Consider the following 144179-nt stretch of genomic DNA (forward strand, 5'->3'; position numbering starts at 1 on the left):
TCTACGTAAATGTTTAGACTTGTGGATCAGTAAATTACTTGGTGCAGTACTGATTCATATTTACTGTGTTCCTCCCCCTACACCTTAATTGCCTTTGCAGTATATGAGAAAAGCAAAATAAAGTACGACAGAGATGCGGTACCGTTCAGAAGCAGCCCCATGATCTGTCTCCTGAAAAAGATACCTAAACTGGATAAACAGAGAGAAAGAAAATAGTATATGGGGAACGTAGTAGGAGTGCTGCTTCTCTAATTAGTTTGGTGGGTATCAGGCTTTAGAAATTCGTCTGTTCCTTCTACAAAATCAAATATGCTTCTCACCACCCCTGCAAGTAGCTGATACCTGTCTATTGGATCATCCTCCCACACACCTAATCCTGTAGGTGGTAAGAGAATATTCAAATTGCTGTTGAGAATTTAGAACATTTGGTAAGTCAGGCCTGTTAGCAGCGCTGACTTCATGACTATAACTTTAAAATCGCTAGATAGAATTTGAGACCAGTAGCTTTTATTGGTGTCATGAATTACACTTAAGTGGAGAATAAAAAGTTTGTGATTTTTTGGGGGTTTTGGGGGTTTTTTTTGCAACTGACACTGTGACTAGGAATTTGGAAGTGGACTGGGGTGGTGGTGAAATTCAAATACGCAAGATTGGTCAGCTCAGAATGTGGGAGCAGAGTAAGTTTTTAGAAGAGTATGGGACCCAAACTTTAGTTCAAACTCAAACACAGTATGAATAGGAATTGTTGGACTTGATTTCTTTTCACAGCTCATCTCCCTCGTCATTGCTGTGTAAACACAATTTCTGTAACTTAAAGACAATGCAAGCACAGCAACAGGAAACATACACATCTGGATCACGGCAGCAATAAAGCCAAGCACAGGGTTCATTTCAGATAAGGAACCATCTGCAGGTATGAGTTCCGAGTATGCACACTCCAGCTGTGCAGGAGCCCAGACCTCCTGAGGATCTCTGTGGACATCACACATTTATTCCGGTTGCTACTGTATATTGAAACCTTTGCTCTTGCTTCAGTGCGTATTTGACCTGATTGGTAAAGAGAAGCCATCAGGGGCAGGAGTACCTTCAAACTGCTTGACAGATGTAATAAAACCTTAGGTTGAGCTGTGATTTCTATTAAGACACCAATATGCAGCAATAATCTTTTCTTGAGTTGCTGTTTCTATTGATGTTACAAGGATTATTTCCAGGAGAGTTAATTGCAATCATTTCTGAAATGCCTCTAGTGACTAACTCCATTCCTTGGTTAGACGGTCCCACTGGCGACTCTGTCCTTGCCAAACTGTACACTTTACCTGGGAATATCATGCAACATATGATCAAAGCAAAATGTATAGCTCCATCTGCTGTAAATACTTTGAATTGATTATTTTTGCATTACTTTTTTATGGACGATCTGTATCCTGGGGAACCGATTTATCACTTTGCCGATACATATTTGCTGTATGTTAGTGAGAACCAGCATAAATACAGCAGCTAAGTATGTTTATACACTATGCATGATATTTTTCAGTTCTCAGGCAAAAAGGAGCACAAAAAAGTGTATACTTCAAGGACATTAGGAAATTTTGTTAATTATTACGTGATAAATCTTTTGTACTGTGTCATTGCAGCTGCTTGTGAAACGCAGAAATTACATGACTTGCTTAAGTCAGTGACAGATGAGAAGAGATTCCCAGTTATGCTTCTGCAAAGAGATGGCTTTCCGCAATCAGGAGCAGCAACTTTTGGGGGGGGGCAGGTGTCATCAATGCTGAGTCCCTGCATAGGAAGAGTGAATGAGTTGATATTCCATTTTTTATACTCATTTGGAAAGGTAAACCAGCAGTTTAGAGAGGTCAAAAAAAAGACACTAAAAGCAGTTAAAAATATTGAAGTTTCTCTTGCACTAGGGAAGGCATCCTTGTCTAAAGTTACGAAGTCTGAGTCACTGAAATAATTTTTTTTTTAAATAGCATCTTAGGAGGGAACAAAATGATTGTGCAGCCTAACACCTTTTTAAAATCTCAGCTGCAGTTTTAGGAATAGACTACGTTCAAAATAGGTTCTTTCTTTCTTCCCTTCTTTCTTTCTTCCCTTCTTTCTTTCTTCCCTTCTTTCTTCCCTTCTTTCTTCCCTTCTTTCTTCCCTTCTTTCTTCCCTTCTTTCTTCCCTTCTTTCTTCCTTTCTTCCTTTTTCTTTCTTCCTCTCTTTCCCTCTCTCTTTCTTTCTCTCTTTCTTTCTTTCTTTCTTTCTTCCAACTTCCTTCTCTGTAATCATACCTGCAGCTTTTTCTCATAATACATTGCAGATGTTATTATTAGCACCATAGTTTAAAATATTTGCAACTGCTCTTTCTTGCAGTGATTCACAGCCATGAACTGAAAAACCTGGTAGCCAGACTAGAGGCCATTTAAGAGCAAAGTCTCAGGCTACATTTTCTCAAGTGAGGTGCAGAAAAGACACATCCTTTCTCGGTCAGAAACTTGAATGCAACACTTCAGCCCATATTTTCTCGATAACCGCCAGCTTGTTTCAAAGTGCATTATTGAAATAGTGTGTGACGCAATGACAAAATAGCATCGTGGCTGGTATCAACAGGAGGGAACAACAGAGGTCACCATTGTCTCACGGGAAGGAATCTCCTCCGAGTCCATTTTAGAACCTGATGAGACAGGCGTAGAGCCCAAAAGCACAAAGCCTGGCTTCTGCTGGGCTGATTACACAATTCTATAGCATGAACAAAGACAATTACTTGTGACACAGTGATTTGATTTTTTTTTAAAATTGCAATTTTTCACTTTTCTAACCCAAACACAATTTTTTCTTACTCTCACCCAACAGGAACAAAACAGAAACAACCCCCCCCATCCCTTACTGATACAATTTTTTAAAAAGGAGAAGGGAGATGAATGCCTCTGTTTTCTTGTTGTCTTACAACAGTTACCCCAGAGAGTAAAAGATCATTATTTCCAGTACTAAAGACATGGGGAAAGCTGTAATTTCGTACATTATTACATATTCTGTTCTGGATTTTAAGTAGTTGGGCTAGTTTGTTCTTTTCGTCCAACAGCCTGTTTGCTTTGGGTTAATGGTTGGTTGTGTGGTTTTTACCAAACATTGAATGCCAAGAAGTTTGAAATATGTGGAATTTTTGAGAGTTGTGAATCACGTTGATGACTTCATCTTACTTTTCTTTAAAAATCTTTGTAAGAAATTTGTGAAATCAACATAAAAGTCAATTTTTTATTCAGGCTTAAACTCTGAAGCTTAGCTGTCATTATACAAGCATACGACACAAAATATTAATTTCTTACAAAGAAGAGAGGACAGTGGTGATAGAATAATAAGGAATAGCACAAATTTTATCCTAACTATGCGTTTAAATCAAAAACGCCTGTCAGCAGGCAGGCTCAAGGAGGAAGTAGCTGTGAAGAAAGACACCCTTTTCTTTATATGAAAATAACTTCCAGAATTCTCCTGGCATTCGTGTGTTTTGTTTTGTGTTTTAAGTATTCTTCTTGCCTTCTCTTTGAACCTACTTGAATTGGATAAAATTCATTATTTAATCATGGCCTGCAGAGGATTAAGGAAGGTTTCTTTCTGCTCTATTTTACGTTAGAAATAATCAAGAATGCCAATTTCCTTCGGTACTTCAGCTACAATTGGAAAAATAGACCCATATGTTCTGACAGCTCCCACTGGATAAGACTGAACAGCTGCTCCTCTTCCTAAGCTTTTGTCACAGGATATAATTATTCTTCCATCCATAAAAAACAGAAGGATGCCCCTTCAATGCTATAAAAATACCTAATAATGTGATATTTAACAACATGGGCATTACGGAAGACTTTCTCTAAGCAGCAGCAGAGGTTTGAGTCAAGAAAACACTTAATTTGATAATACCCCAGGCCTCTATATCACTTCTAATCTGAAATAATTTTACTAAGGTTGGTTTAAATGAACCTTAGAGTGCTCCAGTTAGCTTTATCTTCTCATACTGATTTTGTAGGCACAGTTATATTAAGGAAGATGGTAAATCCCTGACAGAGTGCAGATGGAATGAGGGAGGCTGGACCCCCAATGACAGATCTTCCGTTGCATACACACTGCCTCCAGCACAACTTAAAAGGGCAGTCTCTGGCCAGAAGTGGCTTTGTATTGCATTTATGGTCATTGCCGCCTTCTTTATTAGGCAACAAGGACGATCTCCAGTCCTTGTGTGATCTTAGCAGATGCCTAACTCAAGTCACCTGGCCTAACACAGGAGTAACTGGTGCTGTACCTGCGCATCTGACACATCTTGCAAGGTTTTGCAACAGGGCAAACAGGATCAGCGAAACTGAGCACACAACCAGATGCATCCACTGAGGAAAGGAGGCATCAGGAGCAGGCAGAATGGGATCAGCAACGTATATTTACGTTATTTAAAGATTTTTTTCCACAGGAGTGACCACATTGCCCACATGTGGCTATATCTCTACATTTTTGGTGTGATTTGTGTGAGCAATCAATCCGTAGATCTGACCACTCATTAGCACTATAGGTAGTAGGCCTGTTCTTCTGAGCTTTAAGTGTGTGTTTCCCATCACAATGATAAATTATGGTAACGTACAGTCTTTTTCTTTTTTTCTTGCACCAAAAGTAAGAAAACTACTGAAAAGTAATAGAACTTTTGGACGTGGGTGTGAGTGAAGGACAGGGAGGAAGAGTTCAGGTTCACAACTGAATTGTGCATTTAGCAGTTAGAATGACACCAAAGCAAACTGTGGTCCTTAACAGTAAAGATCTTCACCACTTATGTCCATCTTTTGGCCCAGTTCTTTTTTCCATGCTCAGAAAAAACAAAACAAAACAAAACAAAAAACTAAAAACAAAAAACAAACCGAAACCAACAAACCAAAAAACCAAAACCAACACAGAACTAAACCCTTTCCTGTTGGTCAGAAACTTCATTTCTCCATAGTATAAATGAAACTCTGAGAAGAGCATCAAGGTAAAAAGGATGAGCTATTAACTCCATGGAGAGTAACAGGGATAATTTTAACAGCTGAACATTGACACTGACAAACATTCAATGACATTGCAAAAGACAAGCACAAGGTATTGAGGAACAGGGAGATTTGAGCCAGACACAGAGTTTTCATGGTCACTTCCAGCCACAGCTCCCCAGGCGTGAAGCAGCATTTTTGTGCTCCACCAGTTTGTAACTAATGATATTGTAACTGTATCTAGTTCAGCTAGACCTAGATACTCTGCAGGACCTTTCCTCTCTGGTTCCATAAAACTGTCATTTATTTAGGGATATGACCAGACCCCAGTGGGATGTGTTTATTGCCTTCAGCTCTCCAACGATCCATCAGGACTTACGCCAGGCCAAGAGACTTTCAAACTCCAAATTTGAATTTACAAGAGTTATCCATTTTCACCACTTGCCCTAAGAATCTAGTTGGTCCAGGCTGTGGCTATGGATCTAAGTCATGCAGTAATCAGCCTAGAGGTTTGTTTATTCGCTACATGTCTGAGGAGGGCTCAGTCTTCTCACCAGTAACAAAGAGAACGGTGTTAGCAAGCGATGACATGGGTGGTAGGAACTAGGGAATGAAAATTAACTGAGACTGGAATGAAAATAAACTTTAAGGTAGCTCCAAACATGCTATCTCATAAACTGATACACTTCACTCCCATGTCCTACCCTACTGACAAGCTCTTCACGCTTAAAACTGAACCTTCTCCTACACCAGGCATTGCATGGTGTTCTTGTTGTACTACAGCCCAGTTTAGGTAGATAAATTTGCTCAAAGCTTTTTCATTGTCTTAAAAGTTTCTCCACAGTTTTCCAGGGGCACAGCTTGTACATTTTTGTCAATTGTCATGGAAATAAAACATGGAAAATTGCAGCATGAGAAGCACAAGAGAAACAGTGTTCCTGTTTCAGCACCACCATTTCCCCTCAGTTCTTCATCTGTGGCTGAAGGGTTTTGATGGTGGAAAAGTGTTACCCTAGAAATTTCAGGACACTTAAAAAGATTTAGTAGTAGCTAGTAATGTCACTCAAGCATGTCAGTGTTGACAAGAAACTGGATTGAGACCAGTGTTAAGCAACAGCAAAAGGAGATGCTGCTTAGGGAGCACACATAAACCCAACCACCTCCAGTGGTCCTTTCTTCTTCCACCTTCTGGGCCTAGCACAGGCAAGGGCTGTGGGCGCCAGCTCCCTCGTGGAAAAGCAGCACTTTGCCTTTGGCAGGAAAGACACTCCTGATGGAAAGGACCACCTGCCTGTGTGGAAGCATGCGATTTCGCTACACAGAGATGAGAGAGCTCAGTGTCACTCTACCCAGACACTGGCCAAAGTCACCCAGCACTCCCTTCTGCTGCCAAAAGGACTGCCGTTTTCCCAGGGGCGTTTGACAGCAGAGCCCTAACCCTTCTGATCCACCCCTCGGTAATCGCTCCTGCCTCAGAGGGAAGAGCGGGGCCCCGGAGGCGGCCTGGTCAGATCCACACACACATCCCCCCAAAATGGCGGCTGCCGCCCTCGCCTCAGCGCAGCCGCCTCCCGCGCGCGCGAGGCCCGCCCAAGCGCGTGCGCGGGCTGTGAGCCTCGCAGCCCTCTGGCGGGGGGAGGGGAGCGCGCACACACACGTGAGCCCCTGGACCACCCGGCGTCTCTCCGGCGGCGGCTGTGTCCCGCTCCCGCATTGGCTGCCTGGTGAACCTTTCACCTTTTACCCGGCTCTCGCCGCCAATCGCTTGCCTCCTTTCATAGCGTGGGAACGTGGAGCCCGTGAGCTACGCAGAGTGGAATTCTCGGAGCGGGCCTGCGCTGCGGGCGTTGGGTGGCCCCCGTTGGTATGGGCGGGAGGGGTGGGGGCGGTGCTCCGTTTGCGTAGGGCCGGCAGCGCAGTGGGAAGGGAGGGGGAGGAGGAGGCTGTCCCGGGCCCAGGTGAATGGAGGAACCTGACAGTTGGGGGGAGCGAGGCGGCGGCGGCGGGGAAATGGCGGCGGCGGCACAATGAGACGCGGCCGGTAGTGGGGGGAAAGCGCCAGGCTGGGTCCCGTCCGAGCAGGTAGGAGATGGCGGCCCGGGCGCGCCTGCCCCTCGCCCCGGGAGCCTGCATGGCGGCCGAGCGCGGCTGTGGGAGCCCCGGCCTGAGCTCCGGCCCCGCCGCCGCCGAGCGGGGCGGGATGGCGGCGGTAGCTCCCTCCCGCCGATGGGGCCCGGTTAGGTCTGCCCCGCCTCCGGCCCCACGGTGGCCCCGCCGGTCCCGGGGCCGCCGGCAGGGCCCGGGCTCGGCGTGTGGGGTGGCGGCGGGGCGGGGGCCGCGCTCCGGACCCTCTCGGCTTTGTCTCTGTCCGTCTCCCCCCTCCTCCGGGCCGCCGCGCTGGAGGCCTGGCGGGGTGGGCGACCGGAGGGCCTGGCCCTGCCGCCCAGGACGAGGGGTCTCTGGAGCCCGCCTGCTGTGTCGTGAGGGGCGGTCAGAGAGTTTCCACTCCGAAGCGCTCACGTTAAAGGCGGCTTCAGAAACTCTTCGCTCTTCCTTTCCCTTCCCTGCCGTCCTCTCGGCAGTTGTTAAGTGAAGGCAAGCGCATGGAGTGAGGAGAACGTAGCGGGCAGCCTGATTGAGGCAGCCCTTGTGCCGCGTGGTCTGGAGTTAAAAAACAAAAGGTTAAAAAAGCGATTATTTTTTGCACTGGGGTTTGTTGCTGTGTTAAGTAATAAAAAAAACCACAACAAGCACCCGAATGCGTAGAAAATGGATTGTGATACTGATATCTGGGGGGGGAGGGAAGGCTATTTTTGGTCTGTTATCATTAATTAGAAGTTATGGCTTCAAAAAAAGTGAATCTCTTAGTGGTTCTGTTAACTTCAACTACTAAAAATCTGAAGGATGTTTGGCACTTAAGATGATCAGTTACAAGTATTTTTGATGTTAAGATTTTGAACTTCGAGTTATGTGGGCTCCAGTGGTTAAAGTGTGTGGGCTGGGAGGTGAATACCACTTTTAGAGAAACAAGGCAAAATGTTAAATCCGAATAGAATTAACTTTGCAGGCGTTCAGTTTACACTATGTTGTATGAAGTTTTATGCTTTTACTTTTTATAAGCTATTTTGGATGCTCTATTGAAGTGCAAACTGCAGGTGTATGTTTAGTAAGTTGTATGGTGGTGTTTGTTTTAAGTTGATACAGACACAAACTGAAATTGATTTCTATTATCCCATAACAATTCTCCTAAATCTCTCTCTTAAGAGAATATTTCCCATTGTCCGTGTCTACAAGATAAGCTGTAGTCTGTTTAAAAGCTTTGGAGATGCTACTAGAAGTTTTCAGGTGGAGGTGCTCTTACATCTGTAATCATTGGATTGTTACTTTATTATTTATTAATCCATAGGATTAAAAAATAAATATGTATTTATTCAGAAGTGCTAAACTCTGAATTAGCTATTGCTGTTCATGAAAGCATCTTGGTGATACAGTTCTGTGAAAGTGGCAGCTCAGTACTTGACAGTCAAAAGGTGAATAATGAACAATTAATTGAGAAGAAAATGGCATCAGTATGCCATGGTATAAATCCGTTCTGGGGCCATATGTTTAATACTAAATGCAGTTTGGGTATTTTCCCTTCATCTCTCTTCTACCTCAAAGAGGTTGTATTAGGCTAAGAGACAGGTAGACTGAAAATTGACTGGAGCTTTTCAGTCAGGGAAAGAGATACCAGTGGAGGGATAAGACACATTATGAAATCTAGAGCCATGAAGGAAGCAGTCAGGGAGCTCGTTTGGTTTTCTGTTTGCTTCCCCTGTCTTTGAAAGATGTCTGTGTTCTACAGATTCAAAACAAATGAGATGCTCTTTACACCATGTGTAACTAAAATACCTGGTGCAACAGCATATTGGGAATGCTAAAAGTTTACAAGGAAGTTGAAACAATTAATCTGTAGGGCAAATCATCAGAGACTATCAAACACAGGAGTATCTTTTCAGACTCGGCAAAAGTCGAGGTGACTGGTCAGTGGAAGGTATTCTTGCTTGCCCTGTTATCATACTCCTTCGTAGATGTCCCGCATTGGTTACTGGTAGAGGGAAGCCAACAATCTAGAAAACTGTTTTGTCTGACATAATATTATGCTAATGCTTTTATAGAAGTCGCACTTTTTTTTGAGAAATACCTTGGTGTTGTATTGCCTACAAGAAGAAGAAAAAGCAGAACCTGCAGTTCAAAAAAACCCTGTTGTCATGATTTTTGTGTCCTCCATAAGTGTTTCTCACTTCCCATTTCAAAAATTTGTAAAGTACTCTTCCCATTTTTCAGAAAAGTTATGGACTGCACAAAGTTGCTTTAGTACAGCTGATGAGAGTCTGAGTATCACGACTTCACCCATGTGCACTTACAGTATGAACTGACTAAATGGGCATTGATCCGTAACTGAATGCAGATTACTGGCAAAAACAAATACAAAACCTTGCGTATTCTTCTTCGAAGAGCAAGGAGCCATTTAGTAAAATGGATATGGTAAACTTGGAGTTGAAATACTCTGATTTTTCTTTGGATAAACTGTGGAATATGAGTGAGAGCAAGAGTTGAGGAAGATTTTGAAAAAGACTGTATTATTTAGGGATGATGAGTATTACAGTAAGCACTAAGCCTACAAACAGGAGTTTTATTTCAGGGCATAATCTAGTCTATCAGGCAGCAGGTAGAACATCAAAACATTCTTTGAGATGGGTTGTTCCATCATTCCGTAATTCTCTGTGAGGAAATCCAGTTGTTTCTTTCATGTAGTTGGTACAAACTAGGGAGTATACTGAGCTTGATAGATTGTTGGCAGAACAGTGAGATGGTTCCTGTGCTCCGCTTCCTTCCTGTCCTGATGCCTAGCTCTGTAACCACTGACCATCTGCATCCCATCACCTTCATATGTTCAACAGTAATTTCTTCAGACCAATAGCAGAGAAGTTTGATTTTTTTTTAATTATTTTTTTTTTCCCAGGAAGTGTCTCCCTTTTAAGAAAGTAGAATTATAGTATTGTAGAGAACAGGAACCTCTATATAATTTTGTGCAACATGCTTTTAGAACACTAGCCTGAAGGCTAAGAATGATTGGAATAGAGGAGAAAGCATGATTTTTCTTTACACCATCCAGACATCTTTCCTCATCCATCAGCCTTTCATGACTTCCATATGTATCGTGATAAAAGAGAAAAGAAGAAACATGATACATAGCGAAAACTAAAAGTTCATTTTTTTGGCTGAAGTTACTGCAGTCTTTGGTTGGGATTTGATGGTTTGGTGTTCAAACTGTGTTGATTGTTTGGGGGGAACAGACGGATGCAGGAATGTCATTAAAATAACCATTCTAAAACACGATCTACAGGACAGGGCAGTGCCTGCTTTAACATATGCCATGATATTATATTAGGTGAACTCTTGATTTTGGTAGTTCTGGCATGCCTTACCTAATAATGTCATAATTTTTCAAGTTTGAACGTTGAGCAGTGTATCTCAAATTCCCTTGTTATTCGTGCTCTGTATTGCAGACTGCATTAGTTAAGTGAATTTTCTGTGACATTTGTCACCTTCAAATTCCCGCAGCTTTTGGAGTCACAAAGCAGAGAATTTACTTGCATGTTGCGCAGCTGGAGGTGTTGAAATGTCCTTCTCTGGCAGGAAAAGAAGGAAGAGCAATATTCTCCAGCTTCTTGCATAAATACTCCTGAATCCAAGAGACTTTAGTACCTCTTGTCATGGCTTTTACTTAAGTGCGACACACTCTTGAATCTGTGCTCCTTGTTTTGGTTGACACGTGTTACTTTTGGGTCCCTTCTTCCCAAGGGAAAAGAACCCAAAGTCTTTTCTCTTAATCCTTGCTAATACATGATAGTGTTGTAGGAGAAACTTGTTTTGCTCTGCGTTTTTCCTCTTTGTGTCTGTGGCTCAGTATTTATGCTATGTAAGCTGGCATGATCAGTTTCTGCCTGTGTTTCACATCTTCTGTTACTCTTCATAAAGGATCAGTTCCTTTGGGTTCACCAAATAAGTGTGAATTTATACCTGAGATGCAGCAGAGGGACTGCTGACTTGAAGGAGTGGTTGCTGGAAACAGAGGTGGTCAGGCTGGTACTATTTTAGCTGGCACTGGGATGTTTTTTTCTTTTAAATTGCTCATCAATATCCTTGTGTTTTTTCATGTGTACACAAAAAAAATCCCACCCCAAACTCCTTAATATTAATTATTAAAACCTGGTTTCCAGTGCCTGTCTTGTCTTTTGGAATCTGATTCCTGATAAATTGTCAAGCCATGTAGCAGCCTTTTCCTCAGCAGAGATGCTAAGTAGTAGCTGGGTAGTGATAATAAATAAATAAATCAGTTGGTCTCCTTGAAAATGTAAGAATTTAGGAAATTTTTAAAACTTTTATTTCTGAAAACTGGTTTGGAGTTTTAGACCTGCCCACTTACTGATAAATTTCCTTTCCTTAGGAAGTGAGGCAAATACAGCTTGCTTTTTAAAGTTAATTTATTTGACTCCATTGAGATGGTTTGGCTACGCAAGCATGTCTGGGCTGGCTAACTTTGCAATTCACACTTCTCTTTTGTTTGCAAAGTCTGCTTTGTTTCTGATTAGATCAAGTTTCTTACAGCTTTCTTTGCAAGTCTTACTGGCTCTGTATGATGACTTTGGCTGTATATTTTCTTGTTCAGAAAGAAATGAGCAAGGCTTACCTACCTAAAAGTGAAGTTGCTTCCTAGTTGGTAGTAAAAATGTCTAGAGATGATCTAGTGGTTAAGACATTGTCTAGGATTCAGGTGACCAAACTTCTCTCACGGACTCTTTTGAGTTTTAGCAAGTTAATTCTGTATCTCTGTTTTCACCCCCTCCTTTGAGTTTAAATTTCAAGTGCTTAAATCAAAGACAGTTTTTAGATGTTTACATTCTGCCTCTATACATTAAGACAGTTAGCGTTATTTAAGCTGAATTATTAATTATAACTTCATAAAGCCACAATGTTCATTGATTATGTATTTGATCGTCTTTAATCGGGGTATTAGTGCCTGGGATCAGTCTCAAATTAAGACTTTTAGTTCGGCACTTAAGCTTTGTATTTCTGATCAGACAAACCTGTTTGCCTTGCTGTCTTCATGGTCAAAGGCTGGTAGGCTTTCCTTTTTGGAAGAGGACATAAAATGAAAGAAAGTGCTTACAATACCACAAAGAGTTTTGGCCTCTCATTTTTTCAGTGACCCACAACCTTTTGCCATCTTTTCACTAAAGGTAAATGCCTGTATTGTCAATTTACTATGTAATGTTATAAAGAAGTGATACAAGGTCTGTGAAAAAAACTTTAGGGAAAAAAAAGACATGCCCCCTCCCCCCCCCTCCAAGTTACTGAAGGTCACTTTTAGTTACTGTTGCTGTCTGACATGGTGCTGTCGCAATGATCTCCAAGACCTTAGAAACCTAATGACTATTGGAAGTGGATAATGGGCATGAAAAAGTACACTCCTTCTGCTGTATGTTCTGTGAGTAGTCCCCAGGAAGATGTGTGTGTTCTTCATTTAGTCTTCTTGCTACTTTGCTTTCCTGTTTCTGTGAGGCAAAATAAGAGGAAATTTCACCCTAGGAATTGATTAGTTTCTACCAGTGTAGTGAGTCAACATGAATGGTAGAGAGTGTAAGAGGAAAGTGACAGAAACGTGTTACTAAGAGCCCTGGGGTTATCATTCTCTCTTTCTCACTATTTCTACAGTTACTTTAAGCAAGGTCTGCATTTTCTGTTAGCTTATGCAAATTAAACAAAATCCCATGCACCACCTTATGTTTTTTTACTTTTTTAAAAAAAAAAAGAGTGGTGGTGGTGGGAAGTTTTTGCTTTTTTCATTGTTTCCAAAGAATATTAAACTCTGTCAATATCAGCCTCCTGAGTTGACTTATATTGACACTGAAGAAACATAGCAAACTGTAACTTATAGGGCATGAAAAAGCTGTTTTGTTTGTATACTTTCAAAGATTATAGATAAAAAAACTAAGAAGTGTATACCCGGCTATTCAAGGCCATAGGTTTATATGCTGAATAGATCAGTTGATTTGTTTACTGTGTAATTAGAAAAACTACGATTTAGTGAAATCTTCCTCTGAAGAAGTGTGACTATATCATGTACTAAGGAATTTGTGTCCTGGGATTTGAGAGGAAAGAGTTTGAGCTGTGACAGCTGAGAGAGCTCTGGAGGAGGAGAAGGAGGTGTAGGTTTTATGAAGGTAATGGGCAACGTAGGCCTGCATTTTTACCTTAAAGTATTTAATTGAAAAAGGACTGGGAGAATGCGAAAAACATTTATGAGCTCCCTGGGTCTTTGAAAGACACACGATCAACTTCCAGGAGATGAGTAATTTTCCCTATGGTAATCTTTGCATAGGTAATGCTCTGCTATATAGAAGTTGAGAAGTGAAACCTGCTTTGATTAATACTGAATTGTCTCGAAAATGGCCTTCTCAAGACTATGTTACCTAAACTGAATAGAAGGTGATTTTCAGTGACAAAATTAATGGTGTGTTAAAACTGTCTAGTGACCGGTTATTATCTCAGTGGATGAGGATCTACAAGGAATTACTGGATGATTTTAGGGTGTGTAGTGACTGGCATAATGATGAAGCAGGTGCTGTTTTCTGGCAAGCATTTTTAGTAGCATGCCAATAATGCTACTAATGTATACATTGACTGCCAACTATTAGCAATTGTTAAAGTCTTTTATTGGTTCATCCTATTATTGCTGCCCGCTGCCACTAGGTGTTTCCTTTTGCTGCATTCAATTAAGTTTTTGGACTAGACAGCAAGAAGTTTTGTTTCTGGAATTTTTAGGTTTATTGTCACTAGCGTAACACAGTTCATCAACAGTTGGCAGTAGAGAAGCTGGTGTCTGGTTTTGAGTGACAGTCAAAAACCTGTTGAATCCAATTTGCTTGTTTTCTGTAATGTAGACTGTCAGAGTGGATGACAACTGTCTCCTCATGCCAGCTCTAATACTCATCTGATCTCCATCAACTACTTAATTCAGCTTGCTGAACCTGCAGAAAACTTGCCTAGGTCAAGAAAAAAAAGCACTTGGTTAGTGTGCTGACCTGTTTTTCTCCAACAGTCGTGCGAGTGTCAGAAGCCGTTTGGAGAAGGGAAGGAGCAGTGACAGTGGTGTTGCTTCGTGTAGCACTAGATTGCCATGGGATTGGATCCACAGTCTCGTGAAATCTAATCCCAAAATACTGCTTTCCACCTGATTGTCTTCCTTACTCTATGAATATTGATTTCTCTTCTCACCTATCAATTAAAATAACTGTTTCATATTTTTCTCAACCGTCCACATTCTCACTTATTGTTAATAGCTGCTGTTATAAACAGGTGCATTATTACAATAATCTTGTGGTTTTATATGAAAATCATCTGTGGTGAATCCAGGATATGGACTAAAGCAGGGGAGGAAGCTCATGTTGTGTTATGAAAATGGAATAAAAATTCCATTAGATTTAACTACATTTCTTTAGTAATATTCTGAGGCTTTAACAGCTTTTTAACAACGGTAACAACAATCAGAAATTGCAGTAATCAAGATGGAACACTTAGGCTCTAGCTATTAGCTTGGGAAATTCAGATCTGAAGTTATGCCTAGTTTAAAACCTCTCATTTTTATCTTGTGGTAGTTTGTAGTCATGACTCCATAATTAGGGAGTTGTGCAAGAAACTGCTTACAATTTTAAGACATCTTTTCCAGTTTTCCTCAAATGCAGTGACTGTGTACTCCAAGATAGTAATATAATCAAATCAAAGCCCTAAAATAAAAACCTAAAAAATGAATGTCTTCTTATATCCAGTTTTCTATTCTTCTGAAAGTGATAGGGTGGGGTTTTTTTTGGTAATTGCATATTCAAGTTCTCAGGCATACTTTGATTAGGTGTAGAAGCTTTTGAAAGCAGAGTGGTTAGGCTTCAGTGAGGGAAAGGTAAATCATTATCCTGATTAAAAAAAAAAAAAAAAACAAAACAAACCCAACCCGCCACCAACAAAAACAACCCCCAGAAACCAACCCAAAAAACCCTACATACAGAAACAAAACCAACCAAACAACTCCCTAGTTTGTTTACGACCAACATGGAAGAGATCTGTAATCCTTAATTTGAAATCAGGGCTTTAGGACCACACATTATCCACAACAGAAGTCTTTTTAAATAACTGTGTGGGAAGTTCAAAAGTAACAAGTTGGACTAGTTGAGGGAGGAAAGTCACCTTTGCAAATCAGGAAAACTTTCAGATTTTTCTTTTTTCCCCAACTTGAGTAAGGTTCTGTTTCTCCCCACCCCATAAATTTGCTTTCAGAGTAGAACTCAGGGTGGGATTAGGCTATACAAATTTTCCAGACTGGGGATTGTTTTTTTTTTTTTTTCCCCAAAATGCTAAACTCAGTTTTATGGTGGAAATTGACTGTGTTTTTTGTTAAAACATGTAATTGAATGGTGATAGTACAGTTAAGATACATTATACCTTTGGGTAAGAATATCTAAAATGTAAACAATGTGCCATCCAGTGTTAGCATTTAAAATGTGGGCTATACTTCTGTATCCCTTTGGATTTATGGGATAAGCAGTATTTACAAGTTTCCATTTACAGGCATACTTATAAGAATATTAGTTCACTGTATGTATAGTTTTCATATGAAATAGTAGCCAATACTTAGTGCAGGAGTATTTGCAATTGATGTTATGACACTGTCTTAGAGCGTTAATTATTAAAAAGACAAAAGCAGTAAAGTTTTTAATATTAAATATTCATATTCTTTACAAGTTTGCATTCTAATTAGGGGATATATGATCATGGAGTTACTATTCAAAACAGTAAATCCTTTTTCCTGTTAGGCATCTGAGGTGCATAGGCTGTATCTCAGGCTGTAGTTTGACATGCATTTTAGATGGCATTTCTGCCTAGAAAGAAAATACCTATGTATCCCCTGCTAGCGGTATTTATTAAGATTTATTGGTGCAAGCATTTCTGAAGTTGTATGGTAAAGTGGATTAAGGAGACTAATTAATCTAAGAAACAGCTCTATTCTGTGTGGTTTCTTTATTCTGTTATGATCCGTCTCTAGATGTGGTCACAGATTACCTGGAAACAGTTGTGCTGGCATAAGAGAGGGTTGGAGACTGCGTGTAGGTTGAAGAGTGAAGAGTTATGCTCTTGTATGTGTAGCGGTGCCATATTAAATGCATAATAAGCTGTCATCTGGGAGCCTTTATCATACAGCATTTTGTCTCGCTGCTGTGTGAAAACAAAAGAAAAGTGGTAAAACACTAAGTGACTTTCCTGTATTTTGTCTACACCAGAGATGATGTTTTTTCTGTGATTGTTTTAGAAGAGCTTGACTGTACAACCAGACACAGTTTTTTATGAGCATATTTGAGAGAGCTAAAATGAAATACCAATCTGGTGAAATTATGCTATGCTAAACCTTCACATATGCTCTTGTTTAATCCTACTAGAAGAGGCATAGTAAGGTCACTCTTCTCAGTGACAGCTTGTCCATAAGGGCTTAATGCATTTTTACTTTTTGAATGAACTTCATTGCCTTAGTTAATTAGTCTCAGTTTCTCTAAGCTCTTGTCTGTGCAACAAAGTCAAACTTTTAAAAGCAATACACCTTTAAAATTTCATTTCAAAACTTTTTATATTGCAAGTCTTAAAGGCTTAGATTTACAGCCTGGGATTTTTTTGTTTTGTTTTGTTTTTTTCCACCAATTAGGTTTAGTATGTGTTTGAAAGATGCTGAAGTAGCTTGAATTGTAAATTATGAAAATGGCTATTTTTTAATTAATTATATGTAGTTATGGACAAAAGGAAGGTTTGTGAATGTTGGAGTTGTATCCTGCTTTCTCCTAAGTATCTGTCTATTCAGTCTTTAAAATGGTGAAAGCTAATTGCATTTTTCCACATAATACTACTTTTGATTTTTGTTGTGCAAGAAAGGTGTTGTAATTAATCTGTTAACTAAAGAGAAGTTAGAGATTTCCTCTTGTTCAGGGTTGAGAAAGCAACGCTGGGGAAGAAGTGGTAAATCTTTCAAATCTCCTTTGAAAGTTAGGCGTGTAATCTGCTTAAATCGTTCAGAAAGTCATACCAATCAATTATCTGCCTCTTTAGGCATCCTAGTGCATCTGTTTATGCCTGCTCAAATAAGTCAGCTCATTAACTATAGCTGATAAAAGCGAATGATTAGTCAATTAAATTGAAAGCCAGTTGTATTTAAATATTTATTTTGCATAAGACAAAGTTTTATTTACTATCATAACTTCAAGATACATTTGCATTGAGTTGTAAATTCTTTCCAAATACGCTGTAATATGCATAATAGGTGGAGGGGGGAAATTGTTCTACATAATGGAATATACCAATTAATAAGCTAAATGATGTAATTACTTGAGTGTTAATAATGGCTGTGACACTACCCTCCTAATTAATCAGATGCCTGTATGTGATAGTTGCAAATCAAGGTAAATAATAGAATATGGAAGCACTGTTTCTAAAGAACTACAAAAACAAAGTAAGTTTCTAACTGATAGAAAGGTTAGTTCTATAAGAAACTTTATATGTAAGGTTTCCCGATATAAATCAAGATTAAGTTAAGGGGTGTTAATGCCTTCAATTTAATCAGACTTGCTGTGTTGGGATGTTATGGTGGAGTAATTTACCTTAAAATGCTTGATTATTCCCTTGCTTTTAAAACGAATTATTTGGTACCTTAAGACTTAGTGAGGTGTGTTTTTGTTGTTTGGGTGGGGTTTTTTGGTTTTTTGTTTTGTTTTTTTTTTAAGCAGAAGTATCTCTATTTTTCCAATACTTTAATTGGGTTCATGTTTTTCTGGTTTGCTTGTAGAAACTTGCTCCTTTCCTTTTATTCCCTCATAACTAGATTGAGTTCTTTGTCATTTAAATGCTGGCAGTATTTCTTCTGATCCTATTAAAAGGTTATGGATTCATTACAGCTGCTCTGCTGTCCATGCCCCTCTGTGCTGCTCCATGGATGCCTTTGGAGAGTCTGGATTTGATTGACCTCTGGAGAACTACATAGTCAGTCAGTTTGACCTGCTGGAATTCGTCATTGCAGGGTACTGTGGGGATAAATGAGGACAAGAAAGTACTCCTAATCCAGTACTCTTTGCTAAGTGAAAGTATTGAAGTGTTTGCAGCACTGCCCAACAAAAAGGTGTCCAGGAATGTTTCCACAACGTGCCTGCCTTAGAAAGAGTCATAAAATATTGAACACTAGATTTTCTCAAGTTAACCCAGATTGGAAGAATGATATAGTGATAACTGCAAAAGATCATGTGTGAATCTGTTGGGTTTTTTTTTTTCACCCTCAAATTCAGAATGATGGAGATGTGTTGTACTGCTTATCTGATTCTCCTGTCATCTCCCAGGCTTTTCTTGTCAATCACCAGGATTTCTACAGTGAACGTACCTGCTAGGCTGTCACTTTTTTTTTTTTTTTGTAGGTCTTAATGTATCCAGAGTAGAAGCTTAGGACACCAGCAGAAGGGGGAGATAGTCCAGGCTCTGCTGACACAGCTGTCAGGTAGACCCCACGGAATTTGGCTCCATTTTTTCTGAAAACTCAGAACTAATAAAATAGTAAAACACCTCAGAGTTTTTGCTGATGGTTGCTTGATATTGGCTGCTTAATGTTGCTGCAACCAAGCAACCTGTAAAATGTCTGCTGTTATACTTCTGGTAATTAGATGATAATAGGCATAATGATAGGTGGTTTGAAAACTTACGTGCAAACTACAACTGATACAGTAAGAACAGGACAGAATTCTTTCTTTTGCTTCCTATTTTCTGTTTTTGGTGCTACTATTATTTGACAACCAGTGCTGTGGAGCTGGTAATTCAGGTAAAGCAAAAATCTACAGTGATATTTTTAGAAAAGAGACTCTACTGAAACTAGTGTGTTTGTGTTCTGTCCTGAAAATGCAGTTCATAGCTGATTGAATTATAGGACTATATTTTAGTATTAAGGAAGTAGAGGAATTCCTTTGACTGAGGGCTATGAACCGGGGTCCTGGAGGGTATGTCTGTCTTTCCAGTGCAATATTGTGCTAGTCATTCAAATACTGTCTGGAATTGAAAGAACCATAGGAATATATTAATTCTGAGTTGTGCTCAGCAGAAGAGTTAATTGGCAGGTGCAGAACTATATTAATTTATTTATATTGCTTCCAGAACCCAAACTAATGTCAGAAACCCTGAACTGCACCATTTACAGGGATTTAACTCCTTTAAAACATTGTTTCTCAGCCCTGAGTGGTTTTAGATAATAATTTCAAAGAAGTGGAATTGTTTAGCAATATTCCGTTATCTTTCCTTCTAACCTGCCTCTAATCATTGAGTGATGCAGTATTCAGTAGATCATAAGTGTTTTGATGTCTGAAACCATTCTTTCATTTGCGTAGCTGGGATTGCTTTTCCTTATATACAGAAATAGCTTTTACTCCATTATGAGAAATGAAGGGTAAAAAATTAACTTGTCTCCACCTCCCCTTCCTTTTTTTTTTTCTTAATGATGGCTGTAGCACAACAGCTTATTTCAGTTTTTCGAAGTTTTTTTTTATCATTCAACAAGGGGGAACAACTTGAACCCTTTTTTTTTTAGCCACACAGTATTAGTATCCATTACTATATATGTAATGTGCAGACTTAATGTGAAAAACTTGACTAATGCTGCACTGGGCTGAAAGGATTCTTAACTGTAATGTAGACTTGGCGTTAGGCAAAGGTACCTATTAATGTACATTCAGAGAAATCTCTCAAGGATACCTATTTTACGTCCAATTATTATTTTTCATCTTGGATTCATTCTGCCGCTCTGGACAGATGGCTGACTCAGGAATGGGTCTGTCTTCTGATTTGTGTCTGAGCATTGGAAGTGTTACTGTGCTTCGTTGCATCAGCATTGGAGATAAGGGACCCTCAGCTCCAATAACAGGTTACTTCAAAACTCTGACATGGTAGGCTGTTTATCTGTTTGACCTTGTGCTATCTTTCATAGTTGATCAGAATGTGAAAAGCTTTCAAAGGAAGAAAAAAAAACTTTAAATTTTAAAGTTTCTCAGTCAGTGTTTAGACACCTGTGATCCCACATACTGTGGAGAGAAAAGTTTTCCAGTTGTATTTTGTGGATCTTGAATATTTTTATTTTTCAGAGTCAATCATGATTCAATATTTACTCTTAAACCTAAGATTTCCATTCAAGGCATCTGTTAAAGGTTTTTTTTTTTTTTCAATGAAAACTTGGAGTTATACAGTGCAAGATGAAGTCCTCAAATCTTTGCAAACTGTCCCAGTTTTTCTTACCAATAGTTCAGGACTGAAAATACACAGAACAAGCATGTCTCGTCACACACTGTTATCTGTTATTTTTTGCCACTTTACCTCAGATAAGAACTTCAGCACTCCCATTGCTACCTTTTTGCCAAGTAAATTCTTGCACATATCTCAGTCAGTTTCAGTATCGTGTCAGTTGTTCTTGAAGGTCAACAGTGCTACAGGTAGCCTGTGATATGAAAATACTACATGAAGCTTCTAGCTTTATACTGTTAAAATAAATATTTACGGCTTCTCGCCCCTTTTAAACCCCCATGCAAATCTATGTGCTTTATTGGACAATATTGAAAAGTAAAGATTGATACATTAAAATAAATAAAAATTGTTAATTGACATGACCTGCCGAAGTCTTATATTTGTTTAACTGTAAAGAAATGATAATACTCTATTCTAAATGCATGTATTTACATGGACAGAAATAACTATAAAATGATAGAAATATCTATAAAATGCTGCAGCTTTTTAATGCGATATTCATTGTATTCAACAAGGTGTGCATTATCTAAGTACCTACTTCTATGCCGAAGCCTAACACTTCAGTAGGATATAAAAGCCTCTGTCTTAAAAGATTGCAGTTCTTGTTAGTTTGAGTCAAATAAGGAAGCATTAATTACTACTGTTAAGTTAAAGTTTATTTAAATTTTTATAAATAGAACATTCAAAATACCTGGAATCTATCTAAAGTGCTTCATGGTGCGCAAATTTTTATATTATTGGTCCAGTAATGCTGCAGAATGCAGTGCATGTGCTGATTCGAGATTATCATCACACAAATAATTGACGCTGGCCTGCTTGATTCTTATCTCTTAAAACAAGAAATAACTCAACATAAAAGCCTCTTCTGGCTGCTCTACACAGTAAGTTGGGTAGACAGATATGTAGGTTAAGATACTAAGAATTTCCTTTTCTAATGACCTTTTCCATTTTGGAATTAATTCAGATCACTTTACAGTCAGGCACGTGTATTCTTTTCTGCAGTCATAACATGGGAGATTCTGTTCTTCGCATCTTGTGTGGGGGTCCTTGTAACACTGCATTACACAGAGCATTTTCATCTACGCCTTTAGACATTCTTACATATTCTGAGAAAAAATTGATGGTGCTATGGAAATGTCTTACCAATGATTCATTTTTTTTCTTCAATAAAATCAAAGAATCAATTAATTATGTTTTGGGTTTGGTGTGGTGTGGTTTTTTTTTTTCTCTGGTGTTATTCCTCTGGAGATTGGATTCTGTGGCATCTGAGCAGCTTTGAATGTCTTCTGAGTTTGGGAGCAAAAATAGTCTGTTTATAGTATGTATTTTCATGAACGTAATATTGACTTCATCCCACTTCACATAAAAGAAAATTCTAGTAGTGTGCCTGCAAATACTCTGCAGGCAAAGAACATGTGCAGGCATGCAATGTAACTGGTGAGAAGTCTTGCTTTTTTAGGAAGACAGATTGAAAACTACAAAGCCCAAAATGTAATTGGAGGAACCAGTACCTAATACTCCTGTATTTTAAGGTCGCATTAGGATGAGTTAGTTGGATGCACTGTTAATAATAAATACATTCTTTTTTGAAAATAAGCCAATTATTTCTACGCTAATTCTTGGGTGATACATAAATTGTTATTTTGACCAACCATAGGAGATTTCAACTCTCACTTTAGACTTGGTGGAATTTCTAGAGGGTGACTTAGAACCCAAATATCTGCAGGTCTTCCATCAGACAATTAATGACTTCAGAGAAAGCCTTTTGTAATGCAGGACTCCTAGTAATTTTGGATGTTCTGGCACAGAGATAACAGAAAACTGTTGAGTGTCCACGTTTTGGGGAGCTTGACTTTCTGCCACATGAAGAGAACAAAGAGAAAGGATTTATGTTTATGCAGATAATGGGATTGAAATCCCCACATGGGGTTATATTCAGGGGGCAGCTGCTGCTTTTATTTATCATAAGCAAGAATAATTGGTGCCTTGGAACTGTAGTTGTCTCACAGCTTGCCCCCAGACTGGGGAAGAGAGAAAACCCTGCCCTAATGTCTGCTTAATTGCCTTCATGTCCAAAGACTAGGTGCCTCAATGGCTTTGAACATAACCCTTAAATAAACTAAATAATCACCAGGAAGTAAATTAGTACCCAAGTAAAGGACCAAATAGATAAATTCACAGACATGGTCAGTAATCCCTTCTTGTGATATTGATATAATAATAGTATAGTTACCTACATAAATATGGATCTATAAACTTAGCTGTGATGTGGTTTTTTTGTGGGTTAGTTTTCAAGCAGCAGCTTGAAAAAATTTGAATTAAGCATTGTGTGGAATAATTTAATTCTAATTGCTGTTAAATCTATTAAGTGTGTTTCGGAATGTTCATACAGCTCAGATTTTTTATTTGGAGAGATGTGTCCTAAGTGTAATTTTTTTTCCTGACTTCCTTGGATGTTAAGAATGTTTTGGTTTGGAGCTAATCTGAGGCAGTAGGGAGTTTGTATTGTGGTTTCTGACTAACTTTGTTGTTTGTACCATAATAAACCAAAGAAAAATATTTGAAATGTAACATTGCTGAAAAACCACATGGAAGCGAAGGATGAGTCTTGTTTTATAGTCACCCCTTCCCCTTCTCCCAGCATCTGCGACCAGCTGTAACAGCAGAGAGAAGGGTTGCCAGCCCAGACGCACTTTTTTCTCCCAGTCCTAATGGCAGTTTTTGCCTTACCCCCGCTGATGCTGCAGGACTTTGATTACCACTGGAATTCATTTGTGTTTGCGTGAAGATAATTCACTTCATTATAGTTCTGTTATGAGCTTAAGAGTCCAATTGTGTAGATCTTGCAAGATAGGAACTTCATTTTCAAGTTGTTAACAGTTTTTGAATAATGGTTTAATTAAATATTAACATCATTATTGGGATGGAGGGAATAGCTGTTTAATTTCAAACTGTAGAAGATGTTGAGCAAGAGCAGTGATAGTTTGTGTTTCAGATTCAGCATGTTGTCTGTAGTGTGTCAGTAGGTCTTTAACTTACAAAACTTCAGTCCTTTTTCTGACACATCTATCACAGTAATATGATTATTTTCAAAATACTGAATTACAAAACCAGGAAATAAAAAATAAAACCTGTTGATACATTCTTCTGTATGCTCTTTGATATATTTGGGTACTTGTTTGGTTTTTTTTTTTATTAGCAAATGTTTTAAGTAGCAAGTAGCTGAGATGCTTGAGGATCTTGGCTGAGATTTGCGGAAGTAACTAGTGGTCGCTCGCAAATTGCTGGAGCACTGGAGATTTGCAGAAGTGGCTGGTGTGTCACTGCTTGGATGCTTCTCTCGATTTCTTTATAGGAACTGATTGGTTTTGGTGTCTTTTTGTTTTCATGTTGCTTTCTTCTTCAAGTATTTGGTGCTTTTGTTGTCTGTCTAGGTAGGCCCTCCAAATGGCTAGTTATCTTGGAACTCCCACCTCCTACTTTTAGATGAAATATGTGAATATTGAGCAGTTAATTTAAAAAAAATTAAAATTGGTGATGTTACTCTTCAATAGAAGACATTCTAGAAGTCTAATTTTTTGCAAAGTCAATGTCATTAATTTTTCCTTTTTGTCTCTTTTGCGTTCTTTTAACAAGATCCCCAGTCATTGTAGAGTAAAACGAGATTTATTTATTTATTTAATGTGACTTAAAGAAAAAAAAATCTTACCAGACTGGACAAGTGTTACAGTTGTTAAATGCTGGAGGGGTTGGTTCGTTACTGGGGCTGGTAGCCCTAGCTGTGTCCCTGGTGTGGGATCACTGGCAAGCTGCAGGTGCCTTTGGCTTGCAGAGGGGAAGGACTAGCCATCTACAGCACCAGGCCTTTGTCTGCCTGGGTGCACCAGCACCATTTAGATGCTAATGTGCTATATGCTGGCTGGTTTGTACTAGAACTTGACTGCATCTCAGGAATGTGGCCTGTCTGGTTTTATGTTGGCTTCAGCATTAAAAGGGCCTACTGTAATTCATGTCTGCCAATCGATTAAAGCTGCAATTCTTCCATTTTACAGCTTTGAAGTGCCAAAGGAAATTGTTTGGGTTGTTGGAGAATTATATACTTCTTTTTGGTTCTCCCAGATCCTACCTGCTGATCGGCATGCTTTTTGTTTACCATCTATGATTAGGGAATAAAGTGAATTTGCTATGTGAAGCCATTTATGGCATTAGCTTTACTGACAGAGTTGAATCTCTCTTTCTGTTCATGTTTGTTATTTGGTGGGGTAACTAAATGCTCTCTTGTTCCTTTCTGCTTTACTTGCAAATATTAAGTGGAGTATATTTCTGTATTTTTGCCAGAGATGTGATAGTTTTTTGTTGTTAGATTACCTTCTGGTTCAATGCAACACGTATTCTGTCTCATGTTTTAGAGGCAGTGAGTAAATGAATAACCTAGGCATAACAGGGACGTGTTATGATAAATTTAAGTTCTAGTTGCTGCATCCTAGCAGGAATTTGCTGTATTTTGTGCAGGAAAAAAAAAAAGGATGTGTGTATGGTCCAAACACAAATTTAGAAAGTAGCCCTAGGAGTAAAATTCTTGTAGTCCTACTTTGTACATGAATGTAGTACTCATCAGATTTTCTGTGCTGAACTCCCTACATGCTCCTGCTGTAAAATAAAACAACTGTTTATTCTGTTTTCTCAAAACACATGCATTCTCTAAGATTTCTTTTTTTTTTAAATGTGTTGAATGATAAGTTTCTTCAAGATTTCATTACTGTATTAGGTGAAGCATGCGTGGAGGGAGCACAGGGGAGGAAAACTGTAAATCTAGTTGGACTCAGCTAGCAATTACTTTAGCAGATAAAACAAAATATGCAAATATCTCCTGAGCACTCTAAGGCTGATCTTTCAGACACTGAGTGTCTGTATCCCTAGCCAAAAAAGGACATATGATAATTAGATTTTGAAGGACCATGTGCTGTTGCTACAGAGCTAAATATTAAAATGCAAGAAAGCAGACTACCACATGGCACAATTGATTTTTATGGCAGTTCATGTTAAAATGCTCTCTTTTTATATTGCCTTTTAGGTTACCTAGGGTGAAACAAAATTACAGGCTTGGAGACTCTGGAAAAGCTCAGCATCAGCATTTGAGGTAAAAATGAACATACTGAAGTAATCTTGGAAGTGTCCTTCTTGTTAACTTTATGAAACTGATTGGAGTAGAAATTTTCATCAAGATCCATTTTGCATTTAAGTTTTCAGTATTGATTTTTAAAAAATTGACTTCAGAATCTATCTTTCTAGGTCTGGAAAGACTCATACTTTATCTGAATATATTGTGTAAATTTTTTATTTTAGAGCTTTGAAAAAGTTGTAGATCCAAACAAAAATACAGTATTTTTGTTTTGTAGTTTTATAGAATGGCTAATATATCTATGAAATTCTTTGTCATGGATTACAATCTTCTAATTTTACTTGTATAGCTAAATGTATTTTTATGCAAATCACCGTCCTAATTGCAAAATACTTTTACTTTTATAAAAACCATATATGTTAACGTACTTAAGAAGAAATGTTTGTTGCTTTTCATGAATATACTGTTATTATTTGTGGCTTCAAATTGTAATACTTTAAAGAAGTTTAAGTTTAGATTGTCTTTTTTTTAAACGTTTAACTCGGGTGAAACGAAAATACATGGGCATGGAAAAAGCAGTGCAATTATACAGATCATAGTCAAATTGTAATAGTAAAATAATACTACTGTATTTCTCTTATGAACCAGTTATTAACTTTAATCATAGTAACCTGTTAAATAGGATTAGGGAAGTACTCTTTACTTGTACATTTGAACTACCAATAATTAGCTTTTAAATCACTCTCTTAATTTTTTGTTTCTAATACTAAACTAAGATAATTCATGTTCAGCGTGGACTTAAATAGTCCATTTTCTGTCAGCAAGTTATACTGTAGGGTAGACACATTTAAATGTTCATAAGCAACTGAATTGCCACATTTAACTCTGCTATTGTAGTTCTCTTTTCAAACCATTTTTATAGTTCATAGGTGGTGGTGGTGTTGTTTTTAAGAACCGAAGCTTGCAAATTATGTGATTAATCTACAAGCTGATATCATGATGTCAAAATGCAGTTCGGGAAGCATAAACACAGAGACTGCGGAAATTAAAACGGTAAGGCCATGCTTTGTAGTATGGGAGAAGCAGGTTTTTATGTATCAGTTTACTGTATTCTCCTATTTTATATTTAAAGCATAGAGTAAAGTAAGTTCGGTGCAGGAAGTTACAGGAATTTACTGTGAATTTCTTTAAAAAGAATAATGTAGCTACTTTATCCATAGATTGTTAGATACAGCAATGGCGGAGATAAAAAAGGTCTTTGTCATGAAATGCATGCTTTGATATTTCTTATGAAGTTATTAGAAGATGATTAGAAAAGTATTCAGTTTTTCAAAAGGGTGTGTGTGTTTAAATATTTCTTGTGGGTTTTATACTCAAACGTGTTTTGTTGGTGAAATATAATCAATTTAAAAAAAAAAAAAGTGGGAAGAGGGGAGATACAAAGGGTTGGAATTAGAATTGAATTTGTGTTATTCCAGGTAAGAAATACAAAGTAAATGGTGAGGGAAGTAAATGGCAGGTAAATTGTTAAGGCCTTAATTTCAGTAATATGCTTCAGTTTGAGTTATGAGTTCAGCAAAAAACAGGAAAAGAGGCTATCCAATGAAAGCTATGTAGAAGAAAAATTGATATGTAGTTTGAACATAGTGAAGACAGAAATGTATTAAGTTTCAGTGATCTTCACTTTGCCTTGCATCTTAGGTGCTGTACACTTAAGGGTTTATCTTTTGTCCTCTGTGTTAAGGAGGTAAAAGAAGAGAAATCTGCATAGCACCAGTTCTGCGCTGCTGATTAAGCAACTGCATAGTTAGGACTATTCCACAGGACCTTATACACATAGTTTTAAAAAATGAAAGTTTGTTCCAGAATCTGGCTGCATGTCGGTATTTGTTAAAGGAGAAATGTCCCCTTTTGAAACTTTCATTCTGGATGCCTCATTTACTGGTGGCACTGTAGATACACTAGAAAACTGATTTTTGTTTTCACATTTTATTTCTGTCCTGGTAAATGTCCTACAGCCCATCAGTTTGCATGTTAAGCTGATATATAGTGGTATAATCCTTTACAACGTACAGCATTTGTTTGTGTGATCTGTGTCTTGCTGGCTCTGTTGGTAGAGCTAGAATAATTGCAACAGAAAGTGTTTATTAGGCTTTTGCCTCAAATCCAGGTTTGGTCAATCTGGTGCCTGAACACTAGGTGAGGGACTTAAGGGGTTGTGTGTTTTTCAGAGTCTGCTAAGTGTCATGTTGTACTCCATTTCTCTCCTATATACAGACGGTTGGGAGGAGTCTGCCAGGAATTCCAGCTGTTAACTATACTGTATTGCTTGTAGAAATGCTTCAGAAGCAGCTCATTCAAATGTAGAGCCTAAACGTAATCTTCATTTAATAAGCTCTTTATTGAAACTTTTCAGAACAACAGAAAGCAGCCAAAGCACACAAACCTGCTTTGATATGTCTTGGTGTGCTATTAGAGACCAGCGTTCTGCTTGTGCTGTTAAGACTGGTTCTGTATCAGAGAAAGAGAACCAAAACATCCTTCTACTTGAAGGTGTACATTCACAATAAATATTGATGATTGTGCGTGGGAAACCAGAGAAGCTGGTTCTTAAAGAAATGCTTACATTTGAACTTTGTTTACATGCTTACATTTTTGCATTCTGTTTGCCCTTCTTAAAACGCAACAGATATGAAATACGGGTTTGGAGTGGTTTTTTTTTCCCTTTAAGAATATTGTAAGACCAAATATAAAGACTTCTGTTAGGCAGTGTATGTGGTGAAGGTCTTTGAAGGATAACAGATAGGGAGTGTCTTGTGCAGCTGCGTTGTATCTTAAATATAGCATAATATGAAAGAGAGATTTCTGATTCATCTTATTGAATAGTATTGCTTGACATTATTGCCTTGCCTTAGACCTTCTGGGCTGAATGTTGTCGTTTAGAAACTTTGAATTATGAGTTTTGAGCAGAAATCTCAATGCTTAATTTTCAAAGTATCCTAGAGAGCAGTTGCTAAATGAAGGGGGGGGGCAATCTTTTCCCATGAAAATGGAACTTTTACACTTGTTTCTGAGCTGTTGAGTTCTGGGATTTATTTTTTTTTCCAAATAAAAACTAGGTGTGTTTGCTTTGGATTTTGGGTTTTTTTTAAGTTCTCTAAAAGAAATGAAGTTACAGGAGGAATATTCACAAAATATACTTTTATAATAATGCTTTTGGACTATCACAGAAAAAGTAAAATCCTTTTAAAAAGTATACTTTTAAAAGCAGGTTTAGAAGCCAGACAATGTAGTAAATTGTCTGGCAAATGTATGTTGACCTTCACTTGGACAAAAACTGTTCTTGCCACTGAATGCTTATAGTGTAAGTAGAAGTCACTTTACTGCAGACTTCGGCAGTAGTTGGTATAGAATATCCTCAGTGAATATTTTACGCTTTCTAAATTAACATTTGTATTCACTTTCTACTCTGTATTTTACATTTGTAATATTTTACAGTTTTATCTTTCCTTGTTTCTCCATTACCCAAGTAAGAATTTTCTGTGTTAGATCCTTCAGCAAATCAATGTTTCATGTAGCATTCGGACATAAAACTTACTATGAAGAATGTGATATTCAGACTCTTTAGGTGTTTGTGTAAGAGAATATTCAAGCAGCAAGATTCTATTCATATTTTTTTGCATAGATTGTGGTTTGTTTACTTTAGAATAAGTGAATCTGTTTTTTTCCACCCCTTGAGGCTAACTTTTTTTTGCTGATGCTAAGCATGTTTTTAGAGAATAAATCAGACATTTCTTGGACAAAGATGAAAACCTACAGCATTAGAAATATTTTTTTGTATTACGAGGATTATATTGGGTACAAATTTACAAATCAATGTTAGTGAAGAAAGCACACGAAATACATTGTGTATGGCAGTAATAAATTTTTGTTGTTAATAGGAGAGATTTGTAGTTTTGCATTAACTTGGTATGAATATAATACATATTATGCATGCAAATGGTGGTAAAAATTTGAAACGTGCATCCCCAGGACTCTAGTCTCTGTTTTGTTTACTTCAGAGCGTCATTCCATAAATGTTTTAAACAGTCCTTGGAGAAGGACTAGATCTGGGATGACTTATTCCAGGTGAGTGCCCTGTTTGGTTTGGCTTGTATTCCTTAGTGTTGCCTTGAAATTTTTTTGTGTACCAAGGGACTGCTTCAACTTGGATATAGTCCCATGAGTGAAAATCCTACAGCACAGCTCCCAAATTACTGTAGTCTGGAAGAAACTGCTATTAAATGTTGCTGACTGTTCATTCCCAACCTTGTGCCCTTCTGGCATAAAGTTCTTTAAATGGTAGAACAAGGGGTTAGTTTTAGCTCTGCAGTTCACTGTCTGTTCACATAAATGTGCGTTAAAGTAAGGACATCGAGTTATGGATTTTGCCCTTAAATCTATCAAGATTGATGCCCATAAAACTGGAACTTTCAGTATTATTTTAGTAGAACAGATAAGCTTGGGTACTGTGCTGCTTGTTTCCTGTGTTTCTGCCTCCAAATTCATCTTCTGCAGGTTTTTTCTTATTCTGTCAGTTTTCAAAATAACGCAGTGGATAAAGATGGAACATCTTTGTTACTCACAGTGGCTGAGCAAGACTAGTTTGGGTTTTTCTGCTTCTCTTAGCTAGGTTCAGTTAGCTAGGTTCAGTTGAATTCTGCCCACAAATTCTGAACACATGTACTTAGATCTCAAATGTTTTCAATTTAAAACCTGTTCTTCAAGTAGATGTGTTTTTTCCCTTTTTATTTCTAGATGGTCTTGTACTGCTTTTCTTTTATGGAAGAACTTGATATTTTCCCTTGGTATTGAAATAGAGACTTGGAATGATACAATTACTTCATTATTCTGGCTTACTCCCGTAATAACGTTGACATTGATCTTGTCAGATCTTATATACTTCCAATACAAATAACACAAATGAAGGCCAGGGCTAGGAAATTTTAGCACAGCAGGAAGTAGCATTGATGGTTTAGGGAGGAGAACTCTTTCTTTTTACCTGAGTTAGCATACAGTGGGAGGGAATTTAAGCTATTTCAAGTGTATTCTGCCTTGTATGAGCTTAACTCTCTTATTTCGCTAATTAATTGTGCAGTTTATCACAGGCAAATTCTTTTTTGGTCAAATTGTAAGATGATAACGGTATGGGTAACAGTGGCAGGCAATGTTTTGCTTGTGCGTTTCAAGTTAAAATTTGTGTGTGTACTTCCTTTTGCACTTCAGGGGTTTTTTTGAGAATGCTTTTTGATCTTCATGAGATGATTGTACTTGAGGGCAGGTCTTTTGTGAAGATACATGGGAAATAAAATTGTAGTTTAGAGTGTACATTGTTTCATAGTTCCTCCAGCTCAAGCTGGAACTACAGGTGAGTATAAATGCCCTTGCTTCTTGCAGTGGGGTAGGTAACGTAGTATCACTGTCACAAAATGTGTAGCAAAGGAGATATGCTTATTTGTGAATATTAGATTCTGTGTTCTTTTTTTTTTTTATTAGCAGTCTTCTCAAATGAGGCTGGTTTTCTTTCCTTAATTCCCTCCTGGTGATGTGATACAGCTATTTTTTTATTTTCCCAAAGTTGCACTTAGGATTTGGAAAAGAAACACAAAATAGGTGGAATAGCAAATGAAGAGGAAGCACTGCTGATCTAAAATGATTTATAAAATTGAAGTGGCTGGACTTAGATGCAAGAATGAATGGCTTTAGCTTTTATTATGCAAAAGGTTTGGGTTTTTTTCCTGGTCCCTTCTAGCCTTGAGCAGTTAAGGTGGCTGTGACCATGACTCATTTTAAACAAAGCAAAGACTAACTGTGCTTCCATATGAGTTGCTATGTGTAAGTAGAGAAACATACCTGAGACCATTTAAAAAAAAATAAAATATTGTAGTCATGATAGACTTGTGTTCTTCAAAGGACTTTTGTATGTGTTACCACTTAGCATGATACTCATTAGAATATAAATTCCTTCTCCCCTGCTCTTATACATGCGAGCTGTCTGTTCATACAAAAGCTTCACTAATGTTAGCAGTGCCCAGAGTTTCCAGATGCTTTCTACCAGTGGGTGGGGAAAATTGTGTATCATGCTACTGTCCTTGCCACGTGACTGATTTAATTTAATTAGTCACATACTGATTAGCGTCGGTACATTTGATGTGCAAATGCTCAGTAGATCAGAGTGTCTAGGCTGATTATCTTTGCTGTATAGCACATACACGTCTGTCCTGCTGGTTGTCTCCTGTGACCCAGAGCTGTGGAGTCCCGGTGAAGGAACAGCCATGAAGTCAGTAGTTCCAAAGAAAGATTGAACCAAAACATCTTTCAGTTGTACCAGATTTGAGCGCTCTATGAAGTTACGAGTTGAATTGTTAGAACAGAACCTGCGTGTGCTTGTATGCATTGTTTGAAACGTATAAAAACAATGTAAAAATCTACAGGAGTCTTGCTGTACTATAACTGAAATGAATAACGATGTATTACTGATTTTTATGATGTGTGTAGACTATATTGGTTTCTATTTGCAGCTAAATAAAGTGATACCACATTGATCCATTTTATCTGTTTAGATAATCTGAAAGACTCAGGCTGAAACAGTTGCTTAAGTTACAGGATTGAAAAAGTAAATGAGAAGATTTGCGTGAGTTTAAAGATACATTCAAAAGCAACTGAAGAAAATCAGCTAAAATGCCAAAAGCATTTTTAGTATGTCCTGTGATAACTTACATTCATTTCTTTTTTTTTTTTTTTTTTTTAAAAAACCCACATATTTGAATATATCTTTTCTTCTGGAGTCTTCTTCCCCGACAGTTTCTGTGAAGCTCAAATTAAAATATCAGGCAAGATTCCAGCAATACCAACACAGTTCTCTTGGTAAAGAAATAACTATTTTTAATGGAGGGGGAGGTACATTGGTTGCTGAGCTAAAGATTAGGAAGTTACGTCTACCGTTTTTCACAAAGTAGTGTTTACTACTGAATGCTTATTTTCAAAAGAGAAATAATTCTTTATAATGGAACAGAACAATGTTACTTCAACTTAACTACACTTTTCTTCGGGACTCTCTCTATCCCTTTGGAAAAAACTGAGAAAAAGCTTTATCTTTGACTGTTTTCTGTGAAGTGGCATTACTTTTGCATGAATCTGCAAGAGGAGTGGTCATGTAATTCAATGTATTCCTTTCTCTTTATAAGATATACCTGAGGTGGAAAACTAGAGTTAAGTTAGAATATAAATCAGTGTTTAGACATGCCCCAAATTATAATATTTAACTTAAAAATGTGAATATAGAACAAAGAGCTGCAATGTTTTATTAGTTGAAGACTAGGTTAAATAAAATAAAACTTTATCTTGGGTTTTTTTTGTAATTTCCTAAAGCAGTTATTTCTCTAATCATTAGTGAGTAATATTTTCTATTAGATACCATATAATACTTTTCTCAGTTTTTTCTTCCCTACTGCGTATTTGCAAACTTTAACCAACTTTCCTATTATATAGAAAAGCAAGGATATTTCTGTGCAATAGAATGATAATTATATCTAATGTATATCTAATGAATGCTTAAATTTGAAAGTGTTGTCAATTTTATGCGTTTCTCATTTTGAGACTGATGCTGAAATGAATATAGAGCATCCAGGAATTTTGAGGAAACCTAAACTTTGAAAATTCATGCCCCATTCAGAAACAGTATCTGATTTGGGGGGGGGAAGTACTCAAAATGTCTTAGATTTGATGCAATATGTTTGTATTGTACTTCAGCAATATTTTTCTGTATTGTCAGGACAGTTTCCCTGGGCAAGGTGGAATTGATTTTTTTTTTTTTTAACCTTGACCCTTGACCATTCCTAACAGATAGCAAACATTTTTAAAAGCCCCCAGTGATGAGGACTTCGTAGCCTTAGTAGGAAAGTGTTTTCCACAGCATAATTGGCATCAAGTTGTGAATGGTTTGTTTGTTTATCGATTAGAATATCTTTCTGGAAATTGGTGGTTAACCTGATGAGGGTCCCTTTCTCCATTAGTCCTTGTTAGAGTCATCAACAACTATTTATAGTACTTCTGCCAGTTCCTTGAACAGATAACCTTATCAGAATCTGTTGATTTGAAAATACTGAGGTTCTTTTGTAGTTCCTGTTCGTTTCCTGATGATTAGAATAAAGTTCCTGTTGCGTGTGTGTGTAATGTTTTAACTGGTCGCAAGGACTTTCTGGTTGTAAAGAAAAATGGGAAATATGATACTTATACCTGTGCTCTAGAAAATCAATCTTTTTCTTTCTTGAAGTAAAGCTAAACCAGCTTTTTTAAAAAAAAAAAAAAATTGTTCTTAAAGATATTTGAAATAGGATTCTGTCAGAACATAAATTGAACTTTATTCCAAAATGTATATGTATAAATCCAAATGCCTAGAATTTACTTTGCCCCATAAAGTACATCTCCTTTCAAATTTCTTTGGTACTTTAGTAAACACACATCTATAAACTTAAAATTAACATTTTCTGCTGAAAATGGTATGAGATTTAGCACTTACTGGAAGTAAAATCAAGTAATGTCCTTTTCTTAGAATAAATTTCCTTTTCTTGCTTTATGTTGTGACTGTATCTAATACTGTTTCTCTTTCTTCTCATAGTAGGCTGTGCTGGAACAAAAATGCAATGAGAGAAACACTGGATGAATGAATGAAAAGCCCTGCTTTGCAATCCCTCAGCATGGCGGGACTGCAGCTCATGACCCCTGCTTCCTCCCCAATGGGTCCATTTTTTGGACTACCATGGCAACAAGAAGCAATTCATGATAACATTTACACGCCAAGAAAATATCAGGTACTAGTGACAATACTAATAGAGTAATGTCAGAAAAAACTACAATTAAATCCATTAACTTAGCAGAAAAAGAACCAGAGCAGCTGGAGAATGTGCAATGTTGTTGCACACAGTCTGGGCATGTCTCTCTCTCAGCTCCACCTGTTAATTGTGTTTCTTTTTTCTTTAGCTTGACTGTGTTCTCCATTGGTAATATTCCCCATGCCTCCTTCTCAGTTTGCTCTAATGAGCCAAACAACCTTTAAGCTGAGTATTCTCTTGCTGCTCTCTGCAAAAATGCTGTTAATACAAAATACAGTAAACAGGATACTGTGCATCTCTCTTGTATGCATACAATCATGTCTCCATCCCCCTCTGACCTTCTGTCTTCTACATGGTAAATCTTGATATTTTGTTCACATATTTAGTTCACATACTGGTCAAAGCAGCTCAGTATTTCAGAAACCCCATCAGGGCACTCTGATTTTCATTTTGTTACAGAAAGCTGTTTCTGTGTTATAGAATTTCAGGTGGTTTTGCACTGCAGAGGTGCCTGAAAGCTGTCATTTTGGTTAATATTGCTGAAAATCTCAGACTGCCTTGAGCTAATATATTATTATATTTGGCTGAAGTGATGTATAGGGTTAAATTTAAAACTTTAACTTCTTTCTTCACATAAGGTATCTAGCAACAGAATCATCTATTAAAAAGATATTGTTAGAAAGCAACTTAAAGTAGCAGCAAATTGTGATACTAAAAGATTTTAGATTTAGAAGCGAGAATAAATATAGTGTGTGTTAATACTTTTTTGAAAGACTGTGACAATACATTGTTATGAAAGAGACGTGTTAGTTCTATGGCACTGTAAAGATCTTAAGAGATACTACTGACTTCTCTGTAGTTCATTTCCTGGTTGTGTTATTTTTTTTATCAGCTTTCTCACTGCATTGTTGCAAGTAAGGACGTTATTATTTTTTTAAACCTAGGTTGAACTGCTTGAAGCAGCTTTGGATCATAATACAATAGTCTGCTTAAACACTGGCTCAGGGAAGACTTTTATTGCAGTACTACTCACTAAAGAGCTGTCCTATCAGATCAGGGGAGATTTCAACAAAAATGGAAAAAGAACTGTGTTCTTGGTCAACTCAGGTAAGGGGAAGAGTATGCTAAGTTCCTAAATACGCTGCTAATATTTCCATGGAATATTCCCTAATAGAGGTTGTGTGAAAGCACAGTAAGGATTCTAAATTGATTAAAGAATGTGATACCTTTCATCTTTTGCTTATAATCCTTGTAATACAACCTGTTTATCTCTATAATGTCTTCTGTTTCCTGGTTTAAAAATAAGATAATGAATCTGAAGTGCAATTTAGTTACCAATTTGTTTTCTTGCTGTGGTTTTAAATGGAGGCAGTTGCTGTGTGCACCTGGTTTAACATTAGTCTAAGCTATGTTATGAAACATGGTGCTAGGTAATATGACACACATCTCGAAACTTAATGTATGAAAAGGCCTTTATGTGATTGAGATTTTTTTTAAAATATCTTTTTCTTAAGCAAATCAAGTTGCTCAACAAGTGTCAGCTGTCAGGACACATTCAGATCTTAAAGTGGGAGAGTATTCAAGTTTAGAGACGACTGAATCATGGACAAAAGAGAAGTGGAGTCAGGAATTCTCAAAGCATCAGGTAATGTATTAAGTATAAACTATAAATATAAGCAGAGCCTACAGTAAGTTAAGCTTGATCAGAAGTTTGCACTTTTCTTATACTGATACTTTTTTCTTTCAATCTAGGTTCTGGTTATGACATGTCACGTTGCTTTGACTGTTTTAAGAAATGAGTATTTATCCCTGTCAAATATTAATCTTCTGGTGTTTGATGAGTGCCATCTTGCAATCCAGGATCACCCATACTGTGAAATTATGAAGGTGGGTTTCCATTGCATGAATGGAAATACTTGGTTGAGGAGGGGGAGTGGGGTGGGAGGGCTGGAAAAGTGGGAGCCATTTAAGGCAGCTTTTGCTACCAAGGAAAAATATCAGTGGAACCATATTGTAGAATATTCTGGGACTGTGAAATTGCTGTAATGAATTAAGACTTTGGTGATATTATGAGATAGAAAAGTATTGTATTTGCTGTATTTTACAGTGGGGATTAAAGAAAACTCTGGCATTAACAGAGAAAAGAAGCTAAACTTATGGAATTAGGTGAATTTTGTAAATTCATTGAGAAGATATTTGAGTTTGGGAATGGGATGTACTGATCAGTTTTTATTATTTTTAAAATACTGATTTCTAAAGATATTTGTAGGGCTCTTTCCGGATATTCTTGGCTCCGTGTGGTATTTGTCTTATGCAATACAAGAAACCTGTACAATAGATGTCTTTCCAAATCTTTCTTCATAATCAGAGCATGTGTCTTTAATTTTTACGTGGTGTGGAAGTGTTATGATATGTGTGTTGTAACTGTGACAAAGATATTCTGTGCATGCTAACTGTTTGTTTATTTGTATTTTCCTCACATTGTAAATATTTACTTTTAAAGATGATTACTGGTAAATGTTATTCAATTTCTAGTGTAACTTCCAGTCAATAGAATAGAAAATATTCATTCTGTGTTTGGTTCCTTTTACAACACCTGCTATTGAAACACTAGTTTCCAACTAAGCATCTAAGTTTCCAGTCTGCTAGCTCGATGGTAGATCTGCAGGATAACTGTCCTAAGGTATTTCATTCTCTTTTCACTTCACAGATCTGTGAGGATTATCCATCGTGTCCTCGAATCTTGGGATTGACAGCTTCCATTTTAAATGGGAAATGTGATCCTGCTGAGTTAGAGGAGAAGATCCAGAAACTGGAGAAAATTTTAAAGAGCAATGCTGAAACCGCAACTGATTTGGTGGTTTTAGACAGGTATGTTGTACAATTATGGTTATTAAATTGATGTCTGCGTTTTCATTTTGGGTAGAGGAATAAACCAGTAGAAATATTTCCTCTTTTAAATTTTAGAAAAGCTTGTGTGTAAGTGATGTCACTACTTCTATTTGGAGTGGGGAGGGAATGTTAAATTGTTTTTGCATAACCAGTGTTGAAATACATCTTAAAGTTAAGTACAAAGGCTGATTTGCCTTGATGTTCAAGCATTTTCTGTAGTTGTTAAAAATAAAACAAAAAACCACAAACAACAAAGCAACTAAAAAACCCCAGACAAACAAAAAAATCACGAACAAACTAACGCACCACCAATCTAGAAAATTCACATTCAGCAACACATTTCTGAAGTTGTAAAATGCACTGTCTTTATGTTTGGAGAGTAACTGGTTCATGTTCAGTGTATGCCATAATGTTGCTATTTAATTTAGAAAAATGTTGCAACATGCACAGTACAAGATGCTCTTAATGACAGAGAAGTTGCATGGTGGTTTTTGGGGTGTTTTTGCCTCAAATGAGTAGCCTGGATTTAGAGGCTTATGAAAGACAGAGGGAAATGAGAGGAAGTAGTAAAAACTATTTAAATAGCAGTGCAAGTGTGTGTGTTTCTCTCTTCTTATATAGTGTAGAATCCTGTAAATGTTGGTTAAAATAAAGGTGGTGATAATGTGGTGATTTGTTGTAGAGGAGAATTAATGTGAAATGATTCATATGTAGCATGTTTTCTTGCACCGTCTGTACTGTGTTGTATGAACTGAGTTTCAGACAAAGTCAAAGATAGTTATTTCATGTTCTAGAACAGGTGTTTTGTTGGGTATGTTTAAGTGCATTTTTCTGAATGTGTGTGAAGCATTTGCTTTTAAGAATTTTTCGCTCATAGCTCTGCCATTCAAGAACAATAGTTACTTTACTTGTGTAAGTGTATATATAGACCTAGATTTACATTGTGTGGATTGTATTTGTTTGGCCTATCAAAAGAGTACACTTTGGAAACACAAAATGAAGATGGTGGTCAAGTAAATTCAATTTGCTTTGCCTTAAATTTTCTAATATTGGAAATGAAGATAGTGATATTAACTTCCTTTTTAGGGAGTGTATTAGAAAGCAAAGTATCTTAGATTATTAATTCATGGTGTACTTGAATACACTTCATGTTGCTGCTGTTATTTGCTGTATAACCTTAACAGGCTGAAATAGCTCTGACTTTCAGAAGCTGTGTTTAACTTGATCTTTGCCCTCAATTAAGATATACTTCTCAGCCGTGTGAGATTGTTGTAGACTGTGGACCATATACTGACAAAAGTGGGTTGTATGGAAGATTATTGAAGGAATTGGATGAGGCACTTACTTTTCTAAATGACTGCAACATATCTGTACATTCAAAAGAAAGAGATTCTACGTTAATTTCTAAGCAGGTAAGGACATTAAGCTATGGGAAAAACCTGGGGAATAGAAGTCTTACTACTTTTCTTCTTTGTCATATATGTTACTTTACTGAAACTTTCTAACCCAACCAGCTTAGAGTATCTGAGCAAAAATACTTCTGATTTTTGTATTCACTAACAGTGCAAGTCTTTTCTCAAATGAGCAGGGCTCGAATGCCAACCATTGATCAGAACGTCATATGGTTGGAGAATCTTGTACTCAAATTTGCTTAAGGCAGTAAAATAATTCTGCACCCTGATGTTGTGGCTCCTTGTTTCTGAAACCAAGAATTTGACATCCTCGTGATCTCCCATGACTTTTAAATAATTCAGTACAGAAGAGGAAGTAATGCTGCGGGAATTATCTGGAAAAACTGTCCCCAGCTATATATAAAAGACGATAAAGCAAGAATTCAGGCAAAAATGCCAGCCGGAGATCTACAGTTTATCTTTGAACAATATTGGACTGGTGCCACTCACACCTTGCTGGAATGGAATTTGAGTCTCAAGCTTGCCCCTACTTTCTATGTGTTTGCCCCTATGCTGTTACGCAAGATGGCAGAGTCCAGAAGGCCTGGTGCATTGAGCAGGGACCTGTCACACGTGGGGTCTGGGGTCCAGGCAGCTTTTTTTCCCTCTTGGGCTTTGGTTTGGAATTGCCTCCTCAGGTGCAGTTGTTCAGGTGTGTAAGTCTGTTTAACAAGAAGTCAGTAATGAGTCACATCTCTCTAGAATAGTCCATGAGGAAGCTGGAGAATGTATTTCTTCAGCCCAAAGTATTCCACTTTTCTTTAACATTCTTAGAAATTCAGTACTCCGATGCTGTCTAGAAAAAGATTATTTGGGCCAAAGGGAAGGATGATACATAAGGCAGCCTATTACAGTTGCATGGGAAAAGGAAGTCCTGGTTACTTCTGTGCTAAACTTGAAATGTAATATGCTAAAATATTTAAGGAATGATGGCAGCTGGGGGCAATCCCCAGGATTTGCTTAGTCCAGAAGAGTGAATTAAGTGCTATGCTTCTAATGCACGTCACCCTCAGTGCTTTTTTTTCTGATCCAGTAGCGCTCCAAGAAGATGGAGGCACCCATATTAAGAAAAAGAAATCAGTTTTCAGCCTGAGGTGCCTTTTATCTTGGCACTGGAGAGCATCAAGGCTCAGTGTGCAGTTACAATTGGCTTAGATAAATTTTGCCCTTAATTAAGACTTACAGCTAACAAACTTCAGGGAGGATAGTGTAAAGAAGATGATAACCTCTTCTTTACTACCTCTCAGAAGGGAAGAAAGAAGAAAAATTAAAGCAGCATCTGAAACCTGTGTCATCCTCGCTGTTGTTATAGTTCTGTCGTAGTTCTTATGTTGTAATAGTACATCCAAATCATGAGCCTTTTTAATAGTATGACCAATGTACCCTATTCCTGGATTCCTACTTTATTTTTTGACCACTTGACTCTTCAGGAGGAAACAACTTGCCATCAGATAAGGTGTTGATGGTACTCAAGTGCCTGTGCTGTATGCTGAGTACGGTATAGTTCTCTCTGTTTTTCCTATTCCACCTGCACATACAAACCTCTAATTTTTTTCCTTGGAGAGACTAGACTTGCTAAGATTACCCTGAGGCCACTGTGCAACTTTCTGGTTAGATGCTTTTGAAACCCTGGCAAGTATCAGTAACAAATAAAGTAAAAATGCCTAGTAAAGCATTTATTTTTATTATATCTATGTTAAATATAAAGGGTAATAATTTCTGCTTTGTTCATCTAGCTTCCTCAAGAAATATTCTCCTTTTTAGCATAATTATCTTAAAGTAAATTTCAAATTATTCTACAAAATGGTAAAAATATTCTTTAAACTTGGGGTGTTTTTTTGAGATTCAGAAATGTACAAATTTCAAAGTTTAGTTGTAATAATTTAGGGGAGAGGGAGGAACTTGCTCCACTAGAAACACCAAAGTTCCCAAAGTCATCTAAATAACAAAAGCAGACTTCTAAATATTTTTATAATTGAACAGTTGTCATAATCCTTACAAAGATTGTGCTATATGAGAAACAAGATCCCAGTCTTAAATGAATAGTTCATGAATGTACTCTTTGAACTGATATTTGAATTCATTTGTTGTAGATATTGTCAGACTGTCGAGCTGTGTTGGTTGTTCTGGGACCCTGGTGTGCAGATAAGGTAGCTGGGATGATGGTGAGAGAGCTACAGAAGTATATCAAACACGAACAAGAGGAGCTGCACAGGAAATTTTTATTGTTTACAGACACTTTCCTAAGGAAAATACATGCACTCTGTGAAGAGCACTTCTCGCCTGCCTCACTTGACCTGAAATTTGTTACCCCAAAAGTAATAAAGCTGCTTGAAATCTTGCGCAAATATAAACCCTATGAACGGCAGCAGTTTGAAAGTGTTGAATGGTATAACAATAGGAATCAGGATAATTACGTGTCTTGGAGTGATTCTGAAGATGATGATGAGGATGAAGAAATTGAGGAGAAAGAGAAGCCAGAGACTAATTTCCCATCTCCCTTTACTAATATTTTATGTGGAATTATTTTTGTGGAAAGAAGATACACAGCAGTTGTTCTAAATAGGTAAAGCTTTTTATTTTAAAAAAAAACTTCCTTTAAAAAAAAAAAAAAGAAAAAAGGCAAACTCAGCTGCCAGCATGTGGATGTTAATATTGTGAATATATAGGGGATTGTCTTGTGTTTTCAGAATTCTATTTTAAAGTTGGAGATCATACTGGATCTGCATAAAGAGTAACAAAAAAAAATTATAATTCAGGCTGTGGGGTGGATTGGGAGAGCATGTGTCTGGGAATTATACTCAAAGGCTTGTTTTAGACCTGAGTTTGTAATTTGATTTATTGAGAAGGCAAAATGTGAAATACTGTACTTAACCTGTAAGATAGCCATATACTGATTTGTCTTAATCAGTCTTTAAATTTTTATTTGCAATGGATGCTGGAAACTTCTCTAACCTACTGAGTGCAATACTTCTGGAAATTTTACCATTACATTACTAAATCACATTATTATATGACCCAAGTCTACAGAAAATCAAATTTGCCTTTGCACAAAAATCTCTTAAGGTTTACCAGTACTACTTTAAGAGTTGGTGTTTATAAAACGCCTGTTCAGTTAAACACTAAGCACTTTCTTACAGTCTCCACCAAGAAAAATACGAGCCCTGGAATATTTGCCAAGATATACTTTGCAGTACTCTAGTTCCTTATCGGTTCTTGTTCCTGAATGTGATCCATGTTAGTTATACATAACACTTAATTGTTGGATGCTATTTGCTGCCAACTGTGAATGGCATCTGATTTATTCACTGGTAATGATTTTGGAGGTTTTTGGTAGGTTTTTTTGATAGCATGCTAAATGTCCTCTGCAATTTGTTTATTGCATTCTGGTTACCTCTGAATCTGTCCCTTCTGTTGTTACCTTTTTGCTGGAGTCAATAGTTTGAGTGCATAATATATTCTTTGATCTGCAGACTTGCCTGTGTGTTTTTTGTGAACTTCTTTTTTCTTTGCCTTTTTTGCAATTTTAAATACGTTTACATAAATACGCACTATGAGACAAACTAAGCCATTCAGTGAAATGAACATGTTCTGTTAATAACTCCTGAAGAAATAACACTAACAGATTCTGATAAATTTTTGCTGAGCTGAAATGAGTATTTCATTATCCTACAGGGAGTGAACAGAATTGTGATTTTTTTTTTTTCTTCTCTAAGTTATGAATGTGAATTATACTCTTTCCACTGTGCATTCTTGTAGGCTGATTTTATGCACTATTCTATATCCTAACTGCTGTTGAGCCTGACAGAATATGATGCCTAGATCAAATAGGTGACGAAATTCTGCCATCTTTAAGCTTTAGGCACCTTGATACAGGTTATTGGCAGCAGAAAATAAAACTATATATAACTTTTTATCTGCTTCTGAAAGCTAGCGAGCAGACTCTCAATGTGCTCCTTTACCTCATGTAACACACCTGATCTCAAAATACCTGGATGATCAGCAGACCTGGGCTCCTGAAATTAAGACTGAAAGCCTTCAGTGGAGAACCTCACTTCAACTGAGTGGACTTGGTTGAAGGGCCTCTGCTGATTAGACCTACATTTATGCTGTATATACAGGTGGAAAAAATGTCTCCTGCATAAGGAATTAATGAGTGTTTGAATTACTATATCAAAACCACTTAAGCTTACAGTAATCCATTATGGATCGTTATACAGAACTAACTTTAAGCAGAAGTATAATGTTTCTTAAGATATATTTATTATGGTGGTATTTATAGACTAGAATCCCATTTTATGAAGTCCACGATGACTGGGGAAGGGCAAAATTCATGGCATGTGTTGTACTTTCTAGAAGAAATGGGAAGAAAAGGCATTTTCTCGGAGGCGGTGATTAGAGCTAATCTCTTTCTTTAGAGATCTTTAGCAGCAGCCACTGTACATACTGTAAATAGTACTAATTAGAAAAACAACAACAACAACAAAAAAAAAACAGAAAAAAAAACCAAAAAGAAAACAAACCTCAACTTATTCTTTGATTATTATTACACACAACAGATGAAGTGGCTCAGTTACTGTTTTATTTGGTGTATACAGTTGAGTTCTGGTGCTTATAAGCTACTTTGCAGAAGAGAAAATGTTTTCTAAAGCCCGGTTTCCTTCCACTTCCATTACGGTGCCTCTCAACTCCCTTAGAGAGGGGTCTGAAAGCAGAAGTGTTTGTATCTATTTGAAAAACAACACCTGTTATCTACCACTTATAATGCTTTTTAATTGCAAGGATGAAGTCTTGAGTACTTCTCAAGAACTTGTGGAAGATGTGCACAGTGAAATGTTTATTCAGATGGCTTTGATTGTCAACTTCTATAATAAATGAGATACAGTAAGAATGTTGGAGATGCGTAGTAGGTATTCAAACTGAAGCTGTATGACTTGACAGAAATGCTATGTGGAAAAAGAAATGTAAAAAAAAAATAATTTGGGAGTTTGTCCAGTTATTAACCCATGCTTTCTTAGCATGTCTGTCTAAAGAGCCTAGACTGCATCCAGAAATGTGAACCTGTTTAGCCTTGAACTAACAAATCGCATGCATTTTTAGTACGGGAGGATCTTTCTAGACTGTTTCCGTAAGGATAGCAAGCTATTTGCCACTTTTCCATTCTTTTGCCTATATTCCCTGTCCATTTCAGTTTTAACAGATTGCAAAGGAAGGATGTCTTCAAGGTGGTTTATGTTTCCATAAATCTTGTTTAAAACAGAAACCGGGTAAAGGGGAGAGACTTCAATAGTTTTCCAAGGGTAGAAAGGCCAGGGAGAGTTTTGCCATTTTCCATCTGGTTTGGCAGCAGATTGCTGGTCAGGGCGTCGGCATGTAGCTGGGGACTGGCAGAGCCCCTGTCGTCTTATATGTGAGGCAGAACTACTAGAGATGTAATTGGGAAAGGTTGGAATTACTGTTGGAGGTACACAGAGGCAGGCTATCTTTTGGATATGAGGAGCCACCTGGTAACGGCCATGATGGATGTGCTATGAGCAAAGTGGTACTGGGATGGCTGTAGTAAGACGTGCAAGGGTGTGATTTTTTTGTATATCATCCCTTGATTTTTATTGGCTTTGCTGCCCAAAAACCTGTTATAGTTGAGAAATCCCAGGTTCTGTCTGTGCTGAAAGCAGATCAACTAAGGATGCTACAGCATAATTATTTTGATTGCGCAGTGTAATTATGCTTTCAAATCCATAAACGCCTAGTTCTAGATTCAGTGCATTGTTTATACGAGCAATCTTCTACCTTGTTCGTGAAATCAAAACAGTGCAGAGACCAGCCTTTTCTGTGGACATAGGGGAATAAATTGAGAGCATGGATGATCCTCACCTCCCTGTTCAGTGTTCCTGTTCAAGAATTGGATTAAATTCTCCAATTGTAGATACACTTGGATCAATTTCAAAAGTAGTAAACATCTCACTGGGTAAGCTGAGTATCGCTCTTTAGAAAAGAAGGTCAACATTTTGTCATTAGTATACCTGAACAGAGTATGTATTTTAATATTAAGGAGAATAACAATCTATGTTTTAACCTAAAAATTAATACCTTATATTGGGGAAACATACTTTGAGGGAGCAGTTACAGGTCTTTCTGCTGAAATCAGTCATCCTTTACAGAAAATGAGATTAACTAAACCGGTTGTGAGTAGGATCTTAACAACAGGGAGCCTTAGAGTAATAGATTGGTTAAAAAATATCTGGTTTTACCGTGCTAGATCTGAAATGCATGTGATGCATGCACGCTCATGCTGTATGTATGCAGTCTTTTATTATTCTTACAGAGGTTTTCACTAGCACTCGTGTTTTTAGAGAAAACTAAGGTCAGTTTATGTGTTAGCATGGCTTACTTGTCATGCTTCCATTTCTTCTTTTAATGTAAGTCTTGCAAACAAAAGATTGTCTTCCATTTTCTGAGTCGTGTGACTGCTAAAGGCGCATGTAATATTTTTAGGTTGATAAAAGAAGCTGGCAAGCAGGATCCAGAACTCGCTTACATCAGCAGCAATTTTATAACTGGACATGGCATTGGCAAGAACCAGCCTCGTAACAAGCAGATGGAAGTAGAATTCAGAAAACAGGAAGAGGTAACTTCAAGAAAAATAACTTAAACTAGCAGTACTTTCAGAACTCTTTTGGTTTCTCTTTTGTGTATGTGTGTCTTTAAAAACAAAATGAGCCAACAGGCAGAGTCTATATACAATCAGAAGTTCAGGGAATACCTTTGGTTTAACAAATATGCATACTTATTGGAGATACAGATGTTCTTCATTAAAAAAAACAAAATCAAAACCAACACCCCCCCCGTGTTTAGAGATATTGCTATGTCATATTTTACAAACAGAAATTAAAACTTCACATAAAAATCCATGTTTGTATCTAGTCAGATCATCAACCATCTAATTTTTCTGCATTGCATTAGTAGTAGTACTGTAATACTGTAAAGAAAATCCAGGTTCCTGACACTTTAAATGGTTAAGCCTGTTTTAATATTTATCTTTGCTAGATGTGAATTTGGTAAATCATTAAATGTTATAAATATAAAACCCTGTGATTTTGACCTCACTTAAAGCATGCGAAATATCTTGAAAGCAAATGCTTTTATTCTTCCCCCTCACCTCCCAGCTGGGTTGTTCTTCTGACTGACTTCCTCCCTTGCCCCCAAACCTTCCCTTTTGAGTAAATAGTATAAATACCAAAAGTACCAGCTCTAGAACGTGCTTCCCTTCGCTTGCCCCTTGGTTGTTTCAACCTCAGAAATAGTTGGAAAAGATGCTGTCCTGAAGGCAGCGTTTTATAATACTATAGCTGAAAAATTGTAAAGAAATATGTGGGATCCTCTCCATTCCTAGTGGCTGTAGTAGCTTCTTAGACATGTGTAATTCCACAGACCACATTTGATTCCTAGAAAGCTGCCTGTTCTGATAAATAGTCTTCCTGTGTTTCTAAAAAGACTTTGTAATAACTTTATATCTGCATATTTAGGCAAGTTTTTGGAATGTCTGATCCGCTTTCCTTGTTTTTATTGGCTTTTGATGAATCTGGTGATGGAATCAGGTCTCAGACTAATCTCTCAAATTTGTCTTCATTACTTTTGCAGGTTCTTAGAAAATTTCGTGCACATGAGACCAACCTACTTATTGCTACTAGTATTGTAGAAGAGGGTGTTGACATACCAAAATGCAACTTGGTGGTGCGTTTTGATTTGCCCACAGAATACCGTTCCTACGTGCAGTCAAAAGGAAGAGCTAGAGCACCAATTTCCAATTACATCATGTTAGCAGATACAGACAAAATCAAAAGTTTTGAAGAAGATCTTAAGACGTACAAAGCAATTGAGAAGGTATGAGGAATGGAATGTGCCTGTTTTAAAATTTTATTGTAGTATTTTAAAGGAAAAATCTCTCATTGTGCTCTGTTCTTGAAATGTTAAGATCCTGAGAAACAAATGCTCAAAATCTGTCGATACCAATGATACTGAAACTGAACCTGTTGTTGATGATGATGATGTATTTCCACCCTATGTGTTGAGGCCAGATGAGAACAGTCCAAGAGTTACTATTAACACTGCTATTGGACACATAAATAGGTAAGAGGCATATTCGGTTTTTACTTCTTGTCTTTAAATAAAAAGTTTCTTAGTCTGCCTCGCAACATGGAAGCATAGGCTGGGGCATTGTATGCATTTCCTCTTAGGACTCTTGTAGGATCTTCCCCTCCTAAAGAAAGTGGTCACAGCAGCATGAAGGGGATAGTTTGGTTTTTGTCTTTTTATCCTACAGAGGTTCTAGCTCAGGTAATAAATTTAGTGATACTGATTCCTGTTTCATTATAAGCTGCCCTGAAAACAGTCCTTTTCAAAATGGATAAAAAGATTAAATTTTTCTTTTTTTTTTTGCTCTTGGCAAGCTAGCTTTAAAAAAAAAAAGTGTCTTCTGAAAACTGTAGTAAAATCTTCTAGGTCTAATATTCACATTTGTAATAGCCATTTGTTGTCATGTTTAAAGAAAAAAAACCAAAAACATAATGAGCAAGCCGAACATAATACAAGTCCACAAGGCAGGATGATACGCTTCCAAGCCAATATCATCTTTCTAAGGCCATGGCAATTAGAGGAGGTCCTCAGTGACAGGACACTTCAAAAAAGGCAAGGAAGAAGATCAAGGGAGCTACAGACTGGTCAATTTTACCTTAGTCATATGGAATACTATGTGCCAAATCCTCACGGAAGCTGTTTGCAGGCATGTAAAGGAAAAAGTGGTGGGCAGCAGTCAGCAGGAGTTATATCGAGGGCAGTTTTTTGCCTGACCAACCTTGTCTCCTGTGTGATGAAATGCTTACTTGCCTCTACGAAACAGGAGAAAAGCAGTGAATGTCATTTACTTCAGCAAAGATTTCAGTGCGATTGCCGTATTACCTTAGCGGCCAAATTCATGAGATGCAGAGCATTTCAGTAGACTGCCTGGTAAACAAAACCTGGCAAACCAGTCAGATTCAAGGGGTGTAATGGTCGATGATTCAAAGGCAGCTGCTTACACATGGCATTCCTCATGAGCCATTAAGAAGTCCAGTACCATTTAACATCAGCACGTTTGCATTTGACACCAAGGTGGGAGAGGGGGAAATGAGTGCAGTGGAGGTAAGGCGGCCCATTCAGAGGGGAACCATGACAAATAGGAGGAATAGGACAACACTGAATTTAAGAGATTAAACAAAGACAAATGCAAACTCTGGTACCTGGGGGGTTGAATAGTCCTGTGCATCATTGCAACCTTGGAACCACCTTTCTAGAGACCAGCTTTGTAGTGAAGGACTTGGAGGTCTCCTGCTCAGCAGTTAGTTGAACATCAGTTAGCAGTGTACCCTTGCAGTGCTCAGTATGGCCTGAAACCCTCTTCTGTAGCGTTTACACCAGTAAGGCAAGATTCCATTGAAATGTCTTTAGGTTTCAATTTGCAGGTTTTGATGATTTGTAAAATGTTTTGTCAACTTAGGTACTGCGCTAGATTACCAAGTGATCCATTTACACACCTAGCTCCCAAGTGTAAAACCCGAGAACTACCTGATCATACGTTTTACTCTACTCTCTACCTGCCAATCAACTCACCTCTTCGAGCTTCAATTGTTGTAGGTATTTGGGGAAGGAAAAGCATAGAAATAAGTGAACATGTTGGCATAGATGTGTGTGTGTGTGTGCCTCTTCTAGAATTAGTTTCTTTCGTTGTTGTAACGAAAATTACATGATTTTTCTTCTCCTGTATTCTGCTCTGTAACTGTATTTAGATCCCTATTTATATCTGTTCTAATCTGTTTTCCAGCAGTTACTGTTCATTCCAAAGGCAAAAATATTTAGATGTTCTTTCCAGTGCCTTGGTTTTTCACACACTTATATCAGTTGTAGGAAAAAGTCCTTTATTGGTTTTGATCAATAGTTAGTTGAGTTCAAAAACTCGTAATTTTAGCTTCTGTGGAAAAACAACATAAGTCTGAATATCTTCACAGTGTCATCAATGTAGTATTTTGCTGAGTTTTGCTTACCTACTGTTTGTGTTAAATTAAACTAACTGTTTGTAACATGTATAATAAGTAATGCGCTAATCAACTCAAGTTTTTATGAAGTATTTAAATGTTTATAGGGTCCTCCAATGAGTTGTGCAAGACTGGCTGAGAGAGTTGTAGCTCTTATTTGCTGTGAAAAACTGCACAAAATTGGTAAGAACTGGGAAAGCAACACCTCTTTGGTAAAGAATGTTTTAAAATGGACAAATTGAACGTGGTACAGATGTTATGCATACACATGCATTTCTGCTATAGCCATTACAATAACTTCCTTTCTCTTGCTTTGTTTTGTGATATGATCACAAACTTACTAACTTAGCGTACATCTTGTAAGCTAAATTTTCCAGGGGAATCTTGTTATTTAACATATTTTGTCTTAAATAGCAAATGCAATATTAATACAAGACACATGGATTCTAACATCAAATATACTTAATAAAGGGGAAAAGAGTCTTGTTCTCTACAAGGTTTTTATTATAGGTCGGGGATTACATCCTGCAGCCAAGAAATAACTTGTTTTTTGAAGTGAATTTTAACAAATTAAAATATAAAATGCACAGCCCTAAATTTATTTTATTCTCTACTGTATCATAAGTCATGTTCCAAAAATAGGACATTGCAGGATTATTTCAGCTCTGTTGTCTCTAGTAAGTAGAATGGAGCATATTCTTTATTGGGGAATGTTTTAAAACGAATTCCATGTTATGGGTGCTTTGATGAAGTACAGGAGTATTTATGTATCTTTTAAGCAAACAGATTTGTAGGTCTGGGATTTGTATTTTTTTTTTTTTTTGGTCCGAGTTAAACCTTTTGATCACTGAATTCATACCAATAAATATATCCAAGAATAACACCATGATGGCTCAACTCAGTGTTGAGGGTGCACGCTTACTGTCGAGTAGTAATTCCCTTCTTAGAAGGATACAGAAATACAACTGTTCCCTCTTTCTTGGCATAACTCCATGGGAGTGATTTTTTTAAATTAGTGTTTCAGTCACTGATTGGTATTTATGGGCAAAAAGGTTTCTTTTTCTTTGATATTTTCATTATAAATTTGATTTTTTTTAAATGAAAATTTTAGAGATGTTTACTATAAGTATTCTTGCCAGAAATTCAGATTTTATCACACTTTCCCCAAAGTTACACTTTTGGAGCTATGCAGTAGTAAGTATATTTTAAAAACTTAGGTGACGTGTTTTCATGAGCAGTCAGTCACATCTGCTGCGTAGTATGTGAAGGAACCGAGATTTGATTGTTCCTAATGCTGTTCCTTTGTACTCTTTCATAATATTCAGGTGAACTGGATGATCATTTGATGCCAGTTGGTAAAGAAACGGTTAAATATGAGGAGGAGCTTGATTTACATGATGAAGAAGAAACCAATGTTCCAGGAAGGCCGGGCTCTACAAAACGAAGACAGTGCTATCCTAAAGCTGTTAGTATTGCTGACTGCTGTACACATCTCCGGTCAAATGCTTTATGTACTGATAAAAAGACAAAACTGACAACTCTTAATCTTATCTGATAAGAATCTCTTACAACAAATCTTTCATTTATAATGGAAATATTTTGCAGTTCTAACAGTATGGAAACTTGCACTATTACCTGAATGAGCTTATGCAACCATATGCTTTGGAAGCATGCCTGTAGTTCAAAGAATGTATGCTTTCTATGAAGCTTGTTGGCTGTAGTTGCCTAGTATAGAAATAACTGGGAGGAAAAATTGTCCTGCACTGGGAATCTGTAAAAACTTTTAAGTTCTCTGGTAAATATACTAGAGCAGAGGAAGAATGACTGGCTTTCTAGACGATTCCTTGAAGACTGAAGGAGATGCCCAGGGGGTCAAAGTTACCTGTGAGGTGCTAAACACAGAATTTATTTATTTATTTGTTTTTAAAGATGCTTGCTTTAGTTTGGTGATTTTGCTGGTCGAACACAGAATTTCTTAATTTTAGATTTAAAATATCAAATAAGTATACTTTTTAATAGTTTTTACTTTTAAAATAGTTCTAAATACTGTACTTGCTAAAGGGGTCATGTAAGATACTTACCGTAGCTCTGCATGACTAAGTAACTTGTCCGTAGATCTGTTACAACAGGTTTCAGCCACATCAGTTTGTAGAATTGGACTTCTTAGATATTATTTGTTGGAGGAGTGTCTGATACTTTAAAGGAAAGAGAAAATGGGGAAAAGAAGCTTTGTCAGAGTGTTTTGCAACACCCTTCTCCAGACCCCTGCAGTTGTTTCAGGTTCTATCTAAGGTCCTTTGAATAGGACAGGTAACTCATCCAGAATAGATTGTGTAGTAGCTTCTGATAATCTTTGCGTTTCACGAAGAAACCGGTAGCCTTTGGTCTCACGTAGGAAAGTCAGCACGTACACTCACAGTAGTAGGCTACGGTGCTGTGTTGTACATTCACGTGCAGCCTCAGTTATGGTGATGGCCCTTAAGTAATTCCATTCTTGGCATCTTCCACATGCCCCAGTTTTATTAGTAGTTTAAATAATTGGTTATTAGGAAAGCTTAGGAAAGGATACTGTGGCATCACAGGGTATATTACAGAGGGAATGACAGATGAGAAAACCTTCTTGCAGTACTTCACAAACAGCTTGAATCTTTGCACAATGTTCTTGTTATAAGTGCCTTTCTCAGTTCTCTTACCTCACTAGTGATTTTTGGAATAGGAGTGACTCATAAAATGCACAATTATGATATCTCTCATTCAGAGGAGTTGATTTGTCAAGTGATGCATCATTCTTTCTTGGTTATTTTTTTTAATACAGAATCCAAGAATACTTTCCCTTGCTTTTGTCCCAACTTTTCACATCTGGAAAAGAAGCTTTGGCAAATGTTTAAGGTCTGCAAGATTCTCTTGGGCTTAATAGAGTTATTAAACTTATGAGTAATTTTCCATTAAGCCAAGGCCATAGTTTTTTTTTCTACTGTATAACTTCTAAAATCCAGGACTACATGTATTGCAGTTTAGTTTTAGATAAACAGGAGGATCATTTTTGAGACCTACAAAGTAATGAACTCCTAACAAACATAAATCATAGTTTCTTAAGGTCTATGGCAAATATGAGCAGCAGTTAAAAGTGCTTGTGGCTCTTGTGAGTATTCACATCTGCAAGATAAAATTGTTATTAGAAAACTCATATAGTGTAGTGCCTGGGTAGAGGGGCGGTGTATCAAATTTTGTTTGCGTGTTTGTCCCAAATGTATAAAAAAAAAAACCCCATTTTTGATACTTAAGCAGTTCTGCTGGGGAAAAGAATCTGTGTTAAGCCGTAAGTTTGGCCAAGCTTATATGAAAATTGAATTACTGGGATGTGGTTTTTTTTCTGTGGGTGCCCATTTATCTTTCTCTTTCCTTTTTTTTTTTTTTTTTAATCTTTCTAGTGTTAAGGTCCAAAAACCTTGGCTGTAAAGTGTGCTCCAGAGTTACTGACTAAATATGGAAATTGGCATCAAAACTGAAGTTGTATTTAGTGGTGAAGGGTTGTCTGTGTTTTACGGTTAGACTTGCATTTCTAACACAAGGTGGTTATGGAGGAAGTTTTAAGGATGTAATGGAAGTTGCCTCTTGGACAATAGGAAGATCTGGGAGTATCGTGCTCCCTTGGTGCAAGTGTTTGGACAGATCTCCCGGTGACCAGGCCAGGCTGCTGACCAAATGGTTTTGCTTAAGAAAGAAAAAATTTCTTAAGTTCAGATTATTATTTTTTTAATTCTTAATTTTTAGCGATACTTTCTAAGTAAACATGTAAAGGCTTCTTCAAAGAATAGTCTTTAGGTGAATTTTGCTGATTTTTATCATGTTCATGTTTTATATCTTTTATTTTTAGATTCCAGAGTGTTTGAGGGATAGTTATCCCAAACCTGATCAGCCCTGTTACTTGTATGTAATAGGAATGGTATTAACGACTCCTCTGCCTGATGAGCTCAACTTCAGGAGACGAAAGCTATATCCTCCCGAGGATACAACAAGATGTTTTGGCATATTGACAGCCAAACCTATACCTCAGGTAATGAATCTAGCTCCTTTCCTTATTCTACATGCCTTACAACCTGTCATTTTCCACTTATTCCCTACCCCTAGACTGAAGAGTTGGAAATGATTGTAAATGCTGCTTGTATCAGGTAACCTACAGAAAATAAGCAATAATATTCTTCCAGCCCAGCCACCACTTCATTTTCTTTCTTTAGTGGTGGAACAATCTGTTCTATTTTTGATAAACTGTATACAACTTTGCTTTTTATTGTTTTGCAGTGGCAAATTGAAAATGTTTCTCCTTTATTGTATGAGGTATGATAGGAGTGGTGTATCAGCTCCAGAGATGGCCTGCAGCACTACCTTATCTATGTGAAAGCTGTAGTGACAAGTCATCTCAGCATTCCTAGTCTGCAGCAGCAGAAAAAGTAGGCCATCTTAATTGAAATTGGTACCTCTTGCATAGGAATATTTTTAATAGAAAGACTTTTTCTGTGGATGAGACTCAGCTGAGGAAGACTTTTCATCAAATTATGTTTTCTATTGTCTGCAGAAGAAAACATTTCAGGAATATTGCTGGGTTTCACATTTCTTCCTCCATAATGGAAAAGACTTCCATTTTTACTTGATCTTATATAAAAAGAGCTGTAAAACACCAGAATAACTATTAAAAAAACAACAACCACAAACCAACATTCTTTATGCCTTCAAAATCTCACCTATAATTGAAGGTCATCAAAGGTCAAAATTCTGATCCAGTTTGCTGTGGGGTCAGGCAAGCGCTACCTCAGCATCTGAACTAAACAACCAGTACTCTGTAGAGGAATCCTAGTCTGAATTTTCTCTCTTGATTTCTTTTGTTTTTTCTTTTTTGTTATTTAGATTCCTCACTTTCCTGTGTATACTCGCTCTGGAGAAGTTACAATATCTATTGAGCTTAAGAAGTCTGGTTTTACTCTGTCTCTGCAAATGCTTGAGCTGATAACGCGACTCCACCAGTACATTTTTTCACATATTCTTCGTCTTGAGAAACCTGCACTAGAGTTCAAACCCACAGAAGCTGATTCAGCCTATTGTGTTCTACCTCTTAATGTTGGTAAGAATAGAGTTCTTGTTTTTTAAATATTCACTTTGAATTCCTTTGGCAACATGTTTGTTAATGTTTATGTTAATTTCTGGTGTTAGCTGTAGAAATAATACCATATGTGGTAGTATGAAAATTTGGCATTACATTTTTATCACTTCACAATTCCAAATTAGTTTTAACTTGGTGGTGTGAGTTGATTTGTATTAGGTTTCTAGAAGGGTCTAAAATCGTATTTATGTCTGCTTTTAAACTTTGTGGAAATAATCAAATGTGTGTATAGAATAATAAAAAAAACTTTGTAATTTACAACTTCCCAGAAAAGTTCAGCCTGGAAAACTCTCTCCTGAATAACTGAGTTATGCATTTTCCTTTTTAAGTTGATGACTCCAGCACTTTGGACATTGACTTTAAGTTTATGGAAGACATTGAGAAATCTGAGGCGCGTACAGGCATTCCCAGTACACAGTATACAAAAGAAATGCCGTTTATTTTCAAGTTAGAAGATTACCAGGATGCGGTTATCATTCCACGGTGAGTGCTATAGGCATACCTTAAGTAGGTACCTATTGTATTTATACAAATACTTCTAATGAGGGGATGTTAGTATCTGCAACAGAACTGCTTGTAGGAAATGTATGCTGTTAGTCTGAAGGTATCCAGTGGTGTCTCAAATAATTTAAAGATATTTTTTAGTCAATGGTTAATCTTATATCATAGGAGTTAAGTGCTTAGGCCTGCCAAGACTCATTACCTTTTTATTAGGAGTAGTAGAGTTCACCACAAAACTTATGTAGTATTTTGATAAAATGTTGCAACTTCATCAAGATCTGGCCTACTGAAACCAATTTTAATTTGGAACATTGAGTGGGTGTCTTGTTCCCTAATTACTGCTTATTCACATCAAAGGAATTATTCCTGCTAAAGGAAGGTACGCTAATGGTAGATGGAAAAGATTAACAAGTTAAAAAAAAAAAACAAACCAACAACAAAAAAACCCCAACAAAAAACAGTTAAAAGAATCTTTCTATTTAGTGATATTTAGAGGAGAAATTTACATCATTGTATGTACTGGATATTCAAAGGTTTTCCAGAATTGGTAGGTTTTGTGGAGACTTAATTTTTCCCCTGTATCATATTTGGGATGATGTGAATAAAGCAAATTGACTGGCTTGTGCTTGTACCTGCTATACAGTAAACAATGATAATTGCAGAATATATATGTAAGATAAACCTCATCTATGCTAGGCTTTTTTTTTTTTCTTTAAATGTCTTCCTGCCTGTGCTGATAACTACTGTGGTAAAAATGCTAGTGTGTAAAAAAAAAAAAAAAAAAAAAAAAAAAAAAAAAAAAAAAAAAAAAAAAGTGGTGGTGGACCATCACTGTGTATGAACATTACTACATGAGATCGGAGTTAACGCCATAGAAGTAGCTCATAGGTGGTGTGAATTAGCACAGCTCCTGGACTTCAATGACTAAACCAGTATTATTCTCCCCCCTTCCCTCTCATTTTTTTTATTTATTTGAGGGTGGGGCTGGATTAGGTGGCTGAGTATCTCTCTTTTATGAGAATTATTACTTACCATCTGATAATGTTCAGGCTTGGGAGAAGCCAAAAATTTTTTGACCTTGTTTCATACATTAAGAAATCTCAGAATTTGAAGTACTTCTGGTTTTCAGTCAACATAAAAATGGTGGAAATATGTGCTTGTTCTTCTTTATCCTGCTTGGCTGTAAGCTCCTCAGGGGAAGCATAATACAGTGACTGTGTGTTGGTACAGTTCTGATTGAATTCTTCAGAATAGGCATGATTGTGAATAAGAAAAGAAAAAAGGATTTATTGAAAGCTCCTTTAACCAACATGTTCTTCAATGAAGAAGTTCACAGAGCCTGGGAGTATGGTTTTCTTCATTATTTTTTTTTCGCTTTGGAAGAAAGCTAAAAAGACTCATTAATAGTGTGTTAATTTTATTTAGAGATGTCTATTTAGATATTTGACTAGGAGCTTAAAATGAGATATGCAGATCAAAGTACAAAATAAGCTAATATGCAAATCTAAATATTGAATGTTGATTTCATTATTTTTGTATTATCATTATTTTCCTGTGCATGTTTATCACCATAGCACCTAATGAGCATCACTAGCCACAATAAAGGTGTTGCAGCATTCTGGCTTCATTTTTCTGGCATTCTGCCTGTATTACAAGAACTGCATTGTCCTTGGAAGGCTTGTGAATTTACCGTACTAGGTATTTGGGGTTTTGTATTTTAATTCTGGAGGATGACTTGATTAAATGCCTGTTTAGATGTGAAGTAGTACAATCTTTGTATGCAGGAGAACTCCATTTGTACTGATCATTGCACGTAGGAGACAAGGCGTTAAAAAGCCAAATTATAAAGCTTGTTAGGTGTTTGGAATTAAGAAATTATCATTTCCAGCATTACTCTTGGAGATAGTTGTCCAGAGCTTGTTTTTGTATTAGATGTTGAAGACATAAATTCTGCATTCAATTTAAATGTTTCTGTAGATTATAGATTGACTTCATTCTTATTATCTCATAGCACACTTCTCATTTAGCATTTCAGTTAGCTAAACAAATGGTTTCTACAACAAAAAACACACCAAACAAAAACCTCAAGCGAGCTATTTGACAGTTTATCACATGACCACATTAGAACATAAAAGAACTTAGCATAAGCTTTACCTTAAGGCTATCATATATGCCAAAATACTTTTTTTTTTTTTTTTAGGTATCGAAATTTTGATCAGCCTCACCGATTCTATGTAGCTGATGTATACACTGATCTTACTCCACTCAGTAAATTCCCTTCCCCTGAATATGAAACTTTTGCTGAATATTATAAAACAAAGTATAATCTTGACCTGACCAATCTCAACCAGCCACTGCTGGATGTGGACCACACATCTTCAAGGTAACAACAGTCATATTTGTGTCTGATGTTTGTAGTTTGACAATAAAGTGCCTTTTCTTTTTTTAATGTGATAAAGATGAGGGCTGGTAGTTTTCAAAATAATTAGATTGTTTTTCTTGATTGGTACTTAACTTATGTTGCAACAACTGTAACTTGAGTCCTTTTTTTTTTTCTTTTTTTTCAGAGGTGACTGTGCTGTCACTTCACAATGCATTAAGGTTGAATACTAAGAATAAGTCATCACTTTAGGAAGTTTAGGCTAGTAAGTTCTATTCATTAATTATGTATTTACATTAAAGTATTTTCACATGGTTTTTAGACTTAATCTTTTGACTCCTCGCCATTTGAATCAGAAGGGGAAAGCACTTCCACTAAGCAGTGCTGAGAAGAGGAAAGCAAAGTGGGAAAGTTTGCAGAATAAGCAGGTAAAATAGAAGTATCTCATTCAAGTTGCCTCTCTCTTAACAGTGATCTGATGACTACCTTGACAGGTAAAATTCTTTCCTTCCCCCCTCCTCTCCCCAGATACTGGTTCCAGAGCTCTGTGCTATACATCCTATTCCAGCATCATTGTGGAGGAAAGCAGTTTGCCTGCCCAGCATACTTTATCGCCTGCACTGCCTTTTGACAGCAGAGGAACTAAGAGCTCAAACAGCCACTGATGCTGGTGTAGGGGTTAAATCACTTCCTGCAGATTTCAGGCATGTATTTTTTTTTAGTATGTATTTTTCAGTATGATGTCTAACTTCATTGGAAAACAAGGTGAAAACTTAACCATTACTGCATGAATTTAAAACTGATCCCGTTTGTTTAACTCATGTCAATTTTCAGTGAAGCACAGTTTAAAAAGACTTGATTGTGAATGGTGAAGTTAGATGCTGCGGTCACTGTTCTTTTTAGAAAAACGTAGCTTTTTTTTAAGCCTGTATGTTCATATAGTTTTCTTGTCTTATGATAATATTTTTTTGTTAACAAAATCAGCATGTATCTTTACAGATATCCTAACTTGGACTTCGGATGGAAAAAGTCTATTGACAGCAAGTCCTTCATCTCTATTCCTAACTCCTCTTTAGTAGAGAATGAAAATTACTGTAAGCACAGCACAATTGTAATCCCTGAAAATGCTGCACATCAAGGTGCTAACAGAACCTCTTCTGCAGAAAACCATGACCAAATGTCTGTGAGTTACAGAACATTGCTCAATGAGTCACCCAGTAAACTCCAAATTGATGTCTCGGCAGAACTTGCAGCAATTAATGGCGTTTCTTACAATAAAAACCTTGCCAATGGCAATTGTGATTTAGTTAACAGAGACTTTTGCCAAGGAAATCAGCTGAATTACTGCAGGCAGGAAATACCTGTACAACCAACTACCTCATATCCCATTCAGAATTTATACAGCAGTGAGAACCAGCCCAAGCCCAGCAATGAATGTACTCTACTGAGTAATAAATACCTTGATGGAAATGCTAACAGATCTACCTCAGATGGATGCCCCAAAATGGCAGTGACCACCAGTACTTCAAAAGCTATTAATCTTTCAAAAGACAGAGCAGATTCTGAAAAGAACCCTTCCAGTGGGTACTCCTCAAAAACTCTCGGTCCTAATCCTGGTCTCATTCTTCAAGCTTTGACGCTTTCAAATGCTAGTGATGGATTTAACCTGGAGCGGCTAGAAATGCTTGGTGATTCATTTTTAAAGCATGCCATCACTACATACTTGTTTTGCACTTACCCTGATGCTCATGAGGGACGGCTGTCGTATATGAGAAGCAAAAAAGTAAGTAGTAACAATCCAATGATATTATGTAAAAGCCATGCTGTAACAAGCCATATATGTAAAAATTTCACTAGAGGATTGAATGGCAACAGGTTGATTTAATTCAGCAGCTTTACTGATCATACATTGGGTAGCATGCATATTAGGAATAAAAATACAGGATTAATGCTGCCGTAACTGTGATTGATTGAAACTGTTATCTGCAGTTCATTTTGAAATCTAAACCAGCTGATTACTAGCCTACGAAAGGACAGGACTGAACAGAAATGAAAATTATTTTGAAAGTATTTTAAAGTAAACGTAAACAGTGTTGAGCAGAGTCTTCAGTTCTGCTGCTGCTGCTTTTAAATTCTGGAATAATCAATCATGTGAAAGTTTGGTTTGATTTGTTTTTTTTTTTTCCCCGCACACAATGTGGTAACTTCAATTAAACGCTAAGGATTTGATTGTCTACCTCTAATAAAATGCATCACTCTGAGAATTGATTGAGTAGTTTAGTCTTGGAATATAATGAGGGCTAAATGAATTGCACAGTTAAAATAAGGAAGTGATTGAATATTCAGGTTATATATATCAGGTTCAAATTTTAATTCTTGAAACATGGAAAGTGTATGTAAAATTAGAAATGAAAGTCAGAAGTTGATAGTTAAAAAGGAAAAGGAAGTATGTTTGTATATGTGAGAGTGCTTTTTTCCCTTCCCTTTGAAATATTTAAAAGAATTTTACAGGCTATCAAAGTAACATCTGGATTATGACTTTATAAGATTTGTTATATGGAACTGTCTTAACACATTCTACTGCCAAGCTTTAGGTCAATGTACCCATAATAGCATTTGTCATTCCAAATCTAATCTGAATGTTGATTACTAATACTGGTAATTAATGACACTTGTACAGGTTGTATTTGCTATTATTTTAAAAGTAGCAATAATTTTATTTTGCAAAGAGAATTTAGTCTATCTGATTTCTTTAACTGAAATTGTCACAATATGCTTGGCCTTAAAAAAATAAGTCTGTACCTTGCTGTGAGTTGGTTGTACTGTATTAAGAAAGCTGAACTCCCTTTTGAGAACTAGAGAGAATACATAATGGTACAAGATCTGGCTTGACATGTAAAATTGTTTTGTTCCTTTTGCATTTTAACCTATTTTTTGTGTAAATGTATGTCCAGAGGTTTATCAGAGTGTTTTTCTTGAAGGTCAGCAACTGTAACTTGTATCGCCTTGGAAAAAAGAAAGGACTGCCTAGTCGAATGGTGGTGTCGATTTTTGATCCCCCGGTCAATTGGCTTCCTCCTGGTTACGTAGTAAACCAGGACAAGAGTAGCACTGATAAGTGGGAGAAAGATGAAATGGTAAGACTTTATTTACATGTGCTGAGGAATAATTATTCATGTGTCTGTATTCTCTCACCCCTATCTCCTCCCACCTCCCAGAGTGGTATGTTTTCAGAAAAAAAAAAAGTAAATCTGTGTCTTTGTTTCCTTTCTAAAACTTCATTATAACTTATGGAAAATGAGAGGAAAACTGATCCTGAACAGAACCTGAAGTAAGGAAATTTACTGAATATCATCCAGTAATGAGCGTATACATTAATGGAAAAGCAGAGAAGAAAAGCATTTTTACTGGTAGTTAGCATGCTCTCGGGAGTTTTTTCTGAAATTTCTCTTGGAAATTTTAAATGGAATTATCATTACTGGTTTTGCTGTAATATGTATAGGCAGAAGATGGTCTGCTTTTTAATAAATAAGTCCACCTCTGTAGAATACATGAAAAGGAGTTATTGGTGTTTTTCATAGTGCTGAGGCAGAATGAAGATTAGAACTGTCTTGAGAAAATGTTCAATGTTCGCTGCTGTTAGCTACATCATGGGCATGACTGAGAGCTACTTCTCATCCAAAATAACGTGCTGGCTTAGACGCCCTCCCCGTCTATCACCAAAAGCTTCAGAATGACAAATCTTAATGAGGAATATTTCGAATTATTTTCTGACTAAACTCATTATATGTCGAGAGTAGAACCACATGTATAAGAAATATCACTGATCACAGCAGTCAGTAACGTAACCTTTAAATGTTTGAGACTTGTTTGGAGGTTGGGGGAAGAGGGTGGAAGGATTTTTTTTCTTCTTCACAATTCTGAAGGCCACACTCGGGATTATAGAACCACCAGAGGGCACATGAGAGGACTGTTAGGTAAATGTGCTGTGCAAATAAATTGTTTATTGCAGAATAAAACAACCTGATTATTGTGGTTCTGTATTGTGCCAAGACTTCATTTCAAAGACACTTACTGCTATACCTTTCTAAAAATAAAATAGCACATTTGGGACAGGAGCTAATCATTGCTTTTAAAAAGCTTTCAGTTCTCCATAACTCTTCAGTGGCCTCTTCCACTTTGTTAGTCACTGTTTATTTGTGAGTAAAACACACAATTTCAGACCAAAATGCAGGCAGTGATGCAAGAAGTGGGCTTTGTGCCAAGTGGACATTTTGCTTTCTTGTATAAATTTCATTCTCCATCCATGGGCTGATGGTCTATGACTAGGGCTAGAAATCTCATATCATTATGACAAGTTATTTCTAAAACATCCTAGTCAAATGTTGATTTGTGTGTGTGTGTTATCAAGCTTTATTAAGGGGAAAGGTGGTCTTTTGTTCATTTGATCAAATAGCTGATTTCCAAAAAGCATAAAAAAAAAAAGCACTTACATATATTTATCTTAAGCTTGTAAATGGCCATAACATTCAAAATCAATCAGTTATTCTTTAAGAAAAGGTTCTTTCTTCTGGGTTCATTGTTGATTTATTCTTGAAATGCTGTCTAACAACGAAAAAAATCAACTACCAAAATTGCTTCCTGGCTCCTTTACCTACTTTTCTTTCTCATAACTTAGAATTTTATTATTATTTTTTATACACGAAACGATGTGCAAACAATGTAAAAGTAGTTCACGTAGCTGTCCTTATTAAAATTAATTTTAAGAAACTTGTGAATGAAATTGTAGTAAAAATGAAATCTGTCATTTGTTAAATCTTTCTGAAAACAGTTTTGAAATCTGTTTTGAATCATCCATATAGACATGTCTCATTCAGAGAATGTATCTTTATTTCAGTGACAGATACCACAGGTGGTGTGTAACAAGAAAAAAATCAGTGCTAGCTCTAGTTGAGACTGGCTAAACTTGTCTTATTTTGAGCACTATATTGCTACTAGTATCCAAAAAAAAAAACCTGTTTCAACTCAAATTTTGCTCTTTCTGATCAATTAAAGATAGAGAAATCCCTGCTGTATATGTATATGTGAGATGGGTAATTACAGCAGCAGAAATTCTTTTGGCAAAATGTCTAAACTATGAATATCTGTAGCCGCTTCTTTTTTTTTTTCCTGCTCATCACTAAACCCAACTAAGCCCACTCCATCCTGATGAGGAACATAGTGATCTGTTTGATCCTTAGATGGTTTCAGGTGCTGCCAGGTGCACCTTACAGCTGTCACCCATCCGCACCCCTAGAGAGTGGTGCCTTGGGCCCAAAGGGAGAGGTCCCCAGTGGTAGCATCTGGTTCACAGATTTGCAAGATTTAAGTGACCGAGACCTACAATATGACATACATAGATTGAGGGTAGATATAGGCTGTTTCACTTGATTCAAAATGGTGTTGGCTTTCAGGACCCGATCCAGAAAAGCACTTTGAATCTGATCTTGCTCCTATCAAATTCAGTGGCAGAATTCCCACTGACATCGGTGATGCTGGGTTGAGCCTGTGAATAGTCTTTTTGATCTTAGGAAGACTACTTGTGCATTTAGCTAATATGTTTAAGTGCTTTCCTGGATTGGGGCCATGGCAAATTGTACAGCATTGTATAGTTTGGGCATATCTGTGTTCAGTTTGTAATTTACATCAGTCTGTACCAATTTGCTCAATGTGAGCAGGGAAAAGACATGAGACATCATTAGTTTTACTGTTGTGGGTATGTATGTAAGTATTAGAAAGTATGTATGTAAGTATTAGAAAATTGGTGACAACTTCAACTTCTCTTTTAATTAGTTAAAGCTATAAGTATAGCCTGAAAAACCAAAAACTTTAAACAAATATGTACTTTTTTAAAGGATAGGATTAATACTAGTTGCCTTTGCATTGAGTTGTTATCCTACTTCATGACTTAATGTATTTGTTAATATTCAGTTTAAAAACAACCAACCAACAAGAACTTATATTACAGAAGCGTGCCATTTTTTTATGCTTTTCCATTTTTAGACCCGCTGTATTGAAATCCTGGTAATACAAAATGTATGACAAATGGGAGACATTTCATATTTATTAAAAATTAAGAACCACAGCACAAATTAATTGTTACAGAAGCAAAAATTGGCCTATATCTAAGATCTAATAAGGAGCAAGATCACTTACTGAATCCCCAACACATGCAGTCAAGGCTGTCACCCACATAAGCAACTAACTGGTATTAGACTCTTGTTTTTGATCACCTACGCTGATTCGCTAAACTTATTTTCTTCTAGTTTGCCAAGTAGACTGATTTAATTTGCAGCTGTGTTTGAGAGCACAGACAAATGTATTTTGCTCCTTAAAGTGATGACTATTGAAGGACTAGGGTAAAGAAGTTCTTACAGTTGTTTCATTGAATGTATTTTCCATTTGTGTGTCCCAAAACTGAGACTATCGTGATTGTAACTAGAGTAAACCCTGCAAATGCCTTACTATTTGCCATAGAAGGGTGTAGAAAGAATCTTCAAAATTACATTGATTAAACATTTGTAATAGCCTTACTTAGCAGCTAGAGAAAAGGATACATACAAAAGTGTTTCTTGTACTTCTCTAAATTTGTTACTTTAGAATTCTTTCTTTTGTTTATTTTGGTGTGCAAGTATATAATGTTTAGTGGTTTTAAAATTAATTGTATGTGCATCACATTCAAGTATAAGCATGAGTTCCTAAGAAACATAGCATGTGTTATATGTAGAATGTATTATAGGTTAGTAATAAAGGTTTTGTATTCCAAAACAATTATTCTAGTCTTAGAATGCTAGTGTTAATTGAGGTTGTATTGTGCATCTGATCAGACAATGTAATTAGGAACATCAATTAAAAAATCAGTGTTATTACTAGCAGACACAAATTTCACTCTTCTGACAGTTCTGGAATAAAAGTTTCTCCTTTCTCTCTTCACTATCATATTGTTTGTGGTTTTTTTTATAGACAAAGGAGAACTTGTTGGCTAATGGTAAACTGGATGATTATGATGATGATGAAGAGGATGAAGACCTAATGTGGAGGTTACCCAAGGAAGAAACAGACTTTGAAGATGATTTTCTGGAGTACGATCAGGAGCATATCAAATTCATTGATAATATGTTAATGGGATCAGGGGCTTTTGTGAAGAAAATTTCTCTTTCACACTTTTCAACCACTGATTCAAACTATGAATGGAAAGCACCCAAAAAGTCATCCCTGGGTAACGTGCAGTTTTCATCGGATTTTGATGATTTTGACTATAGCTCGTGGGATGCTATGTGCTATCTGGATCCTAGCAAGGCTGTGGAAGAGGATGATTTTGTAGTGGGCTTCTGGAATCCGTCAGAAGAAAACTGTGGCGTTGATGCAGGAAAACAGTCTATCTCATATGACTTGCATACGGAGCAGTGTATTGCTGACAAAAGCATTGCAGACTGTGTGGAAGCCCTCTTGGGCTGCTATCTGACAAGCTGTGGTGAAAGAGCTGCTCAGCTTTTCCTGTGTTCATTGGGGCTGAAGGTGCTCCCTGTAATTAAAAAGACTGATTGGGAAGGCACTTTGTGTGCTACCACAGAGAATTGTAACAGTGAGCAGAAAAATCTTTCACCAAACTCTGTTTCTGCTTCTGTAGCTAATTCAGAGCCTTCTCTGTATAAAGACCTGGAGTATGGCTGTTTGAAGATTCCACCGAGGTGTATGTTTGATCACCCAGATGCTGAGAAAACCCTAAATCACCTTATTTCTGGTTTTGAAAACTTTGAGAAGAAAATAAACTACAGTTTTAAGAACAAGGCTTATCTTCTTCAGGCATTTACTCATGCCTCGTACCATTATAATACCATTACTGGTAAGTTGTCTTAAAGGTGTATTGTAAATGCCAGAGAAGCATAGTAGTCTTTTTTTTTTTAGACATCACGTTACTTTAGGAAGTCAATAGTCTCTGAATACAAAATCTTAGAACGTAATATCTTGCCCCTTATTTAGAGGGAGATACTTGTTGAAGCTGTATCTCGGTGATTTGATTATTCATATTTTGACTTGATACAGATACAAGATTTACTGAAGCCTAACCAGGTTTTGGGCAAGAGCAGCGTTTTTCATCTTGTGATGCTGTATCACTAGTTGTATATGACTGACATTAGATCCTTATTTAGCTGAAATAAGTTCTTGTAGAACTCTGGAAAATTACAGTGTAGTTTTAGAAGTAGTGATCGTGTTTTGCAACTAAATTTAGCAAATTTGTCTCAATCTCAAGAATGTTACTCTTTGACTGTACTTCTGAAGATTAGAAGTAGACTATACAACTTTTATTAGCTGAATAGTCTATAGGATAGCAAAATACAGAGACTTCCATTTGAAGTTGTGAATTGGAAGGCTTAATTTAAGTCTAGGCATTTTATTGAGTAAATATTTAAAGTCAAAGTTTGAAGCAGTTGACTAAATCAGACTAAATATTAATTTCAGGTTAACTGCTTAATGTTTCTGTTTTACATAAAGATTTTACAGCAGTACAAATTTGTATTTCTGTAATCTTCTTGAATTATTTTTGCTTATACTAATTATTTTAGTATTTGTTCATTCTAAAACTTAAATATTTTCCTATGATAATATGCGATTAGAAACAAACCATGGTAAAATTCCAACCCTATTTAAAGTGAATTGCAAGTTCCTGTGCAGTCAGCAGTCTGAATTTTTCCCCATAGTGAATTGGTTCCTTATTCCAAGGAGTAAGAAAGCTTTGCTTTAATTAAAGAAATAAGTCATTTTGAAATATTAGTACATTGAGAAACAGTTCTGACAAAATACTGAAATGCTCCTTGGTTTTTCATTCTAGGTAACACTACCCACATAGATATTTACTTTTTACAAATATTTCACAAAACATATAGAAGGTAGATGATTCATTTCTATCTCTATACTAACAAATGGAAACCTCAGGGCATAGTGTCTAGATGAAATTACGTTGTTGGTAGCAGAAACTTTTTGATTCTGTTTCTATTTGCCAAGTAAGACAACTGTGAATTGCTGTTACCTGTAACTTTTTCTCTTAAGGAGTAGCTAGCAGTTGAGATCTGGCAGCATCTGAGGTGTCGCTGCCATAAAAGCAACTTAGTTCTAGCCATTTCACTCTCTGTTACTTTTGTAGTAATTTTGTCTTCCTTCCTTCTCCACCCACCTCTCCCTAATAGCTTTCAAGAGGGTTTTTTGCTTTTGTTTATATTCTAAAAACAGACCTCCATAGTTCTCCATTCCCACATCCCCTGTCAGTTTTCCAAACAGCAAAGGCTTGGCAATTTTAGTTTCCAGTTCAGAATACCCATTCTGAATGGGAATCTTTGTTCAATGCTTTTTCAGAAATCTAAATGTGTGGCAAATGAGATTAAAAAAATCTCAGATTATATATTTGCCCTGGTTTTAATACATTGATTTCTTTATTAATTTTTTGGAGGGTTAATTTTGGAGGTTACTGTTTTCAGATCACCCTGCTCGTGGAATCTCATGATTTTACTTTTTTTGATATTTCTCAGTACAATGCGAAGATGTTGAGAAAAAGCATTAATTGACTATAAACACAGGAGTTTTGCTAGCCTGACAAATTAACATCTGGTTCAAAAGTGGCTTTATTATTAGATATAACTTCTGATTTTTCCTGATTTTTTAAAATAATTTAATAACAATCTGTTAAAATGCAAAAACACCTGTTTTTAAAAAACAGATTGTCTTCTCTGAGCATTGGTTAGTTTGTGGAATTTACATGGCAGGGTACCAAACCTCTTATCCAGAAAGGCCTGGAAAGAATGTGTGTGTTAAACTTAATTGTGGTGTTGTACGTTCTTTTATTTCCAATGCTTTAAGATTGTTACCAGCGCTTAGAATTCCTGGGAGATGCAATTTTGGACTACCTCATAACCAAGCACCTTTATGAAGACCCACGGCAACACTCTCCAGGAGTTCTTACTGACCTACGATCTGCTCTAGTCAATAATACCATTTTTGCATCATTAGCTGTAAAGTATGACTACCATAAGTACTTCAAAGCTGTCTCTCCTGAACTGTTTCATGTTATTGATGACTTTGTGCAGTTTCAAATGGAAAAGAATGAAATGCAAGGAATGGATTCTGAGGTTAGTGGAAGTAGAAGAAATGTGTTCGGTTTCTGATCTGAAGCATGTCACTGGATGTCTTAGCGTGATGCAATTCACATGACACTGATGCGGGATAGGATATCCATGCAACATCATGATCAGTACTACCTTGGCACAATGCTGGGATTATTTAATGTAGCACACTGACAGAGATTTCCACTGGTTTTCTTCTGATGTTTTCTGCTGGAGCAGGTGTCATTGCACTGTACTTGAGTGTGTTTGACATGCTCCTAAAGGCTTTATATCTGCTCGCCGGGGAAATATTATATGCATCTTTCAAATAAGCTACTTGAAAAATAGCTTAACTGAAGTCCTGCAAACACAGATCACATCTGTGCTATGTGGGAAAGCTAACAATAATGAACATCTATTGCTGGAGAACGGGCTACAACTAACTCATTTAGATAAACTGCTCAGAAAATGTACGTGAGCAAGGGCCTTGTGAGTCAAATTCTAATCAGGGTCCTGGAAGAGACAGACTTTCTCATTATCTTTCCTTTAAAAGTGCTATCCAATAGATACCCCTAATAGTTTGTCTTCTGAAAAACTGTGACCAATCTCTTAGAAAATATTCTGTCTGAGAATACTCCAGCAGTAACTGAACATGTTATTTTTGTCTTTAGCAATCTCTTTTTTTCTGATAAACAATTGAAAAGCTTGGGAATCAAAATACTTCAGTTACATATATGTGTTTACAGCCCTTGCACTCCATTGCAGAATGAAATGTGTATGGTTTAGGGGAAGGTTCAAAAAAAACATTGACTTAAGAAATTTGTCACTGAAATTTAGATAATATAAATTATTTTAGATCAGAGGATCAAACTCTGTCTTGTTTTCTTCACAATATGAGTGAAAATGTTAAAAACTTATTTTAAGAGCTCATAGTAGTGATTTTTAGCTTTGTTCAGTTTTTGCTAGTGTGCATAAAGTTTGCCTAGAAGCTTCCATAAAGTTGCAACCGAATTGTGTGATAGCTGTTTCAAATAAAATCCTTGTTTCGCTCTCCCTACGCCTGCTCCCTATCTTGGTCTGGCACTGAATTACTGAAACTCTTATTTCATCAGAGTTAATGCAAGAGTCTTTGTTTCTGCAGTTCATGCCAGCCAGACTGGTTTCCATGTGTGTGTCCACGTCATCTGCTTTTCTTTTTTTCAAATCTCACTCCTGAAACATCTGTTGTCCCTTGCCTTAGAGTTCTTGGTTTCTCTCTCCTTCTGTTATTTTAGTATAACTCAAAAGTGCTTCAGTTTGCACTTGGTGTGAAATATGCTATTCAAAACAGTCAAATTTTTTTTTTTTACATCAGAATTCCCGTTTGGAGTGTGTACACATCAGGTCTGACTTCTTGTTTGATTTATTTTAGGTAGAAATATTGGGTGGGATTAGTTCATGAAGTATTATGGTGACTTTTAAGAGGACTGATTCGGGTATAAAACCCCAAGTAAGGGCCAAACAGAATGAGAGGGAAGCTGCTGGGGGAAAAGACCGATGGAAACTTACCTCTCTTTAGGCAGGGGAGAATAATGGTCAGAAACTTTATTTTCAGGTTACTTTGTTTGGATTTAGATGAATGTATATTGTATGTATTTGAGGTGTTTTTAGTAAAGGACTAGATTAACTCAAGACCTTTGAGACATATACTGAAAGTTTAATTTTAATAATGAGAATAGACTATTGTCTTGAATTAGTAGCATAGAAGAAAACGCTGCCTGCTACATTTAAAAAATACCCAAGTGTGCCTGTTAGCTGTCTGATGTTGCTGTTTATCGGTTATTAATTAGTAAGATTTGTTCATGCTTGTCTTCTGGGGTAAATGAGGTAAGGAAAGGTACAGCCGATTTTAATCCAGAGGTTGGATTAACAGATTTTTACAGTCTCCTTCTAGATGTTTCATATATGAACTCTTCCTTTGTTACGAGTAGCTTTCTAGTATGAACTGATAGAGCCAAGTCTGTTTCTTATTGGAAAAAAACAGACCCATGGTGAAATCCTACAGAATTATTACAGGAGGAATTCACAAAGCATATAAGGTCTCTGTATGCAATGGTGTTTGGGATTTTTTTTTTTCACATTTGAAAAACGATATATCCAGCAACTTGGTTTCATTGGGGAATAAAAGAAAAAATTCACTGTGGAAAGTTGTCAATAAGATACTTTAAGGAAGCAGCTCAGGATAGGATGTAAGAGAGTTTACGTTTCAGAAGATCTTTGTTTTGTTTTAAAAGAAACAATTGTTTCTCTCTTTTCTCCTCCCCTTTTCTCTCCCTCCCCCCACCCCCCTCGGCTTTTTTTAATTGCAAACAGCTCAGAAGATCTGAAGAAGATGAAGAAAAAGAGGAAGACATTGAAGTACCAAAGGCCATGGGGGATATATTTGAGTCCCTTGCTGGTGCCATTTATATGGATAGTGGAATGTCTTTGGAAATGGTTTGGCAAGTGTACTATCCAATGATGAGGCCATTAATAGGTATTGTCAGCTTTCGGAAAAAAAATAATTAGTGCCATCATCTACGAAGAGAACAAAGCTAATTTTTTATTTTTTTATTTTTTAATAGAAAAATTTTCTGCTAATGTGCCCCGTTCCCCAGTGCGAGAGCTGCTGGAGATGGAGCCAGAGACAGCCAAATTTAGGTAAGAATACACTTCCTTTGGTACACACTGACATAAAATGGTTTTAAGCTGTGCTTCATAAACTACTGAGGATTTTTAAATGTCACAAATTATTTTTAATTTCTTTTGCACTGAGCAGCTAAGCATGATCATTGTGGTTACTGATTTACTTTTTTTTCCCTTGCATAACTTTCTGAGAAAAGTAATGATTTCTGTTTAACTGTACTGCTTGAACTTCTGTAGAAAAGAGAACGTAGGTCTCTTATTTCACATTAACTTGCCTAGGCAGTAAGTAATCGTTGTGTATATTTTTGCAGTCCTGCAGAAAGAACTTACGATGGAAAGGTCAGAGTAACAGTGGAAGTTGTAGGAAAGGGAAAGTTTAAAGGTGTTGGCAGAAGCTACAGGATTGCCAAATCTGCAGCTGCAAGAAGAGCACTACGAAGCCTCAAAGCAAATCAACCTCAGGTCCCAAACAGCTGAGACTCCTCTTAAAAATAAATAAAACGGGGGAAAATAAATGCATACAAATAAAGCAAATTTTTAAAAATGTTGATGTTGAGAGGAACAAATTGGAAGACAGAATTTAAAGTTTGTTTGATAACAGAATAGATAACAAAACATTTAACATGTATAAAATTTTGGAACTAATTGTAGTTATAGTTTTTTGCGCAAACACAATCTTGTCTTCTTTCCTCACTTCTGCTTTGTTTAATCACAAGAGTGCTTTAATGATGACATTTAGCAAGTGTTCAGAATAATTGTTGTCAGGTCTTTTTGGTTTACTTTTATTGTCAGTACAGCTTTGCTTAGTGTTAGAGGGCCAGGGAGCTTACGCCTAATGCAGTTGCTAGATTTATATATAGTAATCTTGAAATTCTTCAATCTGTGCACTAGTGCCAGTCATAAAGCAGTTGATAAACTGTACTGGATGATTGGGTATAAGAAAGAATAAGTGTGCCAGTATTCTCTTTTTTTTTTTAATTTTTCTTTTTCTTTTTTGTTTCTCTCCATGTCATCTTTTTACATTAAGATGGCATTCCCAATCATTATTGCACTTATTGTTAGGGACAGATTTTAATTGAAATGGCTGGCATACTGGTAGAATGAAACTTCAATTTCCTTATGCCACACAGTCTTGCATAAAAAAGGTTCTTGCCTTAAAAATAAATAAACCCTCATTAATAGTCTTTAATTTCTGATCTTTTTTGGAACAAACTGTTTTACATTCCCTTCATTTTGTTATGCATTTTACAATGATACAGCTCTATATTTACAGTACAACTCATTACTATAGCTGTGACTTATTACAGGATTATAATAGAAATTGTATTCATATATATGTAATTAGGTTATTTTTAACAATTCTGAGGAGGTGGTTAGTCTACAGTTTTTTTTATACCATAAACAAATTATGGTCTTTGGCTAAAATTCCAATTTTACACAAACCTGCAAGCTAGATAGTTCCAATACTGGAAACAGTAATGAATAATTGCACAGTGCGAACTGTCACTCTAACAAAATAACCTTAGACATATCACACCTAAAATATGCTGCAGATTTTATAGTCAATTGGTTACGTATTTAACAAACAGAGCACCTTTACACTTAGAGATATTTCCACGTAAATTTCTTACTGTACTTTTCAGAGTTGCATGCATATTTCACCTACCAAAGCTGTGCTGTTAAATAACATGAAAGTTGATGTTTGAGATATAACTGCCGTACTTTTGATACATCTGTGATTTAGGTCCTTAATTTAGAGAAACTAGCTCATTGGTGTTTTGGTCTACTTGGGGGTGGGGGGAAATCATACTTTTATTTTTTAGGCTTTGCCTATACTTCTTTAATTAGATTTTTGTAGGCACTCTTCACTTAAATACCTCAGTTCTTTTTTTCTTTTCTTTTCCTTCTTTTTTTTTTTGCATGCGTTGGTTTTTTTTCTGTTTTGGTGCTATGTTTATATATTATGCTTGAAATTTTAATTTTTTGCACTGTAACTATAATACCTCTTAATTTACCTTTTAAAAAAAGCTGTGGGTCTCGTATTCCCACCAATATCAGTAGAGGTTTGCTGCAATTTTGCCCTGTTAATTATGCTTGAAGTTTGAGAAAGCAGAGCAAGGTGTTTTAACGTTTTCCAGCACAATAGTTTGAACTTGATGCTGTGTCTTATGTATTAAATTACAAATAAATACTGTATTTCCTGCTTTTAAACCCTTTCCTTTCCTCACAGATGCACACTAAAACAAAACAAAAACTGTCAGCTCTTGCTTTCTTAACAAAAAAAAAAAAATAAAATGAATGCCTTAGTGACAAGAGGTAGACATTAAGCTTTTCTGAAATACAGTTTTCAAAAGTTCGTGTATTTTCTATCTCAGTCATTTTTCATTCTGCAAAACGGACCATTCTTGTATTTGAAAGCAGCATTCTTAGAGTAGTCAGACCGAGAATTAAAATACTAGCTTATAAAAAACTCTAGCATTTGCTTGGTACTTCAGTCACGAAAATATGACGGGGAAGTATAAGACCTGCAAGTCTTGATGCGTATAAAACAAATGTATATGAGATGGAACAGTAAAAACATGCTTTCTAAATTTTCAAAGGTAAATTGCTTTGAGTTAGCTGTTTAAAAAAAATAATAAAAACATCACTGATTTAAGTTATAGCTCTTTGTGGTAGGAGTGAAGTTTCTTAGTGAAAATACATGATTACTAATGTTAACAATTCTGTTTCTGGCCAGACATCAATCAGCAGATAAAATCAAACCATCTAGAAAGTCTTAAGTAGTTTTAACTGCATTACGAAAAACAAAAATTTAAGTTAGTCTTTGGACGCCTAAAACTTCTCACTGATTGTTACAAGGTTATAGATTCTCAGGGGTTTCAAGTAATTGTTAGCAGTAAAAGTGCTACAGAGTGTTTTGATGTGAAGAAAATGAACTGAACTTGCTCTGTGTTTCAGAATAGTTTAATGATCACTTTGTTACTAGATAAAGCCTATGAATTGGAAATCTGAAATGTGTAGTGGCTGACTATAAAGTAGTTTCTGCTGCTGATGCGTTTTTAAATGCGTTTTAAATGCCGTAATTTTTTTCCAGTGTGACCTCATTGAAATAGGTGTTTTTTTTTTTATCCTTTGACATAGAAAATTCATATTAGTTTCCATGTTATACATCTGTGTGTTTTACCCTGCAGTTGATATGATTTTGATATTGGACAGTGTATGCTATTAAAGACCTAAATCTGATCATTTGAAGGTTGGGATAGAAATCACTTGACATGCTATAAGCACAAGTGTAAGCGGACTGTTGCAACCCATCTTCAAAAGCAACCACACAGGCTCATCATCAATAGTGTGGGGGTTAGTTGGCATGAACCTTGTTTGTTTGTGTTTTTTTTTTATCTAAGTCCTGTTATACTGTACTTTAAACAGTCCTCCTAACTATGCTGCGTTTTTATTTTTATGGCTTTTTTTTTTGCGCTGTTCTGTTCATGTAGCACAAATAAGCATTGCACTTGGTACCATGCTTTACCTCATTTCAAGGAAAAAAAATGCTTATCAGAGAGGAAAAATGTGGTTTGGCCTTGCTGCTGTTCTGATTTACTGAATTTGAAAAAGATAATTATAATGCCTGCAATGTGTCATTTACTTGCACAACTTAAATAGGTCATTTGTAACGTCTGTGGCATTTTTACTGTATGTGGAAAAATACAACGAAGATGTGTAACAACTCTTGATTGTATTTTAAAGCTATTGTTTTTCTACTACATCATTTTACTGTTATGTGAAGTAATTAAAATTAGAATGACCTCTGACACTCCAGTAATTATCTCTGAACAAACCGACGTATTATGCCGATAATGTAGTTTTTGCAAGAAGACAGCCCATAGTAATTTGGTCAGCCTCAGCTAAATCTCTGCTCAGTCTGAATATTGAGTGCCCGGTAGCGACTTCTGAAGTGTTTGTTCAGCCTGGATGCTGCTAAAGCCCATACAGAGAGAAAAAAAAAAAAAGCCTACTATTTTTAAGTCTCATTATACAATAGTATGTTGTGACTGCAGAGAACAGAACCTGGACGAGAACCGATTTCCCTGCTGGGGAGGAATATAGTGGCGGCCCAGGGTGAGGTGCCAGATCCTCAGCCTAATGCAAATTGATGTAGGATCATTTTCATGAATGGAACTGCATTGTTTTTTACATACCTGAAGATCTTGTGCTTATATGTATGTTGAAGAGTTTGGGGTTTCCTCCTTGTAAGGAAATACAGAACCATGAACTGGAAAATGTGGGTTTTATGTTGCTGCATATGATGTAACTATGCTACATGCATTTATCTGTATAGAAAGTGAAATCTCTGTGTCCCAGTCACAGCAGCACATGGGATCCGAAAATGACAAATGGCATCGTGGTCTGCTGTGAAAACACACTTGCCTCTGCCTGACAGTATTCTGGGGTTGGGTGTTTTGGGTGGGGGTCCCTACAAAAGCATTCTCATATGGCAATCTCTGTATTTATTACATTAAAGAAGCGAGAAGGATTTTGATTTTTTTGGTACTTAATTGCTGACGTTGATCCTTTTCCACTTGCTCTGATTTTCAAGAAGTTAGTTTCTTTACTTTCATTATGAGGTTTAAAACTTAAAACACTACCGTTCATGACCATGAAATGTAATCTAAATATCAGCTGTAACTCAATCTGAATTATGTTCGCAAATATCTAGAGGTCATTGTAGTATACTCCACTAGCAGTTAAAATTAACTTCTGTCAAAGCTAACTGCATTTCTTAAAAATAAATTTTATCCAATAAAGTCCTTGGGTTTTTTCCCTCTTTTATTTGAATGGCAACCACAGACTACTTTAATCGCTTTGTAGATGCACTCAGAATTTACTGCAGCAGCAAGTTGGAGAGAAAAATGTTTGTGAACGAGAATTGGAAATTGCAGGCATTTTTATTGTAAATAGTTTGACTGAAAAGATGGTTAAAATCAAGTAGAATGAATAACAAATATAATTTGATGGACAATAAAATATTTACCATCACATGCTGCAGCTGTCTTCAAGGGACATAAAATGTAATTCATTCATACTGTAATCATGCTGCAGAAGTTTGCAATCTGCACCTTATGGATCACAATTACCTTTAATAGTTTTTTGTAATAATTGTAGCTGAGTATATCTCCAATAAAGTTATGGTCTGTTCACCTTGTATTGTCTTTTTCCTTTTGTTTTTAGTTCCTCTTAATCTTCCCGTAAATCTTCTAGAGTTTACCAAAAAAATTACTTTGCAGTCTCCATCTAAATAAAAAGAAAAAGTTGGGAAAACCTTATTTCTTGACCTCGTTTAAAGACAAGTCTGCTTGTCTCCTTCCTCTGATGAATGAACTGTCTCCATAGCTATGTGAAGACTCTTAGGGGACACTCGGGTTAAAAATGATGGTGTACGTGCTACAATTTGATCTCTGTGTTGACCATTATACCTGCAGAATTTCGCTTGGAGCTGGGAGGCCCCTGAGCTCAAGGGTTCAGTAGCACAGTTCGCACAATTCGGCACATGTTTTAAGAAGAATATGTTAATATTAATTGATAGTCTCAACATTAAAAACTAATTATTTTTTCCATTTGTTTTCTGTTGGGGTTTGACTTATCCTGAATATTGAAAGCTTTGTAGAGTGTTGTGACGGGCACACCAGTGTCATGTCTATGTTTTACAGAGACCAGACAGACCTGCCAGTCAAAGATGAGGAGCCTTCCTTTTTGAAAATTCCTTTCCCAAAGCAGCAGTGGGTTTCTTGGCATCTGCAATGGGCGATTTCTACTCCACATTTTGTCCTGGGTTATAGAGAAAAGCCCGCTGAACAGCCGATGGGCACAGTGGTGCCTTTTTCTGGGATGTGGAGGAGGAACGAATCACCCGAGTCTTTCAGCGGTGTCAGTTTATTCCTTGTCTCAGCTGTAATGAAGCCAGCAATTCTCAGCCGAGAATCCTGAAGAACCTTGTGGATCTTCTGTGGCTTTCCAGCTCTTTTCTTCCCCCCCTAGGTTCCACCCTGACGCTGATGGCACTGGTAGGTAGGTCCTTTAAACTCCGATGTACAGGCTATTAAGCTGCAGTAGGGGATGACAACGCAGCCCCCACCACCCAAGGGGATGACAACGCAGCCCCCACCACCCAAGTTCTACCATGTGGGTCAAATTGGAAAATTCCCTTCCCTCAAATTTTCAACTGGAAAATAGGCCTGAAAATAATTAAAACAAAAAAATAGTTGAAGATGCTGTCATCTTCCTGCTCATGGTGGAGAGATGAGATGAGGAGTGCTCATCCAAACTTGAGTCTCAAAGGAGGTGGTCCATCCCTTGCTGGGTAGTTGGGTAGTCAGGTGAAGTATCCGCAGTTCTCCAGAAAGTCCAAGGGTAAAATCAATAAAGGTTCTGCTTCAAAGGCGGGTGGCAGCATTTTTTTGCCAGTATGGGAGCATCACCTACTTACTGTAGATTTTAAGTACAGCTTATTAGCAGTTGTGTTGGAACTGCATAACATAAAATAAAGACCCTTTTATTTTTTGAACTTTAAGCTGCTCAGAATGCAGCAACGACTGGGTTTTTCCTGCCCCCTGAAGGAACGTCAGGTTTGACTTAAAAAGAGGAATAATTAACTTTAATGAAGCTGTGACATCAAGACGCAAGTTTTCAGGAGAGTTACCGCTTGTCCTCCTGACAAACCTTGGTGGCCGCTCTGTAGGAGCTGAAAAGAGATTGCCTCGATGCCTATCTGAAGAAGAGTTTACAGGTACTGGTTTCTCATCTCTTTATTGTAAGAATAAATGTGTTTCACAATTGTGTTAATACAGCTAAGGCGCACACTTGGTTAGATGTTACTCTTAAGTAAAACCATACAGAAAAAGGAATTTGAGTGAAAACCGAGGTGAATAAGTTTTTGAATATGCTTGCCCTGAAAAGAGGCCGTAAGAAAGCTAATCGTAACTCTACGCCCAGAAACGCAGAGGAGCAGATTTGGTGCTTGGCTGGGCTTCCCTTAGCGCTGCCGGAGTCCAGGTGCGGGGTCTGGCCCTTGGAGGAAATCTGCATGTCAGTGGACACGGGCAGCACTGACATGCAAGTGGGTTTTTATTTTCCTCATAGCTGTGATCATGTCCTTCCTTATTGTAGAGCGTGAACAGTACTTGCATTTTGGTGAGTAAAATAACCAAGGACCTTCCATATGTTATGAAAACAGTATCATTTACTCTGCAGCTTAACCACCTCCGCTTACCTGGCTTACACTCTTTTCTTTTTTTTTAACATTACTTTTTAGATATATATTTTATGGGAAGCCTCATGCTAACTCTTAAATTGAAGTAATTTTCTTCTGTTAACTTGAAAATTTCCTGTAGTTTTGGGTTCCTGCCCAGCTGCCGCTGAAGTCACTGGGAAGACATCCACTTGGGCTCTGTAATTTGTGTGCATTTGAACTTAACACAAAGGTCCTTCAGATGTAATAAGTGTAAATTCCAGACATCGAGTAAAAGTTGAGAAATTCAGCAATATGTAAAGGCAGCCTCTTCTCTCTTGCTTCTATTTTTCAGGCTTTTAAGTAAAAAGGGTGGCATGTTCGCTGGCTACCTACTTTTGAGGTGGCCCAACTATTGCGGTGAATATCCAACTGCTTTCTCCATTTTCTTGCAAGATTTAGAGGGGAGGAATGAGGGCCATCACCCTCAGAACTTTTGTTAACATCTAGGGTGCTTCGGCTGACTTCAGGCATGCGTTCTGCAGATATCTGGGCTAACTTCCACCCATTTCTTCTGCGGTCAGTGAAGCCACAGGGCACCGATCAGTTTTCCTGCCCTTGGATCACCCTTTCAACTTGAGGTAGGTTGAAGGAGAGAGAGGTAAGTCCCTTCCTCCCCAGGCAGGGCTGGTACTCAGCTGATGAGATGGATCCCACACTCTGGCTTGAAGCTGGAAATGTTCATTCTGGGACAGGGATGAGGCAAGGACAAGAGATTTCCTCCAGCTGTAGCATGGCCATGAAGTCACTGGTTACTCTGGGGTCACTCATCTCTTGCTGAGGTGAGGATGAGCCGCTTTTCTTTGCTGCCACTTGGCCTGAAGCAGGGGAGTGAGGATGAACTGTTGTGGCTGTTCCAAGTTTGCAGACTTCACTCACCTGACCCCGAAGCACTGAGCTGCGGGAGGGGACTGCGGCATCACCAGGCCAGTCCCCAGCTCTATATTTCTTTAAGACAGTGTTTTTCACAGAAGTACTTGAGTGGCACTTTGGCATCAATTTTAGGGTAAGCTTTTTGACTTTGTTTCATAAACGAGAACCCGAGTAAGGCATAGGAGCAGCGTTATGGCAGGAGCTGCCTATTTCACACCTACCAGCGTTAGCAAAAGCTTCTGAACACAGAAATCATTAAGCACAGACATCTGCGTCCATGTTCCTATACCACAGCCCTCTGTGCCAGCCATTTTTCTTTCGTGTATCCACTCTCCAGTCACCCGAATTTAGGCAAGACCCTGCTGTCAGAACAAAACCCTCCCTGCACTCAGTCATGCCCCAGTATCTTGATAGCCGAGGTCTGCCCTATGCTCACACATCCGTAGCAATTCATAGTATTTTGCAGCGCCAATTTTAAGTTCAGAAATTATTGCTTTCAGGGTGATTCAGGCTGAAATAGCGGGGCATTATGTCCCTGCCAGCAACACTCATCACCTTCCTCCCAGCTTTACATAGTGCATGTGCTCCAGGCAGCAGAGATGTCATTACACAAACAAGCATGGCACAGGCAGCCGGGCTCCCTGGCTGGCACCTGGGCTGCTGGGCCAGGCCCTGCCAGCAAAAAAAGTTGCGTAAAATAAGGGCAAAAATTCCCAGGATTCTGCCTCAACAACAGGGTTGAAGTTGCTGGTGGTGGAGATGGGAAGGGATCTGTGGAAGACATAGTAACTGTTTTTTCCTGGACCAAATGCCTTTGCTGGGCTTTAAAAAGTTGCCTTTTCTGTGGAATCCACCAGCTCGAAGGGTTCCTTCACTGAGCACCGCGTGCTGCCTGCCGTGGAGGGCTGAATGCCCAAAAAGTACCAGTGTCCCCCCCAGGTACAAGCAAGTTCAGAGCTTCCTGACCCACCTTGCAGAGCTGAATCAAGCACACATCCTTGTGCGTTTCAGGGGTGCTCCTTATTTGCCTTAATGTTTAGTTGCAAGCCACTAATTAATGTGAAATAACCGTACAGAAACCCCGGTGGAAGATTTCTTGGGAAATTATGTTGGCTTATTGGCAGCTTAGCTAAGGTGAAGGGTTACTTAATGCAGCAGCTAAATAAATCACAACAGAGCCTATGGCATATAGGCTGCAAGAACTATACTAAAATTGAGCATATAATCCATGCTAGACATATAGCAGCTGCCTTTTGTAGAGGATATGGTGTGTTGATGTGTGTCAGAAAATCCCAGAAACTGCAGTGACTGAGGCAAGGAGTGATGGGGGACCTGCAGAAACACCGGAGTGAAAGCTGTAGGCTGGAAATAATTTGAAAGAAATGCCAAGATTCAGAGACACCTCAAATATAGAGAGGAAAGGGAACAGGCCTGGGCAACTCTTCTGAGGGTAACAATTTTTCAGGGTGCCAGAGCACTGGAACAGGCTGCCCAGAGAGGGTCTGGAGTCTCCTTCTTTGGAGATATTCAAAACCCGCCTGGGTGCGTTCCTGTCCAGCCAGCTCCGAGTGACCCTGCTCTGGCAGGGGAGTTGGACTAGATGATCTCCAAAGGTCCCTTCCAACCCCAACCATTCTGTGATTCTGTCGTTCTGTGACCTCAGCTCTTAAATCAACTCCCCAGAAAGGGGTGAGCACAGCAGAGGAGGGCTGGGCAATGGTGGAAACGAGCAGAGCCAAAGCTCGCTTATTCCAGCATCAGCTTTTAAAGTGACAGTGGGACATGTGCGAGATACTGAGAAGAAGTGGCCAGCTGAAGTAGAGCTTACAAGAAGCAGAGGTTGATCTTGTCCCCCAGGTACTGCAGAAGTCACTTATCAGTTTTTGCCACTTCCAATAAACTTCAAGCCTCGAGTATCCCTGAACTTAGTCCTCTGATGTCCGAAACGAGTCCCTGTGGTCCAGGGGCCATCTTGGCTTCTCCTGCAACAGTTTAGAGCTTGTGATGCTTTGCCTGTCACCGCTGTGAGGACTCCATGTCTTAACGGAAATAGTGAAAGCTCTGCCTTGTATCCAAAGCAGGCTTGTGGTGAGAAGAGACGTGGTCCGTCCCCTGTGCCAAGACTAAAGGACAGCTTCGGTAGCAGGCACGGTAGGGTTGAGTTTGATAGGTGGGAAACTGGTTTTGCTGTTCGAGATAAGACTGTGGCTGTGGCCTTCTGGCTTCACTCGGCTTAAAATCCCCTGCTGTTTTTCACTTTGTTGTGATCGCTCTCATTTTCTCATCCCCTACATTGGCATAGTCTTCTGTCTTTTTTGAAAAGGCATCTCTGCCCTGAGCCTTCACCAAGATAACACGTCTCAAACTATAAAGAAGCAACCGTAGCTTAGGATTTCAGTTGTCTGGTTGAAGTCTGATAGGCAGGAGTAAGCCCATCGGTCGTGATTTCCAATGGACAGTTTTAAGCTTTTGACTGATATTCTTGTCAAGCTGAATCATAGAATGGTTTGGGTTGGAAGGGACCTTAAAGATCATCCAGTTCCAACCCCCCTGACATGGGCAGGGACACTTCCCACTAGACCAGGCTGCTCAAAGCCCCATCCAGTCTGGCCTTGAACACTTCCAAATCTAGCCTGATGTTCAGAAGTTGATTTCTCACTGTGATCAAAAAGGTTCTGAGAAGGTCCTGAGTGAGACCAGGCTGGAGACATTTGGGGCTGACGTGGAGCCACAGGAGACTACTTTGGCAATTATGGCAAGTATGAAGAAGTAGATGAAGCTGCAATTGCAGTCAACTGAGAAACGCAAACATTTTTCGGTGGTGTAGGTAACAGCAGTCTTTGACGGCCAAGTTCTAACTGGGTCAATGGCCTAGCCATAAATCCACGCATCTGCCTGATTTTTCTCTAATGTTGCACTGGTTTTGGACAAATTCACCCAGTTGCCCACCACAGAGGTCTCTGGTCAGTGGGCTCCCATTGTCTCATGGTTTTCTGGAGCCGCAGCTGGGGTTATCTTTGGGGAATCTGATCAATACAGCATGACGATACTGGAGATGGAGCCTCCCAGCCTTTGGCTCGATGGGCCGTGGGGTGGCTGATCCCGTGGTTGGGGCTCATCCCCTGACCTGAGGCTGGAGCCAAAGGCTGCAGCTTGGCCCTGTGGTTGGGACTGGTCACTGGTGACAGTTACCACAAGGACACCCCGAATCAGCTCACGTCAGCTCATGGCTGCCTCCACACCGCCCTCACCTCCAACTGGGGTTATGCCTTTTAGATTGTGCCCCTGGGACTTTGGTATAATTTTCTCCCCCTCCCCCGTCCCCAACCATCTCCCTCGACTGTCGGTGTTTATAACCCCAGTGCACAATTACCCCCCGTCCTCACCCCCGCTCCACCCTGGAGGCAGCTGCATTTCCACAGCGAATGAAGCAATTCCTGTATGTACGTTTTTTTAAAGTGCTTCGGGACCCTTGGGGAGGGAAGGTGCTATTGTACAAGTACAAGATATTATTAAAACAGGAATCTGTGTAATGGGTGATAAATTTCGATACTGTATGTTTAATATAATACGACGGTTGTAAATCCAGTGAATTACCATAGGTATTTGCTGTGCAGTGTGTTTATGAATTGTTTGGGCAGGTGTTTTTCAAGTCCCAATTTTTCACACGAAATGTGAATTATAGGACAGTTTAATAATATTCCTCGCTAGACTCCAGTATGCCACAATTAGCTGCAGAAACGTTATCACTTGATGGCTGAGCTTGGTTGCTGATTAAGTTCACGTATGAGAAGGTAAATGAAAAAAGCAGCACAGAGAAAAGAGTAAGTAAGAGTAAGAAAAGAGTACCGCAAAAGTAAGCTTTTAGATCTGTCTTTGATCTCTTACAAGCAAATATCTTTTAAAGCTGCAGAAATTAATAGTTTCGGTATTGTCCAACTGTATTTTACATGCGCTTCCATATCGGCTAGAAGCAGTTTATTTTGATTGCAATAATGAAATTGTTCTCTAAAAGTTTATATTCAATAGTTATGCTATTAATATTTATTGATATGAAGGGATATCTGTACTGCACATGTTATTTGAATCAAACCTTGCCAGATAGTTTTTAAATCAGATCTAAAATAATGTAATTTCAGGATTACATAGGGTCAGAATTTCTTATTTTTACTTTTTACTGACTTCCACATAAAAAAGACTTATAAGACCTTGAAAAAAATCGTTTCCTTTCTGTGAAGAAAGGAGAAGTGCTCTATTTCACTCTTCCATCTGCTTTTGTACTACGAGCTGAATCCCAGCCTGAGCTGACGTTACACCGAACAGCGCAGCAGTAAACTACCTAGAGGTAGGGCTGGGTAGAGGTTTTAAAAGTCAGCGACTGAAGAACACATCTTCTCCATCACGGTAGGATTTTGTGAATGTAAACTGGGCTGTCGTTAGTTTTATTAAAGCTTATTGCTGGTGTTCTTTGGGGTGTGGTGCCCTTTGCTCTTCACATAGGTGTTTGCAGCTCTGTGGGGTTTGCCGTGACTTAGGCACCTCCGTAGTCGTTGGTGGCACCTTCCAGAGGAGTGACGCTCAGGGCTGGGGTTCAGAGTTGCTGCGCTCCCACTGCTCCAGCTGGCGTCCAGGGTGGCCGGAGGGGCTGAGCATCACCTCCAGCCTCTCCAAGCCCCATCCCATCATGGCTCATGCCTCACTGAGTGCCCAGGAGCTCATCACCACCGGGATCAGGCCCACGGTTGAGTGTAGCTGGATCTCACAGGCGCGGCGTTACAAGCTGGTAGCTGGGATGGATTTTACTTAAAGATTTGGTTTCCACTGGAGTGGCGTAAGGGAGGCGTTGGCAGCCTGGCCCCCTCCCTGCGCCGGGCCTTGTGTATGTGTAAAAGCTGCCTTTGGCCCCAGATGATATGTTTGCATTTCATAATTAATGCCGAACTCGACTGGAGGCAGATACCGAAGGACGATTTTTTAACCAGATGTTGCAGGTCACTTGTAAGTTATTTGTCAAATAAGTTTCAGAGCGCAAGCCGCTGCTTTTGCCATTGTAACCAAAGGCGTATGCTGTTCAGCAGCAGTAATTACAAAGCCAGGGCAACGCAGGGAAAATTCATCTTATTTAAAAGTGTTTTAGTGTCACCAAGCAGCTTGCTATGCCATTAGGCAAGTTTTGCTAGACACGTTCGAGTTGAGGGTTTTAATTTGTTTGAAGTATTCTCTAAAACAGAATTATGTTGGAGTTTACATAAAATGAGAGAATGACATGAAAAGTTTTAACTTAAGCAGCAAAATATAAAGGCTAATCTTATTTAAAAGTAATATGTGTGTCTTGATTGAGTGCCCAGATACACTCAACTGGGACATTTTAGTGGAATCGGTTCTAAGCTGTTACACTGAGTTATACAGAGTAGGTTTTCCTGAGCTCACATTGCCAGACCTGAAATACTCTTGTGGCTGCATTTAATAAAGAAACGAAAGTCTTGGGTAAGGGGATATGATTTTTTATGACAGAAGGAATGCAAATAACTTTTAGTCTCATTGCCTAGACCGGGTTTGGTCTGATTTGATGGAGTTTAATAATGACTTATAACCTGTGCTGACAATGTGCAGACCCGCACAACGTCATTTAACTCATTTATTCTGCTTGCTGTAAAAACAAAGAGATGGCAAATAAATATATGGAAAGTTCATTGTTTGTCAGAGGGCCCAAGCCAAAAGTTTTCAGTGACCTTTTAAAATATGGTCCCAGGCTAGTACTAAAATGTCTGTCACTCAGCGCACACACTTGCACAATTTGGCCTTTTAACCCGTGCATCTTGTTTTTCTCTCTTTCAACTGGTTGTATGAATTTCAAATCAGCTGCAGCTATTTAAGTTTTTGCATTGGAGGATTACTGTAAATTGCAGTCTGACAATTACAATGTACAGCGCACAGGAGAGTTATTAATGGATAGGCCTACTGATGGCCTTTCAGCGCTGACGAGGGCCTGGTGTTCCTCACCCGTAATTAGATCCAGTGGTCGGGGCCTGCGCGGATGAGGCAGGGGAGGGGGTCGGCCGAGGAGCGCCGCTTTATCAGAGGAAGATATCAATTGATCAGAGATAGTTACTATCGGCGACGTCTAAATCTCTAATTCACCTTCTTCTTAATGACTTGTATTGGCTTAAGAAGCTAAGTTATTTGACAGCACGGAGCTCGGCTGACAAAGCCGTGCAGGTGGTTTTAATAGAGGATTTCTGTTGCTTGAGATTTCGCTAAAGACGGAGCAACAGTTCAACAGACACAACAGAGGCCAGTAAAAACCCCGGTCTGCTGCGCTGCTCGCCGAGGAGACCGGCGGGGCTGGGGCTGGGGCTGCAGCGAAACCACCGCTCCCCTTTACGCCGCGCTTTTTTTCTTTCCTTTGCAAACCCTGCGCAAGGGTTTTCTCCGAGGTTTCAGTATTTATTTTAAGGAATGGATCTTACGCGGGCATAAATTATTTTTGACAAATTAAAACCCTTGGGGGGTGGTGAGGGGGTTTATTTTAATTTTTTTTGCTGCCCTATGAAAAACATTTTCCAGGCGTAATGATCCTGAAAAAATTAAACCTCCTTTTCAGGATGAAGAGAGGGTGCAATGCCCAGGAAGAAACCAGTAAGCTTTGTAAAAATCAAAGGCAATGGTCATTTGCCATTGATAAACCCAGAAAATAAACTGACTGCAAGCCAAGCGCTTCGATTAGACATGGCATCGTGACCCAAAATTTCAACTTTTTAATGAAGTAACTCAAGAAGCAACGGTTCTGTGCGTGCAAATCCAATAAGAGATGGGCACCTAACTCCCTGAGGCACTGCTGATCCGGCCCTGATCCTTTCTAGCAGGATTACAACCACCTGCCGGGAGGTTTTCCATGCAGTAAAGTTTGTGGCCAATCTGACGTTCACAGTATGTCCCAGAGGTTTTTCATTATTATTATTATTGTTATTATTCAGATTATGTATACCCATGGCGAATATAGGTTTGCATCTGTTAAGGCTTTTTTTCGGGGTAAACATTTGTTTAAAATCTTGTTCCAATCTCTTAACACATATTGAAGTAAAATCTAATTGAGTAGATCACTGGCATAGGTGGAACTTTTTGTTGTTGTTCTTGAGGGAGAGCTCAACAGAAAAGCAGGTCTGTGAGACTTTGCATTTTAGCCTTGAGTAGAAACACATTTATCAGTACAAAGTGCGCTTTTTTTTAAGCCGTTCTGGAACTTGCAAAGCTGATGGATCTGTCTTCTGGTTTCACTACCAGGTTCGTGACCTCGCTCCCAATACCACTTCTGGGTTCGTGTCACGGTTTCTACTCGTGAGCACTAATTTGACATTTGTACTTCCATCAGACGTGCAACCCATCTCTGTAAGCTATGGCTTAGCAGCCCCCGGGTCAGGAACCACTGGCCTGAAGTGTTAAGAATAAATACACTGTGCACCTGTAAGTGCGCTGTTATCTCAAGATCTCAAAGTGCCTTCAAGCTTGCTAATTATGATTTATAAAGCTCCGTATGTTATCCCTGTCAGAGGGGAAAACAAACACAGAGGGAAATAAGTAACTCTCCCCAAAGCAATAAATTGTTTAATGGTTCATTAAGCGATTTGCCCAGCCAGGGACATCGACTGAGGTAGAGCATGGATTGAAATCCTGATCCCTCGATGCTGATGGTGAGAGTCCCATTGGCTTCAGTCTTCTCAGGAGCTCACCAGCACGTTTTTTGCTTTACATGAGGAGAACACCCAGGAGCCCAAGTCACGGATGAGTTACCACATAATTATAAGCTCATTAAAATGAGAGCTGTCATTTTGGAGCTGACTGAGCTAGCTAGCTGGGGAGTCAGTGTCATCCTGAATTTAACACGGATGTACCAGCAGAAAGCTAACTGGAGAATCGTGCTGAGGCCAGGGGCTGCCCGTCTGTATTACAAAGCAGAGCACAAGCACGGTGATCATCTTCAACCCAAAATGTACCTATTCTGCCATGGACAATGAGGGATGTCCAACAACTCCTTTTTGGAACAGGTGTGTAGGTCAGCTGTTTGTTATAAAACATGTTTTTATTTTATACTCGCATGTGCTTATGCCCTTAGACTTCTGCTTTTATGTGTTTAAGTTCTGTCGTGCAGGGAAGGTTTCTTCACTTGCGTTTGTAGGGTAACCTGCACAGTGAAAAGCTATTACTGACATCTTTGGATGCTGTTATTTACTCACAAATGACTAGCAATGGTGGGGGCAATAAGGAAGGTGGCTCTACAAGATCCCAGTGTACCACAGAAAGGTGTTTTCCTCCTACCCCATCGCTTGAGTGAGCTGCCAGAAATCAGTGTTGGTGCAGGCCTAAGTCTCCGCTGCGCTGTCTGCAGCTACTTGCCAAAAAGGCAGAAGTTAAACTTCTCACTGAGGAAGACTTTGGCACCAAGAATCAAGCACAATCCTTTCTCTTGCTGTTAGTCTGTCTTTTTTATTATTTAATTTTCTTTTAAGTATGGGTTGGAATGTTTCAATTACTTTATTTTACTTTACCTGTGTTCAAGGACTTGCCAAAATAATCGTTTTGGATGCAAAGAGCAAACCTTGATCACTCGGCCCTCGAAGGTGACAGTTTTGGCACGTTTGGAGGGTTCAAAGCTGGGGGGCCACATTCTTTGCTCTTGTAAAAAAGGGGAACCTCTGTTGGCTCAGTTGGGCTCTGTTCATTTACACAGAGAAGATAGGGCCCAACGGTTTGCTCCGTAATGGTTTCCATAAGAGACATCTCAGCTCAGTCCCTGTAATAGTCTGTGTGGTGTGAATAATCACCAAGCTGTTAGCAATTTGGAGCAAGCCTGTTAGCACTGTGATCCGATCAGCTGAGTTTCACCAAGAGACGTCGCTGAGCTGTCCTGTCGCTCACGGCCGCATTGCTCTTCCAGTTCAGGTCTTCCTACGGGGCAGTGTAACACGGGAGCTGCTGGTATTAGGTAACTCTTCCCCCTTTTGCTGGCCAGTGATGGCTGTGCCCCACCATGTAGTATATCAATCCAAACATGCTTATTCAGTTGCATGACTTTGAAAGCAGTTGCTTTCCTGCTCAACACTCATTAGCTAATGACTTTGGGGTGAGCTGGTCAAAAGAAGGTACCTGGTGGGTGACCTTATTCTACCAGTGTGCCCATGAACCGAGACCAAAATATGATTTTTTTTGTGCATTGGAACTTGTATCTATACCTCAGCCTTCTTCCCCAGGTAAAAAAGTTTACTAATTCAATCTTTAGTGTCTATATATCTCTCTATATATACACACGCTATATATATGTGTGTCTATGACTTGCTCATATATGACTCGCACGTCAAGCCATCTGACAACAAAGCAAAGAAAACAACCAGCTCCACAGCTTCTGACGCAGAGCACCGCTGCAAAAAGCATTATAATGAATAACTGACTTCTGTCTCAGTGGTGCCTTCATCTTTTTATTCCTTTTTAAAACAAAGTCTGTTTTGACTGCTTCGCTATACTGTTAACAGACAGATACATTCAAAATGTTGGCAGTTACATTCAAGGCTGGATTAATATAGGTTTGTTATTTTACCAGCATATCCAAAGGCAAATACTCCTACTGGACTCCACCCTTCAGCTGTGAAGCAGGTTGTAAATCAGCCCCTTTTCTGTTGTTTTTAAAGTAGTTTAGGGGCTTTAAAATGGTATTTAACATTATTACAGTCTGCTTGAATATTGTACAATTTCTGACTATTTCTTCTTTTTTATATCCACTTTTCCGCCACTCAGAAGCTTCTAAAGAAAACAATGCAGTCACTACTAATGCCAAGGTGTAGCAGAAGTGCTTATAATGTTCTTAATGACTCTTCTCCCCCAAGTATTTAGGTGCCATAATTTTTAGCTTGCTAAAAACCCCCAACATTTGCAGAGGGAAAGAATGAAGGCCAGGTTTTCACATTTGTCCCTTTGTCCTTGGGGCTGGAACGGGTAAATTTGTCCTTGCTTCTTTCCCTAGGAGAGCTCTAGTAGGTGCACAGCCAGCTGTCTTTGTCCTTGTGCTGCCCTCCTTAATCAAGCACTAAAACTATGAAAAAAAAGTTCCTGCATCTGGAAATACAGAAGGAAATGGCTACTGGGTCAGGAGCCAGAAGTTCTGATGCTAGCACATGTTCAGCCACATCCATCAAGCACTCCATGGCCTGTGAAAATTATATCCTAAAATATCCCTGTTCATTTGTTCCCATTTTGAAATCGTAATCTCTGGGTTTATTCTCTTTCCTCAGAGTCAGAGCAACATAATCTGAATGCTGGAGGAAACTGTCGTTTGAGCTGATCTTAGATTCTTGACTGATTCTAAAAATAGGACCCTCCTATCCATTAAGATAAGACTGAAACACTGGTGACATTAAGCATGGCTAATAGCTTTGGTGGTCTGGTCTGCAAAAAAATGTCCATCCTGTCTAGCAGGAACATTGCGTCTGTCTGCTCTCTCAGACCTGGGTGAGAGGCTCCAGTCTATAAACTGTCACATCCCACCATGTCCTAGCAGCTCCCGTCCCCAGGGGGAGGGACGCAGCCAACACATGACATTTCAGAGCTCTTGTGACAAAGCTTGTGTGCCCTGGAAGACCAATCTGCTTCTACATCACCTTGTCCTCTTCTGATTTCATGTCCCTGAACCCACCTGTGCTGTTTGTTTCCACCTTCTTTAAAAGGCTCCCATTACCTGGTCTCCTGCTGGATCTCACCTTCCCCTTCGCATCCTACCCCTGCTCCGGGGAGCATAGGCGGGATGAAGGCAGTGTGTGCTGGGGACCGCTCAGCCTTGCTGGCATCTGTGCGCAGCCTGCTGGGCAAACCCACGGCTGGCTGTGTTGGGAGCATGTTTAGAGTCACAAAGGTGAGGACTAAAAGGTGAAAAAAATGATGTTTTTTTAGTCCCTGTAAGTCACTGTGTAGCTTGACATCCAGCCTTCCTTCCCTCCTAGTGCTGTGCTCCTGCCTCTTCCCCAGCACCAGCAGCGGTGTTTGCAGGCTGACACTGAACTGGGCAAAGGAACTATCCCCATCGCAGCATATCTGTGCATGATTTTCTGTTTCGTGGTTAGCTTTCAGTTGGATCAGGTCCCTCCTCTGACCTACTGCATAACTTCAGGAGCATCAACACGACGGAGAAGGCAGGGCTGCTGACGGCTGGGGAAGGATGGGCTGACACCAGTCTCTGCTTCCCTTGGTTGTCAGCCGCTGGAGACCACTGCCCATGTGCTTCCAAGCGGTGTCTCCTGTCACACCAACCATGGGAACGTCACCAGGAGCAGCTCCTGAGGTGGTGCTCGGGTTACTCGATGAGCCAATGTGTCTGCGTGCGGCCACGCGGTCCCGGCACAAAGAAAGCGTTGGAAATGGATGAGGATGGGCGGGAGAGGGAGAGCCGGGCCACGGCTGCTGGGAGCAGCCTGCGGCTGGGTCAGATGAAGTGTGGTGTGAAACTGAGCCCGCGCAGAGGCATGGATCAAAGCACCATCTCAGCGTGTTCGTGTCAGAGACCGCAAGCGTTTAGCAATTCACTTCTGTGGTGAGATAGAAGAAGTTTACTTAATACTTCTGGAAGATATCAGTCTGCGTGCTGTGGCTCGCTCCCGCTCACCTCCTTCCCCATCCCCTACGCGAGCACACACACGGACACACATACGTGCACACACAATGGCTGCTTTGTTGGTGTGGAAAAACGCTCCACAGGGAGCTGCACATCCCAGAACGCAGCTCTGCTTGCGTCTCAAGTCATGATGGATCACTGCGGGGAGCCTTAAATCTCCGCAGCTCTCAGATCTCTATCAGAAATGGGGGCAGCTGGAGTATGCTCCATTTAACGCAAACTACACGCATAGCTGGATTCCTTACCACCTTGTCAATGCCACCCCCAACTGCCAAGGTCTCAGAGCCCCTGAGTCCACTGAAACCAAAGGGAGGTGAGGATTTTCTTTGACTTGGATGCAGGTTTTTTAAAGGGAACTTGGGAAATAATTAACACATAATTAACCTGTGGAACTTTCTGCCAGGAAGTATTACTGAGGCCAACCGCTCTGCAGGGTTAGGAATTTATATGCATAATAAGAGGTCCAAAGTGGAAAAGGTATCAGCCTTCAAAGGAAGGAGGACATCATTAACCAAAATGAGTTAAGGAGATGGATTTCTTATGGATAAAATATTTCCTAGTGGTCTATTATGGGATGTCTTGCGCCTTCCTGTGAAGCCTCTGGGAATAGCTACTGATGAAGACAGTAGAGCACTGGTCTGATCCGCTCTGGCAAACATGTTTCCTATTAAATATTCAGTATTGCAGATGTTGTGCTCTAGAGCTAATGGAGCTGGGCTCACCCTGGTTCCTACTGTGCTTTGGGAAATAATTGCTTGTTCAACTGATTTAAAAAATATATCTTATTTGATCCCAGATCTGTCACTCTTGTAGATTGCCATTATTTGAGTGATTCATTGTCACTTCATCTCACTGGCAAGTTGTTCTTTAGAAATGAAAAAAATACATACGGAGGAAGCCAGTCTGTTTAGGGAGTGAACTACGTAAGGGTGTGACATAAAACTGTTAGAACCAGTCAGACTGAAAGGCCACCCAGCCCAAGATATACCTTTGCAGTGGTCTATAGGTGCCTGAGGAAAGAATGTAAGCAATGGAGTAAGCGTAGAGTTATCCTTCCTGGTAGACCATCTGATTGTGGCACTTTATGGCTTGTGGACTCCTGGAGCATGAGGCTGTGTCCCCACCACAGGCCTTAATAGACACTGACATTTTTAACTCCTTCTTGAACCATCTGCGTATTTCAGCCTCCACTGCATGCTGTGGCAGTGACATCCAATATTGTAATTACACCTTGGGTGAGAAGGTGCCTCCTTTGGTTGCTCTGAGCCTGTTTGGCTCACCTCCTCAGCTCCCATGGGTTGGCCAAGAGTGAACAGTCATTCACACAAGTTGTTATGGCCCCAGGGGCATCTCTCATACCTTCTGCCTCCCAGCAGATCCTGGACATCTCAGAGCCTCTGGGTGCTCCCTTAGTCCCCTCTTCCAAAGAAGAGCTGAAGCGCCTCTTCCCAGATGGGTTCAGCAAGAGAGACTGGGGTTTGGAAATATTGATCTCTTTTTTGCACCCTGCCCCCCAAGCAATAGGTTTGACTTCTTTTTCTCTTTGTCCTTGCAACAGATCTAAGCTTTTGCTATCTATCTACTTTCTCTGTAGCATCTGTGATTTTACACACCTCTTCTGTACCTCCTTATCCTCTCCACTCCCAACGCACATAGCCATTTCTTTTCAATCAAAGTACCTTTTCCACTGACTGCTTCCATGTATGAAAGTTCAATACAGCCTTGTCTTTTACTGCTCTTGATGGACTTTTCTCCAATATGCTTGTTCCCTTTCCCTTTTGCAGTTCTGCTGCATCCTGCTAGAGACCAGGCAGCCAAAACAGCATCAGGGATTCATGATGTGGTGGCACCGTGCATTTACACAGCAGGGCAGCGAGCACTGTGGTTGTGTTCTCCTTACTCTAAGATAATATTTGCTCTTTAGACCACTGTGAATCCCAAAGCTGATACTTTCAGAGGACAAACTGCAATGAGATGCAGTTCTCTTTCCTGAATAGTTTTTGAGCCTGCTTAAGGAGCACGGCTCCAGGAACAACTCCTTGAGACAACCCCTTGTGGGTATTTTCTCTCCACTGGGGAAGTGAAAAATGGTTCTTCTAGCTTTTTCACAGGAATGAAACTATGTCCATATTGGGTCAGACCAGAAGTGTATCGTGCCTACAGCCCTGTCTCTCTGATACTGGCTTGTGGATGCTCAGGGAAAGAACCAGGTGTTATACTGTGATATTGTCTGTATATGTTTTCTGTATTATGCCAGTCTATGCCTTGGAAAATTCTTGGCCAAGAGGTTGCATCTGTTTTGGTTCTCACAGTTCTTGGGGCACATTTCTTCTGTTCGCTTTCTCATGGATTTTAAATACCTTTTATTTCAGCCATTTACTAACCTGCAAGAGAAACTTGCCCTTATCCTTGAAGACCCTGGGTCTGGGTAAAAGAGGGTAAAAGCTCTTGGTTTCTGACCTTTTCTTGAAACTCCAGACTCATTCATCTGACAGCCATAATCGCCATTAACATATTTTCTTCGAAAAGTATTCTTTCTTAATCTGGTCTCCTTGTCCATTTGTCTATCCATGTCAGAAACCCAAGGGGACTACAGCTCACGAAAGCCCTTCAGTCTAGCTTGAAACTAGCAGCCTCAGAGCGCATGGAGACCACGGCGAGGTGCACAGCTCTTGATGGGTTAGTCAGCCCTCTGCTGCCATGGCTGCACTGTTATCAGTACCCAGCAGGCCAGATGAAAGCTCTCTCTGCTGTCTGCTCCAGTTGCAGTCACACCTCCGGGTTGCAGTGTAGACGCCCCTTCTGTCTGAGAGTGTTACACTACATGAGTTCTTCCAGTTACAATAAATTTTCAGTGAAATATTAAACACTGACATATACAAATTTTTTGGCAAAAAAGAAGCGAAAGCTGGAATCTGAATTTAAAACTGTAATGCAACAAGCGAACATGCAGATTTATGGGCTTAACAAACACATGCAACTTTTGAGACATGCCTAGCAGACATCATGCTTTTAAAATGTCACAGTTCATGTAGCTGTCACTTCAAACACTAAGGAAATTGGCACTCCCAAAGTGCTAGCAAGCTCTGGCTGGACAGTAACAAGACTCAGAGGTCTAAAATTAAAAACTGTCCAAGAAAACGTATAACATCTTAAAGACCTCATTCTGACTGTTTTATACCACACTCCAGTTTGCAAAGAAATGGTTGTCTGATCAGCTAAATAGAAATGAGATGTTTCCACCGCACCTTCAGCAGAGGAAACAGAGCTGTTTGTAATGGAGCGGCTTCCACGGGGAGTGTTGTGAGCTCTGCTGATTGAAGAATGTCTTCTCCTATGAGGTTTGCTTGCCTTTCTCTGGCAGACGTCTGATCAGTGAGGCTGACATGTGTTTTACGCAGTGGCCCATCTGAATGTCACTGATGAATAGGATGTATTCTAGCTCTGCAGTTATCAAAAGCCTCGTTTCAGTTCACAAGACAGGTAATTTTTCTTTCTGCTACGGCGTTTTAGTAACGTCAGCTTGGAAATCTCATGGCAGCCTGTTTCGGCAAACGAGGTACACTGACCCAATTGAGACCTCTAGTATAAACACAAAACTCCCTGGGTTTTGAGACCTGCTGCCCTTCTCCTCCGAACAGCAGCAGACAGACACCCCTGTGGAAGCAGCTTTCTCCCGCTGAAATGCACCAAACCGTTTGATAAATGAACCTTTTTCTTCTGGTGCTCCAGAAAGTTAAAATAAATATCAGAACCCAGAATACAAGAACACGTATTATGAATTCCAAGCAGACTTCACTCTTCGAAGAAACATGTTTGTGTTTGAGTTTGGGAACTTGAAAACACAAATTTTCTAGTAAGCTGAGACAGGAGAACTCTGGAGTGAATTTATTCTCTGCTAACAGGATATTCTGCTGCTGATGCACAGTATTAAATAATCGTAGATCAGATGTTTTAAATGTTATTTTCCATATACCTGGGTGTAGTTTTACAACCAGCCTCCCCCTCCTCCTCATCCCAGAGACATACTGCTTGTATTGGATTTTCCTGCCCTTTCCCTTAGGGTTCGTTGTCAGCCAGATCAACTCCCTCATCCAGTTGACCTCACCCCCTTCCAGTCCTGCTGTGAACACAGCGAGGGACAGGTACATGTGGCTGAGCATGAAGGAAAGAACATCTCATGTCCTTTCAGCTGCAGGCTCAATATTACCGTTTTCAAACTTCTGATGCAGCTGTTGGACACTAATTAGTGCACTGACTACTGCATTCCACTGAATTCCTTGTTTCCCTTGATGGGTCTGGTCACGCTTCCAAGCCAAAGGTTTCTACTAGGTATGGTGGGACTTTGCACTTTGGCTTAATTAAGGCAAAAAACAGCTAAGTCTCATCTATAAAGGTGGAACCCTGCTCGAAGCACATTAGGACAAACAGTTTTGTTATGGTTTCCTCTTCTAAGAAGGGGTCCTTTTGTGAGGCAAATGGAAATAAAACAGAAAGGAAAGAAAAATATTATTCCCTATTGGGATGACGAAGAAAAATAGGGAAGTCCATTAAGGACTAAAAAAAAAAAAGGCAAGAAAAGAAACAATTCTTGCATTGCCATCAAGGGACACAGCAAAAATTAATGTTGTCTCTCACTGTTGGTCAAGTTCCTTTTCTTGTCTCCCCTTAAAGAATTGAAGTCAGCGGCAAGAACTGTGATGCTGTTGCAGTTGTGAGGTTTACTGATCTCCATTCTTTCCTCTACCAAACTGGCAGGCTCCTCAAAAAAAGCCGGTTAGTTCATGAGAAGTTCAAAGGTTGCTAGCTTGCACATAGAAAGACTGAAATAAGAGATTTTAATTAAATTCCAGACTCGTTATTGAGTTAGGGTATTGTCACAACAGACTATTTTGTTTTGGGGAACAGTTTTTTTTAACTTGCAGCACAAAACTAAGTAGGGCAAAAAGAAACTTCTTCAAGAAAATGAGGAAAAGAGGAATTTCCAGTCTCTTGGTTATTAGATCCTTTCTGCTCAGAGCTTGTAACAGGCATGAGGTAGGATACGATGCAGTATGGTACTTTTTGAACAGTGCTAGACAAATACTTGCAAAAAAGTAGTTCTTGCTTTCATGGATAACTTCCTTCTCTTTTGTGTGGGCAAGGCTCCTTGCTCGTGACTGCAGCTGGAGGGTTACTGCCCAAAACACGGCAGCAATTTTATCAATGGGGGGCAAAATGTACACAGTCTCAGCTGAACTCAAGGATTTGCCTTTCCTGAAGCAGTTACCAGGAGAGCCCATCACAGGCTTTTTAATGTCTTTCCAGTACTTAGGGCCACTTTTCTCAGACTGAGTCCCACGGTTGGATCCTTGGGAACACAGCTGCCAAAAACATGAATTCTCCATGTATGACCACACGTCCTGCATGTCTTTTCCCTTCCAGTGCATGTGTACCGCAAGCCTCCTGCTTCCAGCCGGGCTGATTAGGTGTGTGGCTAGAGTTGACCGGCTAGTTGGGATGATTTCTTTAATTACTCCATCGGGAAGATTAAACTATTTCCCTAGCTGTGTCCAATGAGCTGGCCATGTATTTGACACCCTCTATTTACAAGGAGATGACAAGGCAAAACATTTGGTATAGGGTGTAATGGATGGATGGATTATGCAGAAATTTGGAGGCGGAGTAAGCAACACATTTAAGAGAGGTACGCATGTGTAGATTGAAATGCTTGGATTAAAAGCCTATGAAACATTTGAGTCCTTTTATTCTTCTGCTGCCCCAGATGCCAACATGAAATGGGTGGCTCAAGGAGAGTGCTTTGGGTTCCTGGAGTATCTTCCCACAGACCAAAGGGGTTTTGAAGCTGGCCTGAGGTGAGGAGGGAGACTTGTGAGGGGCAGGAGGTCCCTCATGTGCCAGTGACCCTTGTGGTGTCACGGGCAGTTTCTGGAGGATCTGAAGTCTCTTCTGACAGCCCATGGGAACCTGTGGTGTCTTGACTGCTAGGTAGGTCAGGGTAGATGTTTGCACTGGCACCTCCCAGCAATGAGTGCTGTGCTCACATCAACACCACCAAAATTGTACAAAATAAGCTGCTTCTCACCAAAGCTTTTGTCTTTGGCTAAGGGTATTAATAAGAAAGACTCAGAGCAGGAAGGCCAAATGCCCGGTGGGGTGGCGTGGTGTGGGCAGGCTGTGTGGTGACAGCCTCTCCCCTGGGACACCACACGTGTGCCTGGGCAGATCTAGCAGGGGACATGGCCCCTGTTACCCTTCACTCGGCAATGTACATTTGTCACCACAAGGCATTACATATTTAATATCTCACAAGGCTTGTATGACTTCCAAGGCCCATATGTCATGAATGAGATGAAATATTTTTTCAAAGTGTAAAAAAAACCCTTTCATCCCAGGGACAGCAGCCCTGGACTTTTACATTGCTTCTATCGTACGTTTCTCCTGAGCCCAGAGGAAGTCTGGGTTTTTTCTGGTTTGTCCATTAAGCCCTTTTGTGACCCCTTTAGCACCCCACAGGTGGTCTAGCAGAGCTTGGTCCTGCTTCACCAGGTGGAGAGGCTGCAGGTCCTGCTGGACGTGCCTACTGAAATTAATGCAGAAAGCTGCCCACACTGTCTTGACTTGTAAAGCTCTCCCATAACAAAAAAATAGATTTATGGACAGGAGACGCTTGTGTGGTATATTGGTAATAGCTTTCTCCTTGTAGAAATATACATTCAAAAAGATACCGAAATGTTGAGCTGTCAAAAAAGTGATTGAAGCAGCTACCTATTATCTTTCAGGGAAAAAAAATGCTCATTTGTCACTGACCGTCTTCTCTTGATGTGGTTATCCCCAATTAGGCTAAAAGTGCCAGAATTACAATATAGTGTCTGCCAATTTAGCTTTACAATGGCTTGATAATTATAGAGCAGGAAAATAGTATGTCTGGAAGGGTGTTAACTGAAGAGCAAGGGGCCATGTAAATAAACTTGACAATGATATAGAAAGGCAAGAAAAAGACACTACTGGATAATAGCGTTATGATGTATAGGAGTTATTTACATGCAACCAGAGCTTGTCACAAATAATGAGAATTAGAGGAAAGCTCCTGCCCTTGCATGCTAGGCTTGCTATGGAACCTCTTTGCCTCAAAAATGCAAACATGGGAGTTTAATTTTCTTTTTTGTGATGCACAATGCAGAAAATCGAAAACTATGTCTTCTGACTGGGCCTAAAATGTGGTCATAGTGTCAGCCTCTACCTACCAGCTCTCTAGGCAAGTGCCTCTTCAGAGGTCAATCAGCTCCAGAGAAAAGTGGGAAGGGGAATATGTGACATGGAGAAGTGTTTTTTTTTTTTTTGTAAAAACCATGGGTTCTGGGTGGTGGTGGAACTTCCAAAGAGCTGTAAGGCCTCAAGGTAAAACCCACAAGAGTTAGAAACTCTAGATACTACTCTGGCCTTCCCTTCATCATCAAATAGTGCTTACAGAAAGACTAGACAAATCTATTGATTTCTATGGATTTCACCAGCGACTTTTATGGCTTCAGAAGGTCTTCAGCCTCTTTTAAGTGTAAAGAATATTAAATTGCAGCACAAAATCCTGCATTCTTTGCCTACTTAAACTAACAGCTTCTGCACGCCACTTATAGAGATTTTCTACGCGTGAGCCTGGTCTGCCCATTTTCTGAAATAATTTAACCTTGCTCTGAACAAATACAAGCTTTCTCTGCTACAGCCTGTCTTGACCAGAAGTTATGGTTAGTGCAGCTCTATTAATTATTAGAAAAGTAGATTATCATAGATACAACATTGTACTAACATGAACCCATTGCCTTCAGCCTGCTCTGTGCAGAGTGAGCTGGTGTTTGCCTGGAGAACACTGTGTAAATGTTCTTTTCCCTAAATTAAAAGGAAGGCTTGTACAGCATCCAGCAGAAGGTCCTGCTCTGTGACAAGGTCTTTTATCTGCACTGAAAAATAAACAAGGATCTCACCCGTAGCTAATAAATATCTTCAGGATTTGGCCCATAGAAATGATAAATGGGATAGGTCTGTCAGATTATGAGGTGTACATAAGATTTCTCTATTTTTTTCTAACTGTGGCTGTACATTAATGGAGACACTATGCCAAAAACTACCCAGTATCATGATATCCAGTGTATTGCATAATGCCCCACTTTGTCAGTAGGAAAAAAAAATAAAAAGCAAACCTAAACAAACAATAATCCTTCTCCTCTGAATGAAGAAATGTAAACTTTTAGATGTCATGGTGACACAGAAAGCTTAAAAAACGGAAGCAAGCTGACTATTCAGGATCGAAGAGCAGGAGAACAGGCAGCAGTTGCCCTGCGTTTTTAAGTAAATTAATCATACAGGTTGTTTTTAAATAACTGTCCTGATTTTGCAGGGCTGCACTGCTGTTCTTGCATGGGGAAGATGCAGCCCACCGCCTGTTGTCCCCTCTCTGGAATCACATTGCCTCCCTGTGGTTTTCCAGCAAATACTTTGACACGGGGAAAGTAATGTTGCACACAGTTTCACGTTTTGTTTATTTCTTTTAGTGCAAGCTAGCATCTGGGAGTAAAGCGAGAAGAGAGCCTGTGTCAGCAGACAGTGGATGCCCCCTGGGTTGCCAGTGGCCAGTGCAACGCTGGTTGGGTTCTCACCTACAGACTCTTCAGCAACATCCCATGTAGCATCCTGCGGTGTTAAACATCCTACGTGAGAAAAGCTCTACCACCCTAAGAGCCTTTTCCCTGCTGAGTATGTTTCACACTGACAGTTTTTGGGAAAATTGCAGTTATCCAATTCACCCCATTAAGAACTTTTTTCCATCAGAGTGGTCAATGCTCAACTGTAACCAAGGCTTGCGTTGGTGGTGAAGAACTGCCTGTCAGTCTATGCAGTAATGTCGCGGTAAAATGGCTGACTGTACCACTGAAGTTCAGCCTAGCAAATGCTTTCACCACCCTACCCACTCTCTTATTCATCTCCCCACTTCATACAGTTCCTGCACCCAACTACAGTGCCAAGGCTGCCCGTATGGCTGCTTTGGGCTTGAACAGAGTTAACTGATGCGGATCAGAGCAAAGTTTGAACATAAGTTTTCATCTGGGGAGCGTACAAATACAGCCTACTGCAGCTGTGCTACGTTGAATGTCCTCCAGTCTTCCCCTCTAGTCAGGTTTCATATCTCTATCTAGGGATACGTAAATATCTCGGAATCTGGCTTCAAGTGATGAAGGTGCTTCAATACCATCTCTTTTCTCTGAAATGGACCATATTCTTCCCAACTTCTTCATGCTGAGGTAATGCAGCTGAGCATCCTGGTCCCATGCCTTCCCACGAAGGTGACTCTCCTGTATTTCACAAGGTTCACGAGTTCTCCTCTGCACTCTGTCCCGTTCCCCCTCCCTTGCTCTGTGCAACAAACCCTCCAGCCCCATGCAAGGTATCTTTCTGGGTGGATGCCTAAATTTCATGTATTTTAAGTCCTCCCTGCCATGGGGGCCTTCTCCTCTCCTCCTAATTTGCTGTGGCAAAGTAGGCCAGGTCTGCAGCCGCCTGCCTGCCCCCGGGGCAGCCTTGTGTTGGTGGGGCATCTCTCACCACGTGCTTGTTCGTAGCAGACCATGAACATCGTACAGCAACGCGTGTCGTTCCTAGTGGTTTCATGCGATTGCAACCTGTGTAAGAACCGAGGTGTGTCTGGGGCTCAAAACCATCACTCCAGGTAACTGCAGGCCTGGGATGAGCCAAGGTCTCAGAGATTTCAGGGTTTCACATTAACTCCTCCTGCTGATGCACCCAGCAACTGAGAAGTCCTTTTCAGGTCCTGTGCTTCAAGAAAGACTTGCCCTGCTTTATACCCTTCAAAAGCTGGCTATATTAGGGATAAAAATGGCAAAATACTTAGCCAGATCTCAGCTGTTAAATCTTCCTGGCCTGGCACCTTACTCAGGCACTTGAGTTCTTCCCTCCTCACTCGCACTCCCATGACTGGGGGGAGTCAGGCGTATGGGCACTTTAAAAACACCCCCTTAGGAGTCTGTCTGCTTCTTCATGCATTTAAATACTTACAAAACCTTGGCCTGCTGGCACCTTAACAAGTTTTATCTCTACATATTTCCAGGAGCACCCAGAGTTTGGGAGCACAGAAGTTGTGCTCTGCAAATTCTCGAACCAAACGAGCTGGTTACCAAACGTATTGAATAACTAAGAGAAAATTAACAGCCTAATACTACGGCTATTTTATGTCCTTTTAATGGCTTCCTTTCATTTCCATTCACTTGGAAAGAACCCGTCTAAATGGCAAAAATAAATACCTGTAGAGTCACTGGGCCAAAGACATTCCTGATATAAGGCCAATGAAGCTACACTTGGGACAAATTTAGCTTGGTGGTTTTAGTTATGCCTCTGTTTTCCATGTCAAAGGACTCACAGCTGATAGAAAGCACATCTCAGTACATTCGTGCTGTCTGTGAAATGAACCTGTGTTTCACGTCGTTTAAACCTGAAGACATACTATATGTTTCTTATTTCACATCAGAGCATCGTATCAGCCCACTTCTGTCCTTCGTGATGCAATCACCCATGAAAGCTGATGTAGCTGGTCTTTGGGGGATTTCTGCCTCTTCAGATGTGCCCCAGTGAACGGAGCAGAGCCAGGACAGGGGGATAAATGCCCCAGCACAGGGAGGCATAAAGCGGAGAGTTGTCAAAAAGGATTCAAGACCAGTGCATCGGAGCCTCCGACACGTGCCTCCCTGCAGAAGGGATCATGGGGGCCACAGGGAACGGGGAAGGCACTAGAGCAGGATGGATGCAAGTTCCCTTTGGGCCAAGCACAGGACACAAAAGCTGTTTGCAGTTAACCACCTTTCTCTTCCCTCCTTATCGCACCCCCCGCCCTCCTCTGTTGTGAGCCCAGCATGTCAGATCCCAAGGATGTATCCCAAAATATTTAGCTCATTTTGTACATATTACCTTCAAGTAATCATACACCACTGAGTCATACATCATGGGATTAACAATCCTACACATGGTATAAACAGAACCTAAATAAAATCCCAGAAAAAGGATATTGCCTTTTAAATAAGTCCTGACAGCTGTGGAAAATATTATGCCCCAATACAACCCTCCCATACGACATACATTAATATGAAGAGAACCCCAAACTGTTCCTCTGGATATTTTGTAAGGTTTTATTTTATTATGGATTGGACATATTGAAGTAAGACTATAATCTTATTGTGCTCTGACCTGTGTTTTTACTGCGCTGTATAAACAGCAGTTACTATGTTAGATGGAGAAATGTTTACAGAAAGGAGAAATAAAAACAAACGGATTTATTGTGTTGCAGAAATTTGAAACAGGGCCGAAAGGCTGCCCATGTGTTTTGTGCTCGTAAGACCTTTCCCTGATGGAAACAGACAGCTTAGACATGGCAGAAGCACGGAGAGGTCCTGCGCTATCAAAAATAAAATGTAATATCCGCACAGCACCGACTCTCCGCAGCCAGCCTCGCCTACAATCAAAGCCCTTCATACGGCTCTTGCTGTTGTCTGTTCACATACAGCAGGTTTGGGATCTAATTTTTTTAATAGATTTTGAAATTGCTTTTAAGTGCTAGTGAAAAGTGCCAGATTGACAGCTCTGGAGTCTGGAGTCTCTTTTTAACCGCAGCAAGAGTACAACACGGGAAACGGCAAAACAAACTTCCTTCCCCAGCCCCATCAGCACAAGGGAGGAGGGAAGCTCCGTGGGTTACCCTTCCCAACTGGATTATCTGATGACAACATGGAGCAGAGGCACCCACCAGCTTTCATGGGCTTCAGGGTGGCACCCATAAAACTGGTCCAGGTACAGAAAGCCCTGGGGAAAGCGAGTCCCCATTTGGGGGACTCTCCTCCTTTCTCTCCTCCTCTCTTTGAAAAGTTGCCTTTTTCCTCAAGAGGTTAAGAGCTCATTAGAGAAAACTGCACTTTTTCACATGTCATGTTTTGGCTTCTTTTTTCTGTTGACATTTTTATTGACAAGCATTATCAAGATCAATGCCAGCATGATCATTTAGATTTTTCATATTTCCAAATTCTGTGTTTTTGGCAGAAAAAGAATACTAATAAACATGTCAGTGATATCCTTGATAAGAACACTGATTAAAAACATTGTATGCAAAATCTTCAGCTGTAAAACACACAAGTGAAGAACTGGCCTATTTTCAACTCTGCAAAATGGAAGCAATTTTGAAATTTTTTAGCATTTTTCTGTTTTACATTTCAACGAGCCTTGCGATCCTCCAAGTCAAATCTCCACAGGCTGGTCAAAAATGGAAAAAACCACCCTCTTAAAATGAAATCCTGGCCCCATTGAAGTCATCTGCAAAGCTCCAGTTGAATTCAGCCCAGCTTGAATTTCACCCCTTATTTGTATACTGAGCAAATCTGATCTGGAGTCGGTAACACATAATAAACATGGGACCCTAGGATGCCATTTTTAGTCACTTTTCAGGGGAGAGCTGCACTTTAATTTATTTTGTCAACTGTTTCCACTTAGGTTTTTCCTATTAATGCTTCTGTTACCCACTGCACAGTAAGGTTATACCTCATATAAGTTCTTCTTCTCCCTTAATAGTTGCGGTACTTTTGCAAATGTTACTCTCTTTAATATGTGATTTCAGCATAATGAATGCTTGTCAAGCTGATTTTTTTCTGTCTTAAAATGAGTGGATGTGTTAAGCAATTTGCGCTAAGAAACAGGCATGATATGTCTTAAAAATGACAGTGGGACCACAGAACAGGCTGAATTATCCAGAGCATCTTCCCAATAATCAGATGTCAGCTATTTGTCTGTTAAAAGGATGGCTCAGAATTCGTGATTCTCCAGATGAATTCTGTCCCTTTCAAACCTCTATTGTACATTGTCTGTGTATATAAGAAAAATGAATTTCTGAGATTAACTGTATATCAGATAAAACCCTGACAATTCTGACAGCCACCAAGTAGGATAAGGAAGGCAACACACATCCTTTCTCCTTCATAGAAGAGGAGAACCATAGTCCAGGTGCTGTTCTTAGTAACACCAAGGATAGTTCGCAACGTTAAATAGAGCAGGGATGTGAGGGGATTATCCTGAAGTAAGAATTAGTCAGAAAACGGGGAAAAAAAAGGTGATGAAGAATTTTCCTGGTATTTTTTCTCTTTTGGCATTGAATAGTACAAATCTTAGAGTTATAGAATCATAGAATAGTTTGGGTTGGAAGGGGCTTTTAAAGTCTGTCTAGTCCAAAACTCCTGCAATGAGCAGGGACATCTTCAACTAGATCAGGTTGCTCAGAGCCCCGTCCAACCTGACCTGGAATGTTTCCAGGGATGGGGCATCTCCCACCTCTCTGGGCAACCTGGGCCATCATCACCCTCAGTGTAAAAAATGTCTTCCTTCTATCTAGTCTAAATCTTCCCTCTTTTAGTTTAAAACCATGCTTCTTTTGATGCAGCCCAGGATATGGTTGGCCTTCTGATCTGTGAGCACACATTGTCAGCTCATGTCCAGCTTTTCATCCACCAATACCCCCAAGTCTTTCTCGGCAGAGCTGCTTTCCATCCCTTCATCCCCCAGCAAACTCGCTGAGGATGCATTTGATCCCACTGTCTATGTCATTGACAAAGATATTGAACAGTACTGGTCCCAGTACAGACCCCTGAGGGATACCACTTATCGCCGCAGTGATGTTTTCCTCACAAAAAGAGGAAGTACATCATGACTGCTGTAACAAATTCTCCAAGGCTGTAGTGGGTTGCCCAAACTGGAGGTCTCTGTTAATTTTCTCCAGCTCAACCAGAAGGTATGGTTTTGGTTCAAGAATTGCTTCTTGGCCTTTGTTATTTTATGGCCTTTGTTATATCAAAAGTCAGACGAGGTGATCACAACAGCCCCTTTCAGCCTTCAGATCTTTGGATCTATTATACAATTTTAGAAAAACCCTACCCTGACTCCAAAGAGTTACACGTGGTATTAGTGAAAGTCAGTAGAGAACATTGCCTTCTGAGGTATGTGTGCTCTCAATGTGTCGTTGTACAAATACATACGGTGTGCGAAGAGAGAAATAGGTGAGCGTTTGTGTGAGTGTGCGAATGAAACAAGATGATGCACTACAGAGCAAATGAGAGCTCAATAAAATGAATCTCTATGTAAAACCAGCCATCTAATGGAAAAAGAGAGAACAGATGGTGAAATAACTCTCTAAGCAAGCTGCTGCTTTAGACTCTGGCCTTCCACAAACAAGTTGCAAATATTTCTGATCCATGGTCCAGTGATTAAAGAGACGAAATTCAAAAGAAAAAGTGGGGAAATCAAAGAGGGGGGAAAAAGAATGCATAAAACCCCAACCCAGTTTAAGTTTCATAGTGGAATATCAAAGCAATATTGAAATATAGGAATATCAAATACCAATACTTTATTTTTATGTTTTGCATTTACTGAATCAGTTTCAATTGTATGAAGCCCTCTGCCCTTAAGCCCCATGATATAAATTTTATTGGATTTAAAAGAAACAGATTGGGAATCTGGGACAGAAATATATATATATTTTACCAGTACAGATTTTATGGTTTTGCCAGAGGAAGCTTCAAAACTGTTTGAAGTGCTGCTTATTTAGTACTACTAACATATTCAGGAGTTGGGGATGGGAAGAAAGAGAGATGCAAGGGAAGGCACAGAGATCTGTGCAAAGACGACGTGGCGTTCTCCCCCTGGAAGCAATAAAGCGATCAGAGGCTGCAAGTGTGCCTGGGGACGTGTGAGAGAGGGAGGGAGGGAGGTGGAGGAGAGAAGGGGCTCTAGCTGCCAGCAAGGCCAAATAATGTTTTCACCTAATTTTTTTCTTAGTCAGTCTGAGGATGAATGCTCCATCCTCATCATCAGACAGTCAGTTGAGATGGTGATGGCCGTTATCACCCTGTTGCCAAATGCTTGCTGGCAGAAGAGCAGCCAGATGCCCCTTTGCAGGTGCTGCCCAAGACGCTTCATGCCCCACATTTGGGACAGGGTGACTGTCTAGCACCTTCCCTGTTACCCAGCCTATCCCAGCACTGCCTGAACGCCTTGGGCACACAGCGGCACTTAATAGCACGTTAGCCAACATTCCAGTTGATTATTTCTGTCTCACAGTCAGTAATCAAGTGAGAGGAGAAGCAGTAAAACACTGCGTCTCTGACTGAAGCTTGGCTCTCCGCTGAGTGTTGCAGGAGATCCTTGCACTTTGCTCAGGCAGAGGTTTTACATGGGAATTTGGCCTTCAAGCCACCCTGGAGCGAGTCCAAGAGGGGTCCTGGGCACAGAAAGGGGGCTGGTCACTCTCTTTAACTCCCAAATATTTCCTGAGTCTCTGAAGAAGTGCCCATGGTTTTCAGGAAAAACGTGAGTGTTAAATTGAAATCTGCTACCATTTGTAAAACTGACAGCCAGTGATCTCGTTGTCCGTTAGCAGTCTCTGTCACTGTGGTGGTGGTGGTATGATATGTTCACATTTTCCAAAGACTGGCTGTCTGCTTGGCCACCTCCATTTCTGCCTCTTACAAATCCCTTCCAGCCAGGGATGGAGGCTGTACCACTGGAGGACTTAGGCTGCAGCTTCCTCAACTTTAAAAAAGTAAAACTCCATTCTCTATGGAAAGCTGCTTTACTGACAGGATGAGCAGCTCATTGGTCATAACTCCTCATCCTGCCTACTTCAGCTGTGTGTCTCTTGAATTGGCTGGCAGCAGAGCCAGCTGATGGTGATGACCCAGATGCCTGAGCCACTCCACAGCAGCAGTTGTCATTTAGGATGTTAACAAGGAGAGGGAATTAGTCCGCATTTTGCTCTTTCAACTCTTGCGTTTGAGAAGGTAGGGGAGAGAAAATGTGTTCCTGGAGAATATAAGGAAAGGGGGAACAATGTGCAGAAGGGAGGTGAAGCTCTAACATTTCCTAAAGGTTTGGACCACGTTGGTGCTTCCTGGTGTAGGGAAGCTGCAAGCTCCTAGACTTCCGTAGGTGAGGCAAGTATGGGAAGGAGGATGAAGTCTGTAGTCACGGTGGTGTCAGCTGTTGATCTTGGACCTGAGGAATTTATATGTCTCCATCATCACTGGTTAAGTAAGGGGTCACAAATGGACCAGCCTACCATAGAATAGGAGAAATGGAGTTGTTCCTGAGGAAGGGGAAGGTACTTGGAGGTAGCTGAAACTGAATGCAGAATGGGTGCCAAACTGCCTTTCTTGAAACACGAGTTTCTGGGTTTTTAGCTCTGGTGGTCAGTGACTGGTCTCCTTCAACCATGAGTAGCTCTGTGTTTCCTGAGTATCCCCAGAACTGCTCCGGGCACAGGAGGAAAACAGGAAGGCTGGTGGAAAATTAGGATTGTGGAGTCTTGTTTATGGCCTCCACTTCCATTACTCAAAAATATTCCAGAACCTCTGCCAAAAGAGGTAGGACTAAGCAGTTAAATCCTCTGCCGAGGATGGGAGGTCATGCAGCTCTGAAAGGTAAGGTTCACATCTGAATGCCTTAAATTCACCAAAATAGGTATTTGTATAAACAGATATACTGCAGAGTAATCTGATTTATTTGGGCATTGGTCATTGCAAGTGTTTACTAATGTCTGTTTATGTTGCCATCACTAGGTACATCATTAAGTCGCTCTGTCCTCAGAGCTTACACTCACCCTTACGCTAATGTGTCACCACTTACTTGTCACTAAATTACATTTTGTATATGTAATGCCTTTAATAAGAGATAGTCCCAGCAAATAATTTCTAGAAAAATATTTTTGTTAAGCCAAGTCCTGAGTTCACTTCAGCTGTGTTTGTCTTCTGTGAATATTGTAGAGAACAACTCTGCTAACAGTGATATTTTCAGGAAAAATGAGTGCTGAGCAGATACCAGAGAATATCAGTGGAAAGTAAACTATAACTACATAGGTGTTAACGTGCACTCTTATCTTGTGGTAACCCAGAGGCAGTAGCATGTAATGCGCTCAATAAATTTAATGTTGGATATTTCTAATTGCTCACTAGATATATCTTTTGCACTGGAAAAAAAAATATTTTCAAGAGAAAAGACATTTACATTTTTAAAAATTCTTTCTCCTTCTTCTGAAGGAGCCTTTATTAGGCAAAAAATGGTTCTCTATTCTGGCCTTTCTTTCCTAGTTGAACAATGAAACTTTCTGTATAAGGTACTTAAAAATCTGAAAGAATTCTCATGAGATTCTTTGTAGGACCTGAAAATCTAGTGATCAAGAGTTACAACAATTCATCTGAATAAATATATTAAGTAAAAAATTTTATTTTCCAATTATCTAATTTGAGAACTAAAAATAATTTGTGGAATGATCTGGAACAAAAATAAAAAGGTAACTTATACTCAGTTATTAGCGGGGTATCTCAAAACCACACTGAACATCCCCCACAGGTTTCATGATAATATGAAGCTAGAATGAAAAATTAATGTTTCCCAGTGAAAAAATACTTTTCTTCCTTTTAACCTCAAGGAAAACTTTAATTGAATTCACTGGACTATAGTGCCTAGGCTCTGAAAAGAAGGCTATTGCTACCCAATGTGGAAAAATGTCATTCTGTGGGAGAGGAGGGATAACCATAATACCAGTAATGCTGGACAAAAAATCATCCATGTGGCTGCCGAAAGAAGACAACTATAGCATTAAATTTTTTTTTTTTTACTATTAAATTACAATGTGTACTAAAACTTACACTCTGAAACAGACTTTCTTGTGCATAATCCTGGTTAATAAAATGGTTGAAGGGTTTGAATATTTTTTAGCTGATGGTTCTGACAAGTTAAGACTAAATATACATTGCAGCGACCACCGTTGTATATACGTTTCGTGCACAAATGGAGAAAATAACATGTTGACTGTAATTTCATAAGACCAGAGGGATCAGTCTCAGATTCGTATCTTAAGATAAAACGGTGCAATTACCATTGCAGTCCATCTTTCTGGAATATCTTCAATCAAAGAAAAGTCAACCATAATTGTGGATTTCAATGGAATATAGATGCAGCAAAAAAAATGTTTCAGACCACTGTGATTACATCATCTGCATCTTGAAGATCCCGTGCCGTTCACTCCCAAGCCCAGCACAGCCGCAGCTCGCTCAATGCATTGAAAAGATCAGTGATACTGTACAGATGAAGAGAAAACAAGCAAAACCCAAATCAGGGCTTATAGGGATTAGCGTGCCAACATACGCAGTTTTGTGACTGTGCCCAGGGAGTGAAGGCTGAGGCTCAGGGGTCTCGACCATGGTCCCACCTAGCAAGCTTTCTTCAAGCCTTTGGTGGGTGGTGGAGGAACCAGGGATGATGCCATTGCCCATCAGTGGGTCCCTCTAATGAGACCGTCAAGCCAGAGGACACTGACTCTTTTTATGGAGAGTGACCTCAGTTTGGAACACCTAAAAATTTGATGAGGAGCAACTTCTTATCCTTGGGGAGGGGACTAAGCGAGAAGAGACCTGATAAATGAATCCCTGTGTTGTCAGGGCAGGGTTAAGACATGTGTCCTCTTTCCTTCTCTTGCAATGTGGATGGACCTCGCTGGGATGCTCTTGTTCTGGCACCTTCTGCCAAAAACTTCTGCCTGCTCCGGGGCACAGACAGTGGATCCATCATCTGCAGGACTGTCAGGTTCGTGATGGATGGGAGGGGGACAAAAGGCAGGAAGATGGTGGGGAGCAAAGGAGAAGGCAAGAAGGATCCCCTAACACCATTACCACCCTGAGCTTTTGGTTTCTTTTCCATCCCACAAGGCACTGTGTATACATCGTGTATCCTGCTTCTCAGCCATAATAGACCAATGCGACATGCCACATATGGTGCCATGGACCCCTTTTATTTAATCCACCCTTGGGGAAAAAAAAAAAAAAGCAGTGCCACTGCCGTCTCACAGACTTATGCAAGTTATAATAATCACCATTTTAATTTTTCCCACAACTTTGAGGCTTAATAGCTTTAAAATCTTACAAGTTGTAAAAACAATTAAAGCAATAATTTTAAAAATAAGCAGAATGGGACCTTCAAAAGAATGTGAACCTTTAACACTTCACGGTTAAATAAGGGCCTTGTAATACAGTCACTTGAAGGCCAGCCCTGAGAAAACGCAGAAGCATCCTGTGAATTTGTTGATGCTAGTTCAGACAGACTGTTTATTTTCATGATTTCATGGAAGAATTTTAATTTAATGAGTGTTTTATACACTAATGTAAAGCATAGTTTCAACCCTGTAATTATAGTGTCAAAATATTTCTGCTTAAACAGCAGCAGCTGACTACAGAAATGTGATTTACATCTGAATTGTATCAGGGGGACACTGCTAAAAATAATCAGCATGTGCCTCTTAATTGAATAAAAAAATTAACAAAGAATATCAATGTGTATCTCAGCGTTAAGTCTTTCTGCCTTTCATTTAAACACTCTGCTTAGTTGCTTATTGCCTTTTTAGGGCTAAGGTTTCCAGAAAAAGTATAGGCACAGAATGGCCGTGTGTCATTTTGCCCACCCGTTTCTCTCTATTGCACATGCAGCGATGGGAAATTGCATGAGCAAATTGTCAGTTCCTGTCATTGGGAGCCTACATTTTTTGAAAATCTCACCATTAATCTTTCAGCTCAGTTTTAAAATAACCAACTGCCATCATGAAACAGGTTTCTCATGGTGCTTAAGGCTGTCAGCAGGTTTTGACCAGTTCAGGCCACATTTTGCTCTTGGAATGGGGTTAGAAATCTTGTTGTTGTTGTTGTTACTGTTGGAGAATTCATCTTTTGAGGTAATGCCTAGGGCAGGGCAGCTTCAGATGGGAGAAATGTTAGTTGTGCGCTCCCAATCTGCTCCCACAGCCACACCACTGGAGATGGGAACACAGCCCCGCTGCATCTGCCTTGGTCTTTCTCTAGCCCTTGTCCATCTGCAAGGCAGAACTATTCTCTGTTTGTCTTACAGTACCTTCTAGAGGCCCCGGAAGAAATGGCATGTCGTTGTACTGGGTGGTTTGTGCACTTCCCAGAGAGGGATAGCCTCTTTCCCAAAGAAACTACAGTCTACAAGCCAAGGCACACAGAGGAACGACTTTTATCCTTATTTTGGAAACAAAGGACTGATGTTGAGTCTACATCCACATCCACCATAGGTAGAAGGACATGGGATCCTTCTGAACACATGCCTCTGCCATGTGCTGGCTCCCTGTTGGGAATGCCAACAACCCCCCTCTAAAATCTCCTGTGCTCACAGTTCCCATTGTAAGAGAGGGAAAGGCAGTAAACGAGGGCACCAAGGTCTATGTCTCCAGTTAGTTCGGCCAGGGAACGCAAACCCGGGAGCTCAACAGAGTGTACACCTGCCCTCCAGTCTCAAAAACTTCCAGGGTGATGTTAACTTTCAAATTCAACAAGAAAATCCGTGGTGAAGCAGCTGCTCTTTGCCCAAGATGTTTTATTTCATTCAGGCAGGAGAATTTGGGAGGAAGAGAAGCCCATGATGCTATGTCACGTACACAAGTGTGCCCATGTTTGTCTGGTCCTGAACGGATGCGATAGCCTGCTCCTCCTCTTCCTTGCTGCCTGAGCTTTTGTGGGTTTAGGTTAAGCAAACCTGTCTTGCTTCTTCAAAGAGGGTTTGAGATAGCTAGCTAGTCTGCAGGACAGCCTCACTCTTTTCTCTCAGCTTTCAGCTTTGGGCCAGCTTCTTTGCACATAACAGTGCCTACCACCCTCACTTTCTTTTCCAGCCAGGGCAGCCTCAGCAGCTCACCCCAGCCACCACACAGCTGGTCTCAGCAGCCCAGGCTTTATCCAGGAGCAGCCCAGTGAGTTACTGAGGTCTCCATGGCACAGACTGAGAGTCAAATGCTGCCTAAATCTGTTTTGTGCTCTTTGGTTGCTATTTTCTAGCCTAAGACTGTATGATTATGGCCTTGTACAACCAGTACGTGATCATGAATGCATCTGCGAGTTAGAAGGAAGTTTCTATTATGTGTGGCTAAACTGTATAAACATTGCATAGATACATTATCTATTGCGTATGGGCACAGAGGTATATGCATGCGTACACACATGTATATGTATAAATATTATGCTTCCCTTATTTGATGAAGCACAAATTTGGGGTCTTCTAGAATTCGAGGCTTGATCCTGATTCTCATGTATGTATTAGCTTCAGTTCATTGTATTGCTGCAGCACTAGATGCTCGCCAATGCCAGCAATGTGATATGGAACCTTTTTCACAGGGCAAGATTCTAAAGTTTTGCTATGGCCTTTCCTGACACTAGGATCAATGTATGGATGAATCTGGTATTCGTATAGATTTCAATGTCTCTGTGGGAACTGCATATGCTCTTTTTATTTCAGACTAAGATTCCACTAAATTGTCCTTTGGATTTATTTCAAAGAAGGAAAAAGGGGGGAAAAAGGCAGTAAAGATTGCTCTTCTTATGCTTTAGTTGTTTTTTTAACTCAATTATATTTTGACAATTCTGTATGAAACTTTGGAGTATGTCTTTGTTTAAGCAGTATACCTTCCATAGGAATAGTCAGTTAAATGTATATGGCTAGTTTCAGGCATAACAAGCTTTGACAAGGGCATTTAGCGGTTGTAATTCAAATCTAATTCAGAACATCTTAGCGCTGGACCTGTCAAGCACTTGAAATGCACTGTAGCTGCAAAACCAAGGGATATGGTCCCAGTCGTGCTCTGTGTGGCATCAAGCTGATGTGTCAACAAGAGCAGTTACAATTACAGGTTCTTTCAAGCATACTAAACTAATTTACAGTACTCTGAAAATGTGGGAAAAGGCCTTGCTAGCACAAAGGTATACGGGCCTTTTAGACTGCAAAGGCAAGGCAAGTGGCATGGGCATTTCATTCAGGAATTTAAATATTACCCATTTTCAGTACCACCTTTGGGGAGTGGGGTTAGATTCGTAACTAGATATTTTGTAGATAATAATAGATTTGCCTTGCAGCCATCAAATACCCTTGTCAAATCCCATTAGAATCACATTGCACATTTATTTGAAACCTCAATCTAAAATGCATGTGTTTGCTAAGTGAGGATGGGGTCCTAATTGCACCGGCACTGACTGGTCCTTTTTGCTTGTCTCTCTTGTTTACCTGATAAATACCATTTACACTGACTGCAAAACGCTTAGGCTTCTTCTGCTTACAGGGATTAGAAAACTTAGAGCGAAGGGAGAGGTCTTTCCAGAAGCAGATCTGATCCAAGGATGTCCCACAAAAAACAAGACAGAATTACAGTAACCAACATGTAATTTTAACATCAAGATATAAAAAGACTTGATTTTAAAGTGCACCAGTGATTTAAAGCAGCTGCACACATTTAGAGGGCATTGCTTTAATGTGCACACAAAGGCTAATGGAAGTTTTTACAAAAGAAAAAAAACCCCAGGTTTTATGATTTATCTACTTTTTATGCACAACATTATAGGCCCTCCCCCAAGGGACTCATAAATGTGATTTTTACTTCCCAAATTACAAAGCTAGTCAATTATTTGGGAATGAGTCATTCATTCAAAAGTGTCTGTAACGGGATGTGTTAACCATCAGGAAATTTTACACCAATTGGAATTATAAACACCAGGGTAAAAAAAAAAATATACAAAAAACCCCAAAAAACTATTGGCCAACCAGCTATGTCTATTTGTGAAACCTTGAGTATGGAGCACGGTGTAATGCATGGCTGGAGAAGTCCTGAGAAGCTGGTTTGGAGGGGAAGAAGGGGTGGTGAATTTTATTTTTTTTTTCCTTTTGATTGTATAAAATGTGTTTATTTTATTTTGAAATAATGTAGTTACCAAGTCTGCGGCAACTTGCAGTCAAGGCTCCTAAAGCACCATATAAACCTTTGCTGATTAAGCCTTGCAGCCGCGTACAGGGTAAGGAACTATTAGCCCCATTTTATGGAATGAGAAGCTGAGGGCCAGAGGTGGCTGGGGGTGGAAAGATGCTCAGATGTTTCCTACGGTGGCCAAAGTTGCTCCTTCCCCTACTGCAGTTCCATCAAGGCCAACAAGAACCAAAGGAGTTGGTTTTGATTTGCATCTGCTTCCCTCTACATTGGCCCATTGGGCCTTGAGGACTTGCCTTGACCCACCAAAAAGTCATCTCCAGGGTTAACAGAGAGCCCCAAGTGCGGATGTGACTGATGACTTGTGCCTAAAGTGGTTGCCAAAAGATGTACTGTTGAAACGTCAAACTGTTCTTTTGGCCACTGTAACCTCTAGCTGTATTCTAGGCCAAAATTAGAAAACCTCTGGGGATCTTCATTAGACACTAGTTCTCCAAAGAGGACACCAGTCTGATAGAGAGGAAAGAGAAGTAGTACGTATGAATAGGTAGGTGTGTCTCTGCTGACATTTGCTCTGCTCCTGCTCGATGGAGGAGCTATCTCTTAAGTCCCTCATCGCTGTCAGTGCACTTCTGTTCTGGGGAAGACACATTCAACCTTCGTTCTCAAAAAAGGAAATTCATACATGCACTTGCAAGCAGGTGAATGAAAAATGAAGGCTGGAAAAGTTGGGATAGCATAAATTGCTACTATTTTTTAAAGTATTATTGGGACCTAAAACATTATTTCTCTTTTTTCTAAAGGAATTTGAATGTTGTAAATAACGTCAGTGATGGAAATGTTTGCCATGGTTCTGCACAGAGAGCCTAGCAAAGAACTGTCGCCTTGCTTCTGTGACATCCTGGCTTTTCCACAAATAATGGAATATATTTTAGTACAAAGCTGACTCTTAATTACTATATGTAGTCTTCAAGCTCCTAGGTGATATAATATCTGAAATTTAAAGCTCAGCTCCTCATACCCAGAGGGCCCGCTGATTCCATGTGCAGAATAACTGAATGCCAATGTAAGGCCAGAAGAACAGTCGGAAAGAAGAGGAGTCACCACACAGCAGCGTCCTGATGAGGTCAGACACAGCAGATACTTTGGGGATAAGCCGTACAAAGGGTAATTCAGACTTGAAGAAATGGCCCTCAGAGCCTCAGCTAGATATCGTCAAGGATGGGGAGAGCTTCCAGTACAGGAGCGACTGCCACAGATCTCGTCTGCAGGCAGGTGTGGAACAGTGCGAGCTGTCACCAGACTTACAGCAGAAAGGTGTGCGGCAAGGGCTGGACTGCCTGCCGCTGAATGAGCTAGAGAAAAGATAGATCGCACCCCTTACCCCCACTGAGACCACTTTCGTAAGGTTCGTTTTCTGAGGCTTTGCACAACGCTTTGTTTCCTTTTTCCATAGTTGCATCTAGACCCTTGGAGTGCAGAACCAGGTACTTTGCCTCAGGTACTTCCTCACGGCTGCGTTTCTGCTGGCTGGGTTGCAAATCCTGCGAACACACGGGCTGCCACGGCCAGCTCTGTTTTCTTTTCTCTGGAAATGGAAGAAAAAAAACCCAGCATCTCATGAATCCTCTAAAAACTGGGTGTTCAGAATCTGTGTCCAGATTGGAATTATGTGATATAAACCCATCAAAATGACAGAGGAATGAAGGTTATTTTAAGATAGCAATACAGCCAAAGCACGCTTCTAAATTATCAGGTTCGTTCCATACCCTGTTTGCAAGAAATGCCATTATCCAAGAAAAGGCTGGATCCTACAAGGACTTAAGAATGGCGTTACCATTAAGTGTGTGGGCAGATGCATTGCCCACAGAAAAGCCACACGTAACATACAAATTAAATATATATTTAGGTGTTCACAGAACTAATTTCTAATAAAGCCTGCTATGGGTTGCTGAATCAGGCCCTGAATAGTTTTGCAGTGCCTGATGAAAGCTTTCCTTCTGTAAATTACTTTCTGTGAAATGCTTTAACTGAGTTCCAGACAAGTGGGAAGATTAAAAAAAAGGTGGAAAATTTCAGAGAAAAATAGATTTCCTGAAGTCTTAGTCAATACTTCAAGAACTTATCTGCTACATAGGGCTAAAGGGTTGGTTGTTAAATTCTGAAGTATTTTCCTGACATATATTTTTCCAAAGAAATCTAAAAAATGTTAAGTAGCTTGGGCTCAGGTATTATTTACAGTGCAAATCAAGAATTCTTTTTTTTTTTCCACCAAACTCACATGCCAGGAATCTGACATAGGATCTGAACCGCAACTATTGAAAATTAAGGAAAGTAAAGGCTATTCTCTTTGTCATCACACTTCCACTTATAGTGATATGCTCTTTTGTTATTAAACAGGCCCAATCAAAACAAAAGGGATACTGTTTCTTTTATGAGTAATGCACTAACCCACCAGCAGAAAAAAGTTCACGTAAAACGTATGGGCTCAGACAGCATAAGATTTATTACGATGGCTACAAAAACTATTCCTTCTTAACAGCACTTAAATTGTCTAATTATTCACAGCTGCTTTCGATTTGTTTCAGGTTCTTAATTAGGGGGTAGGGTCCTCTGCCCAAGTCCTAAACTAGCGCTGCAAAAAGCTAAGAATTGCTTCACGCTAAACCAGCCCAGCCCTGGGGCTGATTAGTGGAATCCACTGCAAGATAATTTGTTATTCATACTTAGCCATCCGCCTCCCGCTGGGCTGAGATAAAGATTACGGAGAGATGCAATTTCCTTCTTGTTTGTGTAATTATTTTGATCCATCACGGCAATCATGGTCTCGATGGGGAAAAAAAAAAAAAATAAAAATAGAGTTTGCTGTTCTTTTGGAGGAGCAATGCAGGGCAAGCAGGTATGTTTGGGAGCCAGCACCTGATAATCTGAATTAACCTCTGGATTTGGGGTTAGGAGATCCTTGTTAAAATGTAGTTTATCAGGAGGAGGCTGTGTGCCCGGGGGGTTCTCGGGGCACAAATAGATGTGCAGGTGGGAGTGACTCCCGGGGGTTTTAGACTTCCAGCAAAAGCATCTTCCCTGTAGGATGTTACAGCAGGGTACAGCTGCTCCCCGCTGAGTTTGGATAGGGAGCTAACAGTTTATTCCGGAGAAGAACATGCCAGTTCTCTCTCTACATATATGGGACCATAAAAGTGGGGAATATGTCACATTTGAAAATATGAGGACTCAATTATAATTTTCAGGTTGCATCAGGTTTGCCCCGAGCGTTTTCTTTCCTTTGAATAGTCTCCATGCTTCAGGCGTTGCGGTTTTGAGAAGTCAAAAGCCAGAACTCCTCGTGCCGCCTTTACCTGTGAAACGGTTGTGCGTTTTTCATCGGCAGCACACGTGTAGGTGCAATTCCTGCCCTTGCATGCAGGAATTTGGGTTGGATGGCTGACGGGGCACATGCAGTAAAGGGAGCTGGAGCCAGTTCCAAAGAAAGTCTTAGCGGTTTAAATGGGAGTGAGATCGGGACCTGAAAAAATCTTTCAGGTCACCAGCTGGCCTCATTAAAATTCAGGTCCTTAATATCTGTGGGCGAGTGTATGAAAGCGAGTTATGGGGTGAATTGGTCAACAGATTTGAGGTTTGTTTGTGCTCCCTGTGGACTCCCCTACTGAAAAAGTCCTAAAGAGTTTAATAGGAAAAAAGAACCTATGTTATTCTGGTTTTAACTATCCTATAGGATTTAATAGGGAATTATATCCTGACTATGGACATTTTTTTATGGTTCAGATAACTGTAGGCAAGACTGATTTGTGCATTAATGCATTTTTCTAGTGTGTCTCAATTATAGAAACATCTGCAGTAAGTGAACTTGAAACCTCTTTGATTCCCTGTGCAAATTCTCACTATTCAAAAGTCCTCATGTTTTCCTATTTCTTGCCTTTAGCTTAATAGTTTCAGAGTGGGTTGCAATAGTATGTGACTGCGTAGCTTACAAAGGAAAGAGGCGTTTTTTAATGCAATTACTTAAATCCTCAAAAAACATTCAAAAAACATACCTAGCTCAGCACTGATTGATCTCCGTGAGGTTACTAGCAGTGTCTGTTATCTCTGGTAGAGACAAAGATTTTCAGCCTAAACAACCGTACTTACCCCATGCAGCACTTTATCAGGCTGGGGAGGTTATATGAATCCCCATGTACAGTCATGGTTGTTTAATGGAAGAGTGGAGTTTTGTCTGTTTTTCAGCCTGGTACAGAGAGTGATTTTCTGTTACTGTCTGCTGTCATTTACACCAGTGCAAAATCAGCGAAAGCTTCTGCCTCCCAGCCTTCAGGTGGGCTCTTTCACAAGGTACAGGACAGGGGAGATCTATAGCCAAAATAGCCAGGGTTTTGCCCCCTGGTTTTTGCCCACATCAGGAGGCGCAGAGCCCTCTCCTTCCAGCTGGCTGTGGGCTGCAAGTGTCAGCTTTGCTGTCATCTCACTTGGTAAAAGGCAGTGCAGCTCCCGGAAGGTTTTCTGTCTACACAAGCAGACATAAAAAAACCTCTACCAAGTAATTCCAGAAACAAAGACACTGAAGTCAATTACTATCATTACCATAATCAAGAAAGTCACAGTGGGCAAGGGCTGGGCCCATGACAGGTCCTATGGCTCTCCCCTTTGGAAGAAGCGAGGAAAACTTTCATTATGGTGGAGAATCTGGGGACAGACTGAGCAGATTGCCCAGTATCACCAAGGAGGCTGTGGTAAACTTCAGAATTGAACTGGAGGTTCATATCTCATGCATAACTTTCCTGAGTTGTTTTAAGTCTCTGAAATAGCTCTGCTTAAGCCTTTCCACCTAGATTATACATCTTGACACAGCTTTCTTACTGGGGCGCAAACCTCTGCTGGGTGAACTCCTGTTGGTTATCATAGTTAGGTGGATATCTACTGTTATATACACTTCTGTGTATATAAGGGACAATTCCCACTGAAATAGATTGGAAGTCTATTATTAATATCACTGATGTTTGCCTCCGACTTAGAGTAAAAGTGTTTGCACAGATATTTGAAAACGTAGCTTGTACTGTGACCATTATTGTTGTTTGCCCTCTGCCCAAGCTTGGCAGCGAGTGGATTTTGATGGGAGAAATGGCACTGGCAGCTTTGAGATGGTTGATATCTGAGCCTTGAGATGGTTCAGTCCGGTTCAGTCCGGTTTTGGACTTTTGTGATAGCAGCCTGAAATCTGTCCAGTAAACTCAAACCATTCTGGAGAGACTTCGGAAAGATTTGGACCAATATAAATTTATGCTTGTATGAATCATCCCAGTGTTTTAAGTCTCAACTTAGTTTACATTTTAGTCATTCACTAGGACACCAATAAGAAAGAAATATCCTTAAAGAAAAAACAGCTGGTGATTCAAAATCAAATCCTGCTAATATTTCTCTCCCAATAAAATTGGTATCACTGATATGAAGGCAAATTCTTCGCATTATATATAATATGATATACGGTAATACATAATAGAATATATATGCACACATAAACCCCTAATGCTTTAAGAGCTAGGATTTAGAAAATATATAGGGAAACAAAATTACATCCACTGCTGGGCACCCTATTACCAAAAAGGACCTAGATAAACTGGAAGGACTTCAAAGAGGAGATGTTAAAGTGACTGGGAATCCAGGGGAACTGAATTACGAGGATGGACTAAAGCACCTAAAACCTGTATCTAGGAATTAATGAGGAGGCGACTCAGGGCTCTGACTTGCATCAGAACTGGCACCATTTTTGGCTGGTGCAGGAATGTAAATTGAAGCCAGGGCTGGTTTACACTGGGCTGTAAACTGCCATGATTTTGATACGGATTCACAGGCAGCCGAGTCCTCTCCTCAGCGGGGCTGGAAACCTCAAAATACGGGGCTGGAAGGGGCAGCCAGGGGCTGAAATGCTGTCGCGTTGCTCCAGCCTGAGAAGGCGATGAGCCATTCCCAAGCAAAGAGCTGGCATCCAAGTTAGGAAACCGCACCCAACCACCTAATCAGCAGGAGCTTTGGTTTTTGAGGGTACTGGTGATGATGTCTAAAATTCTGTAGTTGTAACTCAGTAAACCATTTGGGTAAATGATTCTTAAAAAGACCATGGGACAGAAAGAACCAATGGATCTAAAACCAGGTACCAAAAACTTTAGTAGGCAGATTGCCCAAGAAACTTGGCTATACCTCATGAAATGTCATCTGTAGGTGAACGTCACTAATTATAATATGAAAACCGCTCCTCTAGAACTTAGGATATGCACCTCCACTTGAAGACCCTCACCCACTGAGCCTGCACAGTAAAATTAAGAGACGCTACCTTTAATTGAAGATGAGGACATTTTATACCAGTCAGCTTCAAGATAAGGAATTATGAGCACCAGTAGAAAGTTGATAAGCAACGAATATGTCAATTATGTTAATTTACGATGTCTAAATTAATGACTGTTTCAATGCTGTGTGTGCTAGCTTTGTGGAAATACTCCCTAGCACCCATTTCTGTGCAGAACTGCTAATGAAGAACTAATACCTCAACTCTGTGTGTTATTGGCCTGCACACCGGGCAAACGATCCCATGAGTTTTGGGACAACAGTGACTGCGAGGATGGACCCTGAAGGGCTGCTGTGCCTTCAACTGCTGACAAGGTCCAGGTGCCACTTTCTAGACACTGTTGTCCCTGCGTGTGGCAGCAGCATCACCCCAGGATGGTGCCACGTGCAAGGAAGCGCAGAGATGTAGCAGGAAAGACAAGTATCCAGCAAATGGCTAAGTGAGACATGGGAGGAATGGAGTCATCTGCTCACGGACACACAGACAGTTTCCAACACCGGCAGGGATCCAGCCCACACCCTGAGGTCCAGGTACGTAACCAAACCAAAAATGTTCCCTTCCTTTGTAGCACAGCCAGGTTAGAGGGAATACCAGGAACACATCCACATGAAATCAGAAAAAAAGGAACTGCATCAAGAAAAATTCTTAATGATAAGACATCACCTTGTGCATGGACCACTTGCTCTTTTCCCTATTTTCAAATTTTATTTTTTTTACAACGGACCTTTTTCGCAGTAACACATTTATAAACTTTCTCCTTGCCTCCTTGGAAAGGTTCTTCTTGTGGGACCCAAAGGACACAGTTCCCATTAGGTGAGATTTTTACATTTAGATGCAGAAAAATCATGTTACAGGAAATAACACCACTCGCTGTGTTTATCTTTGTCCTCTCAGACAAGTTGGTTGATTTAACAGACCTTTTCCACTCCAAACAAGAATTATTTCCGTTCAGGTATTATCTGGCAAATTAGGTTATATTTTCATAACGAAATCCTACCCTTCATTTTAATCAGTCACAAAATGAGATCTACTCCTGCAAGAACATAAAAGAATGACTTAAAGGTCAAGATATTGATATTATATTGTCATTTGAGGTGTGAGAAGATCCATTTCACAGCTGGAGCTTTATTAATAAGGAACTCTGACTTGCATATCCAGGCACATTAAGACACGACACATAAGATGCTGATACCATTTCACTCCAATGTGGCTTTTATGGGGAATGACTGATAAACTTTTCAAAAAATAATAGACCTTGTGTATAAATTCTTACCGAATCAGATCACCAGTTACTTCTGTTTCCCCCATATTTGGAACTTCCTCTTCTTATTTTGTTTAGAAAAAAGTGTACTTATCCCACTTAAAACCATTTCCTTTTTCCTCTTTGCAAAGTGGAAAAGCAGAGATGTGAATTAGTAAACATAAAAGAGCTATACATCTGCTGTAATGACTTATTGTTGGAAATCTTGAATCCCAATTAAAGGAAAAAAGAGAAGCTGACCTTTGGAAAGCGATAATGTTGTAATATTTTATGTATATGAGCATTTGGAGAACTGCAACTGCTTTTGTGTTTGAATTTATAAGTGAAAGGTAAAATATTATTTATGTAAGTGAAACATGCTTCAAGCAAAGAATAAAGCAATGAATCACGTTAAATGAATTTTTGAAGAACGTGCAAAGGATGTGTTCCTATTCCTGAATGGTTGGTTTCTTGCAAACAGGCTGTTAGGTTGAAACCATATCTGTGGTTTGTGTTTAATGAAAGAGCAAGATAAACTGGGGAGACTACAACAATAATGAAAAAACAGAAATTCACGAAGCAGGTTTTGTCGAGCGCTTCCTCAGGGAGAGGAAAGGCAGGAGGGATGGATTGCTAATGACCTGAAGTAGAACGTTTGATGGCATTACCAGGCAATGTAAATACAGGCTAATGGCCTTATCCTGCTACATCTCTTCTGAGGTGCTGAGGCAGCCTCAGAACTGACCACAGCCAGCAGAAGCCCAGACTGTTTCAGGATGGGACCTGACGTTGCTGGGAATACGGAGTGGGATTTCAGTCCCTGACAGTGCTGATGGTGGGAATGTGGGATCTGGTCCCCAGAACACACAAACTCCAGGAGTCATCGTCCCCTTCACGTTTCTGTCTAGGGCAGCCTGAATTTCATGGGCTTCTGTACTAATTTCTGCTTTAAAAACTCCCATCCTTACAGTTACTTCAGGAGACATTCAGATCCCTAAATGTAGGTGCCTTCCAGCCACTCCATAAGGGCCCAGGCCTTGTGTAAAGGTCCTCTGTCGTCTCTGCTGGCCTTGTGCTAAAGTCTTACGTACCCTGAGAGGTCCAGGACGGCACTCAATACATACGACTAGGCACCGGCAACTCAATACCTACAGCTAGGCACCGGCACTGCTCCCTTAGTTCCAACAGGAATATTTGGATGGAAGAGGTGGGTTTTAATTTTTCAGTAATTTCTCTCTAATGTTCCTACCGTATTGGTGCAGGTGAGGCGTTTCTGGCTTAGTCTGCTGGAGGCTGGAATTCTCCCTGGGTAAGAATTGGGTTGGATGTAGCATTTTTTTACGCAAGTATAACGGATCTTAGACGTTGCAAGAGAAGAATACCCATGGTTACTGTGGTTGTCTAACAAATCAAAACTGCGAATATGCATCAGAGAAGAAAAGCAGTAGTTCTGGCACTGGAACAATATTATGTAAAAGTCTTCTTTATGGGTCTTGGGCCAAATTCAGCTATTGTTTATATGCATGCACTCCTTTTGAGTGGCTGGTGCTCTTCCCATGGACGTGAGAGCACATTCCCTCTTGCCGTTTTTCCTTCAGCTGCACAACTCCTTCTTCAACTATGGCAGCTTTAAAACAACAAAAAAGTACTCTTTAACCCGACTGACCTTTAAGCACATGGCCTGTGAAAACATCGTCTTCTTTATATCTACCGTACTCTGTATATCCAAGCACACGTTTGACATTTATGTTTTCCTGAGGCAGTAAATTTTCCTTCTGCTGACACTGAAGTAAATGCTTTAATCAGAATAAATCTGACTCTTTAAATCAGCTAACTACATCTATAGGAAATTAATTACTAAAAACGGCTGTGCTTAAGGAGACAGAATGTTTCTAGTATTTATTAAGAGCATGACTCCTTTTTTCTACAGTTTCTCAAGAGATTTAATCTCTGCACAATTTCTCTTCAATGGGACTAGTATGTGGGTTAGGTGTTATTTGTCTGAGCCCTAAAATTAATGTGAAAGCTACTGCAGTCGGCAAACCTGTGCTCCCGAGGGAAAAACAGGACTGGACAAAGATGAAGGGAGTCATCTTTAACTCACATTGTCTACAAAAGGGATGTTCCTGGGAACAGGTGACATTGGAGCCCTTGGGCTCTGGGCTGCGTGGCCAGCCTGGGGCTGGAAGCGGGATATCGCACGGAGCTGGAGGCACAGGTTGAGCCGGAGCATTCTCCTTAGCTACCAGCCTTGCACCAGCCTTGGCTCCTGGTAGCCACAGGACGTAGCCCCAGGTCTGACCTACTCCTAAAATACTCTGCAGATACAGCCATCAGGCCCAAACTGAAACTTATAAAAAATTTCCCTGCAATTTTTAACAGGAAATGCATCCGGCCTCCATCACAACAATAACTGTCATAATTAAAGACACTCTTTAAAATTTCATTTGGTTGAGAAAGGAAGTTTTGGCTGTTCGGAGGAAATGCCAATCCACAGCCTTTTTAATGACTTTCAAAACCTGCTGTAACTGTCTAGGATAACTTAGAAAACCAGACTTCTGAAGATCTCTTTTCTTCCATGCAGATGATCAAAGCAAACTGCCTCTTTTTCTGTTTTTCATGTCTTTCGCAGATTTCTGTCAATTATATTGAAACCCAGGCAAGCCCTTTAGTTCATACTTTGTTATGAAAGAATGTGTTTTTCAATTTTTCCACAGTTTTCACAATATCTTTCCCCTAAGTATGACTGCTGCTGCTCAGAAAGCAGTGAGTTTGGCCAAACCTCCTTCATAGATGAAAACTATAATGGGAAATAAAAACAAGAGCTTCCCCACCCTGATGGACTGCCATTATTTAGCCCTTTGTTTCCTTCCCAAAATACTTTAAGAGCAGAATGGGCTGTATTCAAACCCATCTGCCCCTGCACCGCCTGCAGCTCGGCATTGGGCTGTTTCCCAAGACACTATTGAACATCCAGTTTGTGGTGAAAGCACCTTCCCATCAGTTCTCCCACTCCTTTGGTTAAAATGACAACCCTCGATGGCAGCAGGTGTGGGGACATGTCTGAACCCGTGCCAGCGTATCCCATGCTTGCTTCTAGTTAAGTCTGAAAGGTTTGGGACGGTGGAAAAGCCCAGCATCGCTGGAGGAGCAATGTGGACAATAACTCCAAGGGCCTACTTCCCAGTTCAAACCTGTGCAAATCCGAAATCTTCCTGCTAAAGTCAGTGACGTGACTTCAGTTTCAAATGGACATCATTCAACTGAAAGCACCGGCCCTGGGGATTTCAGCTCTTGTGAAATCTGGCTAAGGATGTGTTTCTGGGGTAAAATTACCATTTTCTCAGAATTGGTGGGCACCCTCTGCAATTCCTCACTCCACTCACAACAAAAAGGAGAAAAAAAAATCAGAAGCCATGTAGGCAAAGAACAGACCTTAGCTGGATAAAAACAATGGCAGTTGCAGACTCTGTAATTCTGATGAAGAAATCATTTGACACTTGCTTGCAAAATCCTGCAAAATTATTGATGTTTTCCCCTCACTGCTACAATGAAAAGCAAGTCAGAGATTAAGCCACTGATCCACCAAAGAGTTCAAACTCTGCTGAAGGGTGGAAGCCAACAGAGCTGCCAGATACATGAGGTCATGTTCAGAGCGAGATAACTGTGTCCAAATCTCATTCTGAACATGAGTTTGCCTTCTGGTATGCATGTGAAACCTTTCAATTTCTCCATTGACTTTAATTTTCAGTTGTTCTAAGCTTGCTAGATTGGCAACTTGGACAAGGATGTTAAAGAAATAAATAAATGAATAAAAAAGCTTGTTTGCCAAAGAGATAATGTTCTGACTTTCTCTGTTCAGACAAAATCTGCTAAAAAAGCAGTACTGAGCCAGCCAGTATTGCAATGTGATTAATAAAGATGTAACCAAACTAATGTTCTGAATTTAACATCTCTAGGTGCAGGAGGGTCCACAAGCTGCTGTGAATTGCATCACTAGCTTGTTTCCTTCACTTAAAATTTCCTCCACACCCTTGAATATAAGCAAATTCTGGGTGATTTTGGACCTGAACTCTTTAAATTGGCATCTATCCTATAGACTAACACTAAGCCACAAAATAATGCAAGAAAGTGGGAATTTGAATGAAGGACTACCGTGAATGTCAGAAAATGGGGATGTCAGAAATGGGGCAAATCGTAATCATAGCTAATGGTGGAATGATAATTAATAAATGCACATATTTTTCCCACAGTGTGCCACTGCAGTGATTCCGGCTAGGTTTTTTTCACCTGTGGATCTCACAGTATGTAGTGAAATGTCTACATTTCATCACCCCTGCTTCATAGATGATGATGTTGAGACACTGAGAGGGTTTCATGCCCAGGGGGATCACTAAAAAAAAAAAAAAAGCCCATGTGGCCCAAGACATGTTCCTGTGCTGGGTTACTGGGGGAGAATGTCTACATCCAGCTCTTCCTGCAGGTGACCGAGGCCAGACGAGGGACAGGCACCCTGTGCTGTGTCACGGCACCAGCGTCCCCGCTCAGCCCTGCCCCATTGCACAGCTTAATGGGCTAACGCTTTTCTAGAGAACAGGATTTTATATGTGGTCTATGACACAGCTTCTGGACAGACCACTACCCTGACACCTTCCTCGGGGATGGTGCTGGGGCTTCGCTGAGCAATGGGGAAAAGAAAAGGGTAAAATACGGTAACGGAGGCACAGGAATTGGTGAAGGGCATCTGAGTAGTACCTGAGACGATGGCTGGTTTTAACTTTTAATTAACTGGATATCAGGTTAATTGAACTTCTGAGGCCAGAGACAGGCTGTTCTCAGTAAATAACTCAAGGCATTTGCATTCTCCACCAGCAGACATTTGGCAGCTGACTTTGCAAGTGACCCCTGCTAAGGCAGAGCACGCAGTGAGTCTCTTCTGCTAAATTAAAGCAGGGTGAGAGTCGTGCAATTACAGCGCCAGTGAGGCTGTGCTGGTCTGAAGCATTGCCAGTTTAAAGATTCACTGAGTAACCCTGAGGACAAGTCTTGGCATATTTAGTCCTGAAGGTTACTGAGATACTCTAACACACTGATGTAGCTTTTATGTAACGGTACGGCCCAGACCCAAGTATTCAGGTACCAAACATCTACTGAAAACTTCTAAATCTGGCGTTTAAATATCTCCAAAGATCTTACCCTGAATCCTGAAGTCTTAATTCAACCAAAGACCTTCCACTGACCGCAACAGGACAGAAGAGTAAGGACCGAAGGGTTTAGTTTTAAATTAGAAGGCAAGGAATTTTAAAACCACCGGCAACTGGATGAAACTGCTTGTTTGGGAAACTCAGAGCCACTGTTGTATGGCAGTAGCAGAAATGCTAATGCCATTTTTTTTTCCTCACAGATTAGTGACAGAAGCAAAAATATTAAAAAATCAGTTTTTGAATAAGTTATCTACAACTTTGATATCTCAGTGTAGATTTGCAGGCAGGCTGAATTTGCCTGTCTGTAATCATTATTAGATAAAAAAAGACTTCAAGGTAACTATTTGGGTTAAAAATGATAACTTTCCAGTGATCATCTGCACCCTGTCATTTTGACTTCTTAAGCCTGAAGTTTGCAGTGCCTCAGGCAAAAACATTACTGTTACCGTACCTCAGATAAGATGCGGCCTGGCTTTTTTTATATATAATATTTATTGTATATTGGGCATTGCTAAAGGGGATCTTATTTTAACTGAAGCCAGATTTTCTGTAGTTAATAGAGTTAGGAATGGTGTATTATTTTCCAACTTGGACGGGTTATTAATACTTATAAGTTGCGAACATGGAAAGAATTCCCATAAATCTGTGCAGTGCACTGCAGTTTACGGCAGAAGAGATAAAGATGTATGAAAAGCTGCTGAGTGCCAGCATATTACATTCAGCCCCTGTTCAAGGACCCGATTCTGCTCAGAGGCTCTGGGGTGCCTTGAAGAAGATGATGCCTGCATGGGGCTGCAAGTGGCTACCAGGGCCGGCGGGATCCGGGGTCAGCTCTCCTCTTCCCTGAATGCCACTCGCCAGCTCCACGTGTTTTTCCACATGCGTCACGACAGTCCTCAGCCTCCCCAAAGGGCGTGGTTCAGCCCAAAGTGGGAGGATTTAGCAGGACAATGCAGAAATGTTAAAGGATTGATAACTGATTGTTTTTCCAGCTCTGGAGTCCTCATCACAAGAAGGACACGGACCTGTTGGAGTGGGTCCAGCGGAAGGCCACAAAGATGATCAGAGGGCTGGAGCACCTCTCCTGTGAAGACAGGCTGAGAGAGTTGGGGTTGTTCAGCCTGGAGAAGAGAAGGCTCTGGGGAGACCTTATAGCGGCCTTCCAGTACATAAAGGGGGCCTACAGCAAGGATGGGGAGGGACATCAGGGAGTGTAATGATAGGACAAGGGGTAACTGAAGGAGGGTAGATTTAGATTGGATATTAGGAAGAAATTCTTCAATGTGAGGGTGGTGAGACACTGGAACAGGCTGCTCAGGGAGGTTGTGGATGCCCCCATCCCTGGAGGTGTTCAAGGCCAGGCTGGACGGGGCTTTGAGCAACCTGGTCTAGTGGGAGGTGTCCCTGCCCAGGGCAGGGGGTTGGAACTAGATGATCTTTAAGGTCCTTTCCAACCCAAACCATTCTGTGATTCTATGATTTTAACAGTCAGAATGGGAGATATGTTTCTTCTGTACTCCTCAGTGGGACAAGCATCATTCTCAAGCTGAAAGGCCTCACACCAGAGATATCATATTCAGACCTCTGTGCCCTATATCAGATTTTGGATCTAAAGAAATTTATATACACCTGTATGTGTAAAGCTGGCCTTTTCTCCCTGCTGTGACATATGTAATTAGGCGTCATTTTTATTCAGGCTCCTCTTCTCAGCCATGCACATGCCTCCCTTGCATGCACAAGCGTGGCATTCATGCAAACCAGGTGCATGCAGAGAAGAATTTTGCTCCAAATATGTATTTAGGCAGCAGTAACTAAGCTCTCCAAATTCTTCTCCTGAGGTGCACAGGGCTTTGTGGAAAATCTGGGACAGACGCTTGCTCTCCTCTTTAATTTCTCTGCCGTCCTGTTGAGGAATCCAGAGGAGATATTCCCACCATACAATTGCTGCTGCTTCGCTTCATGACTTTGGGCAAGACAGGGAGGGCCCAGCCCCACGAGGTGCTGAGGGCTCTGGCTCCCTTCCAACAAAACACTTAAGCATGTTATTGAAATCAAAGGAAGGACTCGCTGACTTCAGTGTAACCCAGTGCTCGTGCTTTCCTTGAACAGGACGGGAGCATTCAGTATCGGATCCAGTCCTTGATGTTGCTGTTCCAGCTCTCTCTTTCCCTTGCTGTCCGTAAAAATGCAGGTAAAGGTACTCAACTTGCAAGGATTTTGTGAGGCTATGCTCTACGTAAAAGGAAAACTCAGGAAAGTGTATTATAAATGTCAATGTATTATTTTTGGGAAGTGTTAGTAGGAAAACAAATGAGATATATCCAGTCTACTTGCAAAAGAGCAATTACCATCATTCTTTTACACCTTCTGTGCATTTATTCCCACTGCAGTGTGCAAGGTCACACCAGTATCCCCAGATTTGTGGGTGTACAGCTAAGGGAAGCTAAGTGGCTTCCATAGACCACAAAAAAATCAATATCCATGCAAAGATTCAGGTATCCTACTCAGACTGTAACTTCTGAATTACCTTAATTCAGTGCTATAAATAGCCTGGGTCCCAATTCCGCTTCCACCTACGCTCCTGTAATTCCATCCCATCCATTTATGTGTCACTGCTCTGTGTCTCTTGTAGGAAAGCTAACAATTCAGCTGCAGGTTCTCTGCTGGCATGTCTCGTGTTTGATAAGGAGATGATTGATTAGATCACTAAAGCTGAGGTTAGGTAACTACAGTAAGGCTTACAGCAGACATAAATACCAAAGTAAACAGCCTTCTCTCGGAGATTTACCGTTGTGTTCTACACAAATCTGGAAGTGGTCTCATATGTGTCTGCATATGCATTAAGCACTGATCATATCTGACAAAAAAGCAAAAATGGAAACCTCCCCTAAGGCAAGATCCCCAAATGCATAATTAAGGTGCAGAACGTGCGGCCAGTCGCATCACTGACACCGGGCGCCATGGGACACACAGCTGCAGTTTTCTCCTTCTCAGCACCGACAGCTTCCCACTGACACCGCGGTGGTGGTGTACGGGGGGAGGCTGTACCTTGTACTTTCATAGTGTACTCCACAACAAACTGAAAAATAAGTTTTCAAATAAAAAGTGACTTTCTAAAATTTTTGGTTATGAAAAATGTAACTGGCTGGTGTTAAAGACAAGGCGAAGGTCTGCCTGGACCTTTGGATGTGGTACAGGTACTTTTATGGTCTGATGACTTCGTAACTGTTAGATGCAACACATGAGCATGGTGAAGAACTATCCAACCCGTCTGACTGTGGGATTTCTCTTCTTAAAACTTTTTTTAGCAGGGTGCAACACTAGTTTGAAAAATAATGAACATTTCCACTTTGTACCGCATCAAAGATGTAAGCACTGGCCTTTTATTTTGTCTTCTGATGCATCAAAAACACAGTAGCTCTCTGGGAGATGCTATGGAAATATTTGCCGTCAACTGAGGCGGAGCATCCACGTGCCTATATGACTCGGATCTCTGAGGGATCTCTGTGTGACAAGAAGGCTAATGGTATCCTGGGGTGTATTAAAAAGAGTGTGGCCAGCAGGTCGAGGGAGGTCATCCTTCCCCTCTACTCTGCCCTGGTGATGCCACATCTGCAGTACTGTTGTCCAGTTCTGGGCTCCCCAGTTCAAGAAAGATAAGAAACTGCTGGAGGGAGTCCAGCAGAGAGCTACAAAGACATCAAGGGACTGGAGCACCTCTCCGATGAGGAAAGGCTGAGAGACCTGGTGGCATTCAGCCTGGAGAAGAGAAGACTGAAGGGGGATCTCATCAATGCTTATTAATATACAAAAGGTGGGTGTCAAGACTCTCTTCAGTGGTGCCCAGCGACAGGACAAGGGACAACAGACGCAAACTGGACCACAGGATATTCCGTCTCAACATGAGCGAGAACTTCTTTACTTTGAGGGTGCCAGAGCACTGGAACAGGCTACCCAGAGAGGTGGTGGAGTCTCCTTCTCTGGGGATATTCAAAACCCGCCTGGATGTGATCCTGTGCAACCTGCTCTAGGTGACCCTAGAGCAGGTTGCACAGCAACCCTAGAGCAGGTTGCAAGTGGCAGGGGGGTTGGACTAGATGATCTCCAGAGGTCCCTTCCAACCCGTACCATTCTGTGATTCTGTGACAACCTTGTTGACATCATCCATGCTGAGCCTTGCCCTCCAGGGAAGTCTTAAAAGAAAAAATTCCCTTCCAGGGCTCTGATTCACAAGTGCTGCTGGATTAGGCTGTGGTGACTGAAGTTAGCTGGATGGTGCCTTCATCAGCCAGATCAGCTACAGCTGATGGGGATTTTGAGTCAGTTCACAGACCAGCACAGTAACATAAATAGAAATAGATGTTGATGTTTTTGTTTGTATACCAGGCTGGGAGCATTGAAGGCATCTGAACAGGCAGGCTGCCTGGTATTCCCATCTTCACGTAGGTACTGTAACTTGGGTAGATAACTTCTCCAGGTGGGGAACAGAAACTTCTATTGATCACAACTTGAATTGGCAGAACTCATGAACCACAGACTGCTCCTCTTCTTGTGGAACTGTATCTCATGCACATGGGTACAATGGAGGGAGAACTGGCCTCTAGGTGTCTACAAGTGCATTGTAAAATTGCACTTCAAATAAAGCAACGTTGTGAACTGAGTGTTTTGATTAAGGGAAGTCCTTATGAGACATTTTCAAAGCATCTGGATGGTTACTTCATTGTTTTAGCGACAAACCAGACTACTCCAAAGGACTGTCCACCTGTAGGGCTTTGGAAGCTTACTCTCGATGTGTATTTTTGATGGGGTGGATTGGTCTTCGTTACTGGATGTTTTTTGCTCCTGGATAATGCTTGGCTATGTGTTCTGGGTGTGGAGCTGACAAGGCGGGTGTTAAAAGATAGGTAACAGCGTAGCTGGGAAGGTACCCGTCAGTGTACTTTTTGGCAGGCTTGGTAGGCTGCGGAGGCATGCCTTTACTGGGAGTAAAGGGCATGATCCCAGCTTGCCAAGAAGGCCTTAATAACTCCCCAGCACGAACAAAACGAAACACCTAGAATGTCTTTATGTGGATGAGTCACTCATTGCAAGCACTGGCAGGGTAGGTTAGCGTTTTCAAGAGCACCTGGATGACTGCAGAGCTTATAACATGTCAGGCGTCTGCAATCGCTGTTGGTTTCTTCTGGAGCTGGAGTTAATTTTTAAAGGTTCTGAGCAGCTACTGATAGAAGCAATTCTTAGGATTCTGACTCCCATGTGGCAGCAGCTTAAAATCAGACCTCTGCAAGGGATTGCTGCCGCCCGTGCTTGCTGCATTTATGTGAAGGGCGGGTAGAAAGCTGGTTGAAGAGACTTTTGAGTCTTCTCCTTTTTTGTTCTGGTATACTATGGTGTGCTAAGCACCTTTTCAAATGGAAAATGGAAGGACACCCATTATGGACCCGAAGCATTATCACCTACCCAATGCTAAGGACTTCACAGCAAAGCCTGTGCAGAAGCTGAGCAGAGATGTTCCTTGACCACAAAGCCAGGAGCTAGAAGCCTGGCTTTGGGAAGCGAGAGCGGGAGGTGGGGAGATAGGGAAGGGAAAGCCAGCAGAAAGCAAGCGAAGGGGTTGTCGCTGGGTCCCTGAAGGGGAAGAGACACTGAACTGACTCCAAGGCAAGTTTGTGAATTATGAGCAAGGTTAGCGCATGCTTTTTGCCTCTCCATTGTTCAGAGAAATGGAAATTTATGTACAGTCACGTAAACGAACTAGAGTGCAGCAAGAAATATCCCTGAATTTATCTTCCTTTTTTTTTTCTCTAATAATTGCTTCAGGATCTCGAACCCCAGCAGAGAAATATATGGTTACCCTTTTGTCCCCAGTGGTTAGGCAGTTTTTAAAGAAGGATTCTAAATATTGAAGGACTGTTGTGTACACACGTGCATGCCGTCTTGGAAATCTTGTGTATGTATGTGCATTTTCCAAGCCTGTTCCCAGAGAGAACGGCGTTACTCCACAAGCCGTACAATGACTTAGTTATTGGGAAAGGCAATCCCATTGTGAATTAAATTGCGCCTGGAGTTATTAAAAAAAATATCAAACATGGTTTTAATTGCTACGAAGGTTTTAGTTGCTTATAGCCAGGAATTTAGCTCAAAATGTCTGCACTCCTGAGTTTAATTTGTGCAAACTTTAATATCTTCATGCAACAAACCACTGAGGTATTTCTGGTTTTAGAACAATATACTAAACCATTCTGACTTCTCCAGGCAGGATCAGTTTAAAGCTTTGATTACCTAAGCTTTAAATCCTTAATCTGCGCTCGGAAAAGGCAGGGGAGGGCAGTTAGCGGAGAGGGGCAGGATTTGCCAAATGTCCGGCCAAATATCTCTGAACAACCCCCAAAACAGAGTTTTCTGGGGCACAGATGCACGTGAATTTTACCGGCGATAAAAACAGAGCAGCACAGCTCATGTGGCACACGCGTGGTCTCTGACGCCCGGGACAAGTGCCGGTGCTCCCCAGCCCTTGCCCCCTTCTACCCCTCACAGCCGTGGGCGAGTAAATCACAGCTGTCAGTATGGTAGCAGCTTGATTAAAGTTCAGGGGTTTAATAGATCATTTTAAAAACCCCAAATTACTCCCACTCCCTCGCCGATCCACCTGGACCCTTGCCCTAGGTGCATGGCAGTTTTCAACCAGCGCTGGAGAAGCCAAGTCTGGGCCTGAGGTTCCTGCTTATTCCCCGAGGATCCTCGCTGCAGACCTAGACCAACATTCTCAGCTGTATTTAATCTGCTCTGAGACAAGCTGGCTATGAGAAAATGCAAAGGAAAAGGCACATAAGCAAAGACATGGAAAAACTTGGACAGTTGGCCTGCTTTGTTCACTTGGTAAACTGGAGGCCGGCCAGTAACAGCGGAGCTCCCTTGGCAATACAAGTCTGTTCCAATTAATCGTGTTTAACCATTCTAATCACACTTTAGCACATTAATCCTATTTTCAATCCAAAACACATCTGAAAGAGCGGCATGTGGGCCTTTTTATAGCAACCGCAAATCAGATGTAACTGAGAGACATAGGGCCCTAGTTTACTCTGCACTTTCACTGAACTTAAACTTAATAAAATATGTGACTGAGTTGTGGTTGGATTTACTGCATGATGTTGATGCTTCCACATATAAATAGATCCCTTAAGTAACTTAAAAACCTGTCAGAAAGGGCAGTGAAAATTTGATTATAAGGTAACCAGTGCGTGTGTTTTCTAACAATGACATTGCTCCTCTGGTCAGTGGTATTGAGAGAACTTTTAAAATTTAATCTGCTTATGGATATAAATGATGCTACACTTGGAATCGCAGGGCTGCGTTTTGTGTCTCAGCCGCTCTCAGTTACAAAGAATTTTATGCTTTGCTTTAACCGTGAAAACAAGATAAAGCTGTTATCTTCTCCCAAGTGTGCTTTCTTTTGGCATTTAAAATAAGTTTTAGAACAGCGAAATTTTTAAGTTTATTGTATTCACCATGCACAAAGTGAAATAATATTTTTCGATTTGTACTCCTGATAAAATTTAACTGCTTTGCCTTGCTTCTGTGTTAAAAACCTTCCTTTCAATGAGAGATGATCTTATTAAGGTATAGATCCGTGATGCCGCATTTTACTCTACTCTGTGGATTTGCTTCAAACTGAGCAACAGCAACAAGCAAAAAACCTCGCATCCAGATATGTCCACCCCCAAAACTCTTGATGGCTTTACAGCCTGAATCCATCTTTATAGGCGGGCTCAGAAGTGGTGCATTGAACTGTAAATTATGCAGAAGGGTATACATTTGAGCCTTGAATTTAGCTGTGGAGTGGGAATGAAGTTATCAATTCATGCTAAATGAAATATTTAGCAATTCAGAATATGGCAAGGAAAGATATATAATAAAGCTCAATCTTAAAAAGGAAAATCTTGGACAATTACCAGGATTACACTCGATGTTTGGTTTTCTAAGTAAACACTTCTAGCTTTTTATGTTACAAATAACAATCTGGAAAGATGCATTAGGGGAACCTAAATGCAAACTAGAAATGAGTTTATCCAGGTAAGTAAGGTTTTATTAAACAATTTAATTCATTCCAGTTCTTTTGGAAGAAATTGCAGGTTATGGTTAATGTAGTGTATCAGACAGGAATAGCATTCACAGAGCCACCTGCATTTAATATACAACTGTCAGAAATCTCTACTCACTACCACTTACCCAGAAAGAAATATGCAACAATTTGATCAACCCAGGACTTTTTAATATTTAAAAAAAAAATCTTTTTTTTTTTTCTGAATACAATGAAAATACAGATTCAGTTTATGGGATTTTGCTCTTCAGTAGAATCTTTGTGGCTTTTGAGCTTATTGAATTAACTGTCATTTTGGCCCCTTCTCTATGCTTTAGTAGGCACTGGAAAATGCTATCCACTGGGACTGTAACCAAATAGAGAATTAAGACAATATATTCAAGGCAAGTCTTATAAATAATCTTTTCCAAATATCATGAAATAAGGTCTGAAAAAATAAGTTAGTGCTAGTGATGCCAAAGCCTGAAAATCCTTGAGTTAAAGATACAAAATGATGCATGGAATATTACAAAATTCCATGACCTTCTAATGGAAACAGCTTATCTCGCAAGTATTTCTAATATTCTTCAAAAAGGAGTCTGTTACTGGTGAAAAAAAAAGCAACTGTGTGACCCGGTGTCTGTGGTGGTAGAGCAGAAAACAGTGAACTGACAGTTTTGGCTTCTCCTCCATCGCTGATCAACAGCATGACCTGAAAACATCTGAAGCTATTTTGCTCCCTGCTTGCCCTGAAAAATGGGGACAACCTGAGAGAGGCCACGAAGGTTGGGTTTACCAAGGCAGGAGCTTTGAGATGCCTGCTAGACCAGGCTGTCTCCACAGGGAGATGGAGGGGGAACACTGCTCTAATGGGAAGTTAGGAACAGTGTGAAATATTTATTTTTCACTAGCTATACTGTTTACTGCAAAAACTTGGCACAGTGGAGTGAGTGAGTTCGCTTTAGATTTTAAGGGGTAGCTAGGAGGCAAATGGGCAGAGTGGCAAGTAATGCTACATACCCCAGAAAATAAACTACAGCCAGCAAGAGCTTGTTCACCTGTGCTTCAGGCAAACGGTGATGCTTTCTTGTCTTCTGTAAAGCAGAACCACTAAGGGACAAGAGGTTTAGTGTATTCATCTTTCTCCTCCTGAAGTTTCAGTTTTTGCCGTCTACTTCAGCAGAGCCAAGATTAAATCAAAACCTACCTATGGTCCCAATTCAGCCACAAACTTTAACAAGTGCCATGGGACTCTGCTGAACCAGGCAGAAAAGAGGTTGATGGATTTATTCCCTTTCCTTTATTAGGAAACCTTCCCATAATTTGTAATAATTCATCTTCTGGAGGGAAGCTCTGCAGCAGAGAAGGAATTGTCCAGCATGGGGAAGCCCTGCGGCTCCGTACCCTGCCGTCCAGCTTTCGGCACTCCCCTTCACTGCTCTCCTGCCTATGTACAACATCCATCCACAGCAGCCTGGAAAACCCCTGAGGCCAAGCAAACCACGTACACATCAGCAGTGGATACTCGCTCATCCCTAAGATCAGGATGTCCTCACTGTGCCCATCTCTTCTTTTCATCAGCCCCCACAAAGTGGTGCTTCCATGGGCGGATCACAGAACTGTTGCCTCTAGTAGATCTTAAAACACATCTCGAATTTTGGTCTGAAAATGTTTGCTTCCTTTAGGCTAGGTTTTGATGATGTTCTAGAGCGCGGCAAATCCTCATGTGTTCCCAAAGACTTCGTGTGTTCAGCAGGGAAAGGAGACAATACAGGTAAGGGTATTGGGAACTGGTATGTGTTTAAGTATTTTAACATTACAGCAAAAATATTTCCTAGAGCAACAGGTTAAGAAATTAGGATTTGGCCAGTTTTTTAGAGAGGATATTCTGGTTGCTTAAAAAAGTATTTATTTTTAACCATCATTTCAGATAAAGGCAGGGTCAGAATAGAAAAACAGTAACTATGAAAATGGAAGTGATAAAGTAAGAAACAGAGGTGTAAGTCTAGTTACTTGGACACCTCCTGGATTTTACAATGCAGTGTATTCCTTTGGCTCAACATTACGCTCCTTGTCTCCATGGGGGATCGGGATAGGAAGGCCTAGATTATTTGCATAGTTTCACTGATATGAAACTGGAGTAACTGTAGTAGTTTAGATTCGGATCCCAATTGTGGTAGTTTAAATCCTGTAGTAACTTTATTATCCTCTAGGCAGCTTCTGGAGCTTATCCTCATTAATACCCGCAGCCCAACACCCAGAATCAGTTTGGAAACTTTTCATAATGCTAATTTTAATTCAGATTTAGTCGGTCTCTATTCTCCTACGACCCTTGGCATTAGCAGTAGGTGCAGATACAGCCAGTGGTGTAAGAGCTGCTGTGGAAGCTCCCTAATTCCCCTTCAGGAAGAGCATAATCCCTTTGTCCCAGGTTCTTCGAGAAGAAACTCCCTTTAAAAAGGACGTTTTCATCTTTGTCCTGGGATAAGACTTTTGTACCCAAGCCAGTTCTATTCCCTGAAACAGAAAAAAACTTGAATGAATATCTAACCTCTTGGAATGTCTTGGAAACTCCTGTTTTAGACACAGTCACATATTCCACAGATGAATGAAGGGGATATCGCATCATGGTCCTGTTGACTACCTGGTAAATGCGTCTGTGAAGATGTTGTGTTGAATGCCTTCACATGACTCAGCTTGCTGCCCTTCCTGTTCGTTTGTACTAAAGAAGCAGACAACGACCAGCTCAGTGGTGTTGGGCACAACAGAGGCTTTCAGTGAAAAGATGCGCCCCCCTCCCCCCCGAGGTAACAGCTCAAGCTTAAGGCATGGTTGCTCTTTACATTATTTACATTAGAAGGGCTTTAGCCCACATTCTTTCCAAAACTTTTGGATCAGCAGACCATTATCAATTCTCAGCACCTCTCACAGCCTGTACTTACCGTAAAGCTTTTAACTGAAGCATGGTTAAATCCACTGCTTAGTGCAGCCCAGCCATAGATCACATACCAAAGCCTCATGTTGTTCTCTAATGAAACAAGGAAAACAATGACGTTTATGACTAGCTCTTCAGTAGGTACAGCAGAGATGAAGTTCCCATTAAAACTGCTGATTGTGTTCCTACCATTTCCTTTAAAAAAAATAATCTTATAGATACCATTTGGTTTTTGACTAGGGAATACAAGCTCTAACTGACCTACAGGCCAGTCTATATGATGGGTAATACCTGTTGGCTTGTACTGAGATCAGTGCATAGTATGTGTGAAACACCAGCAGGAGTGCACAAAGCACCTAGAAAAATGCCGTAGCCTTTATCTTAAAAGGAAACACTACACAACCTGTATGCGTGGAAGTACATACAGGTACCACCTGGTGTCAAGACACCACATCTTAAGACATGAGACTGAATTTCCTGAGTGTGGAAGTGCACGAGACCTCAGCCCAGGACAGTTCTCAGTTTGTCTAGAATATTATAAACTTGGCAAGAAAACTCATTTCCTGACACAATACTTCTTCTGCATGACAGCGGAAGCCCCAGGGAGTAAAGGGGACAGGACATGTGGGTTTTAGGCATGAGAACTTCAAATCGGCCAGGCAGTGTCTGTAGGGAGAGGTCAGTGAGGTATTAAAGGAAACTGAGGCCAGTTTCAGGATTTTGCTTGTGGCAGTGCTTTGCATTTGAGCAAATTATGTATTTGAGATGTAGTAGAGTCACACAGCTTTGCTGGCTGGGTGGTACTAACTCACGCTTTTCAAACTCGGTAAGTACCTGTGTTTATATTGCTCAGTAACAGTATTGTAGTTCAACCGTTCAATATTGTGCAGTAGTGGTACTGCAGAACTTCGGCATCCCAGGTGTGAACAAGAACTACAGGGTGCTGAAAAAATGCAAAACAAAGAGATGGCCCCTGCCCTAAAGACATGGTCCTAGGAGATAAGAGAGGTGAGAATATTTAAGAGATCAGTCAGGCTATATCAGTCTGAGTGGTTATTGGACAGTACATCAGTAAATTCACTTTAAATTTACTTAATGCTGGACTGTAAAGAAATGGATCATATTTCTTTATCAGGACTGGGATTTCTTTTTACAAATATTTTAGCTCATTTTATAAATTGCTGGGAGATATCCTAGCAGAGCCTCTGTAACTCTTTGCACAGGCCAATGTGAGGAACACAGAGTTCTTCGTAGTTTCTGGTGCACGTTGTATGTTTTTAATGCATTAAAAAAATATAATGTAAATAATTTCTGTTACAGATTTGTACTTAGACCAAACCAAAGATGCAGGCTTTATAACCAGCCAATCATTATAGGTGCAAGCTTGCAGCCTTGGGGGTTTTGGACAGGGGAATGACCGTAATCCCATCTCCAGAAGGGATGTTGCCTTATGCTTGTTTGTTTAGTGATGCTGTGTTTTGGCCACACAGATCTTGGCATACTCGCATTTTATTGTGCCCTTAAGGAACTGCTGCTGCCCTGGGTACTCCTCTTTGATCAGACTTTGCAGAATGACAGCCCAAAGAGAAATGCAACAGGCTGTCGGACCGCCAGCCCTGTGTCAAAGTCACTGTGTCACTGAAATGTCACATAGTGTTTTCACTTTGGGCGAGAATTTCAGCCAGCTGCATTTGGCCTTTTCACCCATGTCTGCAGAGACATGAATATGTTGGTGTGCTTGAACATTAACTCAAACACGACCGGGCCCGTCTGTGGAGCTGAGAGCCCTGCTATTTTAAAAAAAGGCAAAACAAACCCTAAGCATTATGATGGATGTAGTTAAAATTAGAAATAGATCCGAGTGGAAATGCGGGGAATAAATCCAAGTTGAAATGCAGAGGCTGAACCTGTATTTTTGCCCCGCTTATGTCTGCAGCTCTGAAAAGAGAGTCTGGGGTGTGTTTGAAATGCACACAGGAGGTTTGGGGCAGGCCCGTCCCTAACTGCAGTGAGCAATGGTCCCCACAGGGCAAACGCAGACTCACAACTGAGATCTCTGTTTTCAGCCTTCTTTGGCTTGGTTGAGGCATTGTCAAAAGAAGGGTGCAGTGCATTCGATGGCAGGGCCATCTGTTTGAGATTAGAAAAGAGAGGACTCCGTGCCCTGCTGCACGGATATAAAGAGGTGGCCTCCAGCTCTGTACCTCAGTCCTTGTTCTCACCTGGCCGTGAACCAGCGGGGCGTTTGCAGCAGATTTAGAGCTATGCAGACTTCGTCCAACATTGCTGCACTTCCCACAAGCGCAGCATCCCGAGGGGGCTGTAAGGGCAGCCACATGCCCTCTCCTAAACTGCTTCCAAAGTACATTTTTAACAAAGCTGCAGCAAGCTTGCTCTTTTTTTTTTTTTTCTTTTTTCCCCTTTTCAGTCCAGCTACGCCTAATGAACAAGACTGAGAAACCCAGGTCAAACTCACTGTTGATTTACAGAGTTCAGGAGAGCGAGGATACCTCTTGTCTGTGCTGCCTCTGGGCTTTGGGGAGCAGTTCAGCAGCTGGGCTTCACCATGAAGTTCTCTGGGCAGCAGGCACTTGCTGCTGGTGCCTGAGCAAGCCCAGGTCCATAGAATTAAAGAATCATAGAATGGTTTGGGTTGGAAGGGACCTTAAAGATCATCTTGTTCCAACCCCCCTTCCATGGGTAGGGACACCTCCCACTAGACCAGGTTGCTCAAAGCCCCATCCAGCCTGGCTTTGAACACTTCCAGGGAAGGGTCATCCACATCTCTGCCATGTTGCAGTGCATCCTCCACCTGCAACCGCAGCCTGGGCAGTGCCAGTCTCTGGGAAGAAAAATTATGCCCACAATCACTTCTTTCCATCCCATCCAGTCTCCGTGCAAGCAGGCACTTGGATAACAAACCTACTCTGCATTTTCAGAGGCACATGAGGGATGCGGGGCTCTTTGAAGGTAGAGGATGGGCTCAAAGCTCACCACTGAGGTGTGTTTGTTTGGGTTTGACAAATTTAGGTTTTCCTTTGCAAGCCTGAACCTTCCTTTTGAAAGTCTTCGAATTCCAGCTTTGAATTCCAGCTGCTTCAATTTCAGGCAGGCAGATTTTGAGTCAGATCCCTGTGGTTTTGGTTTAGGGTTATATCCACAACTGAAATGAGCCTTAATTTAGCCAGTTCCTCTTGGGAAGAGGGCCAAAATACTGAGGTTTCTGCTATCTTGAGCACAAGCTTCATAAGAAATGCTCCTGAAGTTTTTTTGCTGTCAAATTCAAGCCCTCCGCGGTGCTTCAGCATGACATCCCAGGTTAAAATCTAAGCAGAACAGATCACAGCCCGAATCCTTGAACTTCTGTGGGTATTGGGCTGGCGGGGATTTTAGCAAACAGCGTTCACTCTGCCCTCTGCTTCCTCATCACTAGTCGAGATTTGAGATGGCTGCAATTCTCACTCCTTCCTGCTCTTCTGGCCTTGGAGATTTTGATTAGGAAAAGAAATAGAAATGCCAGCAAAATGAGTGGAGAGAAGAGGAAATTGCCAAAACCAAGCTGCCCTGGGATGTAGCCTAACTGAAGTGCTACAAGAGAAGAAAAGCTGTGGCCCTGTTGTGTTCATATTTTTGGTCTCGCACCTCCCCAGTAGAAACGGGGATGTGCCATAGCCAGGGGAACACACGCTTTCATCTCACATTTCATTTTGTGTGTCCTGGTAGAGGAGCAGACTGTCTCACGTGCTGCTGTGAAGTCCTGCCTTGTGCCTGTGTGACAGCACCTGTCCCGGTGACCGCAGTGGGGAATGATTCAGGGACTCCAGAGCTAAAAGCTGTGTGCTCCCCGAGCCGCCGTCTGCCTCTTGGGCCATGGGTGGAAATCAAGATCCTGCCGGAGAGCACTTGTGGGGCACAGAAAGGTGCTGAGTGAAGGGTATGAACCTCTCGGGGCTGGCACAGGACAGGGGTGGGAGGGTGCCACTGTGATGTATGACAGTATAATCTCTGCAGCTCTCCGCATCCCAAATTTAGGAGCTGTTCCTTCAGACTGTGTTGCCTGGAGGAAGTTTTTCAAAAAAGTTTGACAAGATAAATCTTCTGGGGTTCATCGCCGGATATATCATTACATAGCAGCAGCCCTTTCGCTTGAAATAGATTCCCAAGGCCTCCTTCCCCGGATGAATAGCGACATCCTCTAGCGCAGGAGCGCCTTGGTGAGAGGAATGTTTCCCAAAATGCTGTTCTGGCCATTGGCTCTTTAAATATAGCAAAGAGTAGCTGCAGCAGCCCAGAAGCAACTGCAAGCCATTTTAGGTCCTGTCATCACTCGCTCTGTCTCCTCTTCCAGCTGGTAGCTCTTGTCACGTCTCTTCTTTCCTTGTTCCAGAGGAATCGCTGGGTGTTCAGAACTATTCCTCATTGCTTCTAATTATTCAGTGGGTCCTAACATTTTCTACGCTTTCTCCTGCGTGTGATGGGGATGGGTTTTTCTCTAGTGACTCAGGAGGGGAGTGCCTCGGGAGGGAGAAATATCTATATTTAGCAGCGCTGATGCTGACCGCAAAACCCCTGCTGTGCTTGCGTTGGGAAACCTGCGCTGAGACGCATTTTGGTGTGAAGCCGGGGTGACTTTCTCTCCCGTGCTTTATGGCTTTACCTGCCTGCGGGGGACAAACCTCCGCCCGCTCTCTGGATCAGCTGCAGGCTGGGAGAGGGACCAGGGGAGGAAAGGGGATTGCCTCGCCTTTGGACTACACATTTGTTATTGTTTCGTTTTAATTGTCCCTAGTAATTCTAGACTGCAAGCTGCTCTGTGCGTCTGGGGAAGCATGACTGCACAAAAGCTTCTTTTTTCTATTTGAAGTATTTGTCCTTTCATTCATTCTTCAGCTTTTCTTTTTTTTCCCCTGAATCTTCACTTTTTTTTTTTAATCTTTACAAAGAAACATTACCTTTCTTCTTTTTCTTCTAAGCTATCATTTACTTGTTGTTGAAATGGGGAGCACGGGAAATGGTAATTATTACTACTTTTCACATTACATAAGGAGACTGCTGTGTCCCAGCTGCCGGCCATATGACCAGCCTTTCTTTGGGGAAACCCTGCTTGGTTTCACTCTGTAATTCTGCACTCATCCAAAACCTGCCCTTGTGCTGTTATGGGCTCTTTTGAAATGGGCATTTTGTTATGAATTAGGTGTAGATGCTGCAGAGAAGTTTAAAAATAGTGAAGGTCCTGACATCAAGATACAGAAAAAAATCAGTTTTTTTCTCACAGGATTGCAGAGGTGATGATTTGAGTGGGTAGCAGCGTTCAACATTTTAAGAGTGTGAACTAAGCAGAAAAAAGGGCATTAAATTTTGAATCCCATTCTTTAAGTGAGAATGGGATATGTTTTAGTTTAAGGAGAGATAATACAGGCTTTGGGTCGTGACATTGGCTCTATACTCACAAAGCTGTAAGCCCGTTTCTAAAAATCTGCTAATGGACTGTTGCACAGAGGAAATTACTGGAATGTGGGGATTATGGAGGTAGGGAGAATATGGAGACATCCGGATTTTCATGTCTTCACATACTCCTTTGATCGCTTCTGAAGCTCCTAGAGAAGCGGGTGGAGTCGCACATTCACATCACTCACAGCTCTGTCGCAGAAATACCTGCCGTGTGCAGGGGACATTTTGGGGAGCTGTGGGCGAGGCTGGGATGAGGCAGCCTGTCCCAGCAAAGTGGTCCCTGCACAAGCACCCATGACAGTCCACCAGCAGCTCTGGAGTTCTGCATCTCCTCCTGCTTTGCTTCTATAGGTTTTCCAATGGTATTTTCAAATGACTAAATATGCAGGCAGGGGCTAGAAGCCACATCTGCTCTTTCTCCAGGGCTCAGCCCAAAGCACCGCGTTGCTGGTGGTTGGGCCATTCTGATGTAAGAGAGAGGTGGGTCTAAACCCTCGGCTTGGGAAGTCCTCCAGAACAGGTCTTCTGCTTCATGAGTGGGTTTTGTAGACACTGAGTCATTTTAGGAAGCCTGGCTCCTGTTGCTCTGGGCCTGCTTTTGACTGAGAGTATCCATTGGCTGCCATGCCCTCACCTCAGTGCTGCCAGTGTGCGCTGAACCTGCCAACTGGAGGTACTCATCAAAGAAGGAACAGCTGACTTATTTACCCCAAATGGATTGTATCTTCCAGGTGCTACAAACTCAACTTAGCCTCAATTGACGTGCATCTGGGCTTATTGGATAACTTTGTTTTCCTGAAAGTTGTGGTTAAAATGAAGGTTCCTTGAAGCCCCAAGGCACCCAAGCAGCTAGACTGGCTTTCTGAGCTCACCTGGTTGGGTTGCCAAATTGCACCCAGGGGATGCAGGTCTTTGAGTGTTTCCTTTTCGTGGTTTCTCCTCCGCCCCTGCACTCACCCTCTGTTCCAACACAATCCATGAAAAACCCAAGGGAATCCCCTCTGACGGTGAGGGTTATCCAACATGGTCCTCCCACAGCATGACGGGCAGCACGGCCATGCATGCAGACGTGAGGAGGACACGTTGGCTGTGGAGCTGGAGGGACACCAAGCAGCTATACAGGAGCAGGAACACCATCCAAGGTTGCGGTAGGCGGGAACTTCTTCAACTGCCGTAGAGAAAATGTTTGTCTGCGTTAGTCCTCTGATGAATCAGCTTTGATGTCTGTCGAACAGCGTTGTCTATTTCTCAGTGGGCAGTTGTTTCTCCTTGGCTGATGGACAGACAAATGCCTGTGGGTAGGCAGACACGTGACATCCTGGATACGAGAGTCATTTTTTTCCCTTTTCCAAGAAATGAGGGAATCGCCTCTCTTTGTACTGGGAGCAATAAACCACTTGCTGAATGCAGGTCTCCAGGCCTGCATTACAAATGGCTCTGCTGCCATTATCAAGCTTGCTTTCTTTTTTTTTTTTTTTCCTTCAGGGCAACACTTGAAGAGTATTCAAGAAAATGCAAAAGGAGAGTAAAAGCATAAGGCTCATTTTTTGTCTCACTGGAACACAGAGCTCCTGCTGACTTACATTATAGCCCAAAAGCAATTGTGGGATCAGACTGGGGGCATTAAGGGGTGGTAAAGAAGGAATACCAAGGTGGGGAAGAGGGAGAAATGGGTGCGTTTACCTTAAACATAAAGCTTGCTGTTAAGGTAATAAAACAATACAATACATCTGGATTGATTTTCTCCTTGGTGATAGAGGGTTGGTCTAACAGCTAAGCCTTGGTCATGGCTGACTTGGACATACTTTAAACTCTTTGATAGGGTTCTCATATCTCTTTCTCTTTTTCTAAAATCATGACAAGAGGAAAGCATTTATTACCAGGAAGGCTGCACCCCTAGGCAAGAACTAGTCATCTTTGATTTAACTTTCAACTGAAGTTGCTGAATTAAATGTAGTTCTGTTTTTATCTGTTTGCATGGAAGGCTTCCAGATAAAACAACTGTTTTAGTGACCTGTGCACTTGTATCATGTTAATTAGGTTTGAAAACTCATATATTGTTTTCATAAGGCTATTACATTTTCTGTAATTAAATTAAGCAAAAAATAAGGATGCATGGCAATAATATTTATTATTAATACCAGACTCGAAAGGTTTACAATATGTGAATTGAAGGTAAGGGCCTTGAAGACAGCATGAACTTCAAAACAATGTCAAATAGCCTAGTTTTTCAGCAAGTTGGTACTACATGTATTTGAAGAAAGAATTGATAGAGTGAGAACTAGCCCACTGAACAGTCAGGCTTGTGGTCCCCTTCAAAACGGGGTGATTTCTGGTATCTTCACTGCCTGAATGGGAACGAAGCTTTAAGCCCAGTAAAATGGGTAGGGCTGTGATCTTGTGCTGTCTGAGCGGGGGACAAGGCCTGGGAGGCTGCCTGTGTGGTCACCTTTCCCAAGAGCTGGGGAGAAAAGGGAATGACATCGGAGCACATGAAGGGGCACATCAGTGTTAGGGACAATTCAGGTGGCCTGATTGCATGAATCCCGAGTGTTGGCTCAGCATGGGAACAGCCATGCTGGTCAGACCAATGCTAGGTTCCTGTCCC

At 40.2% G+C, this 144179-nt stretch overlaps 1 protein-coding gene across 13 annotated transcripts; it reads left to right on the plus strand.

Moving 5' to 3' along the window:
* The first annotated feature begins 6768 nt into the window (after positions 1 to 6768).
* Positions 6769 to 74849, plus strand: DICER1 (dicer 1, ribonuclease III). Of its 13 annotated transcripts, XM_074584110.1 has the most exons (31): positions 6894 to 7073; positions 25474 to 25539; positions 26444 to 26574; positions 29583 to 29649; positions 32349 to 32427; positions 34181 to 34373; positions 35339 to 35501; positions 35909 to 36039; positions 36147 to 36281; positions 37105 to 37265; positions 38530 to 38698; positions 40831 to 41303; positions 45233 to 45365; positions 46379 to 46621; positions 46713 to 46867; positions 48273 to 48405; positions 48915 to 48990; positions 50133 to 50272; positions 52685 to 52864; positions 53713 to 53926; positions 54295 to 54448; positions 56667 to 56849; positions 57169 to 57274; positions 57375 to 57550; positions 57846 to 58629; positions 59828 to 59983; positions 63849 to 64731; positions 66741 to 67009; positions 69335 to 69497; positions 69586 to 69661; positions 69958 to 74849. In XM_074584110.1, exons 6-31 carry the CDS (start codon positions 34230 to 34232, stop codon positions 70121 to 70123), a joined length of 5766 nt encoding a protein of 1921 aa, XP_074440211.1. In that variant the 5' UTR covers positions 6894 to 7073; positions 25474 to 25539; positions 26444 to 26574; positions 29583 to 29649; positions 32349 to 32427; positions 34181 to 34229; the 3' UTR covers positions 70124 to 74849. The 13 variants fall into 13 exon arrangements, 12 of the variants coding, with proteins under 12 accessions (XP_074440209.1, XP_074440204.1, XP_074440216.1 ...); XM_074584108.1 differs by lacking the exons at positions 6894 to 7073; positions 32349 to 32427 and adding an exon at positions 6769 to 6855; XM_074584107.1 differs by lacking the exon at positions 32349 to 32427.
* Positions 74850 to 144179: the final 69330 nt, after the last annotated feature.

Source organism: Larus michahellis, chromosome 4 (genome assembly GCF_964199755.1).
Source record: "Larus michahellis chromosome 4, bLarMic1.1, whole genome shotgun sequence".
NCBI lineage: Eukaryota > Metazoa > Chordata > Aves > Charadriiformes > Laridae > Larus > Larus michahellis.

Bases quoted from the DNA above. Each gene is read 5' to 3' on its own strand.
- DICER1 (XM_074584108.1), top strand. From the start codon at position 34,230: ATGAAAAGCCCTGCTTTGCAATCCCTCAGCATGGCGGGACTGCAGCTC. The intron at 52,865-53,712 runs GTAATGAATCTA...TTTGTTATTTAG, and splicing joins CAGCCAAACCTATACCTCAG to ATTCCTCACTTTCCTGTGTA. The intron at 54,449-56,666 runs GTGAGTGCTATA...TTTTTTTTTTAG, and splicing joins GATGCGGTTATCATTCCACG to GTATCGAAATTTTGATCAGC.